At 40.6% G+C, this 135,780-nt stretch overlaps 17 protein-coding genes and 1 long non-coding RNA gene across 37 annotated transcripts in view; 7 read left to right on the plus strand and 11 right to left on the minus strand.

Moving 5' to 3' along the window:
• The window catches only part of si:dkey-17m8.1 (C-Jun-amino-terminal kinase-interacting protein 4), a 29,243-nt gene extending 18,299 nt beyond the window's left edge, over positions 1-10,944 (minus strand). Inside the window, exons 1-28 of one of the 3 annotated variants that reach the window (XR_004332504.1) lie at positions 10,679-10,944; positions 9,287-9,678; positions 8,978-9,172; positions 8,727-8,847; positions 8,462-8,532; positions 8,275-8,339; positions 7,580-7,652; positions 7,298-7,467; positions 6,867-7,141; positions 6,397-6,454; positions 6,033-6,185; positions 5,858-5,900; positions 5,577-5,704; positions 5,378-5,431; positions 4,383-4,517; positions 4,122-4,254; positions 3,797-3,883; positions 3,653-3,700; positions 3,358-3,499; positions 3,146-3,188; positions 2,929-3,009; positions 2,243-2,310; positions 1,948-2,096; positions 1,687-1,858; positions 1,202-1,315; positions 1,007-1,105; positions 793-879; positions 468-643 (exon numbers count right to left, since the gene is read on the minus strand). Coding sequence is in view for 2 of the 3 variants with exons in the window: in XM_032519249.1 (XP_032375140.1) it covers positions 525-643; positions 793-879; positions 1,007-1,105; positions 1,202-1,315; positions 1,687-1,858; positions 1,948-2,096; positions 2,243-2,310; positions 2,929-3,009; positions 3,146-3,188; positions 3,358-3,499; positions 3,653-3,700; positions 3,797-3,883; positions 4,122-4,254; positions 4,383-4,517; positions 5,378-5,431; positions 5,577-5,704; positions 5,858-5,900; positions 6,033-6,185; positions 6,397-6,454; positions 6,867-7,141; positions 7,298-7,467; positions 7,580-7,652; positions 8,275-8,339; positions 8,462-8,532; positions 8,727-8,847; positions 8,978-9,172; positions 9,287-9,385 (2,982 nt within the window). In the remaining variant the exon portion in view is untranslated. Of the gene's footprint in view, positions 644-792; positions 880-1,006; positions 1,106-1,201; positions 1,316-1,686; positions 1,859-1,947; positions 2,097-2,242; positions 2,311-2,928; positions 3,010-3,145; positions 3,189-3,357; positions 3,500-3,652; positions 3,701-3,796; positions 3,884-4,121; positions 4,255-4,382; positions 4,518-5,377; positions 5,432-5,576; positions 5,705-5,857; positions 5,901-6,032; positions 6,186-6,396; positions 6,455-6,866; positions 7,142-7,297; positions 7,468-7,579; positions 7,653-8,274; positions 8,340-8,461; positions 8,533-8,726; positions 8,848-8,977; positions 9,173-9,286; positions 9,679-10,678 lie in introns of all 3 variants that reach the window. The other 2 variants (XM_032519250.1, XM_032519249.1) reach the window with 2 other exon arrangements.
• Positions 10,945-12,171: 1,227 nt separating this feature from the next.
• Positions 12,172-13,885, minus strand: LOC116691549 (uncharacterized). The gene is made up of 2 exons (XR_004332505.1): positions 13,717-13,885; positions 12,172-13,046 (listed from the first exon to the last, which is right to left on the minus strand). It is a non-coding gene; the product is annotated as an uncharacterized LOC116691549 (long non-coding RNA).
• Positions 13,886-16,124: 2,239 nt separating this feature from the next.
• On the plus strand, positions 16,125-20,075 carry rcvrn2 (recoverin 2). Its single transcript, XM_032519268.1, has 4 exons — positions 16,125-16,254; positions 16,378-16,897; positions 18,955-19,066; positions 19,486-20,075. Exons 2-4 carry the CDS (start codon positions 16,517-16,519, stop codon positions 19,572-19,574), a joined length of 582 nt encoding a protein of 193 aa, XP_032375159.1. The 5' UTR covers positions 16,125-16,254; positions 16,378-16,516; the 3' UTR covers positions 19,575-20,075.
• An 885-nt stretch (positions 20,076-20,960) lies between these two features.
• On the minus strand, positions 20,961-27,369 carry si:ch211-149k23.9 (germ cell-specific gene 1-like protein). 2 transcript variants are annotated; one of them, XM_032519263.1, is made up of 7 exons: positions 26,879-27,369; positions 24,927-26,001; positions 22,524-22,706; positions 22,299-22,346; positions 22,027-22,179; positions 21,786-21,897; positions 20,961-21,655 (listed from the first exon to the last, which is right to left on the minus strand). In XM_032519263.1, exons 2-7 carry the CDS (start codon positions 25,120-25,122, stop codon positions 21,283-21,285), a joined length of 1,065 nt encoding a protein of 354 aa, XP_032375154.1. In that variant the 5' UTR covers positions 25,123-26,001; positions 26,879-27,369; the 3' UTR covers positions 20,961-21,282. The 2 variants fall into 2 exon arrangements, with proteins under 2 accessions (XP_032375154.1, XP_032375155.1); XM_032519264.1 differs by having other exon boundaries at positions 21,283-21,655; positions 27,136-27,369.
• A 198-nt stretch (positions 27,370-27,567) lies between these two features.
• On the minus strand, positions 27,568-30,993 carry atg12 (ATG12 autophagy related 12 homolog (S. cerevisiae)). Its single transcript, XM_032519269.1, has 4 exons — positions 30,842-30,993; positions 29,259-29,395; positions 29,105-29,167; positions 27,568-27,770 (listed from the first exon to the last, which is right to left on the minus strand). The coding sequence occupies exons 1-4, from the start codon at positions 30,933-30,935 to the stop codon at positions 27,711-27,713; spliced, it is 354 nt and encodes a 117-aa protein (XP_032375160.1). The 5' UTR covers positions 30,936-30,993; the 3' UTR covers positions 27,568-27,710.
• On the plus strand, positions 30,736-33,330 carry isoc2 (isochorismatase domain containing 2). 2 transcript variants are annotated; one of them, XM_032519267.1, is made up of 7 exons: positions 30,736-30,941; positions 31,283-31,398; positions 31,828-31,952; positions 32,057-32,269; positions 32,574-32,644; positions 32,777-32,894; positions 33,159-33,330. In XM_032519267.1, coding segments are annotated over exons 2-7 (594 nt in total). In that variant the 5' UTR covers positions 30,736-30,941; positions 31,283-31,397; the 3' UTR covers positions 33,225-33,330. The 2 variants fall into 2 exon arrangements, with proteins under 2 accessions (XP_032375158.1, XP_032375157.1); XM_032519266.1 differs by lacking the exon at positions 30,736-30,941 and adding an exon at positions 30,982-31,144.
• Positions 33,331-33,610: 280 nt separating this feature from the next.
• Positions 33,611-40,098, plus strand: foxj2 (forkhead box J2). Of its 3 annotated transcripts, none has more exons than XM_032519276.1 (11): positions 33,611-33,879; positions 33,984-34,067; positions 34,167-34,513; positions 34,679-34,753; positions 34,838-34,930; positions 35,656-35,859; positions 35,933-36,407; positions 36,498-36,626; positions 36,742-36,843; positions 37,734-38,075; positions 38,833-40,098. In XM_032519276.1, the coding sequence occupies exons 3-11, from the start codon at positions 34,193-34,195 to the stop codon at positions 38,943-38,945; spliced, it is 1,854 nt and encodes a 617-aa protein (XP_032375167.1). In that variant the 5' UTR covers positions 33,611-33,879; positions 33,984-34,067; positions 34,167-34,192; the 3' UTR covers positions 38,946-40,098. The 3 variants fall into 3 exon arrangements, with proteins under 3 accessions (XP_032375167.1, XP_032375168.1, XP_032375170.1); XM_032519277.1 differs by having other exon boundaries at positions 35,707-35,859; XM_032519279.1 differs by lacking the exon at positions 36,742-36,843.
• epn1a (epsin 1a) lies at positions 40,047-52,460 on the minus strand. 6 transcript variants are annotated; one of them, XM_032519270.1, is made up of 13 exons: positions 52,261-52,460; positions 48,807-48,968; positions 48,392-48,493; positions 47,864-48,022; positions 47,320-47,448; positions 46,870-46,999; positions 46,574-46,731; positions 46,296-46,367; positions 45,314-45,397; positions 44,540-44,819; positions 43,743-43,907; positions 43,260-43,502; positions 40,047-41,332 (listed from the first exon to the last, which is right to left on the minus strand). In XM_032519270.1, exons 3-13 carry the CDS (start codon positions 48,458-48,460, stop codon positions 40,866-40,868), a joined length of 1,956 nt encoding a protein of 651 aa, XP_032375161.1. In that variant the 5' UTR covers positions 48,461-48,493; positions 48,807-48,968; positions 52,261-52,460; the 3' UTR covers positions 40,047-40,865. The 6 variants fall into 6 exon arrangements, with proteins under 6 accessions (XP_032375161.1, XP_032375164.1, XP_032375166.1 ...); XM_032519272.1 differs by having other exon boundaries at positions 40,866-41,332; positions 46,879-46,999; XM_032519273.1 differs by lacking the exon at positions 46,296-46,367.
• Positions 52,461-57,272: 4,812 nt separating this feature from the next.
• sbk3 (SH3 domain binding kinase family, member 3) lies at positions 57,273-62,750 on the plus strand. Of its 2 annotated transcripts, XM_032519281.1 has the most exons (5): positions 57,273-57,617; positions 60,233-60,380; positions 60,854-61,056; positions 61,638-62,119; positions 62,153-62,750. In XM_032519281.1, exons 1-5 carry the CDS (start codon positions 57,612-57,614, stop codon positions 62,406-62,408), a joined length of 1,095 nt encoding a protein of 364 aa, XP_032375172.1. In that variant the 5' UTR covers positions 57,273-57,611; the 3' UTR covers positions 62,409-62,750. The 2 variants fall into 2 exon arrangements, with proteins under 2 accessions (XP_032375172.1, XP_032375171.1); XM_032519280.1 differs by having other exon boundaries at positions 57,274-57,617; positions 61,638-62,750.
• A 5,999-nt stretch (positions 62,751-68,749) lies between these two features.
• On the plus strand, positions 68,750-71,922 carry mfap5 (microfibril associated protein 5). Its single transcript, XM_032518856.1, has 7 exons — positions 68,750-68,872; positions 69,873-69,948; positions 70,060-70,092; positions 70,210-70,236; positions 70,374-70,461; positions 70,975-71,048; positions 71,525-71,922. Exons 2-7 carry the CDS (start codon positions 69,906-69,908, stop codon positions 71,635-71,637), a joined length of 378 nt encoding a protein of 125 aa, XP_032374747.1. The 5' UTR covers positions 68,750-68,872; positions 69,873-69,905; the 3' UTR covers positions 71,638-71,922.
• Positions 71,923-72,110: 188 nt separating this feature from the next.
• LOC116691296 (adaptin ear-binding coat-associated protein 1) lies at positions 72,111-78,164 on the minus strand. Its single transcript, XM_032518823.1, has 7 exons — positions 77,923-78,164; positions 76,866-76,966; positions 76,342-76,446; positions 76,045-76,126; positions 75,813-75,921; positions 75,472-75,619; positions 72,111-73,770 (listed from the first exon to the last, which is right to left on the minus strand). Exons 1-7 carry the CDS (start codon positions 78,021-78,023, stop codon positions 73,658-73,660), a joined length of 759 nt encoding a protein of 252 aa, XP_032374714.1. The 5' UTR covers positions 78,024-78,164; the 3' UTR covers positions 72,111-73,657.
• znf628 (zinc finger protein 628) lies at positions 74,183-93,530 on the minus strand. 3 transcript variants are annotated; one of them, XM_032518600.1, is made up of 11 exons: positions 93,383-93,530; positions 92,373-92,946; positions 91,965-92,037; positions 90,944-91,861; positions 90,044-90,214; positions 89,564-89,897; positions 88,939-89,093; positions 88,176-88,418; positions 86,019-88,039; positions 81,121-81,128; positions 74,183-74,195 (listed from the first exon to the last, which is right to left on the minus strand). In XM_032518600.1, exons 2-9 carry the CDS (start codon positions 92,756-92,758, stop codon positions 86,030-86,032), a joined length of 4,290 nt encoding a protein of 1,429 aa, XP_032374491.1. In that variant the 5' UTR covers positions 92,759-92,946; positions 93,383-93,530; the 3' UTR covers positions 74,183-74,195; positions 81,121-81,128; positions 86,019-86,029. The 3 variants fall into 3 exon arrangements, with proteins under 3 accessions (XP_032374491.1, XP_032374490.1, XP_032374489.1); XM_032518599.1 differs by lacking the exon at positions 74,183-74,195 and adding an exon at positions 75,253-75,289; XM_032518598.1 differs by lacking the exons at positions 74,183-74,195; positions 81,121-81,128 and having other exon boundaries at positions 85,699-88,039.
• On the minus strand, positions 78,674-80,589 carry aicda (activation-induced cytidine deaminase). Its single transcript, XM_032518842.1, has 5 exons — positions 80,469-80,589; positions 79,659-79,824; positions 79,282-79,564; positions 78,993-79,108; positions 78,674-78,868 (listed from the first exon to the last, which is right to left on the minus strand). The coding sequence occupies exons 1-5, from the start codon at positions 80,486-80,488 to the stop codon at positions 78,818-78,820; spliced, it is 636 nt and encodes a 211-aa protein (XP_032374733.1). The 5' UTR covers positions 80,489-80,589; the 3' UTR covers positions 78,674-78,817.
• Positions 83,431-85,531, minus strand: nat14 (N-acetyltransferase 14 (GCN5-related, putative)). 3 transcript variants are annotated; one of them, XM_032518795.1, is made up of 4 exons: positions 85,358-85,531; positions 84,740-84,897; positions 84,326-84,469; positions 83,431-84,236 (listed from the first exon to the last, which is right to left on the minus strand). In XM_032518795.1, the coding sequence occupies exons 2-4, from the start codon at positions 84,818-84,820 to the stop codon at positions 83,787-83,789; spliced, it is 675 nt and encodes a 224-aa protein (XP_032374686.1). In that variant the 5' UTR covers positions 84,821-84,897; positions 85,358-85,531; the 3' UTR covers positions 83,431-83,786. The 3 variants fall into 3 exon arrangements, with proteins under 3 accessions (XP_032374686.1, XP_032374684.1, XP_032374685.1); XM_032518793.1 differs by having other exon boundaries at positions 84,326-84,631; XM_032518794.1 differs by having other exon boundaries at positions 84,326-84,631; positions 85,480-85,502.
• A 386-nt stretch (positions 93,531-93,916) lies between the features above and the next one.
• On the minus strand, positions 93,917-99,946 carry il11a (interleukin 11a). Its single transcript, XM_032518844.1, has 5 exons — positions 99,768-99,946; positions 98,825-98,982; positions 95,962-96,057; positions 95,654-95,815; positions 93,917-95,505 (listed from the first exon to the last, which is right to left on the minus strand). The coding sequence occupies exons 1-5, from the start codon at positions 99,772-99,774 to the stop codon at positions 95,326-95,328; spliced, it is 603 nt and encodes a 200-aa protein (XP_032374735.1). The 5' UTR covers positions 99,775-99,946; the 3' UTR covers positions 93,917-95,325.
• Positions 99,947-112,831: 12,885 nt separating this feature from the next.
• Positions 112,832-121,500, minus strand: rasip1 (Ras interacting protein 1). The gene is made up of 16 exons (XM_032518622.1): positions 121,205-121,500; positions 120,381-120,502; positions 119,591-120,042; positions 119,158-119,418; positions 118,854-119,074; positions 118,601-118,765; positions 117,862-118,066; positions 117,480-117,778; positions 117,211-117,372; positions 116,132-116,172; positions 115,677-115,831; positions 115,477-115,589; positions 114,244-114,550; positions 113,680-113,843; positions 113,454-113,595; positions 112,832-113,363 (listed from the first exon to the last, which is right to left on the minus strand). Exons 2-16 carry the CDS (start codon positions 120,500-120,502, stop codon positions 113,185-113,187), a joined length of 2,988 nt encoding a protein of 995 aa, XP_032374513.1. The 5' UTR covers positions 121,205-121,500; the 3' UTR covers positions 112,832-113,184.
• A 1,763-nt stretch (positions 121,501-123,263) lies between these two features.
• cox6b2 (cytochrome c oxidase subunit 6B2) lies at positions 123,264-126,001 on the plus strand. Its single transcript, XM_032518861.1, has 4 exons — positions 123,264-123,356; positions 123,797-123,935; positions 125,084-125,184; positions 125,692-126,001. The coding sequence occupies exons 2-4, from the start codon at positions 123,830-123,832 to the stop codon at positions 125,743-125,745; spliced, it is 261 nt and encodes an 86-aa protein (XP_032374752.1). The 5' UTR covers positions 123,264-123,356; positions 123,797-123,829; the 3' UTR covers positions 125,746-126,001.
• A 3,896-nt stretch (positions 126,002-129,897) lies between these two features.
• slc2a3b (solute carrier family 2 member 3b) overlaps positions 129,898-135,780 on the plus strand; it is a 12,391-nt gene continuing 6,508 nt past the window's right edge. Inside the window, exons 1-5 of one of the 4 annotated variants that reach the window (XM_032518723.1) lie at positions 129,898-130,134; positions 130,651-130,810; positions 133,869-133,973; positions 134,325-134,485; positions 134,921-135,161. In XM_032518723.1, the coding sequence (XP_032374614.1) occupies positions 130,787-130,810; positions 133,869-133,973; positions 134,325-134,485; positions 134,921-135,161 (531 nt within the window). In that variant the 5' untranslated portion in view covers positions 129,898-130,134; positions 130,651-130,786. Of the gene's footprint in view, positions 130,135-130,291; positions 130,533-130,650; positions 130,811-133,868; positions 133,974-134,324; positions 134,486-134,920; positions 135,162-135,780 lie in introns of those variants that run through there. The other 3 variants (XM_032518725.1, XM_032518726.1, XM_032518724.1) reach the window with 3 other exon arrangements.

A 135,780-nucleotide genomic window follows, 5' to 3' on the forward strand; every position in this document is an offset into this window, starting at 1 on the left:
TTTACAGTTAAAGTATGGACACAACAGCTTCATCAGCAGCCACATTATTAAGCTTAGGTTATGATCAAAAGATGTAAGACAGAAAGACCGGGTGCCCCCTTGGTGGAATGAAGATGTGAATGACAACTCTGCATAGTCTGGTAGAAAAATGTATCAGAGAGCTGTTTGTTGGGGAGACTAAATGTATTGTTAGTGCAAAGGTAAAAATGAGCTAATCAGGCATCTGAATTACTGACCAGTTTTACAGAAATTATATGAAATCAGACAAAGGCACACAGTAGACATCAAAATCCATCAGGATATTCCAGTCAAAAGATAGACGTCAATAAAAAAATGAGGTAAACAAGGATGAAACAGCATGTATCAAATATACATTTCTAAAGGATACTTTTGTTGCTGCCACATTGAGATGCTGGTTCATTCAGTTCCATTAAAGCACCATTTGCAATGTTGTCTCTAGCTAGTACACATGTGCTATGTCTTTATCTCATTCCAAAAAGGGCAGATCTAGGTGATGATTGATGTCAGAGGGAAGGGCTGGGGACAGAGGGGGTGGAATTCCGCCAGATGATCATTTGACTGCGTTCAGACCGCTGAGGTGTAGCTTGGGACAACTCAGCCGATCCCTCATTTGCATCGTCTCCTGAAAAAAATAATGGACGGCTCAGTTAGACATTTCATAAACTAAGCACTACCTAAACAGTAAAAACATGCAACATACAAACGCTAATCCAATTCATGAGACAGTTTTAAACGATGTTTACACTACAATGATATTGTCCTTCAACTCACCCATTCGGAAGTTGATGTAGCCCTCTCCTCCACTGAGGATGAGCTGAGAGGTAGTGACAGTGCAGCCAGGAAAGGCAATCAAACAACCTGTGGGACAAAGATGTCACTACAAGACAAATGCAGCATTCAAAGATACTTGGAAGGATCTCCCTGAGTCAAAAACAAGTTGTTGAAAATGTTTAGCACGTTTAATGAAAGAAAATCAGATTCTAACCAGGTGCAGCTATGATGAACCTGACAGCTTGTCTATGTCCATGGTAACACAGCTGGGCTGATGAAATGGAGCAATATGGGATGGAAATGGCCTCTGATGCTGTAGACAGTCATTAATATAGTTAATGCTAGATAGAACACATTTCTGAAAATATGTGATTCAAGCACCTATATTCTCAGTCTAAATAAAACTCACTTATGGATAATGGAATGGAGAAAATGGCACCACCTCCTGTGCCCACCCACAGACGCCCAGAGATGATTGTAAGAGACGAGATCTGGAGAGGCGATAGTGTCAGGAAGGCTTGGCCTACAGAGGGAGACACAAGCATGTTAGCTGAGCTGCAGGAAAGAGTTTAAACCCAAAGTTGCCTGACACAAAACAAACACATAATAAATCCAGCAGCATCTCTAGCAGCTAGACCTTTTGCCAGTTTGATAATTTGCTGCCACACACCCCAGGAATTTGCACAGAGACTTACGAACACAAAGATTTTCAAAGGATCCAGCTAATGACTAACATTGATTTGAGCAGTACGGTTACATTATAGAAAATGACTACACTATGCTGTAACACACTGTAGATTCCAGAGCCAATAGACGGGCACACAGTACATGTCTGTAAATGTAATATTTTGCACATTAAAATTTGATTTGTAATAAATAGGGGAAAAAAAATACCTAATGTTTTAGTGACCAAAGCAGAAAAATCCACTTCCTGTAGTGGCCGGCCTGTGGACCAGTCAAACAGTCTGAGGATTGGGTCAAGGCGGCAGGATGTCCATACACCGCTTCCACCAGCACACAGGAAACGAACCTGCTGCTCACTGCGGTCAGAGACCGAGAATGTTTGCTGTAAGGTCGGATGAGGAATAATGATGGTGAGTTCAAAGACAGAGGGAACATGAGACAAACAATGTCAGATTCTCCACTGTTTCTTACCTCAACCGTCTTGTTGTCAATGTCAACCACATTGACTTTGTTCCAATATCCCACCCACAAGCGGCCACCTTTTGCAAGGCAGCAGCGAATGGGCTGCAAAGGGTTTGATCCGAGAGGCATCACCAAGTGTGACTGTAGATTCCAGCCACCTATCAATCACAGCACTTATTGCTTCATTATTAACGTTAAGCATCAAGTTATGTGAAGAATGCTAAATGAAGAAATAGAGATAGATTAACTGAGACAGTCTGATTTTACCTTAAAAAGACATTTACTCTAAACAGAAAGACATTACCTGAACTGTGTGAGAAAAATGCTAAAGTTCCATCAGCTAAACCAGCTATGACTTGACCCTGGGAATACCTGTCCAATTGAGTCAACAGAAAGAAGCTTATTTTCAATTTTTTATGAAGTCATAAAGATAACTCAATGTTACATTACAACATACAATAATTAAAGGCCCCATATCATGCTCATTTTTAGGTTCACAATTTTATTTTGGGTTTCTAGAACATGTTTACATGCTTGAATGTTAAAAAAACCCACTTATATTTACTTTTTCATCCTGTGTGGCTGAATATACCTGTAATTACCCTCTGCCTGGCAAGCTCCGTCTTAGCACCTGTCTGCTCTGATTGGTCAGTGTTTCTGAGTCTTTTGCATCTGTACTCTCTGAGTTTTTGCAGCTAGGGAATGACTATAATAGCATTGTAGCAGCTCTTTCTAATTATATTTAGTATAGTTGTGACATCACAACCTTACGGAAGTCTTAACTGTTTGTTTAAAAGCACCGTTCTTTAATACAAGCTGTGTGGATTTCTCAGTGGATTAAGTATTTTGATACTATTGCATTATAGCACCTCAACCTGCTTAACAATCAAAAACTATATGGAAATCACCTTTTACAATATGGGACCTTTAAATGCTAAAACTTAAATATAAATACAAATATGTTTCAAACACAGAGCACACAGAACTCACGTTAGCGAATAAACACCTTCCGAGAGAGAAACAGACTGCAGACAGCGCCTCCTGACACCAAAGGCTGAGTGTACCAGAATACTGTGAGACAGACAAAGTGGGAGAAAGAAGGGGGGAAAAAAGAGAAAAGGAAAAAGTCAAAGTGCTTTGCCAACATGCATTTTACTCAGATAGAGTATTATTTATTGAAGGGAGCTGTTTACTCAGCACACACTACCTTCCTTCCTGAGTACCAATCCACACAGTTCCTGTAGTGTCACCTGATATAACAATATCAGAAATGAAGTAAGTCAGCAATGTTGCTTTCCAAGTGTTTTCAGTTATCAGTATGCTATGAATGTTTTAATGTATTCTGTAAAAGTACAGAATATATAAAATATGTTGTATGTACTGTATGCAGCTGCTGCAGCCCATTTTACTAGCACTGACCTATGGGTGGCACAGCACATATGCAAAGAGCAGTAGCTGTGGGAGGGAGGCTGAACTGGTCCAATACTGTGTTGGACCGTGCTGGATCAATCACTGTAATATCACTGCAGGAGACAGGGCCAGAAACTACCCACACAGAACACTGGCAGAGAAGGACGGATATGGAGTTTGGAAAGATGTGTGGTGTGAAACAACATGTCCATGGGGCAGTGTTAGTTATGCTTGGATGGCATTGTACATGGTGATTAGAGTATGACTGCAGTTGTTATTTAAATCAGGATAATGACAGACTTACTGTTGCCTCTCCTGAGATCTCAGGGGTGACTGCAACCGCACAGTTCAGCTAAAAGAAAAAAATAAGTTAGGGCCAATGTTTTGAGGTATGATGTAAAAGCTGCCAGGTTTGTGCATTTAAGAGTTTTGCAGTGAAAAGATCTACCTTAGCTGTGGAGTCTCTTTGATCCAGCAGCCTAAGCTGCATTAGAACAGGCACATCCTTAGGCTCTGGGACAGCTTCATGACATTCCTACAATGATGACAGTTAATCAACAAGATATTATTAGTATTGTGGAAATGTAACTGAAATGAAACTCTCTGCGGTATGAGATTGTTTTTCATTTGTTTAGTTCAAATAAATGCCGTATGTGTGGTAACCAAAATGTACAAGTCAGACTCTTAAAAGCCAGGGGCGCTTTAGACCCAATTTTTAATCATGTACTCTTCTACATTCTCTCTCAGTAGTTCTATATGTGCATTGCTACTACCTGTGTGATTGCCAGCGGTGTGCTCCAGCCGTGTATCTGCCGTTTTCCAAGTGATCCCCAAATGTGGGAGCGAATTTCTCGGTAGAGTTCTCTCCTCCTGACACGAGGGGAGAGCGCAGCAGGAGAAGCAGATCTAGAGAGAATGCTTCTGCTGTTAATCAGCTTGGGGGAGCCTTTTAGAATGATTCAACTGTGTTTGCAAATAATGATGTAAACAAAAGAGCATATGCTAAAGTGACATGGCCAAAAACACTAGCTTACTCAGCATTGGTTTGACTGGCAACCGGTAGTTGCGGAGACCCCAGAGGAGAGCGAGTGAGTGATGGAGAAGTTGGCAGGCCGAATGCAGAAGGTGGGAGTAAAGGTCCCTTGGTCAAACCAAACAAACGGTTGAACCTTTAATACAAATAAAAATAAACAATTGTTAATATTTTATAAAGACCATAAAGTGTCTGTGTACAGCATATTACCAAACGTTCAATTATATAGCACACTTGTTTATTTAGCTCTGTGTAGTGTCTATGTAATGCCAAGTGGTTTCACAGACAGATTCCGTATGAATCTAAAAACAGCAAAGATCCCTCCCTCCCAGGGGCGCATTGCTTAGCTGACATCTTTTACCTATTCAAACACAATGTCCTTCATCACCAATGTCCCGGCCTACAGATCGTATCCTGCAGACTAAATATTGTACATATTATACACTATAAATCCTTTTGATTTCTTTCAATGTTAATCATTTTCAAAGAAAATGAGAATAATGATACAAAAAAAAAATCATACCAATTAGATATTTTCCTTATATGGTGGAACAAATGGATCCTGAAATGGTAGTTATTTTGGTGACTCTTTTAGAAACCGTGTGCTACAGAGCTAAATTTCCACTGCTGTTGTAATTTATATTTTAATGTGTTTATTGACAAGAGGTTGCTGTATCAAGAAAAGGTCAAGGCAACCTGCCAAACGCCCCATCTTGCTATTTCCCAATAGTTTTTCATACAGCATATTGTTTGATACGTTATTGGTTTGCTTTAAGATTATCAGTAATAACAATATTTCAGTATCACAAGGCAGCTTTACTGCCTGCTTTATCCTCTGGCACACAGTAGCACAGGCATGAGCCCAAGAATACCCTCCAAAGCTGCACCAGCCAACTTTTTTGTAAGTTATGACTTAGGAAATTAACTTCACTGCACTTTGAATTGACAAGAGGATGAGTATGCAGTATAATGTCAAATGACAAGACAGACACTTACTTTCTCCAAACACTTAATCTTTTGTCCTCAGTTAACCTCTCATCCTTTGATGCTCTATAAAAAAAGACACTTAATGAAGTTAGAGACAAAAAATCATGAACACGATTGTTCTTGTTTTAACCAAATTCTATATTCTCTATTGGACAGACATTCTCTTTAAAACATCAACCCAACTATGTTGATTTAGTAGCATAGTTACCTGAGTGTCTGACTATGTCTTACAGCCTCCTGCAGCTCAAACAGACGCTGCTTGTATTGGTTCTTCTCCATGACCACACGAGCCATTTCAGAACGAGAGAAGTGGCGCATGGATGCGGGTAGAGAGGCCTGAATGGAAAGATGTATGCTATTTAGTGGTGTATACCACATTTAATTAACACTGAGCAGTTACTGAATTTGAAAAAAAGCTTTGCCAACACAGTGCTACTGTTGCTGCGTGATACAGTAGATACAAATATGAAAATAACAATGCCTCCTTACATCAGGATCCTCTGATTGGCACGCGTCCAGTTCTTTCCGAATTCTATGAATAATAGTTGATATTAAGGACAAAGTTACTCTAACAGCAGTCCACATAATTGAAACAGTATATAACTATTCCCAAAAAGGCAAAGAATTAATGAACAAAAATGAAATGGAGAACAATCTTCTACACCTCTTAGTTTCCTCCTCCTTCTCCTTTATCCGCCCTTCCAATCGTGAGAGTGTTTCCTGAAGAGAGGCCAACTCCAGTGTAAGAGCTGAACGGTCATCAGTGAGCTCTTCTACCCGAGATATCAAAGCCTTACGGCCAGCTTCTACTAACTCGCTGGAAAAAAGAAAACGGAGGAAAAGATGAATAATTTCATTAGCATGGGTTAGGGTTAAAGAGAGGAAACAGTTCCAACAAATTAGTGACTTTAACATTCTCTAGTCTTGTTGATTTGTTTGTAATGAAGAAAGAACCCCAAGTGCTTGAAAAATCCACTGCAAACTAGAATAGCCATAACAAGGTCAGAGAAAATAAATATAGGACTCACTGGGTGACTTTCAGTTCCTCATACTGAGAAAGAATCTCCTCAAACTGGTCTGCACTGCCTACACAGAAAGAAAGTATTAAAAAAGTTTGAACACACATAGAACATTGAGAGAAATAGAAATATTGTTTGTTTTACTATTTACATTTACTTTCAAGAAGACATTACTAAAAGTGGTAAAAAAGGAAGTAACACTTTCTGAAACCAATGGAGACCTTTTTCATTGATGTACTTGCACGTCACATTAGTAGGGTATATATAGTTTTTCACAGTTTCCAGATTATATTTTTAAAAACCAGTGTTCACTTACTCTGTGCTCCAATGCTGCACATAGGACACACATGCATTGTTATGGAGTTTGTTTTTTGCAAAATCATAACTGGTTTATTCCTGGGCAGTTCACATTTTGTTAAGATAATGACAAAGTACATCAATCATGTTCATGAAAAAGGTCTCTAAATGTGTGAATTTACCTCTGACACTGGCCCCTCGGTCTACACTCTCCACATAATCCCGACTCAGCTCTGACAGCTCAGAGAACACAGAGTCAGTGTTGCGCAGCTCCCACTCCACACCATCATCTTCCTCCACCTCTTCCTCATCTTTTTTCTGCCTTTCTCCTCTCTGCTTCTCTTCTTGTTTGCATATCTGCTCTCCCTCCTTCTCCTCTACTTCCCTCATCTCGTCCTCCATGCTGGTCTCCGTCTCATCTCTCGGTGGCTCTTTGGTGTTCAGTCTATCTGGGGTGCTGATGAAGATCCAAATTAAAGAGTAACAAATTAATAAAGTCTAAAAAAATAATAATCATGAGATATGGTGAACTTGGGTTTTAGTTAATGATTACACATACTTTTCATAAAAATCTCCAACTGACAAAAAATAGTCAATTGTTTCAGATTATTACCTTGCATTCACGCTGTCATGAAATTGCCTCAGCTCAGGAGTGGAGCTTATGATGTCATTGATAAACTGATCTGCAGTGGGCTTTAATGCAATGTCAATCGCCTTTTCTTCCTTGGCTACTAGATCCTCCAAACATGGGGGACCAGAATGTGAATGTGGTCTTTGAATCATCTGCAAAACAAACAAAAACAAAGAGGTGAAACAACAGGTACATCTCTGCCAAAACACCTTGTATTAAATTGTTCCAAATATAGTTATGTGTGTAAAATGAGAATATGTTTACCGTTTCATTCCCACTGGATTCTGACAAGACTTGGTTGTATGGAAATTCAGCATTCTTCGGACGCACATGATTCCTAAGCGCAACATACAGTGTTACAAAGCCAAGAAAAGTCACCTGAATATACAGGATCAATGTGTGCTTCTTTCTGACATTTTGCCCCACTTTCTTGCAGCACTCGTACCATTACTGAATTAAAGTCTGTGACTTGTGATAAATACCTACCAACAACTTCTATTTCATTTTGGAAATTACCACTAAATACCACTTTTTCAGACCAAAGCTCAAAGATGAAATTATAGCTTTGTTGCTAAGGAGCTAACCCTTTCTATAAAAGCCTTATTTAGAAACAACAAAACATGGGAAATTTGCGAGTGTGCTTCAAGTGTGACTGAAAAGCTAAACTTAATTTACATTTGCTAAATTGATCTCAAACTGCCATTTTTCAGTTACATATAGTAAACATTGCAGTTAGTATCCTTGTAAAAGGTAAACAGAAATACTGCTATGTTGCAACTGTTATGGTTAATGTCAGAAGTTCTTGATCTATTCTTGATTATATTGTTGGCTACTGTCCATAATAGCTTGTGTGTGGCTGACAATAAAGCTGCTGTCATGGCTTATAGCCCTCCTGTGTGAGGCACTATTTATAGTATTATAAATGAGGTATAGATTAAAAGGTGCTGAATAAGAACAACCTTAAAGGAGAATCTCTTCCAGAATCCTTTCTCTTTTCCAAAAGTTCCCGATATGTGTGAGCCAGCTAAAGGAGAGAACATCATTGAGCTTTGAACTAAAGTAGTAACAAACACAGCTTAATATTGTAACAGTGTGTTTCAGAAGTCACTGTGTGGGGATACCAGAAACTAAACAGCAGTATCTGACCTTGTGGTGAGTATGTCTCAATGTGCTTAGTTCTCTACTCAGATTGGCTTTCTGCTCTTCCAAGGCCACCACTGTAAGAAAACATACCATGTAGCTTTAGAATTATTATCTACTGATCCAGTATCCCTAAAAAATGTAGAGGCTGTAGCTCTTCTTCTGGAAAACTTAAAAATGTATCTCGTCATGACTTGCACAAGACAGATGGAGAAAAAATAGAATACCTGGCTACTATGCCATTTGTCACCACTAACATTCAAATACTCACACTGATCAGCTTGCTCTCTTGCTTTCTTCTCCAGCTCTCTCTCTCGCCGCTCTCTCTCCTTTTCCCTCCCCCTCATGGCCCTCCTCTCTTGTTCAATTTGGTCATCCAGCTCCAAATACCTCTAAAGAAAACAAAATGCTTTAACAGCTTTGAGCACAGACAACCTCCTACTTTCACAGCTGTTAAAAACGCAACCTGAATCATGGTATGCCACACTAAATTAACACTTTCAAATCTCCATCAATCCCCACCTCTTGACTTTCTTTCCTGAGTGCTCTCTCTGCTTGATATCTCTCCAGCAGCTCTTCTCGCTCAGCTTTCTCCCTCTCTGCCTCCTCCTCCCTGTCTCTCAGCTGGGCTTTGCTGCTGGCCAACCCCTCCAGTACCCACACAAATATGGGTACCAGCGACTCCACCACACCTTCACCATGGGTCTCAATAACTGTCTGCGAGGGGAGAAAGAAGCAGAATGAGAAACCATTCAGATAAACAGATTAGGCATAAATTTTTTCCTGAAAACAATAATGAAGACAGAAAAGTAACTTGAGGATCTGCTTTACCTGTAGCTCTGAATAAAGTTTTCCTGCCTCTTCACTCACAATGTTGGGGTCCAGCTCCACCTCCCCTGTCCCACACAGCACTCTCTCACTGTACTCCATCAGCCAATTATTTTTTTCTGCTGTATTAACTGTCAAAACGGTTTCCCTAGCTTGAACGAAGGCAAATGATTTTACAACTCTATAAGCCAATAATGTTGCTCTCCTGACTATACTTCCTCACCAACTACTACAACTAGTTTATCTGGCTTTCTAACATTTCTGCTAACGCCAGCACCACCCATCCTTCACAACGTTATATCCATGTTGTCCTTGACAAGGGCAGCATCCTCTTAGACTGCATTCAACTAGTTGTTTCTGTGCTGTGAAGTTAATCTGATGCTTTAGAGTCCATCCTGGGGAAGAAAAGAAGAAAATATATGATATGTAATGATAATCAATCTCTACACTTCAGCTAAAAGGACAGCCAGCGGTTCTGTGCAATATGCAAGCTTAGACATGAATTTGTATCTGTTCCAACTAACTAGCATATGCTTTTAAATGGCTGAATTTGCCATGTGGTTTTCTGCTATTATAATCTGTGACTAACGTGGTTTAAAAGCAATCAAAAAACAAATTCGACTGATTAGAGGCAGTGGTTTAACAGACATTCATTTATGATCAGTAACTTATTTGTGTTCCGGTTTACAGACACATTTTTAGACTACACACATTAAAACAATCAAAAATTAGAAAACCGTGATGGATTTTTTAAACCATTTCCTGACATCGTGTAGACAAAATGACGAATCGATAAAATAATCATTAGTTTAACAGAAAATGAAAATAATCACTAGCTGGCACCTTAATCAACAGTATATGGCAAGTCGAATACACATGTAGCTCATTTATGGTTCTTAAAGTACATTTTATTTCGGCTTAAGATGTCGGTAATGCGATTTAAAGACCCTTTGACATAATCTACATAAAAAAGAACAAATGGATTTTGTGTTCACAATCTATGCATCGCTAAATAAGTATTAAAGTGCAGCACAGGAGAGACAAACCAAACAACAGCCTGTGTGAGAGAGAGCGAGCGTGCGTGCGTGCGTGCGCGTGTGTGTGTGTGTGTGTGTGTGTGCAAAGAACACAGAAGTTCAAAAGGTAACATGTAAACCCACTTTAACACTGACAGGTTATATTCGTCGACAATTAAGCTACATATAGCCTTCGTGGTTAGCTAAGAAATATACAAACCTTTTAAAATGACAACCATGAATTGGCATACTGTAGCCTATAAATAAGTAACATGACTGACAGTGGACACCTTGGGAGATATTTGGCAGCAACGTTGTAGGCTCTCTTGAAAAACAAGGCTTGTCGTCGCGCTGTTCAGCAGCCGTTTTACAAACTCACCTTCATGGCTGACACCTTCGTGACTTTCATTTTAATTCCTCCAAACTTACATTCCAGCCGTTTTCTCTTCAGGTACGGTATTACACATACAAGAGTTTGAAGGAGGGGGTGTTGTGTGATTCTGATGTGCGCAGACATGTCTTTAGTTCGGCCAATCGGAACGCTGCAATTGTCGGTTGTAACCAATAGACGGAAAAAAGAGGTGGGATGTAGGCAGTTTTGTTTTCAAAAGGAGAAAAAAAGTTTCCTGAAACTCGAAGATGACACGTGACCAATGGAGCCGCAGCGCGCTGTCAGGTGACCTGAGCAATGCACGTCCAAGTCTGATATACCTGTAAAAATACTTCACATACCTGTGAGAGCTAGCTAGTCTCTTTACCCATGTTATTCAAAGTGAGTATTTGAAAATGTACGATGTTTGCATTGTGAACGCTGCTTGTACGTCAAGTTATTAATTATTATTATCAAGTTAAGTGTCAAGTTCAAAGGTAAGACGACTACCAAATGTTGTCTTAAAGAGGCATCCCTGCAGATAACTCTTTCTCTAGCTATAAATTATAAAATGTGCTGTAATTTTATCACTATGAATCACCTTGGGAAAAGGTGGAGTAAGTATACTATTTAGCACAGTGAGGGGCAGTAAAACATGTAGGCTTTTAGCTACTATAAATCCTGATGAAGAATGTTATTGGATGAAGTAGTTCATTTTAATTCCAGCAGATGGAGGTACGAACACATCCCCCCCCCTCCCCCTTACGCTTCTGTTTTACAATGTTTTACAATGACAAATAAAAAATTCTTCTTCTTTCTGCTCCCTTTAAATTTCTGTTTGGTGGTTTGGAGGTGGTTTCTGTTCTGTTGACCTGCACTTATTATTTGTATTGACAGATAATATAGGCTATTTCCCCTTATCTGTAGTGCTATTTATCAGTTTATAGTTTTGGTAGAAGTTGCCCAGTGTTGAAGATATCGGCCATAGAAATATTTACCTTCTCTCCAAAATAATGGAACAATATGGGCTTGTGGTTCTCAAAGGGCCACACAAAAAAATGCCAAAAAACTCAACAGCAATTTCTACTGTATCATGATCCGGTAACTCAAGACTATCCACATGCATTTCATGTAAGAACTGTGGTAGAAGGAAAAATATTCTTCTTACATGAAAATCGAAAATGCTAAATCACTTGGTCCCTTTTGGAATGCATACACTTTTTTTGAATTTTTGACCCAGGGGACCAAAAATGCTGGGCAACTCGCATCAAAATAAACTAAACTGATAGCACTACAGATAAGACGAAAAATGTGTATTTTTCAGTTTGGAGGGAACTGTCCCTTTAAGATTTGATCCTGTCCTTCCTGTCCCTTTATTTATTACAAATTTAATGTAGTAGGCTTAATACATCTTTCACATCCACCTTGACAGTTTACTGTTGGGCTAACAGTTGGACCATGTGTTTTACTCTGTCTCTGTCCCGCATACAAACATGCACATGTTACATGAAGTTAATTTATTATAGTACACACTGCTACATGTTACATTTAAATTATCAGTTGTGTGAACGAAAGAAAATACAGGAATGAGTGAAAAACAGTAGGCAGTGGTTTAAGGAGTACTACTGATGCAAGTGTTACATGAATAAAAGTAGCAATACCTTTTTTAATCGTAAAACACTACAAGTAAATGTCCTGTATTCTTACTTACATACAAGTAGAGTAAATAAAATTAAATAAATAAAGTATGCATCTGGTTGATACGAGGAAATGTGTTGTCTTACTGTAAAACAGGAGTTACATTTCTACATAATTTTGATTAAAATATAAAGGGAAATGCAGTAGTGAGCTTTTTTTCTTTTCTTTTGCCCAATATGACATTTTTCTTCAATTTCTTCTTTATATTGTGACTTTTTTAATTACCCTCCCACTCTCTACAAGAACTTCTTTTCCATCCTCTCTGTCCACTCTTGTCGTCTCTCTCTTTTTCTTTGTCAGGAGGTGAAATGCCACCACACTTCCCACCACCACGAAACAGAGGGCCAGAATTACAAATCCCAGTCCCAGTAAGTGAGAGGTTCTTCCTTCAGAGTGGTTCAGTTGGTCCCACAGCCCCACTGCTACACAACTGAAGCCGATGAGAGTTCCCCAAAAACCAAAAGCCAGCATACACGATCCACAAGACAGCTCAACACCCCCGGTCACTACAGTGACGCCCGCAACCGAGACAACCCCTCCTGGTAGTGTCACTGTCTCAGATTTAGGGTCGTAGGCGACAGTAGAAGACAGAGTTGAAGGATCAAGTGTTTCCATCTTAGTTGTTGTGGTTGGTTTTAATTCCTTTGTCAGATGGCCAGCTTCTTCTTCTGTCTTACTCCTACAAAATGACACATAGTCCTGATTTAAATCACTTATTATCAAATTTCCCCTTTTTATTTCCCTTTATGTAGCTTTAAGATGGGAAAGAAATCGTTTTATCTCTAGTTCCAACTCTTCATTGAAACTACATGATTTTTAAACTGAGTAAAATATTCAAACCATGTTTTTTATTTCACCAAGGCATCAATTACACATTTCCCGAAAATACACCTAATAGCCTTATATATTTGGTATCTTTGGGAAATTTGGGATCCCCACAACAATTTTAAATAATGTTTGTATGCGTAAACGATGTTTGGCTGCACAGCATTAGCATGTAATGACTGACCCATCACAAAATATAGAATAATGATATTTTAACATTGGTCAGTTAAATTCGGGTTTTTAGATACAAAGCAACTGATTTCAAGTTTAGATATAAATACAGATGCCGTCTAAGGATTTGGCGGTGGCGGTGAGGAAAAACTCTAAAATTGCTCAAAATTCAAGATCACTAATGCCCCAGATGCATATCTTTACTTTTTAATCAGTTTCATAGAATAGAATATGAAAGACATTTGCTTACACCAAAAATTTGAATAGATTGATGAGAAATTTCAAAATCAAGAAACTGTTATTAGTAATAACTTTACTTAAATTATTTATATAATAAGTACAGCATTGCTTACCTCAGCGTTAAATCTGAAGCTCAGATGTTAGCGGAAAAGTCCTTTAAATTCATAGATGTAATTTTGTTTTTGTCCAGGTATGGGAGTGATGTTAGTGAAAGCCTAAAGGTGCTGTTGACTTTCTCTCTGGACAATGAGTGTAGAAATGTGAGCAGGGGCCCCAAGTGCTGTTACCTTTATCATATACGTCACAACCTGAGGCCTCACAAAATGGTGGACACAATGGTCAAGATTGTTGTCAATGTTTGTTCCTCTCTTCCCTTGTAGTCAGTAGGAAGTTCTTGTCCATCATTAAGCATCATTATAACCCATTACCAGATATTTATCTAGGAACAACTCCCTTCCTCTTTTCCTCTCTCTTTCAGTCTTGAGATTTGAGTTGTTTTCCCACCGAGGCATTGTTTGGGCTGAGAGTGGATTTTTCTTTTTAAAAATATTTTCCTGTTCAGCATTCCTCTCCCTGCTTGGGAGTGCATATTATGTTGTCAGTACTTTTACCTCTAAAAGTTTAGGACACGAGGTGTACCATTCAACTTTGTGACTATCTTGAAATACGATTGAGAGTTAAAATGTTGAAAAGTCACACTTTTATCCTGATCTTCATTTGGGAAATAACGATTAATAATCACATACAATAAAAAATACAGAAATAAAGAAACTACAAAAACTCCTGACCTGTTTACACAGACTGGGGCAGATGTACAGTATATGTGTCAATGCTGACGTTGAGGTGGCTCCCAGGTCAGTGCTGTGCTGTAAGGTGAAGCTTGATAGTGCCAGTTAATTTGTTATAATGCTGCTCTGCCAACTGGGATGTTGCCAGCGTCACTCGCCTAATTGCAGATATTTCTAGATGTGTCCTACTATCAATAAACTTTAACCTGTAACTGCACTTCTTTTTAGATTTTGTATATTTATATTGTGTATTAAACTTACTGCCAGCAAAATAAATTTATATTATGTTCATTGTTGCAAAGCAATGTAATAGCTGCTACAAATAATGTATTCTTTCTTTAGTGTCATTCATTGTAATTTTTTTGTCAAAAGTGATCACAAATCCTTTCTTGCTTTAGCAGTTAGTGGAGGTAGGGAAAAGGTCATGCGCAGAGAGGGTTTGTGGAGAGGAGGGGGTAATTCTGTTGGCTTTGGCCCTCACAGGATGATGATGATGATGATGATGATGATGATGATGATGATTGTAATTGGCTAATGGTTGGATTGGGTGGGACAGGGCGGGTCAGAAGTAATCCAATAGGTAGTCTCACTGTGCATATTTATGGAGCAAAGAAAAGTCTGAGTCAAACTCAAGGCCACTGCGTAAAGGAGTAAACCTCTATATATGTGCGCCTGCTCTACCAACTACGCTAACCCGTCCATAATTTAACACATATGGCCCTACCTCCATGCTGAGTTGGTCTGAAACAACAGTTCAAGACAATCAAGATAATACTTTCAGTCTAATCGAAGCAGACGCACAGAAAACAGACTGATTATGTAATTGTGTCAGCCAAAGTGAAGTATGATGTGCTTATTCGTCACAATAATGGATGGATGTTTACGGTAAAGATAGAGACCATATACAGAGAACGAGTTTCTAGGGAGTGGGGTTGAAAAAGGAAGTAAAAATTAAGGAGTAATAACGATTATGTTTGTGTCACTCAGTATGCAAAACGAGGCGCCTTGTGCATGAGACAGTACTTTGTGAAGGGAAACGGGGAACCTAGGATCATGAAAGGCTAAAAAGAAGGAGTATTTGTCAGCCCAACAACAAAAACATAATTTTGCAAAGAACATTTTTTTTTTTGAGTAAGAAAAGATAACTTTGAAAAGGCTAGTGACAGAAAAGTCAGTGAAATGACATCATAGCTTTGGTAGGACAGGTAGGAGCATGGGCCAGCCGTGCTGATGGTGTGAGGGGCGTAGGTGGGATTGGAGGGACAGGGGAAGCTAAACTGCATGGCAGTTAGGAATTAAATGTCGGTGGTCAACTGAGCACATTGTAAGGACTCTAATGAAATAGCAGACATAATGCTGATGAACCTAAAGTATTGAAAACAGGGTTTTCCTTCAGGTCTGCTAATCTGCTGGTGAGTGTTTGAAAGTGTATGCATTAGGATTATGACAATGCATACATTGTGATTATGTAGCCTTCAATAACTTCAATTTCCTGAAGGATACTGAACTGAACTCTGTTGATAAATATTGAGTTATTAAGTAAGACTATTAACTTCTTGGATACACCACTATAAGGCATTACTCAGAAATCCTACTTTTTAAAATAAATAAACAAACAAATAAATGAACTCAGCACTGTCATATACCATAGATCTTTCTAGACTACCACACCCAATAAAGAAAAGTAGGATCCAGGGGGTCATTTTAGTCTAAAGCTCAGCCACCTTAAATCCTGCATTAACATAATTAACCCAGTCATCCATGGTAGGAGTGTGTTTCCCCCTGCCCTCCTTATCTCTTACTGTCTTACTGCTGAGACACACACTCAGTTCTCCAGCCATCATCTGCCAACACAACACACAGGTAAGCTTTCCCTACATGTTTAGATCATCCTCACATTGTGAGTTATTGATATAGTAGTATCAAGATATTTAGGATTTCATAAGTGGACTGTACTAATATGTGTAAATCTTTTTTTCACTTCAGGGTGTCTTTGGCCTTTATACATCAACAGGAGAGGTCAAGCCAGTGTATTGCAACAAATATTTCTGAACAGGAGAAGATAAACTCAAGTGTCAAATATTTGTCAGAACTGACCGTTACCAAGACACTGAGATCATCTACCATGGGAAATTCAACCAGTAGCGCATTATCAAAGGAGATCCTGCACGACTTGAAGCTCAACACCAAATTCACTGAAACTGAGATCTCTCAGTGGTACGAGAACTTTCAGACGCAGTGCCCAACGGGACGCATAACACCAGAAGAGTTTGAGCAGATCTACGGCCGCTTCTTCCCTGACAGCGATGCCAAGAGCTACGCAGGACATGTGTTTCGCTCCTTTGACACCAACGATGATGGCACTTTGGACTTCAAGGAGTACATCATCGCACTGCACATGACCTCCACTGGGAAGACGACCCGGAAACTGGAATGGGCCTTCTCGCTGTTTGATGTGGACAAGAACGGATACATCAACAAGACAGAAGTGACGGAGATCTGCCAGGTGAGAGGAATACATACAGTGATGTGTAGAAAGAGGATGAAAGGATTAGACACTTTAATAGTACGACAAAAATCCAATGATAATGATATCCTCTATTTCTACAGTGTGAGGATGCATCTTGCTCTAAACATGTTGCCTCTTAAAATAATTTCTAAGGTTATAACATTAAACCATAATTTTAAACTTTTTTGCTGCTATAAACGTTTATAAGATATTTAAGCTGTTCTGTTGTCTCCAGGGAAAAGTTGTCAAAGTTACAGAGAGAAAATATGAGGAATGCATGACATTATTCAATCCAGTCCAATAGTAATTTGAAAGTTATATGAAAGTGGGGTGGTGTTGATTTAAGTCGATGGTCATTTAGTTTGAAGTAGAATAGTTTTGGATTATTATTGTTGGAGCGCGTCTTATTGTCTGGTTCTCCTGGTATTTTGCCAGTTCCCTTTTAGACCTATGGACAAAAATAGTTGTTGCACCATCCCTATAATTAGTATTTAGGTCTCAGTACTATTTGCCAGCCCAATTAGTTATAGTCTATTTGGGCCTCAAACCCCTGATAATCTCTGTAATTACAGGGTTAACTCTGAGACGATGTTGGCAGTCCTACTCTTAGGCCAAGATAATAATAATAATAGGACTCTTGTATTGCTCTGTCTGTAGACGGACTGCTTATCCCTAATCCATGTTCCTTTAATTCATGAGGCTGCCACTTCCCAATGTTAGATGTATTTATGCTAATTACTGTGTAATATGTGTTGTTAGCAGTTGTTTTCATATAATCAATAATTAGTCTGATGGATGTTGTGACGTTTTTTATCTTTTGTTCTAAGATAAATGATATAGTATTGTAAGAGGTTTAGACAGATCAGCCAAGTTTCCAGCTGGCATTGTAATGGGATTACATTCCTGGCCAACTGGCCTGAGTCCAAATGCATCACATTTACAACCACTTTACAAAGTAGCTACATTTTAAAGTCACACTGCCAAAGTTTACGAACCTACAACAGGATTAGACCGTGTGGAGAGGCAATAAACAGATCTGCTATATGCAGATAAGCAAACATCAATATTACAGAAAGACAATCCAGCTAAATCGGTTTTCTTTTGTGGGTTTGAAGAGTACACAAGTGAGGAAGGAAGGCCGAGCTAATTTTACTTCAATCTAGTATCGTACTCTGATATGATGAGATGTAATAACTGTGTCTCTTTAAGGGGGTGTCAACATTTGTATGTGACTGCTTGATACAGATCTGGTTATATTATGTATAAGTGACCAGTAACTGTTTGTCCATCTATAAGCTCCCAGTGTAAACGTAAGCACAAGACCAGAGGGGCTAGATGGAGGGCCAGTCCAGGGAGAAAAGAGATGACATCTTGGTGTTTGGCCTGTGGCCTGAGTCTTGGCACTAATCCATGTTAATCTAGGTGTCTTAAATGTGGGAGATGAGTGCTTCTTCTCTAAGTGGGACACACACTTAAAGGCCTAAACCTAAAGTGCACAGTCATTTAAAATCTGCTGGATTCTAAGTGGCATATTTCAGATTAATTTTTTCTGAGAAATGACACACAGTTCTAGATGTGCTAACGTGGGCTGATAATTATTAATTAATTATTTTTGTTAACTTGTATACATAGTCTACATAAATATACATAAATTGGGATCGCCAAGGCCTCCAGGATTGCGCTCATAACTGCTGCTAAACTGGTGGGCAGATTAGGTTTTGTGGGGATTGCAGGCTACAGTTGATGTAGGCTACTTGATTTGGTTGTATTCAGCCAAATTGCCCAGTGAGTATACAATGCCTAATGACAGTAATGAGGGACTAGACATAAAAAAAAGTGTTGGCCTCTAGCTTTTCTCTAAATGTCAAGTTGTTTTTCAACAGACGCTCTATAAACCACACGACACTAATTAACTTGACTCACTTGTCCTACAGGCTACGTGATTCTTTGCTTGCACACATTCGTTTTATATGCTGTGTTGATGTTCTATACATTATTTGTGTGAGAGAAATGATGTAGTTTTATCACAGTTCTTATACCCAACCCCCTCTCAGTCCATATTTAAGCTGATCCCCAAGGAGGAGCAGAGCAAGTTACCAGAGGATGAGAACACACCCGAGAAGAGAGCCAACAAGCTGTGGTCTTACTTTGAAAAGAAGGACAACGGTAAAAGAAAATAACACGTTTGTTTACATATTCTGCCCCCACTGTGCATGACAGGTCATTGTGTTCTTATCGCTAGGCACTTATGTTAAAGAGAGATAAAATCTGTGTGAACTCTTTCTACCTCTCATCAGCAACTGTTCTTACATCCTGTAGTGAAGATTACATTTTACAGCTGTTTGGCTTGACAATAATACACCACGTGTCATGCAAGTTTTATTATGTATGTACCACCCACATGTATCATGAACCCACTGTATGCTACTGTCACACACACACACACACACACACACACACAGAGGATATAAGACAGGATTTCTTAGATAAGAAACAGATGCATTATTCAACCTCATCGTGACCCCAAACTACTTATTGTATATCTTCTTTACCGTTTTCTCTTACTTTCTTTTTTTCTCTCATAGAGCGACTGGCTGAAGGAGAGTTCATCAAAGGAGTGATTGAAAATGAGAATGCAATGCGTCTTATCCACTATGAACCAATAAAACAATAAAGTCATTCCTACTTTATCCCCTCTCATTAGACTCTCTTAAACTTTTTCTTAGCCTCACGTGCTTCTTTAAACCGTCCGTGTAAATACTCTTCTCTGCAGTGTCTTGGTTGCAATTAACCTTTCAGTAAGTTTTTGTTTATGTCATATTGGTTAACTGTCATGTTTGTCTATTCATTTATGTGAAATAAAGGCTAAAAAAAAGGTAAATTATGGCATAGCGTTTAAAATATGTACAGCTAAAAATCAGATTTATGGTGACTATTATTGATCCGATACATATATTCAGAATAAGTATTAAAAATGTGTCCTACTGTTAACCTTTTAAATTATTCTAAAATGTTTTGACTCTGGAGAAATTAATGTTAATGACAAATCTAAGTATCACACCCAATTGTTAGCCCACTTTTTTTTTTACGTAACTGGAAATCTCTTAATAGACATGGTAGCTCTGAAATGTTGTACTCTATTCACTGTACAAGCAATTAAATATTTTCTCATAAATCTGTGCTATGAAAATCTATTATTTGTCTTTCCCAGAAAAACAATAAACCCGTCTATGACCTAGAAACATATTGTGTTTTATAATGCTAGCAAAAATGACGCTTTGTGTTTTAGGTTTTCAGTTAAATGTTCAATTATGTCTTAGAGAATAAATCTAGAAGGATCCCACATGTAAAACCTACAAACATTAAAGGTACATTTTTGTACGTTTATTTAAAAAAAATGTTGCCTGTATAATTTTTTGGTAAATTCCTGAATTTAAAAACAATTGTTTCCCTGAAAGTGTGATGTTTTTAAGGTGTGTGTGTGTGTGTGTGTGTGTGTGTGTGTGTGTGTGTGTGTGGTGTGTGTGTGTGTGTGTGTGTGTGTGTGTGTGTGTGTGTGTGTGTGTGGTGCGTGTGTGCACATGGTCTGTGTGTCTCTCCAACTTTCGTTCTAACCCCCCACAGCCCGCTCCCCTGCTCCATCCCTTCACATGCCCTCCATCTCTCCTCACTCTATTTCTCCTTCATTTCCATCCAACTCAGGATTACTGGTTTACACATAATCTTCTGTTCAACATCAGAGAGCAGACTTTTCAAAATCTCTGTAATCTTTCTATCACTATCTGTGTCTATCGTATGGGTTTGTCTGTGCATCTGCAGTTAGACTGCGTTTGTTTTAGCCTCTGGTCTACATGCATTGCATCAAAGGTTTGTCTCAAGCAAGAGAAGAGCTTGAAAAAATACTAACAATGTTGAATGGCCCACTCAGATAAATGAGAAAGAACAGGCTGACCTTTTTAGGTATCAGCAGAAGAAACATTCACCCCATCTAGGCAGTGAAATTATCATTGATATGACTTTTCCTGATACATTGCATGTTGAAATATAAACAATTAAGTAATTAAGTAATAATTAAGTTTATATATCTTTACAGAAATAGACACACATTTACTTTCCTACAATGAGGCACTGAGAAATACTCGAAAAAACATGCAGTCTTGCATGCCAGTGTGACATATTCATACATTGTAGTCTTTACAGTTTAATGTGTTGATTTCACCGGCATTCAAGCCAAGCGCAAATTGGTATGTCCCAACTTCACTGAAAGTCAAAGAAAATAAAAACAGCATATGTTTGCTCCCATTGATCCTTCTCCAGCACGGTGACAGTCTTTCCTTTTTCAGTTTTTCCAACCCTTGTAAGTTGATGGTACAAAAGATCTCCTAACAAGGTGAATCAACTCGGTCCATGGCCTCATCCATCTCATCCATCTCTCTCTCACAGTCTTCACACCCCTCTGGCCCACAGCCTCCTACTAAAACCAGCGTTGGTACATCCCCATTTCCTACTCCAACCACACTACCATTCGGGGCCCACGCTACATCAATCATGCCGTCTGGACACTGCAACAGGCCACTGACAGAGTAGAGCCCGCCCCCTGGAACAACCTCATCATAGGAAGGAGCATGAGCGGCATTTCTTGCTTCCTCCAAACGGAGCCTTTGTCTACGACGGAGCTCGATTATGGTCTTTGTGTAAGAGTTGAGGGTGACCACAGCAGCCCCCATACAGCAACTAAAGGACACCCAGGCAAGACTGGGAACAGAGGAGATTTAGGATCATTAGTGAAAGAAGAGAAACATGTCATCGTAGCCTGTAAATAACAAATATTTTATGTACATGCTTTAAACACATAGGCTTGGATCTCTAAAGAGCAGCCACCTACGCAAAAGACCAGCCGTAGTCCCAGGACTGTGGCCTCCAGTCTTTGGGGCCCACAATGACTGTCATCTGAAATACTGTAGTGTACATCATATGGGCCACCATCCCAAGAAGACCTACAGTCCATGAGGGGTGAAACAAATAAAAAGCAGACTGAACCAAGAAAGATGACCATGCAAATAAAGAATGATATATGGAGAAGGAGGTGGTTATAAAGTTAGGGAAGGAATGACGCTGAGTCTCACCTGATAACACAGTACAGATAGCTGCATAGGCATTGATTTTTAGTGAGTGCATCTCTTTATGGGAACACAAAACTTCCAGCCACATCAGTAAGAATCCCATCCCCAGCAGGCCAATGTACGTAAACTCTGAAATAACTGACAGCCAGAGCACACCTGCAACATTTGAAAATACATACACAATTGAAACAAAATATTTTTATTAGAAAAAAATATTTAAATGGGAGAAAAAATTAATTTCATGGTTTTTATATTTTGGGTGATACACAACTAACCTTGTGTTTCTCCAGGTGTTAACTCTATAAAGCTTCGACATTTCTCCCCTGCCAACCAAATTTACAGAAATTAACAAAATGAAAACAGAAGACATTGTTCTTTAAATAAAAATGAAAAGATTTTATCAGAGAGCTGAGAATGAAACAATCCTTTGAAAATATTACTAATATTGTGACAAGATGCAAGTGCGTTTATGTGTTTGGACGTGTGTTTTGTGGCCTTACCATCGCTGTGTTTCTCGCAACTTTCCCAGAAACCAGTGTGGAAATATCTAAAAGCAAACTTGTCTTCTCCCGTCTCCCAGATGTACTGAACTGCGTTGGCCAGCTGCCTCTGTCTGATCTTGGCCAGCTCGTCCCTCCTGGATGGAGACAGTGTGCGGTTGAAGGGGTTCTGTGTGGGACTCTCTGTGTGACAGCACAAGAGGAAGACAATGAGAAGAATATTTTAGGTATGTCTTTGTATCGCAAATTCCTGTTATGATAATGGAGTTGGTGGCAGGATCCAACAATGCACAGGGTAGATCTCATTACAGCTCTTTAGACATAGAGGCTCCTACGCATTTATACTCGCACACATCTGTTGTCCATCTATTTTCCAATCCAATCCAGACGTGCATTTCTATAGAATGTGGGAGGAAAAGCCACATACACAGGAGCAATCCTATGGAAGCACAGGACCCGCTTATAGGTACTAGCATCAACAACTGATCCCCTCAGGGGAAATCAAACATATAAACACATAAACATACAGTACATACATATGCAGGCAAGTAGAAGCACAAACACACACAGAAGTGCATAATGCAAATTAACTCATGCACCAAAAAGTCAGAGAGTGGAATTAAATGACAAACACTTTCATGCAGGTGTGTCGATGTGAAATTATTGGTCATTTAAAAAAAAAGAGAATGTGCTTTAGAATGAAGTGAACACAAAACAAATCTGTGAATCACACCGCAGCCTCAAATGTATCATGCGTCTGTGTTTTCTAGTCACATGCAGGCTTGTTAGGCGGCACCTTGTTATCCCACATGTGTGTGTTTGTAAATCAGGCTTAGAAGCATAAGGGAGACTCAAATCCACCATTGTAAAGGTAGATCTTGCTGTACAAGTACACAAAGTACATGTAGTGATCAAAAAATTATTCTTTTATGCAGTGAGAGCTGTTGGTCTCATTGTGGATTAAACATATCTGTTGAGAAAATAAAAACCTGGCAGCAGACAATGCCCTCTCCACTATAAACCAATAAACCTTTGGGATCTACCCTCACACCCTGCAGATTAATACTAAGCCATAATTACGTTCACTGTGGGACTAAGGTATGTGCAAAAAGAGATTAAAAAACACCAAACCAAGGACAATCAGTTACTCACGTGAGGAGAAGCCTGTCAGTTTATCCAATCAGATTAGTTTGAGGTATTGGTTGTTGTGCAGTGACACAAGTGCAAAGATCAAGAAATGCAGTACTTATAACCTGTAATCAGGTTCAAATATCAAGGCCACATATTCGTGAAGTCAATGTGAGAACACTGCATTTTATATCACCGGCACATTTTGACAGCCTTATGAGATTATGCACAATCAAAAAGCGGCCACATGCACAGAAACTCAAACAAAGATGTGACATGATGTATTGTATGTACACTTACTTAACAGAGAAACATTTTGGTCCATGATGCGTCAACAAGAATCGTGGAGACTGCTCATTCTTGACAAATTAATCTTTAAGTCCACTTACTCACTTTTCCATTGGAAAGAGCTTTCAATGTACATCTCACAGAGTTTGGTTAGTGTACTTGATCTGCCGTACACGATAGCGTTTGCTGATGATAAAGGCCGGTGAGATGCAGTTGAAAACTCCAGAAAAAGCTTGTAAGTAGACAATAAGTTAGATTTTTACCAGAACATAAATTATACAAATATCTGAAATTAGTCATGTGAAATCGTAAAGCATCTTAAAACAATGATGCATTATCCTGCTGAGAGTAACCTGTGGCAATAATGGGTTGTACTTGGTCAGTAACAATGTTGCCTCATTCAAATTATACCTGACTATTGCAAAATAGCTAATGCCAGGAAAACATCACCTGACTGTTGACACCAGGTAGGATGACAGTTATGGTTGTGAACGTGTTGCAGCAGATATCGGGATTAATCATTGTGCAAAGTTTTTGTAGTTTAGTATCGTCTCCTTTTGCTTTAGGCCAGCTCAAAGCTTAATATTTTGAAACGCTCCTATTCACCAGTGTGGAATATAACATACTTGTTGAGGTAAACAAAAATGTTGAGGTACTTGTAATTGAGTATTTCACTGTATGCTACTTTATACTTCTACTTTACTACATTTCAGAGGGAAATGTCTTTTTCATTCCACTAAATGTATTTAATAACTATACTTACTGACTACATATACTGCGTAAATGGGAAGATGCTCCTCAGTGAATATTACAATAAATGTTATTTAAATTGTGTATTTGCCAATAACAGTAAAAGATCAATCACAGTTACAGTATACATTAAAAAAAAACATGAGGAGAAACAATAAAGTCATAGGAAGCACAATAAAGCTGCACAAAACACAACCAAAAACAACATCTGATGTGGAGAGGTAAAAGACGATCTACCTGTGGTGTAAGGCTCGCTGTTGTTCTGACCACAGTTCTTCATTTTAACGGGCGACAGGCAGAGGGGCTTGACCACCTTGTGGGTGCCCTCACACCAGTAGGAGGTGCATAGTGCCAGAATGGAGAGGGCCAGAGCCAGAGTGGTCAAGGTCAGGGAGAGCAGGGAGCGAGAGCGACGGGACATACGCTCCAGCATGGCCACACAGGTAAAGAGAGAGGCAGGGGGAGGTCAGAGAGCAAAAGAGAGAGGGAGGAGAAAGTAAGGCACACGTGGGAAGAGGATAAACAGGACAGAAGGTACAGTCACAGAGCTGAGAGGGCAGGACAGATGTTTTGGGGTAATTTAAAGAAGTGATGCGCTGCCAGGTTTAAATGGAAAGCAAAAGATAAATGTGATGTAACAGTAGACAAAACACATCTGACAAAGCGATACTGTAAAGTCAGTGTGATTAAAAGAGAGAAAGATAAAGAGAGCGTGAGGGGAGGGAGCCGGATAAGGTGCTCTAAAGTTGATACACATAGGAAAGGACAGATGAAACAAAAAATGAACAAGAGCGGATTTAGGGGGACATTGGTTCACTCCAGGAGAAATGCAGGGACATAACAGTATGCTGACCAGACAGTTTTACTGTGATATCCTGCTATTGATCCCCGTGGTAAATGATGTGGCCATACATCCTCTGATCTCAGTACTTGTAGACCCTTTTGTGTGCACTTAATAGATCAGTGTGATTGTACCAAGAACATTAAAAATTTACTAGAATTTATCATTAAAAGTTGTAACGAGGAGACAAAGAGCAATTCATCATCTGGCAAGAAAGTGACATTAAATTGTTGAGTGGAAAACATAAAGGCTAAAATCAGGATGTCCATACGGTGACATCAAGCTTTGTAGAATGTCAGTTAGAGTTAAAAAACTGCCTGAGGTCACATATGTCCTGCAGCTCGTATAAAGAGGGTTATGGAAGAGTAAGTAACATCTGCTATCATGTGACTTTGGCTAATATATTCCTGCTCCGTGGTTAACACGCTCAGCCCTGACCCTGCCACTCATTATGAACTCCACTGCTGGACCCTAAATGGAGGACAAGACAGAGAATAACAAAAGATTACTTTTTTTGATGAAATTATGGATAAACCACAGATCTAAATGAAATTTCAGCAAGTAATCCCTGATAATCTTATTTAATCTGTTTGTGTTAGGTGTGTTTTAGTGTGAAGTGCATTCTGAACATGTTTGCTGTCTTTCTCATGTAATATCTCCCTGTCAGCCAACAGCCCCTTTAGCAAAATCCCCATGTTGGTTTCTAGAATCTAAATAATGCTGACAGAAGCACATTGAGTAACAGCTCTGGAAAAAAAGGAATTGAATAAGAAATTGTTGCTACATTTTGACAAAAAAACTACAATCTGTACATTTTACTGTATCTTTAAAAGGATTTCTACAATCTGTGCAAGATGTACATTGTCCAAAGAATAAGGCCAGCATAAATGCTTTGTGATTGCTGAAATGATAAAGACAAAGATAATTATATGTGCATCGCTTTCCAATGAACTGAACTATGTTTATCCTCTGATATTATCACCATTATTTCCTCCAGTGAGACACTCCAAGCACAATTCTTCTAAATAAACATTAGGCTACTGTTCAGTTCACACATAACATATTAAACATACAGTATAGTGTGACAAACGTAAGTTTAGCATGAATAAATAGGATACAGGCTAATGTATAGTATTAGCTAGAATTAACCTTGAATTGACAGTCGTCTTGACAAATATTAAGTAGCTGTGTGTCCTGTAAACTGGACACACATTTGCCTCATTTATACCAGCAACTGGTATTTTTTCTGTGAAAAAATGGCAGATTTATTGAAAAAACAATTAATTGACAATTCATTTTCTGATTAACTTTTCAGCTTATGTTAAAAAAATTAGTGAAAAGTACCTACCAAAGATCTTTTTCTTGTCCTTTCTTGTAGTATTTCAGGTCAAACACAAGATAACTACCACAGTAAAACACTTCCACTTCTTGTCGTCCATACCACTGGTCCTTATGGTTATCTTTGTCTTTTTCAAGAGCCCTTAATCAAAAAGGTCTCTAAGAACTTGATTTTAGTTGCTTCATCTCCGTGTCACTGCACTCTTCATCTTTTTCTGTATCTGTCACTAGTATCCCTCCTCCAGGATGAGCATCAGTGACCCTCACTTCTCCAGCTGTACTCCTCCCTTTAATCCTCCTGACCAATAGTCAGACGGAGATGCAAGATCAATGGAGCGACTGAGCGTCTCGTCTCCACGCAACTCAACTGTTTTCTGTCTTTCTTGGGAATTTATGTCATAAAACCCATCCTGAATCATGTAATCCCTCTAAGTCCATCTGTTACTGTAGTGCCCCCTCTCTTCATGTGTCTGTACCTTATTAAAGGTAGTTCTCTCTCAAATCTCCCAAAAACCTTTATCATATTCAATTATTAAACCAAAAGAGTTGATCACACACACACACACACACACACACACACACAGACACACACACACACACACACACACACACACACACACACACACACACACACACACACACAAAAAAAACACATTTTTGGGTGCCAAATGTGATGCCGTAAAAAAAGGTGGGAAGAGCTTACCATAGTCACAATAATTTATTTACAATATGTATGTACAGAAGAAGTCAAAGGAAAAAGAAAGAAAAAACAACATTGTGTGCATGTTTGGAGGATGAATTTAAGAAAGGGGGAGGCCTGAAATGGAGTTAAAGAAAGCAGTTCAACCCCAGGCTTGAGATTTACAGTAATATAGAACCAGCTTGCCATCGCTGCCAAAAGACTGGAAAAGAGAGGAAAAAAAGACAAAGATAAATGTTAAATTAAATAGTAAGGCAGATAAGTGATGTCACAGTACATTTCCAAAATTAGAGTGTACAAAACTAATGTTAACTGTTACATTTCATTTAATATTGACCCATTGAGCAGTGAGAGGGAGGTCCACAATAAGAATTCCGGACTTTGAGATCTTTGCTGTAATTCTAATCAAAGGTTAGGGCGTATTGCTTTTGTAACATGGAGCTTCCCTTTAATTGCTCCCTCTGCTGGCCAAAGCTTCACATGACCCATTTACTTGTAATTCCAATGACATAGGCTACTATTCTAATATTTCATTAAAGACTAATGATGGCGAGATGAAGCCTCATGAAGCACTGAAGCTTTACAGCAAATTGGTTTGCAAAAGAATTAATTCCTCAAGGCTTCATTTTCTCACAATACCACCTGCTGGTCAAAGACTGTAAATGAGGCAGATGTATTACAGATGATCTATGTGATCTGTGATACACTGTATCAGAGAGGGATTTTTAAATGTATTTTGCACAAGTAAAGACTTAGAAATAACAAAAAAGTACAAAACAATTTCCACGTAATCCATTTATATCAATATGGTGTGTATTTTCTGGTGGTATAATATAATTAACTTAACTGTATCATAAACAGATTTCCTTGAGAGGAATGCAACTACCAAACGTGTGTAAATCAAACCTTTTGGTCATAATATAATAATAGCAGGAGGGGCAATATAAGTATTCTAAAACTGGAACGTGGCTGTGATTTAACTGGGCAGGGGGCAGTGAATGTGCTCGTCTAGATCATGGATGTATAAAACAGTAGATTCAAAACACTTTATAAATCAGTCACGTGGTATGGATGGCCAGCAATGCTTCGGATGTCATTTGTCTAAAAAGATACAAGCCTCGATACGCGCTTTGCGGAAAACTTCAGGGATTTCTCGACACACTTTTCACACTTTTGTTGGCACAGACCTTAACATCACTAGTAAAGACATTTAGTTTTACTGTGGCTGAGTGTTCTAAATATCACAACAATAATAATGTATCCCATAAAATGTTAATATTTAGTAATAACATTCTTGTTCTCATCTGTATTCACTGACGGCTTGGCAAATTTGCTTCAATTACTGAAACAAAACAAGATTTGAATATCTGTTGTTGGCAAGCAGTGTAGTAAACATGAATAAACCCGGTCTTTTGTTTGTACATGTGTTGCAATTTTATTTGCAGACATGGTTTAGGTTTGTGTGTCAGGTTCAGTTACTAATAAGATCACTAGTATAAACTTCCATGCTTATGTTTTAAGTAGATATGTACTTACATCAAAGAGGACTCCTACTTCTTGATCCGGTGAGGGGGCAAAAGACTGGTTAACATAAATGAACTGGAGAAAAAAAACAGATGCAGTTTAATGTATATGATGAGATATATGATTTTAGTAAGTGAACAAGCCAGTAGACACACGCCATTCTTACCAGTTGTTCACTGCTGTCAAGCTTGAGGAAGCGAGAGATGAACTGAGACAGGGACTGTACCGTCCTTCCCCTGTCCACTGTCCACTTCTTTGTTTTCATTATAGGAGTGTCTCCCACTGCCTTCAACAGAACATCAACTATAGAAATGGAGAAAAGAAAAAGTTAAAGTGCTGCTGCCGCCCGCCACTCAGACTGCCACGGGCAAATCCAAACATGAATTGTTCAGGGTAATTTCTGGAACCAGAAATCCAGTGACACATAACCGCTATTCCAGAGTAGAAAAACAAAAACTATGATGCACTTCCAGTATGAAGTAGATGAAATTCTGCAGAATTACATTGCTTTTTAAAGGGCCGGTACTATACAAACTAAAAAAATGAACACCTGTTGGGCTTTTGCTTGATTTGTTATAATAGCCTACAATTCCTTGGGTGCAAAACGTCCTCCCCTTTAATTATTCAAATTGTATAAGTGCTTTCCTGTTGGTACAATTGTGAAATACATTCGCCATGTATGAATGTATTTGTTGCAATTATAAGCTTTGAGATTCCCTGTTGTCGAGCATTTGCCTTGATGACAAAAAAAAAAACTTAGATTGGATTAATTTATTCTCTTTATTCTTTTAGTAATATAAAAATGTTACTGAAAAGTGTATACATAATACACTTGCGTATGTGAATGCATATGCATGTGTATATGTGTAAACACACTTATAAAATGATATCTGTAAATAGTTTCAGCTTTGGGGTTGTTGTTAGCTGTATGTCTATATTTCTGTATGTACTTTGAGAGAAACCAAAGCCGAAGTCAAATTCCTTGATGTTATCTGTTTACACTCACTTTGCCATTAAAGTTGATTCAAATGAATAAAAATAGGTGGCGCAAAGCTTTGCATACTCAGGAATGAACTTAATCACAAAATAAAGATTTCCGACTCTATGCTGCTCAGATGTTTTGAACATTGTACTTAAACAACATAATTGTGCCCTCATACAAAATACAATTATTTGGCAAGGTTTTCAAAAAATAACTCTTAAACAGAAAGCAACCCTTGAATTCAATCTCACACAGCTAAGAGAATAATAATGAAAAGGGCAGTTTTTCTACTTGAATTCCTGAACAAACGTATGTGACATGAAACAAGATATTTTTTTATAAACTGAGCTGTGACCATAGCTATGGCTGGGACATAATTTTAAGCTAACTGTTTGTTACTTTAGCCTCAAACTATTCTTATATAACGTTACAAGATGTGTAATTGCTATTGGCACTATCATGAAACAGTTGATACATAATAGAAATGGACTCTCTAAAAAATGTATTCTAAAAGAGCAAAACGATTTATATTGCATTTATAAACATTAGCATTAACTTTAGCATTGCCCAAACCGGTAGTGCCACATGTTAAAAGCTAAATGTTTATTGGCTAAACAGAAAGAATTAGCATTCCTACTGGCCAAAATATCTGTCAATCCTCTTTCACGTCATGCACCCGGAATTGCTCCCTCTCACTCTATTCCTCGTAAACAGATGGTTATTATTTACTAATTGAGCAGAATTTTCGATATATTACACTTTCTTACTTTTTTTCTTATCATCATTTGTCGTCGCGTCGTCAGACAGCGGTTGCGACTCCTCTTTTTGCGTTTCTATTGGGCATTCTGCATTGTCAGACATCTTCAGGTAACCACTTTGCTTTGGTTAGTTCGTTGTTCCCACCCATAGAAGGTTCCCACCACTACGCTGAGCTAGCAAGGCGAACGGCGGCTGCTATTGGCTACAGAAACGTCACTCACTAAGACACGTAATTCTATTGGTCAATGCGCTTACAGAGCTGTCTTTATCAAAGACTCATGAACTTCTGTCTTTAGTTAGCTGAATGCTAGGTCAGTTGGAATATATTTTTTCAGATTCAGATGTTTGTTGTCTGTTAATCCTTTGCCGTTTTTGGTTAAATTTGAATGCAATCTTCCTCTTTCACTTGCGAGTATACGTACATTTTCTTTGGGTTTTTAATTACACAGGGGGCGGTACATTGGCCATTTATCCTGGCAGCTGAACTTGCTACAGTCCTGTTGAACCTGTCCCTGAACCCACTTCTCGTCCTCCTCCTCACAATCGGACCATTCAGGCAACAACAGTAAGTTAACTTTCTTGTCTTTAAAATGACAACATGATCTAGGATCGCAGTCATCGCCATTTCGCTATAATGTATTCGTGTTAAACTATGAAACCAGTTGGTCTCATTGTTATGAAGACAGTGAAACTCCTTAGAGGAAATATTTTGTACAAGGAAGGGAATCTGTTTCCTCCTTTAGAAGATTGAACCAATGTAAAAAATAAATATATAAGTAAATAAATAAATAATAATTTGAAGCTCAGAATAAAGCTCAAAAGTAGCAACTACATGATATGCACTGCTTATTTCTCCAGGTGTTATTGTTCATTGAGGTACTGCTATTTTAATGTTCAGTGGCCTGTCATCCCCAACACTCTACCACTAGCTGCGGACTTGTACCTCGATGTGTCTGAACACAATGTGTTCTGTTTTATGACCTGGTTCTTGCAGTGGCAAGAATTGGCCGGCTCTCCATCAATGATTCGGTGCTTTTCCTGTGTGACATGCAAGAGAAGTTCCGTCCCAACATCTTCCAGTTCACCAACATTGTCAGCAATGCGGCCAGATTGCTCCAGGTTGGAAATACTCACCATCACACTATATTAGTGTCAGTCATACCAGTTATTGGCCTCAGATATAAATTTGTCAGTATTCATTATTTTTGTCCGCCTTCTCACAGGCTAGTCGTGTTCTGGGCATCCCGTCCATTTTGACAGAGCAGTACCCTAGAGGCTTGGGTCCCACAGTACCAGAGCTGGGAGCAGAAGACCTGACAGCTCATGCTAAAACTTCATTCACCATGATGATAGAGGAGGTTGAGAAGGAGCTGCAGACCCTGGGGAACCCCAAGCAGGCTATACTGTGTGGAATAGAGGCACATGCCTGCATTGCAGTAAGATCACACACATAGTAGTTTCTGTAGTTTAGCTTTACAAATGACTTACTCCCCAGCATCATAGAAGAAACCATCAATACACCTGGAAGCTTATTGCAAGCGTCTATTAATGAATGCATTATATTCACATTCATGTTCATCTTTTACTCATACTAGTTATAGCAGTAAAAAATGAGCATGACAGCGGTCATGATGTGACGGATGATTATTAAGCTGTTATGCTGTTATTAAGTAGTTTTGTAGTTATGTCACAGCGCTTCAGTTCCTAAATGAGGACCTCTGCTTCTTGCGTTTTCCACAGTGCACAACATTTGACCTGCTCGAAAAGGGAATGGAGGTTCACATTGTGGCTGATGCAGTCTCCTCCAGAAGGTATCCATGTATTCTATGCTTTCCTTGCTAAATAGCATTGTTATTAACTGCATACAATATAAATTTGTTCATGTGTGTGTCCCAAAGCTGTATAAATAAATGTCTTACTACTTTTGTGTCTCCCCTTCAAAGCCAGACCGACCGTTTGTTTGCTCTGTCCCGACTGAAGCAGAGCGGAGCATTCCTCACCACCACAGAGGCTGTCATGCTGCAGCTAGTTCAAGATGCCAAGCACCCCAACTTCAAGCAGGTGCTTACCGCTGCTGCTTTCCGGGTTACTCTTTCTTTATTTAGATGTGTCATAAATGGCTGTATACGCAAAAAGAAAACACATTTGGCTTGTCCTCGGACTGCTGTCACATAAAGTCTACAGATTACAGCTTCAGCTTCAAAAACACACTGTTTAAAACCTTTATCACTAACACCAGTTGACCAGTTACAGGTGATCTTATATTAGTGTGAGGTGTGACATCATACTGAAATGACAAATTAACTGTATATTCTTAATTGACAGGTCCAGAAGCTTTTGGCCCACCCATCCCCTGACACGGGCCTCCTCGCCTTCTTCAGCTCTCTGTAGGGAGATCATCACCTGTCATTTTGTCCCAGAAATACTGTACAGAATTTCACTGCTTCCAACACACTGTTGAAGTGCTTCAATAAAGTGATGCTTCTATAAATCTGTACTGCTTTTGTGTCTTATGTTTTTGAATCAAACTCTCATGTTTTGATGTTCGATAGCACAAGGCCTTAGCGATTCCTGGATCTGAACAGTTTACCTAACCTAACTTACAGGTTGTTGCTGTAACAATGCACATATAACCAGGATATCAAAAGGATCTTCTGATATTCCTGTGAGCCCACAGCTGCAGAAACTTCCTACTTCAAGCTGTTAGAAGCTGAAGAGGAGGGGCCTGCTCACAGAGGCGGGTGCAAAGAGTTATGTCACAAAGAGGGAGGGATGAGTGACGTAATTCTGGTTTAGTCAAAAGGGAGGGGAAGAAGAGAGGGAAAGAAAAAGGAAGCTCTCCGATAATTTTGTATTGTATTTTTCCAAAGTTACACAAACTTTCCCAAAACAGGTATGATTGGAGGCCTTGTGGGGATCAACATGCTGAAGAGAGAGATCTGAAGTGAAAGACGGACACCAGTTTGTCAGCAGTTGTGCACAGCTGATGACAACATCAAATATTTATTCTTTTTAAGGCCTTGGGCCCTCGAGTGATTGTAAAGAGGTAAGCAAGTCCCTCTTCTTCCTCAGAAAATAGAAGGTTTAGGTGGAATTGTGACACATATATGCGGCCACATTCATGCAATGCCTTTGCTTGTGAATGAATAGTTTCCAGAGCAGCACTAAGTGTCTGAACTTGCTGGGTGGAAGTACAGGAACAGAACGGTTGACAGTGTTACATTACAGGCAGAGGTAAATCTACTTAAGCATTTCTCGGTATTTGTGTTTGTCGCTACAGTGTCCAAAGTAAAAGGATGTGTTGATCCAATGCTTCCTCTTCTGAACCCTCAGACCCTGGACAGAGAAAAGGAGAGACAATGTCCTCTGAACTGGACTCCAGTCTCACCAGTATTGACTGGCTGCCTCAGCTGGGAATCAGCAGCTTACGCTCAGGGAGAGAGAGGGGAGGAGGCGAGAGGGACAAAAAGAAAGAGAGAGGGAAGGAGAGGGGAGACTTCCTACCCTCTGTGCCGGACCCCTCCCCTTCTAATTACAAGGGGAAACCCCCTCACAGCTATGCCACTCTCATCGCTATGGCAATAGCAGCTGCACCTGAGAGGAAGTTGAGTTTGAATGACATCTACACCTGGATTAATGACACGTTTCCCTACTACAGCCGAGCTGGCCGTGGATGGAAAGTAAGCTCCAATGTAGAAACAACACATTATTAGTGTATTAGAATAGTAATAACTTTGTTACTAAAGTATAAGTTAAAAGTATTTGGTAATTTGTAACCAATTTTAATATTATTTGCATCACCTGGTTGCTGGTGCATGACTGACATCACTTTGTGTCCCTAACAGAACTCCATTCGGCATAATCTGTCCCTTAATAAATGCTTCAGGAAAGTTCCTCGGCCGCAGAATGACCCCGGCAAGGTGAATTACTTGTGTGCATCATGTGAGATGGAGGAATGATTGTTTAAAAGAGCGTAAAGTCGGACACTTGAACTGTATTTGTAGGGTTCCTATTGGACGATGGATGGCCCTGCGGAGGTGAATCAAGTGAGGGCACCTAAACGTCCCTATCCAGAGGAGGAAGAGGAGAGGCAGGATGTATGTTGATTAATATCACTCACTCAGTAACTTGTTAACTATTAAACCTGCATTGTTAGCATGTCAAAACCCCCAAACTGTTAAAGAATTACGTAGGGTACAAGGATTCTGGCATTGTATCCCCATATTTAACTTTTTACTGCACTTCTTCAATCTGACAGCTGTAATTAGTACAAGTTTCATGACAAATAACATTTTTAAACTAAAAACATTGTATTATGAATTCCCTAAAACTTATAATCGACACTTAACATCCTGAAGGGACCAGTGACGCATATTATCCCTGATACATATTTACTTTAAAAAAACTTATTTGCTAATTTACCTCTGGTGGTATTTAGCCATGCAAATACTGGTTTTGGTTTCATCTGTCCAGGTTTTGAGAATATATGTCTCTGATTTCTGCACCCACCAATAAAATCATAAATGAAACGTAATGTTCACAGCATCAAATTATTACATTTAAAATATAACACCAAAATATCTTTCCAGAAACAATGTCCTGGTTATTCTCGCCTATTAAAAACAGTTGACGTAGTTTTTGGGGATTAGTCAGCATTCACTTACGAATTGTTATGAGGTGGAGGGACAAATCTCAAAATCCCGGCAAATAAAAGCATGGCAATGTGAAAAACATTAGTATTTCTCTACTGTAATTTTCATTTTTATCATTTAGGTAAACCAACCCTTTAACTTGAGTAATGCAATTTTTTTCTTTCTTACAGGATTGTGATAACTTTTCCACCCTTACAAATAGTAACGCTGTGCTGTTACAGGATTCTCAAGCACCAGGGACAGAAGCAGAGAGACAAGCCTCTCCTCCTCCACCGCCCCCCCACACAGACCACCAGCTTCTTAACACAGAGCCACTGGGATCCATCCAGCAGCAGCCACCCCACTCTGCCTCCCTCTCTCCTCCCCCATGCAAGGTACGGTCACTTTCTCCCCTCTTTATCACAGTCAGGGATGCTGCATCTAATCTAATGTCTTCTATCTTCACAGCAACTGTCACCCTACATGCCAAGCCCTCTGTCCACTCACCCTGTCCAGCATCCATCTGTCTCTCCTCCAGCTGGACGTCCTTCTGCTGCCTCCATGTCTACTACCAATTCCTTCCCACCTAGCCATCCACACGGCCACACTTTCTCTACCCCCACTGCCTCTGCTACACCTCTGTCTCCTGCCAATATGTCTTCTCCCTCTTTCTCTGGTGCCACTCTGTCTTTTCCTGCTAATTCAGTATCTGTTCCCACTTTCTCTTGCGCTCCTAACTCAGTGTCTTCTTGCACTGTGTTAGGACCCACTCATTCCTCTGCATGCGTTGTCCCTTCATCTGTTGCTGCCCCTCCTGTTGTCTCACTAAACTCCTCTACTGAGCCTCCGCTGCGTTTCACCTTCGATGAGATGAACTTACCAGACTTGTATGCGTCTTTCAAGTCTCTCTTCAAGACCATGCGGGAGAAGGGAGGCTCACAGTGTAAGTACTATGTGTGCCCATTAACTCTATAAAGCATACATCGTACACATAAACGACTGGGATGAATTAGTGTTTTAATTTTCTTTCTAGCGGATGTTGCTCCCCTGGCTGTTCTGAACAATGACACTACCCCACTGCACACGCCGACTCTGCTCCCAATGTCTCCCCACCCTGCACCGGCTTCACACCCTCCTGAGACGGAGCGCATTCCACAATACAGTGAGTCTCACCTTGCCTTATCATACCCAACAATGCTTGAATTGTATTAAAAGCAGCAACATAACACAGGAAAGATCAGTGCTTTCTAAAGTTACCTCCTTCCCTTCCACTTTAGCGGTGCCAGCTGACTGGTTCAATAACCAAGATTCTCTGAAGAAGAGCTTCCACATTGCCAGCAATCTAGACTGGGCAAACATAGACCTATCTGGTCACCCAGGTCTGTTCTGTTTACCAGTCTTGTTTAAAGGGTGGCTTCAAAGAAATTCACAAAATAAAACATTTTCTCACTTACCGCCGGGAGGCTTATCTGCTGAGTTTTCGAGATAGCTGAGCATTTCTCAGGTTCATCTACCAAACACTCACAAGTCTGTGAAGTGTTATTGAGTTATTATGACTATTAAAGACAAGAGCTGAAATGTCTAGTCAATCAGTCAGTAAGTCAAATATTTCTTCCCAAATAATTTTCCAGAACAAAAACTGGATCCAGCTTCTGGAAATGTGAAAAGTTGCTTTTATTTTGTTGTCAAATGTGAAAGTAAAAAGAATATCTTTTGGACTGATGGTCAAATAAATTAAGTAATTCTTTTTGGGACTCTGGGAAATTATATTGGTAATTTTTTCACTATTAGCCAAAACGACACTTTTTCAGCCAAACAATTTATGATTGGATAATTGCGAAAATAGATCATGCAGATTATTCAGTAATGAAAATAATTGTTTGTTGTGGCCAGGAATGACACAGCACCTTCAAAACGTTTAGTTTTTTTTTTAATGCCATGACCAAAAAAAAAAATGAGTGCCTACATTATCTCAGACTTACATCTCAACAGATAAACTACCTCCATGGCTTAATACCAGGAGTTGAGAAAATGTTTGTATTGTTAATTTACCTGAACTGACCCTTTAAGATATTTGTCTTTTGCAGCTACCTATTACAAACACTGCACTAGCCAGAATGTATTAGAGGCAAAAAATAAAACAATGAGTATGGTTATTATTTAGATTTTTACAAAATGATAGAAATGTTGAGTAAAATCTGTGTTCTTTTAAGAATTACTAAGGGCTTTGCCTTTTTTGTTCTAAAAGGCCCTAACTTTGTGTCCCCAGACCTCCTGGAGAGCATGCGTCAAGCAGAGCTCTGCGACTGGGCCCTGGACCCGACACTCTTCACTTCCCTGTGTGACTCTCTGAACCGCTTCTTCACCCAGAAAGGCATGATCAACTCTGGGAATAACTCCCCACTAGCCCTCGGTTCACCTCACTCCTTACAGGTCCCAACATTCACCTCCAATCCACCTCCTACCCTCTCCAGCCTCACTCACCCCTCACCCCTCCCTTACTCTCCCATAGTTCACCCTGCCAGTGGAGTGCAGCCACCCCGGAGGGCTCTGCACATGCAGGGACAGGGCCTTCAAAGACCACAGCTAACACAACCTGCTAACACTACTGGTAAGACCCCGCGCATCATGTTCAACAAGTTTTTTTTTTCAAACTTTTGCAGCAACTGAGTGGGATCCAGTATGACATGTGGAGGGCTCCACAGACAGGGAAGGATTAACAATTTCATGTGCCCTGGACAGCAATACTCAAAATCTGCATATAATTAGGAAAGTGAAGACTGCATTTATAATGTGATCAAACATAATATGTAATGGAGCCCAGGGCCCCTTAGATGTCCTATGCCCCTGGGCAAGTGACTAGTTGCCCCAATGGTTAATCCAGCCAAGTCCACAGAGAGAGGATACAAAACAGATGCAAATTTTAAACAAATAACATTTTTTCAGGTCTACTCTAAAACAATACTCACATGCCTTTATGTACACCAAAAAAGCTACTGGTCACTGTAATCACTCCTCTTGTCTGAAGAAATTTCCTTCCTGAGATTATTTTCATCTAAGTGATGACAAAATCAAAAAAATATATACTTTACTTTAGTTGAACTTGACACATTTTTACACAGAACAAGGACTGTGGATTTTGTCACCTAACACTTACATGTTAGGAAGGAATTTTTTCACAGCCAATAGGGACAGCAGCAGTTGTTTTATTAAGATAGACTTGAAAAAATGTGGCGTTTCTTAGCCGTTTCCCAAAACAATGATGCAGTCTGTTGTAAAGGAGAAGTTATTTAAATACAAAATAAATCCTTCCAATATTTTGTCATTTTCTTTTGTCGTGTGCTAACTTGTTTCTCTTTCTGTCTCAGCTGGGATGCAGCCTCAGTCTATGACACCCCGACAGCACCCTCCATTAAAGAGTCTGCACAGCAACAGCGAGGAGATCCAGGATGACTTTGACTGGGATTCTCTGCTCGTTTGACCCTCATCGTCTGCGTGGAGGAAAGGATTACAACAAAACTTTGCAGCGAAATGTGGCTCTTTACAGCAGTCCTCACTAAACTTGATGCTGAGGCTGCCTGTTACTTGTGCATCTTGAAGTTTCTCAGGGTGCAAGTTTGTCACATGTGACTGAACACTGTATTTCAAGGTTGAAATATAGTTGTACAGGTTTTCACCTTCATTCAAATTCATATGCTGTAATAACTGTTTAGCTTTTCTTCTGTAGGTAATTGGCAGGGTGTTTTTTCTGTTGGCTTTTAGTCATAAACATGTTCACCAAAGAAAATAAACTGTAAATATATTCTCATCACATTTTTGTTCTCTGCAGCAGAAAAAGTCCATATGGAATATAGACTTTAACTACAAAGCAAGCATGAAACAAGCCAAACATCCTGTTTTTGTTTTATTTCATAAATTCCTTTTGATTTTCTTTCCATTTTACTTTTCAAATGTGAATGTTCACAGTCATCACCACACAAAAGTCAACCTTACCTGATAAAAGAGATATTTTTTTCTTGTTGATATAAAATAACAATAAATTCATCAAACTAAATTAAAAGAACAGCATGAAGCATGTTGTCAAGTCCCAGGTTGTTTTCTTCCTTTCATTCATTCATTCATTGAAATAACTGTCTTATTTTTTAGAGAAGCATCAGTATGGTACTTTCCCTTCCTGAAGGAACGAGGGATGAAACAGTAGACAGTGGTGGACAACTCCGGGACACCTGGACACCAGGGATCCCATATAAAATGTGTGATTGGAAAAAATCTAATGCTTCTGATTAACAAAAAATAAAGTGTGAAATATGATTGGCAGAAAAATGTGTGACCCTTATAATACCTCATTTGAAATCCCAACATTACATAGTATTAATGCAAGTGACAATTTCTTTTTAAAAACAAAAATAATGTATGTCATTTCTTCCTTTCTGGGTCACTGAAATAAGTTCAGGCAGAAAAAATGGAGACAGATATTGATACATATACACAGAAACTATTGCATACTCACAAATGAGCATACATATTTTCATTCACACATTGCTGCAAACACACACATTCAACAAACATCCCATAGTTTCCCCCCATCAGACCACAGATGTTAGCGCTCTCTTTAGTTTTCTACGATAGTAAGGTGGGGGGGGGAAATAAGCATTTGATTTAAATGGCATCATCGTGTGATTTTCCTTGTTTATTTGTTCCCAAAAATTGGAAAAAAATAAATTACATTTAGCATTAAATTAAAAGTGAAATAGTTGAAACAATTTGACCACATTGTGCCTTAAATGTTAATGCAGGGTTTTCAGTCCTTATCTCAGTCTGGAGTTCATTAAAAATTATCCTTCATGCACTTGTTTCATTTCAGTGATTCAGTGTTTGTCTTCATTCTAGAGGGAGAGAAGAGGAAGAGGCAGGTACAACAGTTTTTCTATTCAGTTTGTTATTGGCTAAGTCCCCTCTCCTTCAATCTCTCTCTCAGTGCAGTAATATTACAACAGAGTAGAGTGTCACTACTGAAAAAGCATCCTGGCCTCACAGACTTACCTTCATCTCAAGACAAGACTGAAAAAACCCACCACATGAAGAACGATACAGAACAAAACAGGACTAACACAAAATAAATAGATCTCTTTTTCCCACCCACAAACAACGCATACTGAAATGAAAAGAACTAAATGTGGAAAATTATTCTGAAATGAAGTAATGCTTCTGAAGGAAAAGATAAACATAAATTTAGATTTTTTGTTTTTTTTCTTTAAATATAGAGATGTACACATTTTTTTCTTTTTTGGACACAAATTGTGTTAAGGGGGGGGGGGCGGGGGAAGGGGGTGAATGAAGGGGGGCAGCAGGTACGACAGAGGAGGTTGAAATATAAGCGCAAAGTAGTGGTGAAACTTCTTCAAAGAAGAAAAGGGTTGGTGCTCACTCCCGTCGTTCCTGCACCTCCCACTGATCCTCCTGCCCCCATCACTCCTCCTGTTCCAGTGGGCCCACCCAAAATCAGCTGAGGAGGTGCTGCGCCTCCGGACCCCAACAGAGCCGAGCCTGGGGGTGCCATTGGTGAGAGCCCGCCGTAGGGCATGCCCATGGGGCTAACCTGCATCATGCCCAGGCCCATTCCTGGAGCCCCCATGCCCACACTCATTGGCCCCATGCCCATTCCTGGTTGCACCATGCCCAGCATGGGATTGGGAGGCACAGGACTGGAACGGAGGCCGCTCAGGCCAAGTGATGAGGGCTGAGGTGAGATGGAGGTCATGGGTGGAGCCACGCCAAAAGGGTTGGAGGAGGCAGGTATTGGAGAAACCCCCCTACTGGAAATGGTGCTGCCTGGAGTCACTGCCATGCCAGGAGCAGGAGATGAGCCTGAGGTCAGAAGTGACAGTTAAACAATACAGCATTTCAATATTATTTCTTCAACTCTCAAAAGACAGGTTGACTTTTTCCATTTTACCAAATGCAACCAACCTATTCTTAAAGGAATTAATAGAAGGGAAACGCACAACTTCTTCTGGAAGCTCATTTTATAATTTTACCACATGGAGCATGAAAAAAATTCTCTCTTTTCAGACGGGCATGTTCTAGGGTAACGTCTTGAAGAATTCCCTCGTGTCTCACACCTATTGCTCCAAATCTGAAAGATAGACTCAACTGTTACATTATATATTCCCTGTACAAGCTTATGCACCTGAATCATATCACCTAAATATGAGAGTTTGTAAACTTAATTTCCTTAATCTATCTTCATAAGACCTATTTTTCATTCCTGGAATTAATGTAGTAGCTCTTCTCTAGACCCTTTCCCTTTTTTCTACACATTTTATTTTTAAAATTTATTTTTTATTTCGGGATTCATTTTCAATAGCCACTGTCCACACTATATCCCATTCTACATACAGTACGTCTTGAAAATGGGTTTCGTCTGTGTCACTTACTATTCTGAAAATGTTAGTATCATCCGCAAAAAGGTAAACATCAGACTGTATCACATCGGGCAGATTGTTTATGTAAATTACAAAGAGAACAGGGCCTAAGACTGGGACCCCAGATGCCACTGGCTTCCAGTCTGAGGTGGAACCATTCACTACCACTTGCTTTTTTATGTAGGTCAAAAAATCCTGTATCCAATAAATAACTCTGCTGTCTAAACAACAGAATTTTAACTTTGATAGCAGTCTTTTATGAGGAACAGTATCAAAGGCTTTTTGAAAGTCTGTACATACACTGTCAAGTGCACTTAATGGACCAAATAGACAGTGAACATTTGCCCCATAGGGTTACTTTCTTTTGTTCCATCCAAACTCTCCATACTAATCAAACAGCTTTTTTGGCAAGCTGTATTTTGTGAATAAAAATATAGAATTACAGCTGATGTTGGCATCTTAAAAATTTGTGTGGACAGACATGGTTCTACCTAAAAATGCAAAACTACCTGTTTGTCTGTCTACAAAAGTTATGCTGATCTTTAAGGGTAACTACCGTTTTTACAACCTAGACCCTATTTCCTATGTTTTTGTGTGTAAGTGACTGATCAACAACAACAATCTTTGAAATTGGTCCAGTATTAAGCGTGAACGCCACAGACCGGGCTGCAATGTAACCCTATGGGGCAAATGTTCACTGTTTTTTTTTCCACTGAAAAGCTCATTTTATTAGGTGTCTGACAACATTATGGAAAGGATGCCTATAGAGATATGCATTTTTAAAAACCTTTTTAATACCTTTCTGTTTACCCAAAAAAAGCTCTAAGGTCGCTAGCGCTAAACCCACCAGACTCCAATTTAAAAAAAAGACTTTTAGCGTGTATGGAGCAAACATATTTTCACAAGTAAATCGGTAAACCATGTGTTATTTCAACCAAAACTAGAGTTGTGGTAGTTGGTGTCGAGTCTGGTGGCTTTAGCAAAAGTAATTTTGCGGATGTTTTTATGTTTAAAAAAAAAATCTTACTCTTTAACAGAAAGGTCGACCTCCTTAGAAATCCTTTCCATAATGTTGTCAGACACTTAAATTTTAATCTGAGCCTGTCAGTGGCAAAAAAGCGCTTTTGTGAACATATGTGAATAAGCTACCCATTTGCACTATTAACTTACATTGTAGCTTGTTTCGTCGCTGCCAACTGCAGCGGCCTCGCTTAATACTGGACAAAGTCAAAGATTGTTGTTCCCATCAGTCACTTAGACACAAAAACATTGGTCAAGGTTGAAAATAAAACAGTAGTTACCCTTTAAGAAGTGTGGTTACTTCTCTCTTTCAGGCTACAAATAGATCACCCAATAGCTGTTTAACTAACCTGTGTTCTGGAGGAAGGGGTTGTGTGCTGAAGAAGAAGAGATAGAAGGAGGTGGTGGCTGTTTGGGTTTGGGTTTAGACGACACCAGGGAATCAAGATCCACCAGCGCTGCGTTGGGGCCAAGGAAGGACTCTGGAGTCTTACGAACAGGAAGTGAAGAACCAAGAGATGACAGGTCAAAGGGCACCGGTGAGCCTGTACTGTCACAGCCTGTTGCTGGGGACCCTCGTCGCTCTGGATCTCCTAAGGAGGAAATGAACGAGGAATGGAAACAGCAAATCAGAATACAAAAAACGTTCATTATAATAAAACACAATATAGAACTGCATTACCACAGATACTAGAGGAGGATGAAATGTAGGACAAGACAACTCTTCTGTGCATGCAATTTAAAATCTGTGTGTAAACTATGAAAAGCCCTTTAAAAGTGCGTACCAGTACCTCAGCGTTTGTGAGTCCATGTAGCTTTTAATGTGAGTATACCTGTGCCATTTGTGTGTTTGGCGGTGCCACTCCAGATGTCAGAGGTGATAGGGTCAGAGGCAGGGACAGGCCCGTCCCTTGACCAGGGGTCTACTGCCCCCCCGGAGGAGGACGTGCTGAGTGGCACTGGGGGGCCCCAGGGATCGACACTGGGAGGGGTCACAGCTACAGGGGAGGGGAGGAGACGCAGGGGAGGGTTAACGTAACACCTTACAGGTACAATCCACAAAAAGGAGGGAGCAGGAAGCTGGGCGGGGTTCCAGCACTGATGTTTCTCTCCTTGACCTCTGCAGTCCCTAACTTGAAAGGTGAGGACAGGTAGCTGTCCACCATATTACTTTCACCTATTTAATATCTGAAGCTCCATGGAGGTAAAGGAGAGATAATAAGCAGCTAAGCCATACATTAAAAAGGCACAAAGGGGTAAGAGAAGAAACAGCTCTGGTTGAGACACAGCCACAGTCAGTCCTGAGTAGAAAGAAGGGGGATACAAATCCCTGGTTTAGACACAGAGGGAGAATGGATTTAGCATGCTTGCTTTCCTCATTTCAAACTGAAAGCATGTAAGTGTATGAGAAGATATGACAGCATGGTGACATGATAGAAAATGCGACAGGGCTGTAATGAAGACAGGAAATGGACTGTGGAGTGAAGCGAAGTAAAGGTTGAGACGGCTTCACATCCTCTTTCATCCACAGAGCAAGAAACGCTTCTCTTTCGATACTCAGCGATGAGTACATTCCCATCAACCTGACTGGCTACAGAGTTAGTACGTGACCGGTGTTGTAGCTGCTTACCGGAGCTCCCCCAGGGGTCGACGTTGTTAACTCTGTTGGACGTCTCTCCCCAGGGGTCTGGAGGAGGGGCTATACTGGGTGGGGCTCCCCCACCCCAGGGGTCAGAGCTTGTAGGAGATGTGGGTGACGCTACGCCCCATGGGTCTGTTGGGGCTGCCCCCCACGGACCTGAGGCAGCAGGGGCAGGAACTGTGGGTGGAGGCGAGGGGCCGGCAGAGCCCACAGTGGCTGCAGCAGGGGATCCCCAGGGGTCCACGGCACCCAGCTCCATCAGAGCGCCCTGTGCAAGAGAATATATTATGGATTAATGTTCTCAGCTGTATTCAGGGAGAAAAAAATAAATAATCTAAGGACACATTCAGCGCACAAAGCTGAGGTTAGATGATGCTGCCTAACGAGAAGTAGAAGGAGACAAATAATTGCAGACCAGACGTATACATCAAATTGATGGTGAAAGAAATCAGATTGAACTTCTTATAATCCATTTTTATTATTATGTCTGTGCAGTGTCAGTAATTTGATAAAACTGCATGCAATTTCTATTTTTGTATTCTGCACTTTGTACACAGATGTTAACAGTCACATAAACAAATGGGCTGTGCTCTCCTACACTAGTAAAGAAAGCATGTTTATTCAACTGAACATGCGATCTTTACCACTGCTTTTCAAACGTCTTAATGATTTCATCTCTCATGTGGCTGATTTGATCAGATTTAGAGAGAAAAATATAGGAGCCAGGAAAGTGAGAGATATACAGATACATTTTACACATACATCCTCAGGCTTAGTCTTCTCCCTCCTGCTCTCCTCAATGGCCATCTGCAGTCTCAGGTCATCACCTCTGCGCAATCGCTCTTCCTGCCAATCACACACACTGTGATGTCAGCAACCTGAGACACACAACCTCGGAAAGCACACCACAGGTACAGATTTAGGACCAGTTTACAATTCCACAATTAACTGAATCGGTGTGAGGGGAAACTGAACACCTGACCTTTAAGCATTATCTATAGTCAACATAAAAATAATGCAAATCTACCAATCCCTGCAATATTTCTAAGAGTTTGCAATTTTGTCTGATTCTCATAATTATTACAACAAAACAGGATCATATAATATTAATGCTTGTTCACACAGCCTGGATGTGCCTTAAAAATAGGTACCGGTCTATTGGATAAGCACAGTTTCCGCTTTATCATCTAGCCTACCTGGAGCAGAAAAAACATGTTTTGCACTCAGTGAACACAGTACAAGGAAGTTACAACAGCAGGAAATTTAACATGTAAGGGAAAAAAGAGCATTTCAAATCAAGACTACAGTTGAAAGCATGCTATCAGAGAGGGAGGCATAGAGGAAAGAATAATCAATGCTAACAAACCACTTAATGTTTAATTTAGTCAGTTATGATAAATATTTGCCAATGCCATGCAAATTCAACAATCAAATTAGAGTTAATCAATTCTTTGGGTGTTCACTTTTGACAAGGATTTGAAAAGCACCTACTTTGCAGACTTTTCGTGAGTGCAAGCACCATAATAGAAATGGACACTGCAGCAAACTAAATTATCTCAACCAAATTACTGCAGTCTGATACAAATTTGTGTCCTGAGGAAAATGGCACATGACAAATATGAGCATAAATTCATTTTCTTGATTGATCAATACTTGATGTGTGTTTGAGAAATCCCAATTGACAGAAAGACAGATATTTGATGAGTGGCTGGCCAGTCAGCTGGGCACACTCTCTGCCCCTGACCTTTTGTTGCATCTCTTTGCTGAGTGTAATTGCATAGCGGAGCTCAGCGTCCTCCAGAGGGTCCTTGCTAGTCTGGGGGAGGTCAGGTGTTACATTGTGAAAGCAAAACTAGGTGTATGTAGTGAATAATATCATTAAAATCCCTCTTTGTACACAGGTGCTGAAACAGACTGTACAAACTGCAAACTTAGCTGTAGTAGTAAACGTTATGCTTTAACCCTTATCTTTGAGTGTAGTAACGTAGCTGTGCCTGCCTTGAATATGCTGTTTTGTGTTACCTGCTCTGCCTCTTCTTTACTCATGGCCAAAGCTAGCTGGAGCTGCAGATCTTCCTCTCCAGTGCTCTGTGGCCAGGCCTGCTCAGGGTCTGCCCCTCCAGAGTGGGAGCCCACTGACAGGCTCCCCCCCAGGCTGGGTGCTGAGGGAGCAGAGGAGGCTGGAGAAGAAACAAATAAGAATAGGCATGGATAAGAGCATGTCTTAGGTTATGGGCTACTCATTCCTAAAGGCCCTTTATGCCCACCCTTCTTCAGAGTGTAATATTGTAACTTTGAGCTTTGAGAACTTTAAGTACCCATCTCACCACTGGAGGTCTGTGCCATCTTTTCTTTGGTTTTGAGGGCGTGGATCCTCTCCTCTCTTAGTCTCTCTTCATCTTTCAGCAGTGTCACCAGCTGTTTGGCTTTCTCTCGCACATTCACCCCCTGGAAATATGGAACGAGCACAAATTTACATGCTGCAAATTTTGTGTACTTTTCTTAATTTTTACTGATGCTGGTATAACACTGTACACCCTGTTGTAACAGCTTGTTAATTTCCCACAGTTTCAATTATCAACAACCCATGAAAACTTTACTGGCTGGCTTCGTTTGCACAAGAGGTCTGAAACTCATTGTAAAATGTCCTTGAATGACACATAAGCAGCATGTTTGATAAAGCGGGCCTGCATTCCACAAAGGTGGACCTTTCTCGCTAATAAGTACAACTTTCTATGCAGCTTTGTGGGCATGGCATGTTTGTGTACCTGGTCTTTGCCATCCCTGTCTATGTACTGAAAATCCTTGAGGGTCTGGACTGCGTATATGTTCTCTCGGCACTGTTGGGCAACACGTTCCGAACCTGTCTTGATCAGGTACTCCATAAGAGTCATAGCCTGGTGAAAATATAAAACACAACCAATTACCAACTGTAGGAAAGGGGACACACACACACACACACACACACACACACACACACACACACACACACACACCACACACACCACACACACACACACACACACCACCACACACACACACACACACCCCACCACACACACACACACACACACACACACCACACACACACACACACACACACACACACACACACACACACACACACACACACACACACACACACACACACACACACACACACACACACACACACACACACCACCTAATAGTTCAACTCTGTAGTGAGCAGTAAATTGAGATAAAACACACGTCTGGAGCATCATCATTACGCATCCTCACTGACAGGTGTAGTGTTGCACAATTATTCCCGACTCCAACACAAATACAAACCTTGTACACATGTCTCCAGTTCTTGCCATGGTCATTGAGGCGCTTCCACACCATGCTCATGATTTCCGAAAAGGCCACAACATTGTAGGTCAGATCAGCAATCTCTGACATCAGAGAGCTGCTGGGGCCCCATGGGTCGTTGGATGTCGCTTCTCTAACCTGTATAAGAACACAGCAAGGGACAAACTTAAATATATCCTCCATCCAAACTGTTCATAGGAAGTATAATTTTAGGCCAATACATTGCAAAAATGTAATGGTCCACAGTGTTCTGAGTAGCCTTGCAAACTCAATCGAGGCACAAGCCAGAGAGAGACAAACTTATGAGATAATATGATTAGATTAGTTCATATTTTGTATAACAAGGAAAAATAGTGAGGAGGTTGCTTCAGAGATTATCATCAACTACATTATGTCATGTGTGCTGCAGAGATAAATGGGTTATATTTAAGCCCTGGACATATGGGGGATGTGGGTGTTGAAGAAAAAAAATTAAAATGAAAAGAAAGAAACAGAGGAACACACAACCTTGATTTCAGCCTCTGAATAGTTGTGGACGATGTTCTTTACTTGTCGCCGTAGCGATGAGGTCGACATGGCAACGGTCTGGCCGTCGAGTTCTGTTGCAATCTGAACAACAGATGGAGAAGAAGTATTGTAAAATATAGTTAATGCAAATTAAACTGCGACGGGATGAAGAACATTGTTATTTCAAACAAAGACAAAATATAAATAATAATTAAAAGACTCAACAAAAAAAAAAAAGGAGTGCACGAAGATAAAGAGCAAAAAAAGAGTGGAGAAGATACAAGTACAGGAGTCTGGAATAAAGACCTTGAGAAAAACAATTTTGACTGTGAAAGATGGTGTCTATACCAGAGGTTAATCTTAAATCATGCCACTGCTGATATCAACAGAGGAAGAGAGACAGCGTCATGCACACCTGTTACACAAGAACGATGCAGAATAAGGTTCTCTCCTCTCCGTATATTTTCGTTTTTTCTGGCTGGTGAGCCACTCATTCATGGAGTGCTATGTCTCAGTTTGTCTGTTTCATCCCGTAGCAACATTGGGTCGCGAAACTTCAGACACAGGGAGATGAAAACTATGGAGCAAGATTGAGATAAACATTAAAAAAGAACCCATACTCACTGATAGATTAATAAATCACAACAGACAAGAACAAGCTAAACAAGAAAAGCTAAACTTTATGTTAGCTCTCACTCCAAAGTTACCATTGGAAAATACAGACAAAACAGATATTCAGCAACAAAATCACAGGACTTGTTGCTGATCCACACATGGCTAACATTAAGAGTTATATACTCCATTTTATTTATCAAGTCATAAAGTCTGTTTATTCCCTCAAGAGTAAGCGGGTAATATGAAAAAACTATGCCCAAACTAATAAGACAAAGAAGCGGGAGAAAAAAACCTTAATTAAAATCCTTTGGCCAACCTAAATTTTATCAGTAGGATTCACATGGAGCTGCGTGCTTTAGGAAAAAGAGACTTGGTTTACATGATCAAGTACACTTTTCAAACTTGTGATTCATTCATAGGCCAGTCAATAATTGCTTTCACATTTTAAAATCATTCAGGCAACGTCTATCCTTCTATCAGGGTAGAGCTGTGCAACAGCAGTACTAAATAAATATTGTATTTCTGAACAGAAATTAAATTTGTAACATAAAGCTTGCAACAGAATGATCTATTTACATATTTTTAGGGAATATTCCTTATCATTAGATTGATTACACTTTAAAACATTGTCCTAAAACTCATATTACCAGACATGAACATCCAGTAGTTTGAGCGTTTGCTCATAACAGCAAAGCAATAATTGTTAAGCTAACAGGTGGTATGCAAATATGAACTTAATAAGACATGAGACGTGCAAGGTCTCGATCTTAGAACATACAGCCTTGAAGTAACATACAGGATTGAAAAACAATGTTTCACTCCTATCAGCTATAAACAATAGGTTGAGTTTAGACTGAGCATGCTATCAGCAAAAATTGGATGATTGACAAGTGGAAAGAAACATTGTCTGGTGCAATAAATTATGGTTTATGTTATTCCATAGTGGTAGCTGGGTCTGAATTTGGCAATAAACATCCTGTCTGCTGCTGCTGGTGTAATGGCATGTGGAGAATGATTTTGTGGCACAATAATGGATCCCTCCGAACCTACTGAGCATTGTTTGGATTTGATTGCTTAAATAGCAGGCTGAAACATTGTTACTGACCAGATGCATCCTTTCACTGCCACAATCTGCATTTTCTCACCAAATAGATGCCCCCATCGGCCTATGTCACACAGCAACAGAGGTGGGCAATAACAAAAAACTTTGTGAAACTGACATTTAGAAGCCCTTTGGTTATTTTCACCTACAGACAAAATTGTGTTGTCAGTATATTTAAAAGCGCTCAAAGATTTTTAAGTACTAACCTTAACCTGCCTCTTTATAAGACAAAATACTAATTATACCATTGCTTGGGATGGACATGTTATGCTCTTTAAATGTACTTAATGAAAAAGGGAGAAGTTTGAGAAAGGGATTTAAGATCAACTTTAAAGTCATCACAGTGCTCGGCCACTCCCTCAACTGCCATCTTTCAAGGACCAATGGGTGGAGCGCATATCTTTTGCTAAAGAAGATGATAAATTCAACCCACCCACTGCATGACTATTACCCCCAACCAGGCAAATAAGCACTAGTAGGCAACCAAGAAATTGTGCTGCTCTTCCCATTCTCCAGCCTTGAGCAGAACTTTCTGCATACTGCACTCAAGACTCAAAAGTGACAAAGCAAAGTACATAGACTGACTTCAACACAATGTACTCTGATGGGCATGAAAATGTACAATTGGTTAAAATTCATTTTAAATTTGTATGTGTTTTTTTCTTGTCTAAGTAATGTAAAGAATAGTGTACTTTAGCCCTTTTTCTTCTAATCTTAAATACATTCTAACTTGCTCTGTTCCCATAGAATGTTTTCAACACTTTTAATTAAATAAATCATTAAATTAATTTTGAGGATATATGCATTTGGACATGACCATCTGTTCAGATTTTAAATTTACTTTGGTAAACCAACAAATGTGCTATTAAAGACAACTTTTCTGTATAGTTTTTAGGTGTTTTAAATAAACCTGAAACAAATAGCATGTCAGTGTTTAGATTGTAGCTCAGACAAATATGAGACCTTGAACATATGGCGATCTACTGCAGAAGCCAGTTCAGAGACTCCTGAAGCTTTGTACCAAAGTTCAGACACACCATCTAATCTTTGATAAGGGACATAACATGCCCTTTGTATCTTAGGTTGTCTTACATATCTCTACAATCTCTGACACTATGAGAAAAAGGTTGCATTAACTATGTTTGAAGTCTGCTGCTCTAAAACACAATCACTTTATCGTCTACTATGAGAGACAGAGATCAGCACACAGATAGCTAGCAATGACCAGATGTAGGCAAGTGATTGAGTACCAACACGATGAACACACATGACGAAGAGTTGTCATTAAACTTAAGCTAACTTATTCCTCCTGTCACTTTCATGCAGTTGACGGTTGCACAGCCCCAGGAAAAAGTTCCCACACCCTTTTACCGGCACACAGATAACGTTAACAACCCATTCTGACAACTGCAGCTTGTCCTGCAGCTAGCTAACTAATGTAACGTTAAGCAATCAAACAGCCAACTGACGTTATGCTAGCTAACCAGAACCGTTGAGTGTTACAGACACAGCGTAGTGTCCAGACACAGAGTTAATGGGTACTTGGCTATATTAACGTTATACAACAGTGTTACCAAGAGCATATCTGTGTCACAAAGACTGTATAATGAGAAAGATAAGTTTAGGAGCAATTACTAAAGCTAGATAATTGGCCAACAAATGTTTACTGTCCCCTGGTACTGTTATCTTAGCCATTTAGATGGCAAACTCTCCCATTCTCACCGAAGCTAATCGAAACAGTTGGCTAGCACTTTGACACCAGGGTCTGGGTGAAGTCTGGGTAAAGTATAAACAGGGGAGCAGAATGGGTGTAGCTAGGTACGACTTCACAGACAGACAAACGCCAAATTAAAAGTGACATTCTCTTCACAACACTGAATAGACGAACTAGAACTGGACCTTAAGGTTACCTGCCAGTTTGACTGATAAAAAAGAATCACTTGCTGCTGCTAGGAAAGATTAGCCAGCTAGCAGTTAGCCATCTAGCTGCTGCTAGTTAGTTCGTAACAGAACTGCTAGATTGTACAATCGTTATCAAGGACACATCCTGACTCGGGACAATGTTGAATAAATACGTTTAAATCCCAACCCAAAATGTCAAGAAATACTGACGACACACCACAATAAAAATCCAAATCAAGTTTGTACTGACCCTGTTGTATCTTGAATGTACGAGGAGATGGCCGAATTTCCGCTTCCGTTCTCGACTACAGGAAAGACCGCACCCCCTGTAGCTTTGTTTTCCTGGGATTGTAGTAGAATCCTCATGAATAATTAATTGACTTTTTAAGAGCCAACGTTCAAGTATGAAAAGAAAATGAAAAAATATACAAAACCACGTTTTGTTTAAAGCCTTCAAAAGAGAGACAGGGACGTGCTCTTTGATTGATTGTCTGGCCTAATTAAAATATTGTTCATTTACCACCCACTGTCTAATATAGGGGAAAGAAACAACATCCTCTTTCATGCTTTTTTTGTATTTCTTCAAGATTTTTTAAATGTTTTGTATACTTACATACAGACCTATCAAAGGTAAAATGATAATGTTGATTGGGCATACACCCGTGCCATGTGAGAAGCAGAGAAGAACATTATAGGCTACAGAGATATGATTGATGGGGTTGATAAACAATGAGATAACTAATGCTCCCATAACTTAAAATATATTTATGTCTTAATGAAATTTATTTTTCAAACTATTATTTTTATGTATTCTATATTCAAAGCCAAAAAAGTGGCCTTCCTGTATTTTGTTATTTATTTAATGGACACAACCCAATGCATGTGGTTCTTATAATATAGGTTTTTAATCTAAACTTTATGTGAAAAATGGTGTCCAAAGTCAAAATAAAACATTATCAGTACCATTGTTACTGTCATCCTAATCATGACCAACATTTTGTACAGGTTACATGACATCTATGAACATGTTAACTGTCCTTTAATATTAGGAGTGATCGGCTATACAGGTTTCCTACCCATACAGACAGGGCTATTTTGTAATTCATGTTCGTCATTTAGGCAATGGAGCTGGAGGTTACAAAACTTTCTTTTTGCATGAATAGTTAAAAACACATTATAATTATTTCCACAGAAACTCTCATGTGACTAAACAAAAGTCTTCTTGTTGGTGGCTCATTGGGGAGACACATGAGCAGGCTGCTGATTGATTATCCTCAGTGGTTTGAAACTATAGCCTGCAACAGGTCACATCATATTGAGACCTACAAAACGGAGCAACATATAGAGCTTTAATTATAAAAGCTTCATCTTAAAAAATAAGGATCTCTTAATTATAAAGTAATTCAATCTAGGATGCAAAATCCCTCTCTTAACTTAATTAATAAGCCATGTAATGTAATGCTTGACACTGTGTGTGGTTGCTCCTCAGTAATGTAATAGCTCACGTTGTCCACAGAGAGGCCCCATTGAACTAATTCTAAAATCAAGTTAAACTAGAACAGCTTCCCCCAGTCACCTGTCAGCGGCTCCACAAATAAAGCATAGTAAGCTGTGTAGCTCATAACAACACAGTAACAGCTGAGGTGCATGTGTGTAACAAGTTACCCTTTCATCTTCCATCTCTTTATCCCTTTTATCTGCTCGTTCTCTCCAGGGAGGAGGGGACTGAAGGAAACACTGCTGCAGCATGACTCAAGCAAATAACTGCATTGCACCATTGTACTTTGGAAACACTAATCTTATGAAGACAAACATAAAATCTATTTTGACACTGTTTTTTTCCATTCTTATGTTACTCTTTATACATTGTTTACTCTATACATTATTTAATGTACAGTGGTGTGAAAAAGAGTTTGCCCCCCTTCCTCATTTCCTGTTCCTTTGCATGTTTGTCACACTTAAGTGTTTCGGAACATCAAACCAATTTAAACATAGTCAAGGACAACACAAGTAAACACAAAATGCAATTTGTAAATGAGGTGTTTCTTATTAAGGTGAAAAAAAAATCCAAACCATCATGGCCCTGTGTGAAAAAGTGATTGCCCCCCTTGTTAAAACATACTATAACTGTGGTTGTCCACACCTGAGTTCAATTTCTCTAGCCACACCCAGGCCTGATTATTGCCACACCTGTTCACAATCAAGCATCACTTAAATAAAGCTGCTTGACACAGTAAGGTCCACCAGAAGATCCTTAAAAGCTACACATGCCGAGACCCAAGAAATTCAGGAAACAATGAGAAGAAAGTATTGAGATCTATCAGTCTGGAAAAGGGTTATAAAGCCATTTCCAAGCTTTGGGAATCCAGCGAACCACAGTGAGAGCCATTATCCACAAATGGCGAAGACATGGAAACAGTGGTGAACCTTCCCAGGAGTGGCCGGCCGCCAAAATTACCCCAAGAGCGCAGCGACGACTCATCAAGAGGTCACAAAAGACCCCACAACAACGTCCAACAGTAAAATATGGTGGTGGTAGTGTGATGGTCTGGGGCTGTTTTGCTGCTTCAGGACCTGGAAGACTTGCCGTGATAAAAGGAACTATGAATTCTGCTGTCTACCAAGAGATCTGAAGGAGAATGTCCGACCATCTGTTCGTGTACTCAAGCTGAAACGAACTTGGGTTCTGCAGCAGGACAATGATCCTAAACACACCAGCAAGTCCACCACCGAATGGCTGAAGAAAAACAAAATGAAGACTTTGGAGTGGCCTAGCCAAAGTCCTGACCTGAATCCTATTGAGATGTTGTGGTATGACCTTAAAAAGGCCGTTCATGCTCGAAAACCCTCTAATGTAACTGAATTAGGACAATTCTGCAAAGATGAGTGGGCCAAAATTCCTCCAGGACGCTGTGAAAGCCTCATTGCACGTTATCGCAAACGCTTGGTTGCAGTTGTTGCTGCTAAGGGGGCCCAACCAGTTATTAGTTTAGGGGCAATCACTTTTTCACACAGGGCCATGATGGTTTGGATTTTTTTTTCACCTTTAATAATAAAACACTTCATTTACAAATTGCATTTTGTGTTTACTGTGTTGTCCTTGACTATTGTTTAAATTGGTTTGATGTTCCGAAACACTTAAGTGTGACAAACATGACAAGGAACAGGAAATGAGGAAGGGGGCAAACACTTTTTCACACCCACTGTATGCTCACTGCCCCTACACTGTGTTAAAAGAGAGTTTAAGAGAAGATTTCTTCAAGAACACAAAATCAATGTTTTGCAGTGTAATATCAAATCAAATATCCAAAGAAAATTATTCTAATCATTAAGATCATCACTTTGTGGAAGTAAGAGACATTCATTAGTTTGTCCTAAGATATAACTATGATGCACAAAACAGAATGTTGCCAATGAATACCAAATCTAATATGGCAATCAAAGCGGGCCAGGGTGATGCTCATGTATCTAGTGTATGAAAAGTTTTACTTTATCTTAAAACTAAAACAACGCACACCTCATGATGTTCCTTGTCACTAAAATATGGGTTTTTGTCATATGTGCTATTTTATCTTCACTGAGGGTGAATGAGAGATTTGGAATTGGTTCTATTCATTTTCTTGCTTTACGCTGCATCCTAGCATATTTACCTTGACATCGTTATTTGTATGTAGTCATTTAAATCAATTGTAGTTTGAACTTTTCATGACTTTTCCATATTTTCCAAACTGTTGGTGTTTTAAAATGCTCCATCCTCTTTTGGAATCTATTATTCTATTACTGCTCAATTCTCACACATACCATGAAATGATGTGACTTGTATAACTAGTATTAATATTTTTATTATTGAAAAACAAACAAAAAGAGAGGAAAATTATCGCAGTCTTTTCTCAGTTAATATATCATGCAGGTTGTACATCAGTATACTATATATAAAGTATAAAAATTGCAAAAGTTAAAAGAGAAGATCATCTTATCTGTCGTGTAAGCATAAGCAATTTCCTTTTTTTCCTTTTTCTTCAAAATCACTATAATCAATATATAGGTGTAACCAAATAGCAAAGATGTACATTATGTACTGTCAGCATAGCTGTCATGAGTGTATGCTCTTGTTCATGGGTGCAAGGCCCTCAAAGAAATCCACAGTCATGTAGTATTTGACTATGCATAGTGTGTGCATAGTACAGCACTGTTCTATGTAAAGCACTTTAAATTGCCTTGTTGCTAAAATGTGCTATGTAAAAAAAAAAAAAAAACGTTCCCTGTCAAAACAAAGCTTCCTTGCCCTTGCTTATGTGTGTATTTGTGAATGAAAGTGACACTGTCTTGGCATCAAAGTTGTGTTGTGGTGGTATAGAGGTTGTCACAGCAGGGGACAAAGGACCCTGTGGTGCAAGCACAAAAATGGAAGAATGTGTTGATCATAGCCGGCCTTTCGACCACAGCAGTGGTGGTAACCTGAGTAGGGGCCAGCCGTTGTGATAGCAGCCAGTGTTTGTGTTACATAATGTGTAGCTATTGAGCCAGTGGCATGTAGTATGTAATACCGAGGAAATCAATCTGAGTGGACAGAAGAAGAAGGAGGGTGTTGAGGCCATAAGGGCTGGAGAAGAAAGAATCAGAATGGGAAATAAAGCGAGATGGGTTTTGTGACAAGAGAGTGGAAGATGAGGAGAAAAGTTTGTCTGATAATGAAAATAACAAATGAAAACCTTGAAGATGTTCTTCACTGTGAACTCAAGAGACTAGAGGATGGAGTCATGAGGAAATAAAAATAATATTATCATGCCTACTGCAGTTAGATAAAAAAGGGCAGCACAGGAAGAAAGGGCAGTAATATTGGACAATAAAGTGGCATGCTTGGGTGTACTCTGTAATCCCAGTAACATTCAGGGATCACAGTTACAGCTTACTGGCCAATGCCAATCATTCCAGCATACCTGTTGATTAAAAGAGGGATCCTAGTCTGTGAGAGGAATTTCAGACTCAGACTGACTGAGAGGGTGAGAAAGAGCGAGAGACATAGGAGGAGTAGAAAGAAGAAGAGGGTGTACTTGGATTTGCAAAAACTAAGTGACAGCTGAGGAGAGTGCAGCAACGGTTTTAGGTGGTCAGGCTGACTGACAGGTTAAAAAACGGTGGGATATTAACACTGTTGTGTAGTGGGAGAGAGGAGGGGCACACCGGAGAGAGGGAGAGGTTTGAAATGCCTTGAGCTTCACATGTATCCACCAGCAGAACAGGAGAGAGGCAGAGAGAGAGAGAGAGAGAGAGAAATAGTTGGCACAAGAGTAGGAAAAGGGAGGGAAAGAGTTAAATGTGTGTCTCCTGGGGAGAAGCACATAGTCAATAACCAGGTCTCCAGTAAACATCTATGAACCTTCTCTATAAAGCTGCTGTGCTACTGCATGGACCCAAGGATCAAAGAAGACATATCAGCTTCAATTCCAGTTTAATTATCAGTCTAACAGAGTGGAAACCATTGAGCTCCAGCATAGAACAGTAGCAAGTTGTAGTGGCAGGAGCTTGCCAGGAATTAAATCTTTTGATGCTGAAAAGAGCCAAGACAAAGTGAGCAGAGATCAACCAGCTAAACAGAAAATGACAGTAAGTGTTGCATTATGATCCTGTGAGGAGGTATCCAGCTGTGAAATGTTACATGCACATTTGTGCTGCAAAAAACAAACAGTCAATGGCAACACAAATATGATTTAATACAATTATTTCCTGTATGTGCCAGCAATTGGGGTTTTTAAGTACAACAAGTGTGTTTTGTAGCTATATGATGAGATGACATGCAGAAATGGCACAACAGCATTGACGGCTTTTTATTGCAAAATTACTGTGAGGCTGCCAAGGTTTGATAGACAATGTTGTTGAGAGGAATTTTAGCTTGTAATGCTGAGCACTCATACTGGACTTCAAATGTGGATGATGTTAGCTCATTAGCTCACAAAATCTCGAGAACTCTGACCTGAATAAAACTCAGCTGCAAGCTAAAAAAGTCATAAAGTATATTTGTTTCATTTCTGGCATGAGGGGAATGAACAGCAGCTAAAGAATGTCATGATGCGATAACCCTGACATGTGTTAACAACTCTGTGAATGAAACCTAACTTAGATTTGAATTTAGGAATATTGCACTGTGCTTTGAGTTCAAAACAATGAGGATAAATAAACTTAGACAAGGCTCTAAAGAAATGATGGCCTCAAGGACGGCCGCCAGGCCTCAAGCTTCTCAATTTACTGTATTTATAATTATTATATTTTATAGATGTTATATTCTATCCCTATGTTTCAACTCCTGCACTATTTTATGCCTTAGATTCCCATTTTCATTGTATGTATTTTTTTTCACATGTTTAACTGAGCATTGTTGGAGAGAGCCTGAGATCTGAAGATATTTTTTGCCAACAACTTCTGCTCTGTTGTGCAATTTTAAATTTAAAAATAAATACATTTTTTTCCCATGTTACCAGTTTTAATAATGTGTATAGAGGTTGATATATTACTATTTATTACTATTTTATTTTAATTATTTTAAGGTTTCCTATAGAGTCCTCATTTTTGGAAATTGTCTCAAATGGAGCGTTTTATCAGCATGTGAGTCCAAATGTCTGTAAAGCTGACGTTCTGGAGATGCAAAATGAAGCTTAGGTGCACCAATTGAGCTGCCTCAATCTATACACCATTGATCTTAAAGTAGCCCGTCTTCTGCTCTGATTAAAATAGATCTGTCTTGGCAACATCTGTGCCAAGCAGCACTGCCAGACTGGTTGAAACCTGCAGTCTTTATTTGGCTGTACATCAGATCTATTTTGCAGTAGCTCATAATTGAGATCCAATATTTAAGCTGCTGTCAACAAAAAACTCCAAAATAAATCTAAAGTGTCATACATCACCATCAGAGATTGATTGGTGATTGGAAAATGTCAATGATCAAAATGAGGCTTATTATCTCAATCCAAACCAGAAAACGTCATTGATATTAGTGTAAAACCAACAAAAATGTACATATGTTTGCAGGGATGGAACAGGTGTGGTTTAATCCAAATCAAAAGAGGTTGACCACTAAGCTCTGTTACGCAACATGGAAAAAATATGTTGTTGCTTTATCTTTTGTGTTAAATTGTGTGTGGTAACTGTTCACAGCTTACTAATTTGCTGGGGTATGTTACTTCAAAGGAAGTCATCTTGGATGTGAATGATAGTGGAAACTGAGTGACAGTGCCAAATGTCCTGATCGTCCTGATAAGACATAACACTGATGACATCTAAGGTTCATTCCGTCTATAGGACAAAGCAGATCATGCCAGATCTGCAGAGAGTGATAGCATATTACAATGTGTTCCACAGATCTCTGACAGATGCACAATGGGCAATGGTGGAATGTAACAAATACATTTACTCCAGTACTGTACTTTTGCCATTTTAAGGTATTTTACTTGACTTTACTTGAGTATTTTGGTATATTTCTGGATGAATTTAATGAGTTACTCTGAAGATTTAGATTATTAATACAAAATATAAATCAACTAATAAATTATGATGTACTACTATAGATTAAAATATTAAGCAGTATTTAACGTAGTTCAAATAAGCTCCACCATTACCAGCAGCAACAATATTGATGCTTACACATTAATGCAGTTAATAATTATAATCCAATAATATACTATACAATATTCAGAAATGGGCCATTATGAGTACTTTTACTTTTGTTATTTTAGGTATATTTTGATCCTAATACTTGTGTACTTTTTACTTTTACTTAAGTAAGCTTTTGAATGAAGGACTTCTACTTGTAGCAAAATATATTTACACAGCGATATTGCTTCTTTTCCTTTTTTTTTTTTTTTTAAAGATCTGAGTGCTTCTTCGACCACTGGTACAGATGGTTCTCACTTTGAATGGGCAAGCAAAGAAATGAAAGAACTTTAAGAAAACAACACATCGTATTTGTGGTATAGCAACTAATAACACATATGAGATTTGAAGTTGTAAGGTCCTCGTTACGCAAAGAGTCATGTAGCGGGTTCGGACTTCATTCTGTGAAGTTATCTTTCTTCAACATCAACACGTGCCAGTCAAGCTGTGGATCTTATTTCACCTTGATGCCACTAAACCAATCATCATCTGTAGGCATCGTGCAATGACAGTGAATATAGATTTGTGTGTGTGTGTGTGTGTGTGTGTGTGTGTGTGTTTGTGTGTGTTCCTAGGCTGCAGCAGCTCAGGAACTTGACGAGCGATGTTTCCTGTCGGCGCAGTCCATGCCCAGTCTGAAGGTATCCGAACACTTCCAAGTGGTAAAGCTCCTGGGAGAGGGATCCTATGGAAAGGTCATGTTAGCTGTGCACAGAAAGAGAGGTTAGTACCCAAGTCTGCAAGAGTGTATGAAATTACCAGTAGAATTTCCTAATGCTAATATATTTAATTAAGAGTTTTGATTATGCTTTAAAACTCATTCTGCCCAATCTGAAAGGGGTGAAATGCTAAAGTTCCGCTGCAGCACATTTACCTAATTTTTTACTAATTAAGAAACAACACATGTTGTGCAGGGTCAGCACTGCAGTAACATCTCTGTAATCTGTCTTTTCAATAGTGTTCACTTTTTGTGCTTCTGTTGTTTTGATAAAGTGCTTTGGGACATTCTGTGAGATAGGGTTGCTGCAACTGGGGTGTAACTGTGTAACAGAGTCGCCCCAAAGGATGAGTTATATTTGTTCGCAGTGTCAAATGATCTACAAACTCGCATTCCATCACTGATGACAGCTTTCTGACTGAAGCTGATTAGATGTTGAAGTATTTAACAAATAATGTCTTTGCTTTGTCTCCTTCAGGAACCCCAATGGCTCTGAAGTTTTTCCCTCGTCAGTCCACCTCCCTCACCTCTTTCCTGCGTGAATACAATCTCTCCCTTTCTTACTGCACCCATCCGTCTCTGACACGGGCCCTTGGCATCTTCTTTTCCACACCATCCTACTATGTCTTTGCCCAGCAAGCTGGTCTATACGGTGATCTCTACAATGTCATTGTGTCAGAGGTCAGTGCCTGCATGGTATTTTCAGCCTAGCATACCTTTTCTTGTAAAATGTAGAAAAGAGTGTTTCAGCAGAAAAAAAGCGTGCATAAATGTTTAGTTGGGTTGCAACCCCTACATTTACATCTAACTAATTTACATCCAACCATTGGCTATAACTGTCAAAAGGCTCAAAAGTATAATACCTTATGTCTGCAGTGTGGCTTTTTCGTAGAGATGTCGTGGAAAATGTAAGTGCTGACCCTGCTCTTTTGAGCTCTCATTTCTGTCAGCAAAAACTTGAGACATGCTTGATAAAGGCTTCCAGCTCACCCTTGTCTGTGTTTGTGTCACTGCCAGTAACATAATAGACCACCGATAAGAATAAGGGCACCCTGCTCTCATGGCAGTACATGAAGTAAAACACGGTTTTGGTGTCACCAACCATTTTGGTGACGCAGGTTATGTTTGTCTTTGTGCCAACGATGTTCTGACCAGTCCTCAACTCATTTTCCCCTGTCATTTAACATGTAATGCTGTAATAAGTTATTGAAATTGTGTTTTCTGTTGTTGAGATGCTGATCCAGACTGTTTGTCTGTTTCAGGTTGGGGTGGATGAAGAGTGTGTCCAGAGATTGATGTCCCAGCTGAGCGGGGCCGTTACACATCTCCACTCCCTGGGCTTTGTCCACCGTGACATCAAACCTGAGAATATCTTCCTGTGTGACAATTCCTGTCGCTGGGTCAAACTTGGGGACTTTGGCCTTGCCCGGGCCATCGGCTCCACTGTTCGCGCCGTCTGGTACGAGTCTCCCTTCTGCACGCCTGAGGTAGAACCTGCCAAGGAGGCTCAAAAGGAGTGGAATGGGACCGAGGAGGAGATGGAGGACATTTGGATAACAGTGGAGCCCTGTATTGACAGCTGGGCCCTTGGTATACTCGTCTATTGCCTCTTGACTAGCTGCTTCCCCTGGGAGGAGAGCACCCACGATGACCGCGGCTACCGTAGATTCAAGGAGTGGTTTGATCGTGAAGATGAAAAGGAGGAGAAGATGAGGGATGAAGAAAGGAGAGGTGAGGAGGAAATGGACAGTTACACAATCATGAAGGAGAGCCAGAGGGACAACCCTCCACCCTCACAGTTTGAGGGCCTCAGCCCACTAGTGATGACTCTTTTTAAGGAGCTTCTCCACCCTGTGCCCAAACACAGAGGGAGCCCCGAGGAGATCCTGAGTTACCTGGGAGGGCCATGGCTGACGGAGACAGAGATTGAGGAGAAGAAGAAGGCAGATGAGGCAGAGAGGGAGGCCAGAAAATTAAGAGAGGGAGGAGGTGTAGAAGAAGAGCTGTTAAGGGAAGGAAGAGGAGAGAGATAAGCTTTGTCTTTTTGAAAAAATTTAAGATGGGTTTTAATGAATATAACGTGTTTGAAAAACATTGCTACTATGTACTTTTGTGTATGATTATCGATCTAAACAAATACAGACGTGTGTTCTATAAGGTGCTATATTTTCATATTTTTAATAAATATCCTTATTAAAGTTACCACTTCAATTGTATATATTCCAATGTGTGTGTTTATATGTATGTATGTGTGTCTTAATGAAAGAAGTCAATAGATATATAGATAGTGTGATGTTGATGAAACTGCGAGCTGCATTATAGTGTCTTAAATAATCTGTATTGCAATTGTTGTAAAATAAACCTCTTGCATTTAACTTCTCATGGGATACAGTTCATGAGTTACACATACAGTGTCATGTGAAGTCATGTCCATTTAGATGGTGCGCACTCACAAATGTGTCTATTCTTACACAGTTAAAATAACTTGTATTTTAGAATAGTACTTCATAGTTTACGTACAATTTTAAATCTGGAGTTGAGCGTCTGAAAACACCAAAACACTGCACTGTAAGGATAACCTGTCTGCTATTATTGTCACTTTAAGCCCCCACCCAAGCTGACATCAGGGTGCCTGATCTTCTGATAAGTGTTTGTGAAAACAGAAGGGGATCAGGAGTTATTTAATCCTGAAAATAAAAATAAATGTAATAATGTAACAATAAACTAACTGAACCTGATATAGAATTTACTAATGCTTTAATAATGTAATACAACAAGCCATACATATTGTCTTGAAAGGTCCCAAATAAATCAGACACATTATGTTGGTGTATGTCCTCCAACGTTACCTGCTTGTTCTTTTATCAACACTTCCAGAGGATGCAGCTCAGAAACATTTATCAAGGACTTACAAACTGCCCTTTACTGATTATGTAGCAACGTGTATATTAGCTATAAACCAGACAACCAATTTTTAAAACAGATTAACTTCTTTGTGATGTGTAAATAATGAAATAAAGAATTCATTAATTTTTAGACAATCATTGACAACTCATAATATCGTTATAAGAGACTCTAGAAAATGTACCTATGGAAAGCAGGGACATCTTTGACGTGGTGAAGCAACAGGTGCTGCAGAACAGATGAATCTAAAATTGGACTGAACAATACAGCCTGATAGTTATACCAGCGTGATCTTCTTCCAAGTTTACATGATGCAAACCTCAGGCATACTACAGTACCTGCAGCAGGAGACATGTGATGTTTATTCACATTGACGTTAAAAGACCTTTGCTATGGTATATTATACTTGGATACATGATTGACGTGTTGACAGTAGAACAAACCTCACATGAAATCTTCTCACACTACAGTTTAACCTCGGTGCAGTTTGCTGTCCTACATCTGTCACAAGGGACATTTACCAGTTGAAAAATTACCAGCATTCCTGTTGCAGTGCCGCCAAAAGAATGCACTGGTACTACTTATAGCCACTTTGCACACTTGTACCATTACTGAATCATGCCATGATGTTAATAACAACTGTCTACCACTGCGGATGAAAAGAACTTAACAGCATGAAAATAATAAATTGCACCTTCAAAATGAACTTAAATTAGATGGAGTGTTTACTTTCACTGCAATAATTAAATGTAAAATCTAGAACTGCAAAGATGAATTAATTAGTTGTCAACTAGGAAATCAACCACCAACTATTTTGATAGTCAATTAATCAGTTTGAGTCCTTTCTTTTTATGAAATAGTCACAATTCTTTGATTCCAGCTTCTTGAATGTTGATATTTTCACTCCTCCATGACAGTAAACTGAATGTACTTGAGTTTTGGATAGCACAAGACATTTGAAGATATCATCTTTGGCTTTGGGAAACAATGATCTTTCAACCTTTTCTGACATTGTATAGACCAAACAACTAATTGATTATTTGACAAACTAATCCACACATTTATTGATAATGAAAATAATCGTTAGTTGCAGCTTTAGTAAATTTGCATCACAGGAAATTAACTTTACTTGCACATTGTATTATGCACAATATCTCAGTTTCAAGTTGGAGTGTGTCCCTGTTGGTAGCAAGCTGCTAATGTGAAGGGTGGCCTTGTGTGTACGTCAGTAGGGCCTTTGCTAACCCCTGCTAAGGGCCACTCCAGATGGACTTATAAATAGACCCCACACCCATCTATTTACACACTGTGCAAATCATCACCTCCCTCTGACTATCTGTACTCCACAGCCCTCCAAATGCAAAAGTCAGCCTGCTTTGGTGCCTGCAGGCCTGTAACAGCCCAATCTGATGGAACACTGTGACCCATCTTACCTGTTAACTCCCTTGTCTCTGCTCTCTTTTTATCCACAACCCTCTTGCTGATTACTTTCCACTTGCGTTCCTCCTCTCATGTCACTTAGGCCTTGTGTTTCTCTTTTATCTTTGCCATATTTTGTGCAATTGTGGCAGCTGTCTCCCTTTCCTTTATTCCCTCCATTCTCATCTCAGGTCACTGGTAACATGAACAAGAATTACTTCATTAACTGGGTCTTGTAAAGTGTGTTTAATTACACTTGGTGCACTTGGTATCTCCGTTAGTAATGCCTGTTGCTGTAGATACGCTGTGTTCCGGGAAACAGAGGACACAAGGCTCATGTGACACTCGGTGGAGGGTCAATAGAGGACCACAGACTGACAAATGGAAACACATGCTGCAGACCATAGAGACAATAGAGTGCCAACACAAAGATGCTGATCGAGGTGCAAATCTGCTCGAGGCCCATGAGGATAGATAGCAGAGGTGATGAAAACAGGAGAAATAAGGACAGCTAATGCATGCAGGTACTTACTAAAAATCCAACAGCAATGTCAGGGACCAGGAGCTCATTTTACTTTAAGTCGCGTTTGTACTTCCAAGTCACGACAGACCTCTAAACATCTGTCAAGATGGAAGACACACTCGCAAATCTAGAAACCCGAGAACATCGGATTTAGATTTGTAATGTCAGCAAAATTTAGATTTCATGCTACCAGTATCAAATGAAGCTCACCTTGGTACAAATATTTAAACTTTGTGAAGGCATGGTGTCACAATCACTGCCTTTCAAGCATCCTCAACATTTACATGTTATATCTCATATGCACTAAGTTCCCATGTTTCTGTCTTTGGAAAGAGAGTTTCACAGGACACATGGATGAAGAATGAAGAAACCACCAGCTGGAAATGGATGCAGGATGTAACAGATATTTAGATGGATATCTGATAAAAGATGTCACATGTCATGAAAGTGATAAGTGCAAAAGCAGACACCGATATAAGAGCCGGATTGATGGGCAGAGTGGAGCAAATAAATGGGACTGTGTGGGAATCTATATGGCCAAATGTCTGAAATGTATCCCTGCAGTGAATCAAAACACTTGGCCCATCATGCCCCAGCTTTCTCTGTCACCTGGCTGCTTGTTAAGGTTCTCTACTTTAAATACAGGAACAGGATGGAGAGTGATGATACTGATTCACTTAAAGAGCCTCAAATTATCACTTTTGCAGGGTAAGAAGCACTAGATGAGCAACACTGGAGTGTGTGTGTGTATGTGTGTATGTGTGTGTGTATGTGTGTGTGTGTGTGTGTGTGTGTGTGTGTGTGTGTGTGTGTGTGTGTGTGTGTGTGTGTGTGTGTGTGGTGTGTGTGTGTGTCTGTGTGTGTGTGTGTGTGTGCATGTGTGTAAGAGAGAAGTAGAGAGAAGTAGAGTGAGAATGGAGTGTTGGGGTGAAAAGGAGATCGGTGGGAGGGTATGTGTTGCAGTGCTGGCATGCCTCTTGCATTGCCGTCTAACTAATAAACAAGTTTAGAGATTATCATGTGTTTACTATCTGGCATGTTTGCCTCTTAACTATTCTGCCTTGCTTTCTGGATCCCTAACCACCTGCTCTTTTACACTCTTTCTTCTCTTTCTGCCTCTCTCAGCTCATGCAGTAGCAGCGTTGGCAGAGTGGCAGGTTGATGTGTTCAAAGGATTGATTGTTCCTCTTGGCTCCTTTCCTCCTCTCTTTTGCTTACATGGTCGCCATCTGTCAAGCTGTCATCGACCTCGCCCGGTTGCCCTTGTTAGGGCCACCCCACAGGCTCATCCTGGTGTCCATGTAGCCCCGATATTTCAAGGGGATGATGAGTGTCTCCCTCTTGATCTGACAAAGCCTACTGTAGGGTGAGAGCCAGTGAGAGTTGTGACTTCAGGGGAATGTGTGATAATATTTATATTAGTCAAGTCTATGCAGAGTCAAGTTTCCCTCCCAGTGCGGCTTTAACGGTCAGAGACTCTGAGACAAAAGGTCAGGAACTACGGCCTTGATAGTCACTTTCATATTTACTAAATAAACACATTTAAATTATTTGTTCTTATATTCTATCCTATTGTTATTTCATGTATATTATATTTTTGTGGATCAATCAAAATCTATCTATCTATCTATCTATCTATCTATCTATCTATCTATCTATCTATCTATCTATATATCTATCTATCTATCTATCTATCTATCTATCTATCTATCTATCTATCTATCTATGAGTAAGGAATTGTGTGTCAGAAAAGACACATTTTTTAATGATAAATACAAACGCAAACATAAACTGTGCAAAATATATAGATTCTTCATATTCCAACGGTTGATGTTAATCAATTTATTTATTCATGCAAGATTTAACTTGTTTTGCTAACTGATGCTGGGCAAAGTTGTCATTTGCAAGTAACTCTGCCACATCTATTTCTAAATGTGGCACAGTTACTTGCAAAATGAAACTAGACTAGAAAAAACTACGAAGCAGAGCAGATGAGACCATCTTATTGTGGAATGGATCACAAACTTTTATAAAGATTCCACATGGTGATGCGTTGTTGTTTTTTTAAATAGGTCAGCAGTGGCAAGTATGTTTGCAGAAAAATGCAAAGTTATAACTGAGTTTTAGTGCCTACAAATATATTATTGAAGGCATCACCTATTTATGCACAATATTCCAAAGCCACTCAGGAATAAAAGTGAAGTATAAAAACTGATGCCAAAACTCACAGCTACAACGGTGTCTTTTTGATGGAGTCTGTAAAGGCAGATGGTCGCCTCACATACAATTCATCTTCTCTAACTGGTGTTTTGAAGGCTTCCCCGGGAAGATATGGTTTCTCAAAATCAAAACAGACCGAGCAAGATTTATATTTTTCTATGACAATAAATCAAACCAAGGCTGCAACAAATGGTATTATAATTAATATGTTTGTATTTGTACATTTGCATATATTGATTAACAGTTTACCCTATAAATGTCCTAATACTACTACTACTACTACTAATAATAATAATAATAAAACATACCCTCTACAACTTACTTGAGCCTATGAAGACCTCTTTAAATATTTATTTTTCTTGCACCAAAAGTCCCAACCCCAAAGATATTCAGTTTATACCGTAGGGATGCAAACTACAACATATGGTGTTTTTGCTTAATAAATGACAATTAATCAATTCATATTTTAGGAGTTTTTATTTACTGACTCATTGATTAGTAAACTCATTGTTCCAGAATTAAATTAAACAAAGTGTGGTTTCCATAGAGAATGTAAATCATCCAAGTTCAGGTTGTGTGACACATGATGTTGGGAGAAGAATTAAATGTTTAAAACACAGAACTGTCACTGATTATTCCAGCAGAGATAAGGGCTTGGCTCATATAACGGCATTAACTGTACTGTCAGTTAAGTAACTTTTTTTGACTGACCCCTTAAAGGATTATTTGTTGAGACCAAAACCTATTTTGTGAGTGCATTGCTCCACCTGTTGGTTATATTAAGTAGTGCAAAAGTCAAAATTGAGGCCAAGGTTGGGTGCCTTTGCTAGTAATTTGTGTCTTTCAATTGCTTTTTTATTTAATTTTCTCCATTAATATGAGACCTAATCCAAGCAGATTCAAGAAGAATGGTATGTAGCAGATATATATTCAGACAAGACTGTGTTTATCTTAAATAAACACAGTTAGTCATACATTTACTTGGGTGTCTACAATGACTTTGAGTATAAAGAAAAGGGTGTTGACAAATTCCTCACTTGTGCGCCTTCATAATTGTAATGGAGCCTATTTAATGAACAAGAGCAACTGCTTTACTTTTTGTGGAAGATGACAGTCTTACATTTTTGGCTTTGTGTGGTAATGAGACACTAAAAACAGGGCTATGTAACTATCTATCTAATAAAATGTGTGTGTGAACCAAAGAAGAAAAACTCTTCACATGAAACACATCAGATTGAGGTTGCATGATACATCTATTTACCAGATTGGGCCAGGAAGAAAATGTAGAAAGCAAGAAAACTGTGATGGTTAGGAGGACAGGAGGAGGAGGAGAAGAAGGAGGAGGGAGGAGGAGAGGGAAGGAGGGGAAAGAAGAAAAGACAAAAGATTCATAAAACTAAACTAAAGCAGTTGTGGACGACAGCAAAAGTTGTAAGTACGAGTTAATTATGCTTCTTTTCAGCTGATTTTAACTCATATTATAGCAAATACACAGTGGGGCATCTGGACATGCAGAATATCTCACATATCTCACATCCTAAGATATTAATGGTAGGGTACTTCCTATTGATAGGATGTAAACATGAAATGTAAGAGTGAAAGTTCGGCTGATTAACATAAAAATTAATATTTTACAGTAATGCAATGTGTGGTTGCATGCAGAGTTCAGTAAGTAAAAGCAGTGAAAACCATGCCACTCTCTTAAACAGATCAACAGAGGCATGCATAAAGTTTAACCAGGACAATCCAGCGTTTTAAAATCAGTAATTGCAAATGTGGGACTCTGGGATTATTGGAGGAGAAAAATGCAAAACTGTCAATGATCAGGGTGCTTCGTGATCAATGTACAGTAGGAAAGCAGCAATATGTTCTATGAAAGAAAGCTGGAAAAGAATGTGGGACTGTACCAGAGGAGGGGCGGAGGGGCTCTCAAATAGGTCACAAAAAACACATTCTTTTGAGAGAACTCACGTCTTGGACTCCAAAGTTACACTGACACATCACGAGAGGAATGATGCAGGGCGGGAGAGGGAAGGACAAAGAGTGAGGGCCAGACAAATAACTAATTTTAAGAGGTAGAAACTTATAAAGTGTTATTTAAAACTTGTTCTTACAGTTGCTTCTCTGCTACTTTATCTAATTGTTTACAAGCAGTCCAAAGCATACATAACAAAAACTGTAGAACAGATTATTCCAATGCAAAATGACATCCGGCACTCCTTTATAACGATGACAAGTTATCCAAAACACAGCACAACTCTCTGTGATTTTAGCTGGAGCAAAACCTAGTGAAAACATTACAGCGACCTGGGAGCATTTATATGCAAAGATTAAAGGTAACATGAAAAGCAACAGAAATCCTGAGTGCGGATATTGAACAGTTCCACTCTGTGAAATCATCCTGACTCTTTTCCTCTTTGGTTTCCTCCAGCTCGTAAAACTCACCCTCTTACAAGTTGAAGGAATGGGCAGTCTTCCAGTGGTCCTGCTCCTTTGCAGTTTCCACGGTAACGCTGCCAAACAGAACACACAAATCATCATGTTTAATTACGGTTGAGTTGCTGTGTGTTTGTTTTTATGCTGCGAAACACTCCCCTCATGTGGTTTCTGTTCCACAGCGTTCAGAGCTGTTGCCCAAGCCCAGCAGCCCGGTATGCTCTTCCCCTCATAAGCCTTTTTAGTTATGTTGAATGCATCTGTGAGTCATTGCAATTAGTCAGTGCTAAGATGTGTTCCCAAACTGATTGAGTTTCTCTCCTTGTTTCTAGAGAGCACTGACACCACCTTGCCAGCCAGTGAGTGACAGCAGATTGGAGATGACCTCTAACCTGCCTCTCATACAAGGCCCCCGTGAACTGAAAGTGTATTGTGCTTCATCTTGTCAGTGTGATTGATACATTTTAAATATGTCTTGTCTCTTCTGTCTCTGCAGACTGTAGGGAGGAGATGTATCCTTGCACCAGGATGTACTCGGTTCACCGGCCCATCAAGAGATGTATTGGTGCTCTTTGTCTCTACAGGTAGTCTGCAATCTTTCTACCTAACACCAGTTCTAATTTAGCAATTGGGAATTAGTACTTGGTCCCTTTACTAAAGCAAAGGTAGCAACACCACAATATTAAACTACTCCATGACAAGTAAAAAGCCTTTTACACGGCTCTGCCAGCTGAACTGTCATCAGATTTTCGATTTAAATGTTGATAAAACAGCGAGAAGAGCAGAGACCAAAACAATAGTACGGAAATCTTGCATAAAATAAATCAAATCAAATCGGGGAAAACAAAATCAAAACGGGGAAACACTTTAAAATTGTAAGTCAAACATCAACTACAGACAGCAGATAAATGTAGTGGAGTAAAGGTATAAAGTTGCAGAAAAATAAAAAGTAGTACTCGAGTTGTCGTACAGTAAATGTACTGTAAGTAACAATCCACCCCTAGTAACTGTAGTTGCACTTTGTCACACCAAGTCAAACTATCACTTTAGCTCTTTTACATTACTCATGTTAATGTTTTCTCCTACTTCTGACGCAGCCTTCCTCGTGTCTACGTGATCAACAATGAGATCTGCATGAGGACGGTGTGCCAACAGGAGGAATATCTGCAAGGTGAGACACTCACGACTGGAATGCTCTGCAAAAGATTCCTAAACTGGACAAACTAATTTCCATTTCATCCTTCAAAACCATCATATCATCCTTGCTCACAGACATATGCAGTTGATTCTCTACATAATTTTTCCAGCTCAATATATGAATGGTTTCTCCCTCTCTTACTCACCCACGTACCTGTGCACTTATCTCGTTATGTGTTTAGTGTTGTCTGTGTAGTATTTCAAATTGTATTTTATGTAATTTCTAAACTGTATGTTATTCTAATGTACTTTTTCTAGCCCTCTTTCCCTTTCCCTAAGTCGCTTTGCCAATTGTTGGGCTGCAATTGTAAATAAGAACCTGTTCTTAATGACTTGTGCCTGTAAAAATGAAGGTGAACAAAAAAATACTCTTCTTGTTAAACAAACATGATGTTGGCTATATACGTGATCATGCATTTACAGAAATGATCCATCTTTTGCACATTACAGCCGAACTGTGCAGAGAGTTGTCTGGGTGGCCCAGGCGTGTTGAGAGGTCATCTAATAGGAAACGCTGTCGTAATCGCCGTAGCAACCCCAAAACCTGGGCAAACAAGGCCTGATGGGGCCCAGAATGGCGATGTGACCACCTTTGAGGATGGAACCTCAAGCCAGAAACGTCCTCAAATAAAAACAGCCCATAACACTATAAATCAACCACTCGACACCTGTGGGCCTTGCTTTTCTCTTTCATGCATACGCACAATTGTGCTTAGTCAAATCTATGTTTATGTATTAGTCTTTTGTGTGTGAAATATTAAAGCTCATTTCATGTGTTTCTTTTTTACACAGATCATGTCTTCCATGGTTTACAATCCATTAAAAGGTACTGTAGTAATGGGCATATAGCAGCACTGAGTCATGTCATAGTACAAAGAAAGCCCCACTCTATGTACTCAGACAATCCAGTATTATGTGCACTGTTGTATAAAAAATAAATACATTTCTTCGTGAGTTAATTCTTTATTGATTTATTCTTTGTCACTCTGTTTATTCAGGAGGAAAAAAACAACAAAGAGTCATTGTCACCAAGTGATATCTTTGTTTTTCTTTGCAATATATTTCCATAATCATATACAGTTTTAATAACAAGTAACATTTGGGAGAGATGCATATTATTTAAACAGTAAACAAACACTGACAGACATTGTTTAGGGCTTTACACTCACACAGTCTGTGTTCCAATCCAAATCCATTGTCACACCACTTGTCAGCTGTCACACATGTGCATGTGATACCAGTGCAACATGAGCCATCTCTCTGTACATGACAATATCACAACAAAACACTGCAAACACAGACTATCTTGGTCCCACATTGCATTGACTGCATCAGAATACCATTAACATTACATCTTAACATGGAATTGAAGTTCACAGTTAAAACACAGTTTGTACAGTACAACGTGCTGTGTGATTGAGGTCTGCGACCTGACCACCTTCTCAAAAAAAGAATTAAGGAGATATGTGTCTCCCCACACTGACTGAACAGTGCAGAAACACAGACCTATTCATTGAGGAGGAGAGAGGTTGTGACCTAAATGACTCACCAGTCGCAGCTTTAACAGCTGGGCTGAGTAGAGATGACATAACATGGACTAAATCATCTTGGTTTCCCCCTTGAGGCAAAGATAAAAGCATTTGATGCCTCTCTTTCTTTCGCTAACACCCTATCGCATCAAACATTCCTAATTCCCTGTCTCTTTTAACTGCTTTACAGTTAAAACAAATGCACACAATGCCAAGGACCCGTCCCCTGTGAAATATGTGTTCACAGCTGCAGCTCAGTTTGAAATGTCCTCTCAAATTGATGCCGTAGATCCACTAGAGAGCACAACTAGTCTGTAAATCAGCTTCTTTCAAGTAAAATCATTGTGTGGTAAACTTCACCTTAACGTAACTCAACTATTTGAACAATCCCTGCGTTAAATGCAGACTTTATGCATTATTAACTACATAGACAGAGTAGACTGCCAGTCAGTGCATATAGTCAGTCCCACTGCTTGGGACTTGAGAGATCAAATAAGCTACAGTACATACAGGTGACAACACCAATGACAATAATTACAAACTACCGACAATATATACATTTAAAATAAATATTCTCTGTACAGAAATTCATACATTATATTTAATTTGATTTCATCAATCAGATGTTTCTGATTATGTCTCCCTTGCTCCTATTTCTATTGAGTATACTCTACGATAGAAATTAGCAAATAAAACATTAAGACGAGGACAAAAACGACAAAAGCTGAATTCAAACGAGAAAATGGACACTAGAGAGCTAGATTGGATATACGGAAGGAGAGAGGGAAGAGGATCCCCAAGTAGGATGGGGGGTGGATAGTGTGATGGCCTATAGTTGTAAATCTTTCTAATTTAGACTGGATTATGAGTAAGGGTGTATCGCTGGCCAAGAGCAAGAGCCATGAGGGACTGAACTAAAATAAAACAAACTAGCACAGGGGGCTACCCTGCTTAGCAGGGAGAGATACGGGACCCCATAACGGGGGGAAACAAAAGTTGCTAAATGTGCTGCATTGTTTACAGAGAGAAGTGGGGAAAAAAAATGTATCCCTCCTCACTTTGTAGATACGGAGTCAAAGTCTCCCCACAGGTCCGAGCTGGCTGTGGTGGTGGGGTTGGAGGGAGCTGCTGAGTTAGAGTTACTGGTGTCCAGATCTAGCAAAAAACCTGGTGATTATAAAAAAACAACAGAAACATAATGCACCTCTGAAAAAGTAACAAAAAACAGATTTCAGTTTGTTTCTTATCAGTCTAAGAAATCAGTAACTTTAGGCAGGATTACAAGAAATGTATCTTACAATTGTACCCACTATGTCTGAAAATTATATTTTGCTTAAGGGGAAGTTCACCCAAATAACAAACATACAGTAGGCTACTTTCCCACTCACCCTAGTTGTATGTATCCATGGTGATTTAGTATTATATGCTGAGGTTTTGAGATATCTAAAACCTTTAAACCATCTTCCGTTACCAAAACACAATGGAAGTGAATGGGGCTTAATTTGTGCTGCTTTAACCATTGAAAACTCAAAAGCTATGAGTCTTTAAACAAACGGTCTCTCATTTACTCTGGGTGAGTCACACACTTTATTCTTAACAGTTCTGTTGGGGGCCATTTCTTTGGTACAGAGGAGTTTCAATGAAAAATTGTTTGAGAGGTTTGGATTATTTTGGAAAGACAAATTGTGTTTTTCAATGCTTTGAGCACCACAACCAAACTTACATTCATCTTCATTGTATTCAAATGGCTGCTGAAAACTCAGAGACAAGAATCACCCAACTTCAGCATATGAAACCAAAACTGTGTGCATGACTAAACACCGCGTGGAGTGCGTGGAAAACAATTTTTAGTTTTCTGAGATAAACTAGTGTGATTTTCAGTTTAAATAATCAGGACAGGGGCAACAAAAGGAAAATGGACCGGAGTCTATTGGTCATTGCTTTGGTTACTATTCCTACAGGTCAGCATAACATTGCACTCACCACTTTCATTGTACAGACTGTTGAAACAAGTGCTCCACTGGAAACAGCTTTACAACAGTCCCCAATGGGGCAAAGGAAATACAAGCTTTCAACAACGAAAAACTTTCCTCTGCTTTATATTGACTATTAACATGAACTGTCAAACTATGACTTCTGAGGTCACACTCCATGTCCCACTGTGACTGAAACAGCTGCACCGATCCAGAACAACTTGCAGGTTGAACACGGATGTAAAGCTGCAATGCAATGGATTATTGGGTAATAATGTTAAACGTTTAGCCTTCCAAAAAAACTGATTTTTACAATTAAGTTAAGATTGAGTTCAGATTGGAATGAGCTGCCTCTACAGTAACAGAAGTGAGGACAATGCCATGCTGAGTGATAGATACGTTGACCAAAAGAACAAACATCAGTCTCCAAATTTTGTTTTGACATGCTCATGGGAAATAATTTTTGTGATGTCAACATAACACGATAACAAAAGATGAATTCTACTTGAATCTCACACACACACACACACACACACACACACACACACACACACACACACACACACACACACACACACACACACACACACACACACACACCACACAACACACACACACACACACACACACACACACACACACACACACACACACACACACACACACACACACACACCACACACACACACACACACACACACACACACACACACCTTGAGATTGAGGAATAATTATTGTGGGATATACAGTATATTATGGGCTTATAGGATAACAGAGCTTCTGATGTGGAGATTATGATGTATTTATGTCCAGATGATGAGAAAACACAACTCATGACAGACCGTAGGTACATGACCTCGTCGGCTTTCTGTACTGTACTGTTACAATTACCCACCGGTGTCACTTCCTCCTGCAGATGGTTGTGTGTTATGATTGGAAGATCTGGACGAAGGAGGTGGGGCTAACTTGCCCCCAGGAGGAGGTGGAAGAAGCCCAAAGCCACCTGAACTCTGCGGGCGGGACCTGTCCTTCTTCTTTGATTGCTGGAAAAGGTATAATTAGGAGAACCCAAAACTCAGTGAGTGTGTGGGTTTATACAATTTCCCAGATTGTTTGTAAAGACCACAGAGAAAACATACTTAAAGAGATTAAAAAAAAGTTAAATAAGTAGTGTACATTTGGTGGTTCAATTGTAACCAACCTTATAAACATCAAATTGAATGAGAGTAAGGTTACCCCAATATTGAGAGTAATAGTCTGTCCTTCTTTGAAGCCTAGGTCCAGTTTAGGGGTGGTGTCTGGAGCCTGCTCCTGCTTTTTAAATTCATCTTCCTGTTTCACCCACCTGCAGAAGACGAGGAGCGATTGAAAAGGAAAAAGTATTACTAGATAGTTAAATAAACCAGAATATATAAATTCACTACTTAATTAGTTATCATCCGTGACACAGTATGAAGCAGCTGCATACTTAAAGTGGTCTTGAAGTGCAACATTGAAGTCAAAGGAATCGCCTCTGTCTCCAAACCCAATGCCTATGAACGCACTTCGGCCTATGAGAGGAATGAACACAAAGGTTAGGGTTTTGTAAGAGATTTGCGAGGTTGTGCACACAAATGCACACTAAACCTGACCGTTTCTCACAATACTCTGTACACTACAATAAACAGTTTCACATCTCTGCTCTGGATCATACTGTTCAAACATGTTCTAAATTATGAGCACATTTACAAAATATTTATAGCTTAGCAACAAACAGTTTACCCACCGTTGTCATCCTGGATGCGGAGCACAAAGTAACGGCTTGAGTCACTAACTGTTTCCACTGTGATGCCAGGGTACTCGACCACCGGTGCTTGGGCAAACAGCTCCCCTGTAGAACAAAATAAATATGCTCATTATCTATTTGTACAAAATGGTCCAGTGGAAATTTGGATCACGAAGAGATACTAAAAAAACTCAACTAGATTTAAAATAGGGAAAGAAAGTAAACATTTGGCTTATGCTGGGCAAGATGGATCCAACTTCTAGTATTCAGATCATACAAAAAAAAGAAAAAAAAGGGACAATATGAAGTTTAATCCGAGGCCAACAACCATGCCAACCCCTGAAATGCCCAGACAGAAAGAGATTATCAGCCTGTTTGCTTCAAAATAAACTGCATGCTTGGACGTGGGCTGGGTCACCTTGGAATAGATGAGTAACAGAGAGGGGGATGGCGAACACAGTGAAATGATTTACAACAGCGACAGTGCCAGTAAACAATGGCATTGTTCCGTCTGCTTCTCTCACCAGAGATTTTGTCTTCCAATTTCACGTAGGCCACTTTTCCCCGGGCTGTCACACGCATGCGTCCTGTCCAGTCGGGAGCATCCAGCTTCCAATCGGCAGCCCTGGGACACAAACACACAGGCAGTCAAGGAGATGTAGTGTGATGTAGGTAAATTAGTGACAGCGGTTCATTGAGACTGATGTTGACACGCATTGGAAGAACAGGCAACAAAAACAGGAGATTTGTGTTTTGGGTGCACGTGCCTGTTATGATTCGTCCAAAACTCAGATTCACTATAGCTCTATTTTGGGCTATTTTCTATGTGAACAGACTGTGACTAAGGCATTAGACCTAAGGCTGAAATATTACATCATCAGCATCACCCTTACTCATTGTACATATGGTCACTGGTTAACCAATCAAGTGTCTCATAGGACTTTGGCCTATGCTACTGTTTGGTTGGTGTGATGTCTACTCAGATGCAGCTGGAGCACCAGCCAATGAAAAAGGGCGTAAACAAGTCAATGTCAACCTTTTCAACAACACAACCGCTCTCCTGCATGATAACTCAAAACAGATACGTCTGTCAGGACAACACTGTCTTTCAGTTTGATTACCCATGGTCATGCTTAACCTTTGTCATCAAAACAGCATCAACCCTGCTGAAGTGTCCTTGAGCAAGGCTTTTTTCCAGCTTCTGGGATGCTGTTGAGTCTCTAAAGCTAAATAAAATGACATTACCTAGAAAGCTGTCCTATAAAATCACTTTTAATCAGAGTAAGCATTATTTATGCTGATGTGCCATTGGACGACAGCATATTAACTGACAAGAATATAACCCATCCATCCCAGTCTCTGTTTAGAGGGCTGCAACGCAGTGCAGGTGTAACCGTACGTATTTCCCATAATGACCTTGTAAATCATACAATAACAAGCAGCACAAAACCGCCGTTACTTGAGCCTGCGTGATTAGGGGATGAGCTCGGTAGGTAGGTCGCCGAGGCAACGAGTCCTAACGGCTGCAGCTCGCGGATGCTGGGTCAGAAATCTTGTCGTCAGGCCGCTGCTCCCCCTCACCTGATAGCCCGGTTGGAAGCTCTCGGTGGGATTCGGTAAACGTTGACTTCAGGTTTGACACAGAGGACCGCCTCGTACTCGGACTGACCGTCGGCCGCCATCTTGACTTTTACTCGGTGCACGCCGCCGTTGGTGGTGACGGTGAGTGGCGTGTCCGACCGTGCGGCGTTAAAGCTGCGTGACCGTAATACACGGTGTATTTGCGCACAAACTGACGACCCAGCTTCTCTGCTACTGTTTCAGTGATGACCGTAAAGGGACATTCCACTTTTACTCACAAAATTACTTCTGAGCCTGCATCAACCAAAATAAAATATCTTAAGTGACATCACATGAGTAGTTTGGCTTGGGCTCGTAGACTGTAAACCTGCATTACAAACTGGGGCATGGAGTTTAAAAGAAGTGAGCATTTACCATACAAGAAGTGTTGACTTGTATTAGGAGCTAACATTTAGGATATCTCTACCTCTACTGCTTCAGTTTGAATCATTTACGTTTTTGCTTATTTATCTTTCCCATATATTTATGAAAATGTAATAATTTGTCACAATAGTTCACTTTTAATTTGCAGTCAGTCCAATGCTCTACAATTATTACTACTAGCAGTTAGCTGGATACACCCCCAGCTAGCAGAAGTTTTATAATAATGTATGAAAAGCTAACGTTAGCTTGGCTAACATTAGTTAACATCAACATCAACAACACAAGACATAGCCTAATTATTGCAATTTTATTTCACATGACCATATTGCTACAGAAACAGCAAGCAGCAGCTACCTAATGTTGCAAGCCTTGTCACAACTTTTCTCTGTTTTTCTCATTCTCAGTAAAAGCAGTTGTAGTGATGGACCAACACCAATATGTCTAACACCAGATCACAGGTCACAGGTATTTTTCACAGTCCAAGAAGCTTGAAGGCATCTCTTAAATCTTCTGTTTCAAAAGGCTGAGAAAGAAAGAAAGAAAGAAAAGTAGGAAGGAAGAAAACATATAATTATTAGAATTTTTAAACAAATCTTGATTGGTTTGATTGAAGAAAGACATGCAGGAGGCTATAGTAAGTCTTCTACCTGGAGGATGCGGTTGAGTTTTCTGGCAAGGCGAACAGAGTTTGGGTGCAGCTCTTCCCAGGGCTTGAAGTTGCTTTGCTTACGATCCACAAAGGTCTGCCAGCAATAAAAGAAGTCTGAAGAGAGAGAGAAAAAAATGATCATTGTTCACATCCAGAAAGCGACCAAAATAAGGAAAACAATGTTTTTTTTTAAAGTGGAATCTGGCTTGTTTGATCTCAATTAGTTTCTTGCTCTAGAATCATATACACATCATCTCTACCACATATGCACCAATTTATGCCTCCACCTTTGTAACTCATGACTGTGATCTGCACGCCAGCTTTTTTCAGCATTCTTAGGCCATCTCTTTCAGGGCTGTTCTCCATGTCACAGAAGTAAAGGCGAGAGACAAAAATCCTTAGGCGAAGGTTTGGCGTCTGGCTGAGGAACTGGGACAGTCTGATGGAGCAGTTGGCACAAGGAGACCAGGAGCAGAACCAAGTGATGGAGTAACTGAGCCTCCTCTCTCCAGTACCTCCGCATCCCCACAAACCAGGGCACAAGGCTCCAAGGTAGCGCAGGAACAGCAGCTATGGAGAATGAAAAAAATAACAGAGATAAAATCATCCCATACTTTTAATTGTTATTTTCGGCCTTTCCCCTATCTTGACCCACATAACTTACCTCTACATGGCAGCCATTGCGATTGCGAAGGTGTCCAAAGTCAAAGGATAAGGAGTCTGGCCCCACTCGCCTCTTCACTACAAAGCAGAGATATGTCTCATGCCGACCCCTTGCCCAGCGCATGTTTTTGTAATGGTAGATGAACTTTTTTCGGGGCAAAAGCACACTGAGACACAGGGATAAAAGGTGTCCTTTTTATTAGGTTATGACATGTGGCCACAGCACATCCTACCTAAATAATTTTTAAACTGTTCTTTGCATGTATCAGTCAACATTTAATCAGTAATAATGTCGTTCTCGAAAGCTTTGCTGTTCTGTAAACAGAATTTGTTGGCGACAGGATCTCAATAGTATTCAGTAATTATGCCTGGCAAGTAAATAAGACCAATTCTGTAAAGAAACTCATTAAATCACCATTAGAACTTATTATTAGTCTGATAACTCACACTGAATTCAAGTTTGATTCCCAATTAGTACAATAAACTCATTTAAAACGTGTGGTTAACCAAATGTGAGTAATCGACTAACATTCACTGCTTTTTCTCACTCTCAGTTTCACAACTTTTAGCGAAACCAAAGGTCTTCATCACTCAATAATACTGAAACCTTAATTGATGATGCTTAAAGGAGATATATTGTCATAATTATTTAAACAGAATTTCACTAAAGAATATGTTTAAACTAGTGTCAAAGTATCATCGCTAGTAAAAACCCTTTTTTCATTTAACAGTATGCGTGTATAATCTGTATAAATAAGTGTCAAATAGAAAGACATACATCATATAAATAGAATGTATCTATTTTGCTCACCTGTCTAGCTTTGTAATCATTTCGAAAGACGCGCTTTGCTTTCTTACTCGGCGGGTCCAATAAATGGAGGTAAATGACAAAGAGTGAAAGTGTGTGTGTGTGTGTGTGTGTGTGTGTGTGTGTGTGTGTTAAAGGGAGGGAACTGAGAACATATACCTCTAAACATAAACATCCTGCAGACAATAGACGCAGCTTCTGGTTGGACAGAAAGATTTTTCAAAGTAAATTCTGGGGGCGTGAGACAAAAGAGATGGATGGATTGTATTTTCTTGCTGCAAAACTTTGAAAGCTGTAAATAAATTGCTAATCTTCTAAATTCTTTTAAGGGTATCACATTTCCTGTGTTTTAAACATTTTAACATTAGTTCACATGGTGAGTGAATTGAAACCATTCTTTTGGTTACAAGGTAATAAAGGAATTTTATTGGTGGAAGTAGATTACACAACAAAGATTTCACTAAATCTGAGTGAACACACATGCGAGGAGTAGTGTTTGACGTGATTTCCAACCTCTGGAGTTTTTTTTTTTTTTTTACAGACGTCAGTAAACTGTGCCAACTGACTGGAAACTTTCATAACACTTAAGACTCATCCAGTCTCTGGCCCTTCCACTTTAGTTTTCCCAGATCATTAAGTAAAAGCTTCCAGATACCTTCTCACCTTGATCCACAGTGGGATTGCCACCAACCCCTCCTGCTGTTCAGCTTTTCCACCTAACTTGTTCCCCCACATCCTCTGGGCACCAACATTTGGTAGAGCCATAGGTGTTCCCAGATCTTAAGGCCCCTGACACCTACTTCATCCTATTCTCTGGGATTTCCCAAACTGTGTCAGACTGGGAGCAGAAATGTAATCGACCTCCCTCACCCTACATGTGTGCTAGACCGGCCGGCCAGCTGACCGACCACAGGTAATGAATAAATCTCACTCATAGGCCTTTGAACCATCAGATGCTGTCATCCGTCCTTGCCAAATCAGGATGTGTATTTTTTTGCTCTCGTCTTTTCTTTTCTTTGTCTGTTTTAGCTCTGGCCCAGTCTGCTCACTCAGTCGCACTCCATGCAGGCATCCTACTTTCCCATGACTCCCCTCACCCTCTCATGCACTCTGTGGTTTGGGGAATTCACCGTTTCCCAGGGTGGCTGTTTTTGGAGCTCATCTGTGTGTGTGTGTGTGTGTTAGCCATCTGTATGACCATGCCATTAACACAGTCTTTATGTTATACATCATCTGGAACTAATTTATCTAATTTATCCTATGATTGTGTGGTGCCCCAAAATGTTAAGTGATTCACCTATGTGTGTGTGTGTGTCTGCATGATCTGAGCGACCTCACATCATATTGCATTTCTCTTACAGTGCACTAAGCCTAATGTCTCTGCACATTTGATCTTGTGTGCATGTGTCTTTTCTCGACTTTAAGAGGCTGATCAAATGCCAAACTATATGTAACCACTTCCCATCCAGCTCTCTGGGTTTGACCACAGTTGACCAAGGTCATCTCACAGTCACACATGAATGCTCACATGCACTACCACTGCTCTGATGTGTTTGTGTGTGTGTGTGTGTGTGTGTGTGTGTGTGTGTGTGTGTGTGTGAGTGTGTGTGTGAGTGTGTTTGTGAGTGGTGGAGTAGTACAGTATGGCCAGACATGGCTGTGCATTTAACCCATAGTCAGGGGCAAAAACTGGGTGTAGGAAATGCCAAGTCATACTTTCCAAAACCCACCCGCCCACACCCTGCACACGTGCACACCAACACTCACACACAGCCATACCGTGCAGACGCACATGACCACAGTCACAAACAGACTTTCTTTCCAGTGTGTGAACTCACATCTGTTTCCTGAAAACAATAATAGCTACAGATCAGGCGGGTAGGGCCCAACAGGTGCCTGCTCTTTGACAGTCATGAAGAAATGACCTGATGATGACCAAGAAGTGGCACAAGTAACAGTTTTCCACTACAGCTTTCATGATTTAGTTTGCAGTAAAGTATAGGCCTTTATTTGTCTTCACATCAGGTGAGATATACCTCCTTCCCACACACATTAACATTGTACAAACATCCTGTGGTGTTTATCTGTGGCACACTGATGCTATAGGGACTTCGCTTGAGGTTAGCAGGAGGTAGATGCGCAACGCGAGCATATGAGCTGCTAACCATAAAGGTTAGCCTCAGACTGGGGCTGTGTGCATTTCCCCACTTAGTCACATAAACTGCCAGTCACCTGCAAACCACACACATTCTTGAGTCAGAATACCTGTGCATATACTGTATTTAATGTGCTGTGTTTAAATGTGCAATGCCAATTAGTTTTGAAACTAAAATCCAAGTAATTCTTTTCAGATTTTGATTAAATCTTTGTAATAAATACAATATTTTAGGACTGCAACTAACAGTTATTGTTATTATTAATCAATCTATATTTATAATTCATATTTAACGTAATATACTGAGATTACTACAGTCCAAAGTGAAGCCTTAAAATTGTTTTTGTGCTTTAAATTTGAGGTTTAAAAAAGCACACAAATCCTTACATTTGACAGCTTGTAACCAGAACATGCTTTTTATTTTAACTTTACAATTTACATTAATAAATAATAATGAATAATGTTTGTGAAACTGTCATTGAGTTATTTCCTGTCAGCATTAAAGAATGCAACAAAGAAAACCAAAACGAAAGAAGAAAAAAACTGAAGACAAAGGAGGGAGCACTGTTTTTGCAGACTCATGTACCCACATACTGTACGTCAGGCTGAGCAACGGCAGCGAAGGAGCGCGGAGAAGGATGAAAGCAGATACGTTCTGCAGATTCACATAAACCACACACACTTCCTATACAGTAACTGTACCTCCTCCAACACATCTGCATGGTTTCACACAAAAAACGTGTGCAATCATACACATCGTTTCCCGTGTGGACATCTTTTAAGAAAAAAAACACACAAACACATATTTAGTAAAACACATATTTTACATAACCATTTTATTTAATTAGAAATAATGCTTGAACAGCATGACCTTGGATTCATGATGTCATATTTGAATATATGAAACATCTGTTGTATTTTATTTGTTTTATGAGAATGGAGAGATGGTACTTTATATGATGAAAAAGGTACAAATACTTGAACAGAACAGCAACACATACACTAAATAAATAAATAAATAACCCAAATACTGACTAAATTATGAACTCAAACTAATCAATAACACCTTTAGCAGAGATCCATAGTTTGCACTGATTTTATGGCTTCTTCACCTTCAGCCATTCCAATGCCACTTTTTTCCCCTCCAAGAGTCCATCACTGCTCAATCACAGGTTTTTGTAAAACACTTTGGTGAGGGGGTATCCCAGAAAGCCTCTCTCTGGAGTCTCCAGCTTCCTCTCCTCCTCGTCATTTTCTTCCACATCGGTCCCCTCCTCAAATTGCCGATAGCCCAGCTTCCTGAAGAAGGCCTCCCCCAGCTTGGAGGGGTAAGGGATGTGTGCGTACACTCTGTGTGCGCCACTCTCACTCTCTCTCTGTTCCAGACTCTGGACGAGCAGCCGGCCCAGACCCTCCCTGCGGTACCAGCAGCCCGTCACCAACCTGCAGATCCTCCTGATTTTCGCTCGCTTCACGCTTTCCCTGAAGATGCACCCAAGGATATCACCATCGCAGTCTGCCACCCACACCTGTCCTGCTTCCTGCTCCCTGTCTGGGGTGACATTCTCTGTTGACAGATCTTTGTCCTTGTCTTTGGGTGTGATTCTACGCCTTGGCTGAGTAAAAGAAATAAGATTATTTGGCTGCAACATTTCCTCACTAAGTGAAAACTACAAAAAAATGTCAGGCAAACGAGTAGACTAACCTTTTTAGTCACTGATGTTTTCCCACTGATCCTACAGTAGGGATTCTGCAGTGTCTCATCCTCTGTCCCTCTGTAGCTGCTACCCACATAGTCCCAGTAGGGGCGGCTGCTGCCCAGAACCCCTGTGGACCGCGGCATGGTGATCTTGAGAAAGATAATTAGCAGGAAGACAGGAATAGCAAGGGCCAGGATAAAGGAATGGACGAAACAGCGCAGGATTGAGGAGAAAACAGCCAGGATGAAGAGGCAGAGTGGACGTGTGAGGATGTGAAGGATGAGACGGTTTTCTGTGCCCTCGCAGCCCTCCTGGTGACATGCAAGTCAAAAGAAATCAGCCTCACAAGGACAGGAGTAAATTCCAATCATGATGAATGTAGCCGGCCTACAAACTCAGTCTAATGATATTGCACAAACCTTGATAAGGGCTTTGACCATCTCTATATCGTCCTCCTTCATCCTCCTCATCACCACCTGATCCAGCTCCAGCCTCACCATGTTTAGGCTTTATGCTCCAACAGCAGGATTGCTGCACCGCCGTTTCTACACACATCCACACAGTGTGCACAGGGACCCTACAAAAACGGGGCAGTTTATATTTTAGTTGTTAAAAAGTGTCACTGAAATGCAACGTTTGATACTAAATCACGCAGATAACTGATACTCTTGTATACCTTATTCTGTTATCTATACAATGACACACATGCTGTAGTTGAAATGGGTCGGATATTTTCAATATTCATGTTATGCAAAGGACTAGACTTCGTCGACAGTAAATTAGTAGAAACGTGACATCACACCCACGCTGACTATAAACAACATAGACAGACAGATGGGGGATAATGGAGGATTTGTAGCATGCATGTATCGTCACCATTCTGTACTTGAATGTAACGCACGCCATTCTAGCTTTCATCTGCACGGTAACGGTGATCATCAAAAGGTACAGACGAAAAGACCTTGCTCAAATCCTTATATGGTTATTACGACACATTTAGACCCCCTGCTTCTGCTCTAAACCCCGGTTTTGCTTACCTTCTCCGCCACGCTGCTCAAATTAAACTGAACATAAGTAAACACTCTGCATGTTTAAGATTAAATCAGAAACGACCAGAGACATTTCTAACGGAAAGGAGGGATTCTGATCACAAACCTACTGGTTTTATGGTATGGTTCTATGTCCCGTTGTACGTTTTCAGTGTGTCCATCTACGTCACTTCCGTAAGCATGATCCGCACTGCGCTAGTGCTACGTGAATGGCAAACGCCACGTAACAACGTAAACAGCGGTCCAATGAATGAATGACATTTGAATGTTTAATTTGTTTTAAAAGGAAAAACTCAAACTACAAGAAAGTAACAAAAAAAGGCAAACGATAAAAGATATTGACAGATTTATTAATAATGAACTATTTACTATTAACATTGTGAAGAAAGTGCGCCATGTACAACATTTATTCACAATAATTCATAATTACTTAAACAAACTGCAAATGACAGTATCATTTAAACTAATATAATCAGGAATATTCCAAGGTCCATGTACAGCCTATTTGAATGTATAACATTTCTAGTGTGTGGCACCATGGGATAACAACCCAGTACTCATCTACCTGCATGTTCTCCCTCAGCTCCAGGAGAACGCAAACTAAAGCACGCGCGCACGCGCGCGCGCACACACACACACACACACACACACATCACACTTTCAGTTAGAGAACTGCATCTCTTTAGAGTTAAGTATAGGTCCATTACTTATTGTGTCCTCAGATGATGTCGGTACCTCTACATTGGCTGCAGAGCAGTGTTCCTTTACAGACTTTTCATTTGCCTCAGCTGTTACACTCTCATATTTCACCTCACTACTTTGTGAGATCTCTCCATCCCCTCCTCCCTCCACTCTTCCTTCTCTTAAACTACTAGTGCTGACCTCAATTATGACAATTTCCTCTCCATTTCCCAGCTGAAATATGCCTTCCATAGCTCCTCCATCCTGGTCCACCCTCCCACTTTCGGCATTGCAACCCACCCCTTCTTCTCCCATCATTCCCCCTTGACCTTCTATCAGGGCTATCATCTGCATACCCTCCTCCGTTTCCTGCTCTATCTTGGTCTCACTCCCAAGTTCAAACACAACCTCCTGTCCATCAAGTGGCACCAAACTTTGGGTAGGTGTGCAAGAAAGATGCAAGCTGGTTTCTTGCCCTTGGCTGAAGGTACCACTGGATGGACCACTGTCCTGTGCCTCAGTGTGAAAATGGAGGACATAAGACTCTCCCTGGCTGCCTTCCTCTCCTGTATGTCTCTCCCCCTGTTTTTCTCCACCCCATTCATGCAGAAGTGACATCATCTCTCCCTTGTCTCCCGCATTTGCTCCTTCACCTTGCCCATCTGTCTTGAACTGCAACACAAGTGATTTTCCCTCTCTACCTATTCCTCCATCCACTGTCTCTCCTGATGCATCCCCTTCAAACTGTAACACATAGGAATGCCCACCCTCCTCGATATTCATCCCCTCCTTTGCCCGTCCTTCATTATCAAAACATAACACAAACTGTTTCCCTGCCATGGCATCCCCTGTCTTTACTTGCCCCACTGTGGTATGAGTAGAAACTGATGCTGTGGCTATTGTGGGGCCTGATGTAACCATGGTAACAGTTGATGGGGGTTCTGAGATGTCCACTGTGGGGGCTACAGTAGTAGAAGATGAAATTGGGACATTAGTGCAAGATGTTGAACAGTGAGACACTGTGGATGCAGATGATATTAAGGACTCTGTAGCAGCAGTAATAGTCTGTGAGACGTTGGTCACATTACAGTTTGACAGTGACAGAGCTCCACCTGCAGTCTGACTGACAGAAGCTGCTGCCGATTTCTGAAGAGTAGCTTTTGGTTTGCGTCCCCGTCTGCCCCGAGCAGTCCGTGTGCTTTTCCCTAATATGGGCTTGGTCAGTAGGGAGTTGGCTGAGAAAGTGTGTGTTGGCGTGGCAGCAGGAGTGTTTGTATTGTTGATATTGTTGGTGATTATGAACCCAGTCTGCTGTTGTTGCTGTGAAGTGGTCGGAAAGTGGGAAATCCGAGTCTGTGTTTGGTTTAGGACGGGCTGGAGAGCTTGGATAGTCTGAAGCACAGGGAGAGCCTGAGACTCCGGAGCTGGATGAGGATTGTTTGCCGTTGGGACAAGAATCAAGCTGGACTGGCTGCCGTTGTTGGAGGGGCACTGTAGAAGAAAGAAGTTTTGGGGCTGGGACGGAGGTGGTGGTGGTGGAGGAGGAGGGGGAGGGGCTGGTGGATGGGATGACAGAGGAATGAGTTGTAGGCCGCTGGCTGTCTGAATCATAAAGTAGTTCTGAGAGGTGTTGGGGGGAATATTAAGAGCTGGCTGGGACACAATCAGGCTACCATGGTTTCCTGAGGTTTCCAGAGTGATGGGGTTGAGCAGAGTCGTGGTGGTTGTTACTCCTCCAACACTGGCTTTCACAGCCACTCCATCTCTACTTCCACCACCAGGGCAGGGCAGGGCAATTCCACTGCCATGGGTGCGGATGTGCCTCTGCAAATAGGAGTGCATGACAAACTCCTTTGAGCAGTACGGGCATTTGAAGTCCTTGCTTGAGGAGTGTGTCCGAAGGTGGAGCTGGAGGTTGGAGGAGTGTGTAAAGCTTTTATTGCAGTGTGTGCACTGAAAGGGCCTCTCACCAGAATGGGTGCGTTCATGCTGCTCACAGAGAAATAACAAAAGAAGAGGGAAAACAAATGAATAAAACAAGATGAGGTTAAACAGATCTATTCCATACTAAAAACGCTAATAATCTACATGAGTTCATAGTTGAATCTGTCCAGGTTGCACTGACCTGTTTGAGGTTTGACGTTTGGGAGAAAGACTTTGAGCAGATGGAGCAGGTATGAGGTCGCAGTCCAGAGTGCATCTGACTGTGTCTACGCAGGCAGCTGGTGTTCTTGAAGGACTTGCCACACTCCTTACACACATATGGCCTCTCGCCTGTGTGCTGCCGCAAGTGGTACTGGTAGTGAGAGCTCCATTTGAAAGTGAGAGGACAGTGAGGGCACTGGAATGCCCGAACACCTGTGTGTACCTGGGTAAAGTGAAAGTAATAACCGTTATACTTTCTGGTGTTTTAACCCTTGTGTTGTCAAATTGATAATAATAATTCATAATTTCTGCCTTTCTGACTAAAAACTTATGTATAATTTGATGAGGTTTGTTGACCATGAATTCCAAGAATAAGTGTAAAACCTTTCATTAAACCAGCTCAGGTTTTAAAAAAAAGAGCAGAAAAAGTGACAAATAAATCAGAAAAAAACGTCAAAAACATTGGAAAAGCACAAAAAAAATTCAATTTTGACCTGGAAGGGCAAGTTCATGGTTGACGGGAAGACAACACAAGTTGTTTTTTGTTATATGATCTACCACTTAACTCCAATCTGCTGGACAGTTTTTGGTTGCTATTACATATGTAATAAATGTAAAGTTTACAAGCGTAGTACGTAAAACTTAAAATAATTCAATGAAAGCCACTGTTGTCATTTCATTATCTCAATCAAATTTAGCTCTCAAATGATGGATCTCTAAATTTCTTGCAACAGAAGTCTTACCCTCTGATGAATTGAAAGCAGAGATGACCTCTTGAAGCTCTTTCCACACTCTGTGCATCGGTAAGGCCTTTCCCCAGTGTGATCCCTCATGTGATACTTTAGTCCTGATGAACCTTTGAAGGCCTTTCCGCACTCTGAACAGCGGTATGGCCTCTCTGTATCAATGTGTGAAACAAAAGGATAATGATTGTGAATATTAAACCTTTTTACCACCTTGTGGTTGCGCCTACAACCAAACAATCAAGTTGCAGTTTACATCTATGTCTGTCCAGACTCATATGTATTGAAGGCTTTGAAGCAAACAACATATGACATATACGTATTAAAATGACAAAATTACACATAATACAGTAAAACAGAATTAATGTTGATTGTCTAGCCCCATTGTAGTAATTATCAAAGTAAAAAAACAACCTCTCAAGTTATTTTGAGAGAAAGGAAAGTTCCCTGGTTGCTATAAATGTATTAACCAACAAATTTGATATTGGATACAGCATGGGTAGCTTTACAGTAAGTGAATTACAAGAACACATGAGCAAATAGCTTGGCTCATACTTTCTTATTTTAAGTCAGATCTCCATTGTCTCTATGTTTTGTGTCTGCTCTGCTATGAAAATGCCTTTACCTCCAGCAGGAGTGCTCTTGCTGGCTCCTGTCTTTTTGGGGGCTTTGGTCGGTTTGGCCGGTTGTTCTTCTTGCTCCTCACTGACGGTAATGATTTTGACATGGATCTCCCTCTGGCCTTCCTGCTGCTTGTCAGCCTGGCTGGGAGAAGAGGGAAGGGGGAGAGACAGTGAAAGGGAAGGAGGACACACTATCTCAGCCTCTGCCTCAGCCAAGAGACGTTGCTCAGGTGTGTGGGAGTGTTGGTGGGTGAGGAGGGAAGAGAGAAGGGGAAAGGAGCGGTCACAGGCGGAGCAGCTGAACTGGGAGCGGGACTGTGATGACAGAGAGTGCATCTGGACAAAGAAAAAGGGGAACACAGGAGGCAATTATTACTCTACGATAGATCAATCAAAATGCAACATATTAATCTCATTGCTCAATATGCAGTGCAGTGTGGCAATTTGTATACCAGTGTTAGTAAAAGAGCATTATAACTCACCAGTGATACATGTCTATTGAGGCCTCCACTGGTCTTAAAGGTCTTATTGCAGTAGCCACATGACAGCCCTGCCCATGTGGTTCTGGCCACTGGCTGAACGATCTCAGAGCTCTGAGTCACCTCGGTGAAGCTCTGCAGCAGGTCAAACTGGGCCTGGGTGGTGCCCACATTCTGAGGACAAACCAAAGGAAGTTATACACATAAATAAAACAAATCTTCAGATAAAAAAACAACAACATACCTAGTCTATAATAGAGGTTTTTTTTTTTTTTTTTTTACCTCAATTAAAATGAGATCATGTAGACAAATTAGTGTTTGTCTTCACTTTCAAGAGTACGGTCATTCTATTCCATACATGTTACAAACAAGTGATATACTGTACCTCGTACAACTTAGTCTAATAATCAGACAATTTGTTTCACTTTATTTATTTATTTATTTATTTATTATTGTGTTTATGATAACTGATGTCTTGTTTTTTCCTAAACCAGTCAGCAGCGAGTGATGTGTCGGTCCCGCTAACGTAATTTTCAGTTGACGCAGAAGCAACAGTACCCAGGAGCAGGTCCATTTGTCACTTTGATCAAATAAATTTGCTGATCTGTAAATCAAAGTGAATTTCATCTATGGTTGTCGCCATTTGAATGTAGCTTGGAAGCTAAAAAAGGAAGATGAAGTTTCCATTTATAATCCCACAGGCTGGCCACTAATTTAAGTAAATTGTTTCTCTAATCAAAAGGAGGCAGCTCTCAATGGGAACAACACCAGATATACAGTATTTGAATTGCTGAACAAATCTGAGATTCTTGAACCAGGCTACATACAACACTCCATTACCTAATTCCCTGTTTAGATAATTCCCTTCACTTTCTGGTATGAAAGTTTAATCCAGTCACTTACTGTATTGCTGCCATCTGCTCCCTCCGTCAGTCCAAGAAGCACCTCTGTTGTATGTCCATTTTCAGCCACTGTGGTAGTCTCCACCACCTCCTCAAAATCAGCCAGCAGTTGTCCAGCTCCCACTAGCCCATTCGCCACCTCCATCCCTGCTCCAGACCCCACTTCTCCACCGGCCCCATGTCCATCTGGAGCCATGTGGATGGACTGGTGATCCTCTAGATCTGTTCGTGTTCCAAAGGTGTGGCTGCAGCTGCCACAGCTGTACAGCAGCACACTGGCCCCGGTGTCTGTGCTCAGGTGAACCTCTGTCCCGATGGCCCTAGATGCACACACACCTTCCCTAGAGGTAGTGAGGGTGAGAAGATTTGGATTCTGCCCAGATGAGGTGGTTGACAGGAACACTTCTTCCATACCCAACCCCACTCCATCAGTTCCATCCTGGCTCACAAATCCCACCATGTCAGTCAACATGGACGATGTCACTTCCTCTGTCCCAACCACCACCACCTCATGTCCCTTCCTTGCATTTTCTCCCCTCTTTGCCTCCCTCCCTCCTGCATTGAGGTGCGAGTTCTTGTGTAGGGCCAGATTTGATGAATGTGTGAAGCTTCGTCCACACTCACCACAGATGTAGGGCCTCTCACCTGTATGTATTCTCATGTGCTGCCTCAGGTTGGTAGACTGAGTGAAGGATTTGTTACACACTGTGCAGGTATAAGGCTTGAGACCAAGGTGAACATTTTTGTGTCGTCGCAGACTGCTTGAATTCTTGAAGGCCTTGGGGCAAGTGTCACAGGGGTATGGACACTCTCCGGTATGTTGGCGCAGGTGATACTGGTAATGAGAGCTCCATTTAAAGGTCAAAGGGCAATAGGGGCACACGAAGGTACGCACTCCAGTGTGGACACTCTGGTGGACCTGGAGACAGACAGAGATACAGATGAAATGTCTTGCTCATTTGTAAGACCTTTTTCCCCTAAAAGAATCCTTGTATATAAAATGACTTTGTTTGACATCTCACCTGGAGCAGAGAGGAGCGTTTGAAGGCTTTTCCACACTCCTGACATTTGTAAGGCTTCTCCCCAGAGTGAGACCTGCAAAGAAAAGGTAACTATTCAGGAAGATAGCACAATTACTTATATATACACAGTATATTCAGTATGCCATCACAGGTGTGACATATAATCAATATAGAAATACATTGAAACACTTTCTCTTGTGATATGTTATACACACTGGTGCCAAGTATAGCTGTTTTTATGAAAGGTATTGATTATGGAACACAGTACTTTGGGTTCCTGGTACATGAATTTGGAAATTTCTGCCTCTCTCTCCACCCACTTCAATACATAAAGTAATATTAACAGCTTCAGGACTCTGTTCCGTTTTACATTTATAAGGGTGGTAAAGGGAATATAATTATGGGTACCGTTGGTGGTAGAGCAGAGCAGAGGAGCCCTTGAAGGCCTTGGGGCAGAGGTTGCAGCGGTATGGTCTCTCATTGTTGTGGCTCCGCTGGTGATGGGTAAGCCTGGACGACCACCTGAAACTCTTCCCACAGTCCATACACTGGAAGGGATGTTCAGACTGCTCAGCCTGCTGGGGTGGGCCCGACACAGAAGATGTCACCATGTCAAGAACCACCTCTTCCCCACCCTGTACTACTCCCTTGTCTCCCTCCACCAGCTCTCCTCTGTCCCCATCGTCCTCACCATCCTCTCCCGAACCAAGAAGGGATGGAAAATGAGTGAGCGAGGCGGTGGACTGAGGTGGTAAGAGTTCTGCTTGGACCACTAAGGCCACTGAGTTAGCCATTACCAGAGCAAGCCGGTAGCAGATGAGGGGCTCCTTGGCAGTAAGCGTGGATCAGTTTTGGTGCAGTATCATGGTTTTTCTGTTACCTTTCCTTCGTTCATGTTTTCTTATGTGCCTTTCAGAAATGCTTTCCCTGTCAGCCACTGGAAAAAGCAGCTGTCATCCCAAGTAGAAAGCTCAGGACAGGTCTGAGAAATGGAAATAAATACAGCATTATAAGTTGGTAACTCCTGGTGAGAATGTCCCCTTTAAATTTCCCCACCTGACTCCCTCCCTACTGTATGAAGCGAGTCCCGCCGCCCCCTCCCTGCTGTCTTTCCTCTGGCAGTCAGTCCGTTTCTGTCAGTCCCCGCAGTGCGGTGCTTACCATATCTATGGCTGCTTATTAGCAATACACACAGAGGCTACACATGAAGCTGCTTTACAAGTGTATGAAAATGTAACCTATCAGCTGTGCAAGCCGACAGACACCACGCACAGAAAATACCAGTTTTCACAGTATCAACAAAAACAGCTAACGTTACTGGCCTTCGTTTAAAGCTAATCTCGCCCTGTCAATACGGAACAGCGTCGGTTAACTGCTCGATAAGGATGCGCATGAATTCAGGCGGAAGCAGTACTCACCCAGCATCTTAACTTACAAGCTATATTGTTGATATTATAAAAAGGAACTGGGTACCGCAGTGCTAATCCACACAACCTTAACAATAAACCCAGCGCAAACTAACAGCAGTTCTCCACCCGATGCCGCCTTCTAAGAACAATGACTGCGATTGGCTGTTTGCTACAATAGATGTACTACTGCCATTGGCTATGAGCCTCAATAGAGAGATTGACGTTTTTATGCCTCGCTTAAAATAGTTCTAACTTCCAAATTTGACTTGAAGCACTTATTAGTCATGTGTCTACACTTAAAATATCTTAAAAAATAATTTATGAAGCGTTTTCACAATCAATATGTATCGTTTATTTTGTGACTCTTGTGCACAGACTTCTGGGTAACGTAGTTCTGTGTGTGTGTGTGTGTGTGTGTGTGTGTGTGTGTGTGTGTGTGTGGTGTCTGCCCTAACCTCTTCATATACAGTCTATGGCCGTAGCTCTCATCTGTCCCAGTTTACATTGCAGGTGGACTATAGGTATTAAACATATACTAAAATCCATTGTGCACATTCTCTAGTATTTATTTCACCAAGGCACATATTTCACATTGAGGCCAATCAGTGTGTGGAAGAGGCATCTTGATGTTACAACAATAATTTAAACATGATGGTATAATAAAAGTAAATAAGAATAAAAACTGTATAAAAGTACAAAAAGATTGGAGACTTGCTCCAACGCAGCACAAAATAAATAGTTCCAACAAGTTACTTAAATAAATAGTCAATACTGTAACAAATACTAAATTAGGAATGAATAAAAATATAGTGATAAAGTTAAAGGTAAAGTACTCTAAATTATATTGTAACAACATAATACACAAAAGCACTGTGTACAACAATTTACATTCTTGTACACTTATGTACACCTGTACAGAACAAAGTGTCACAATACATAGTATTTTAAGGCTTTGGGTGTTTAACTAACAAAAACAAACTTTTCTACTCCAAAGCACAGGTTTAAAATCAGTCATCTCACTCATCCAAGAGGCTATTTCTAAGACGTTTGTGCAAAGAATCTAATCAGGTCCATCAGTGCTCAGCAACAGGGCATATTCATACAACTTTACCACAACATTAAATATGCCTCCTCATGCAGAACGGAACAGGCAACAACAATAAACTCTGCCTGCGGAGAAAGAGAAAGCATTCACTTCTCTTTGACTACCACTTTTGACATTTTCAGATGTGTACAATTCATTTTAATTGATGTGTTAGGACGTGGCATGTTTAACATGGTTAGAAGAGAACATTAACATCTTCTAAAAGTTTACTCTAAGGGCACTGTGCGTGAGATAGTGAAAACCTTGGCTGTCCATATGTATGCTACATCTATTGGAAGAATTATTGGCTAAAGAAATACACAAATGCTAAGTAGATTAAGTTAGTTTAAACAAAAGTCAGGAAGTGCTACTGTTTTTTTTTTTTTTCCGAGGATCAGTGAGACACAAGACAAAAAGAAAGATTACAGAGATGTGGGCAAATAAATTCACGTTAATACAGAAATAAAGATGAGAGTGACACATTACAACTTCAAATAAATAAAATTAAATAAATTACTGACAGTCAATAAATAAATAAATACATAAATAACATGGTCATGAACAAGGCCTTTAGGAGACAGTTTGGGGAATCATGACATGATCATCATAGTTAAACTGGCAGTTTGCTTTAGCAGGAATCTTAACGGTTTTAACTGGCTGCACTATAGCTCATCTTTATTGGCTCTGATGGAAACACATTCTTCAACACACGTCATTAGTTGACGTTTGGGCCTTATAAGGGATGCTGTCGACTACAGTGCACACTGACATGGTCCTAATTCCCCTTTGGCTGAGGCGGGACTTCATGGGTCCTCACTGGCTCTGCCGCCATATAGTTGAGAGGAAAAGAATGAATGCGTTTGGATTGTCATTGTACTGCAGAGACTTTGGGCTTGAGGCTGATGAATGCTCTGTATGCCCAATCACAGAAGAGCTTGAAGTGTTGAAGAAGCTCATGGCTGGACTGCAAGACATCAAACTGATAGGGAAGGTGAGGGGGAAGGGATGGGGTTGCCTGAGTCAGCCTTGGTGCTTCAACTCTCAACATCTGTAGGAGAGAAGTCAGGCAGACAAACAGATTAGAAAACTAATTGATTTATCAAGTTATTAAGTGTTAGCAATATATTAGTAAATGACACAATATCCTGTCTACAGTTACATTGACAACTGAGTATCAAAAAGGGAATGCTCTTTACCTGACGGTGCAGCAGATTGATGAGAGATTTCATTTCTCTGATCATCTCTACCAGCTTGGGCAGCGCAGGGTGGTGGTGCTTCTTTGAGACCTTGTTCAGCCACTCGAAGTGGTGCTCATAGAGCTTCAGGTCAGCATGTAGCTGAGAGAGTGTGGGCTTCAGCTGGAAACAACACAGACATACTTAGTAACTTTGCATGGGTGTGGCAAGATGTCACTGTGTGGATAGAAACAGACAAGGCCTTCTCCATTCACGAGCATGCATGCATGCACACACACGCACACACAAAAACATTATCAGAGCATTACCTCAAGATTGTTGAGGTCATTGGCTGATCTGTTGCTCATTTCTGGCAGAGACCTAAACCTGTGGGGCTCCACGTCTGAGTCAAACGCATGCTCCCTCTGAAAGAGAAAACAAGAGAGAGCAGCCCGTTAGTAATTTGCATCAGCGCAATTGTACTCATCCCGAGACAAGTCACGGCAACATGAGGAAAGTATTAGTCTAGCACCTCGATTGGGTGACTGTTTTCTGTGCTTAGAAACAGTAGCTTTCACTGAGGGGAGTGTGGTTGATCGGGTCAGTGTGAGTTCACCCATATTCAGCCTCCCGAAATGTCAACAATAAGACCAAATGACCTGAACCCACAGGATGTTTTCTACAGGGAGTGAGGATAACAACATATCCAGTGACTAAGAAATCTCCAAGTGGGACAGACAACACAGGGCTGTAGGGAAACTCCAGGGTCACAGCTATAAAAAGAGAGAATGACGCAGTACCACTGCCCAGCTAGAGTAGTTTTAAACTTCGTCTAGACAGCAGGTGTAATGTTCACCGGGGCCACCAGAGGGGGATAAACAACCTGACAGGTACCTTACAAAGGCAGATGTGCTCATCGGTGGTACAATTGGTTTTAAACACGTGCTCCAGATTCAGTAATGAATGTGAATAAACGAAGATGACTGATGTGGCATGCGTCATTTCCAATCAGTAGAGGAACATAACAACATTAGGATGATGAGTGCTGAGAAAGGTTTTGTGTAAACAGGTAGTGTGTGCTTAATGCTTCCTTAACCTGTTATTCAGTGTTTTTCTTGGCCTACTGTTTGCCTCCAGTTGTTTGTGTTGATGTTTTTAGTGATGAATGTGCCGCATTGTCTCGCATGTCTCTCTATCAGCCTTTCATAAGAGCTCACTTATGTTTGTGGTCCAATGTTTTGTCTCCGTGGCTTTTTGTCCCCTTCCATCCCTCGCTTCCCCCCCTCTCCCCCTCTCTGTCTCATACCAGGTGCACAAGCACATGCAACAGCTCGTGCACATGTGCATGCAGGCACACACATACACCACTGGCTTGTCATCTAGTTGGCTCTCTGATCTCTTCATCTCTTGTGGTTTTTGCTCCATCTTTCTCAGCCTATAATTCTCCCTCTTATCCTCCTTTTCTCGCTCTCTCCATCACAGATCATGACCTCACCCAACAGAACTAAGCATCCAACCTTTTTCTTCCTGAATGCAAATACTGGAATGTGATAAATCTTTTAGATTTTTATCAAGTCACTTTGCTGTGGCGACCGAAAGCAAAACACTAAACACCGCACCTACACAACCATGGCTATTTACAGAACCATCAATGCACACACACACACAGCACCACAAAAATGCATACACACAAATGCATGCACACATATACACATTTGCACCGTATGCATGCAAACACAGACTCACTCATACACACACATACGCACACAGTTACGTCGGAAAACTTATATAGACCTATGTGTGTACACACACACATTTCTCTCTTTAAAGAATCTGTTTCATTGCTTTTTTGCAGGGACTTTCCATGGATTCCCGTTCTATTTATCTTTCCTAACTTTGTCCTCTCTTAAGTGGAATTCCACACAATAAGGAAAAGATTTAAAATAAATCTTCCATGTTACTGAACACTGTCTAATACTGTCCCCATCACCCTTTGATAATTCTGGTTTGTTCACATCTGGACCCCAGGTTACAGACTTCAGCCACACAACGGTCTGTGACATTGTTTTAAAACAACAAACCCACACACACATACAGAACACACACCCACACTTTCTGAACACTATCTACCAGCCAAGACTAGAGAGAGTATGTGGCTATTTTTGATTTTATCCCCTGAACAAAATAGTTTAAAGATTTGCATAATGCAAAAATAGAATCTAGATCAGTCATGTGTAACTAAAGATCCACAGATATGATGCCTCTTTCGTTTCACCTGTTAAAACACGATGTTGATACACAATCACCAGGTGGAGCAAAATCTTGGCAGAGTCTCTCAAATCAGATTTTCCTACCCACTTGACTGTCAACAAAAAAAAAGTTTTGAGCCATTGTTGTCAGTACAGTGCACATTTCATAGGAGAAAAAAAACTCTTCAAACTTCATCCTCACTTCCACAGTCTAGCCGCAGAACATAAACATGTTTCTATATAAACAGGCAAGTTATATACTTGCTGTCATGTCATAGATGGTGTGCTTAGCAGTTCAGCTTTAGTTTGATGCAGGTAAAGTGTTGATATGTAGTCCTAAATAAGTCTTTATGGGAGAACATGTTCCTAGAACTTAATGTTTTGTTTCTCTATCTCCTGACCACATTGTGTATCTTGTGTATCCATCACTGTAAATGTGTGTTTATTCTCATTAATTCCATAAAACTTGATCTTTATTTAATTTCACTGGACTGCATAGCGGCACAAGCCTGGCCACCGATTTTCCTTCTACAGCCACCAGTCAAGTGACCAGGCAGACCAGGAGGTTGCTGAGTCAGACCTCTCCGGTCCAGTGTGGATTAAAAGTGAGATCACTCAGTCAAATCTCCCCTAAAGCTTTTTGCTGCTTAAGCATGCAGATGGACTTCAGCCAGTCTAAAAGCAGCTTAAGTTAAACTGAAGTCCTGAGCAAAACTGTTGTACAGTGCATGGTGCAAAGTTAGTGCTGCTTGAAGTGTTGATACCTAAAACTGAAAGGTAACATTAACACCAAAATCCAACTAGGGAAAGATCAACCAAGACAGGCTGTTCATCCTCTTCCACCCTCACACTAACAAATCAGTAAGCACAGGATAGGCCTCCTTGGCCTTTCCTCCAATCAATGACTGAGATTGACAATCACCATGACGACATCTTCACTTACCAGCAGTTCTTGGGTGAGCTTCATTAGATTTTTGGTCTGATTGGACAGTTTGTCCATGTCAGTGGGCCGCCGCTGTGGTACTGGAGAGGCAGACGTGAACACGGGCAGCTGAGCCAATAGCAGCGAGAAGAGGAGCGACGAGGAGGAGTCCAGCAGCACTGTAGGGGTAGAACAAAACGGAAGCAATTATTGGAGAGGCGCTGTCATCTCGCCATAATGGTAATGACCTCAGGCCACGGCTGTCAGCTCCAAGGGGAAGATATTGCACCATAATATAAACAATAGCTCCAGACTTGGCAGAGGAATCCTCAAGAGTTTCAGTGTCAGAGTCATGTTTTCACAGGCTGAATGCAAATCATTAAATCAGAAAAAGCCCAAGCTTTGACACTGAATATGAGCATCACTCCTTTACCATAAGCAACTGCAATGAATGCTGCTGATTGTCACACCTGCAACTGGATAGGTACGTGAGTTGGTAGTATAAATTATATAGACCCAGCCAAGTCAACTCTCTAACAGTAAGCTCATTCATTCTTTTCCTTTCAAGTTCAAATACAAGGTAGACTAAGTATTAAAAGGGAACCACAGTGGCGTTGAAATGATGAATGCTTGATAATTACAGGTGAACCACAAGAATCACAGCCAAAATAACACTGCAGGAGCATCTGAGCTCCCTGCCATATGGTGTAACTTATATAGTGTGAGGATCACCAAAGAATACAGTTATAAGTAAGTCATAAGTAAGTCATCTATTTAGAATTTAATCCATGAATAAATCATTTAATTTAGCCTGTATATGAAGGATATAAAAGGTGTATACAGTCACATTAAACGTTATAGACCCACAGCTTAAATATAGGTTTAAAAATAAAATAAAACTTTAAAAGAAATGATAATTAACAAAAGCAATTAGGATTTAAAACACACTCGTACAAACACTTACATTTCATATTTGGTTCGGATCCAAGGGATAGGTTAACCAGCAAACAAATGGCAGATAAATAAATAAATAGAAAATAAATAAATAAACTGAACTCCGGAAATTGTCACGTGCTCCGGTTTCTTCTTCGCACTCTTCAGTCAGAGTGATGAGGAAAGTTGTCAGGACGAGAGAGGATGAATGGGAGAGCGGAGTGATGAATGAAGCACTCAGACAGAGAGAAAAGGAAGGTAAAAGTAATCAAACTCTCTGGCTTTGGTAAAGTTTGAGATGAACCCTTGTAGTCTTTATGGAGTGCTGAAGGCAGAGAGACACTTAGATAGTTTGGAGAGAGAGATAGAGAGAGGCAACAGAAATGCAGAGAGAGGGATGCGAGTGTGGTAAGTCCAATTTTTGCGCGCAGTGAAGTGTTTAGGCTTGTTTAAAACTTCCTTTATAAAGACGTCGGGCCTATGACACATCGGCAGTGACTCACTTCATTCATAAAAACACACACAGACACACGCTCTCTCTCTCTCTCTCTCTCTCTCTCTCTCTCCTCCTCTCTCTCTCTCTTTCCTCCTCCCCTCCCTGCTGCCTGTCTCTCTTTGCGAAACTTTAAAAAAATGTTCCGTTGTTTTTTTTTCTGTTTTATTTTCTTTCCTCTATCACTTTCTCCCGTCCTGTCCTGTCCCTATCTCCAGCACTTCCTCTGTCGCATCCCGCTACCTGCACCAATCTGTCCCATCTACCTCTTTTTATCTTTCCATCTCCAAATCTCTTCCCCCCTCTCTCTATCTAGCCCTGCAGACGTTTTAAAAAGCCCATTGTTTTCGCGTGTATCAGCATATCTTATATGTAACCATCTATCTTTTAGAGGCTCTAGTTTTACCTGCCCTTTCTTTTTTCTTGTGTTGTATTCATTGGTGAAATGTCATTGAAGGTGTGTTGTTACTTGCGTTATTTAATTTATGGCTACACATGCCACATTCCCTGTATCATAGCTAATATGCACAGCAAACACCTTTTCTCTCCCATATTTCTCTCCCTCCTTTTCTCACCCCTTGCTCTTTTTTTTAGTGCCCCTCCTGAGACAGCAGCCTGTTATTTCCACTGCCCCCCCCACCCACCTCCTCTTTTTTTCACTCCTTCTCTCCCTCTCCAGGGTGAAGGAAAGAGTGAGGAGTGAGAGACGGATAGGAGCAGGAGCGAGGTGTTGTCCAGACCAGAAGGGGCCTCTGAAAGTGTTGCATAGAAACAGTGAGCGGTCATACCACACACACACACACACACACACACACACACACACACACACACACACACACACCACACACCACACACACACACTCACACACAAACACACGCACGCACACACACTAAGACACACACACACAATATATATATATATATATATATATATATATATATATATATATATATATATAAATATAATATATACACACACACACACACACACACACACCACAGGACATTTACACAGACACACACGCTTGAGGTATTCGAGGTGGTTGGTGGACACACACACACACACATACATAAAATATGCACATAGATGCACCCACACGACATGCGCTGTGTCATAGAAAAACATGGGGCTCTAATAAACCAAAACACACCAAAAAGACCATTGCTAGCTCAGAAACACACACTGATAGATGCAGAAACATAACCATTTACTGTACACACATCAACATGATTTCTCTCAAACACACACACACACACACACCACACACACACACACACACACACACACACACACACACACACAACACACACCACACACACACAAACACATAGAGTGGGACAGCCTGGAAACACTCAGTCAGGTGCAGTAAAGCGTGGCCTACTGTTGCAAAGGGCAAACGTGAGTTTCCAGACATCATAGGGGGACAGTTGATGCATCATACTGTGTTCATACACTGTACATCACAAGGGAGTCAGTGGGTGCGTTTCCATACACCTGTGAAAAACTGAGTTGAATCGGCGAAAATGCGGTGAAAGACAAATAGTGATGGCAGATGGAAACATCGGTTCTGTGTTGAGCAATGAGGAACATGTAACACTCCTCAAATAAATACATTAAAAAACTAATAATGTTATATCTACGTCATATTTTCAAATCCCCCCCCCCCCCCAAAGTTGACTGGTGCTCCTTTAATTAAATTATCTTGTTGCACCCCTTCTTCTGCAGCAGTATAATGGCACCTGACTGGAGAATCGTGTGAGAATCATCACACGTATTGCTTATCTTGATGTTTTCACGTTTTCTTTTGAGCGTTTAATAAGCGCCACACTTGGATGGAAGGCGGACTACAGACACAAACAAAAAAAATGGAAGAGTGATAGAGAGACCGGGGGGAAGAAAGAGAGCGTTTTTGAGTCTGGGTGTGAGATTAGGAGACCCTCATTCACAGACATACACTCATGGTGTGGTTTGAAAATAATTAGTGGTGGGCCTTGTATGCGCACAGTCGCACACTCATACCCATATACACACAGAGTTGCCAGTCCAGTGGTGGGCCTACACAGACAAACAAACACCCTTGAATGATGAGGGCCTGGTGGCAGCAAGTGGGTGGCAGAATTGTTGTGGTGAAAAGGGGTCATACTCTGTTTTCGCGGGTCAACAGTAGAGAAGAAAAGCAGGAGAAGGAGGAGAGCAGTAGAAGAAGAGGAAATAGATGAGTGAGGTTGGACGTAGGGAGATATTGACACACTCGCTGTTTTTAATTTCCCACATCAAAGGGCCGTTTGAAGACACAGCTGGGGAGAGAAGAAAAGAAAAAGTGAAGTTAGTCACTCTCTCTCATTCGCTGCCTCTCATGATGGGGGTCTCCTGGGTGGTTCTGAAGCACAGTCTTCTGTTAAGCCATCCGCCAGCACTGATCACTCACACACTATGACAACTGGGTGGGTGCCCTTTAAGTGTGTGTCTGTGGGAGCGTGTGGGTGCACGTGCATAGATGTCAGTGCACAAAATAAAAAGGGTTATGTATCTTTGTTTAGACTTTTGTTTTTGTGTGTGAGAGAGTGAACTGGTGCATGCTTGTTGGAAAAGGGGGAATCCAGGGTTTGTGTGAATGGGTGTGCGTACAGTATATGTGTGTAATTATGGGCATGTGGTGGTATAAGTGCGGTGTCTGTATAACGTGCATGAGCATCAGTGTTTGTGTGTGCGCCTGTGTGTTTGTGTGTGGCCTTCATATGCTACCCATTACATCACCAATCTGTGTAAACCACCATAGGAGGAGAAACAGAGTGAGACACTCAGACTACGACCTCAAAGACATCAGAGAGAAAGGGGAACCTGTGACAGGGCCTGCCAGGCCTCGCTGCCAGACAAACTTTACTCACATAAGCTTCACTCAATTCGGTCATGCTTTACACTAGGTTTCCTGTGCGCCATGGCATGTATTCACACATTATTACGCAGCCTTCAAATCATTTGAATGCCTCACACTTTTTGCTCACCTTTTGCCGGGTTGTTAATCCACACAGTTGCTCGATTCATTCGTTTACCGGAGTCACCTTAAAACATTTGATTTAAATAAATTCATGATGAGTGTTATTGTAATCGTCATAGTTTATTCATCTGACAAAGAAGAGCTTGAGTACGAATTGGTTTGGTTTGTTGGGGATTTTTCTTTATTGTGTACTTAAGCGTGATTATGGTTGAAGTCTGATAATGTGGGTTTTCCCATAAGTGTTTGTTAGCGTCGGTTAATTTCCATGTCCAGGTGGGTGATAATATAATCTTGTGGATTTTAGGGTTAACTCTCATGTTCTGCTTAGCTCAGTGTCATATGTAAACAGTGAACATGTTGACCGTGACGCAACGCTGCTCCGATGGTAAAAGGGATTATAGGAGAAGGAGTAGTAATAAATTCATCATTTTTATTTTGCACCCTCATTTCCTCCAGGGAATTCCAGCAGGGTCTGAGTGAAACAAACACAGAGATAATGTTCAAGGAAAACCAGAGGTCCGACCTTTTACTGTTAATATTTACTCTCCTTAAACAGGACACCTTACAGTTTCCCCATGACCTCCCCCTCCTCCTCTCTTCCCTGTCATTTTGTCCCCCATTCATGCTCTCCAGCTCGCTGCCAAATGCTTGACTCCAACCGGGTATCCTATCTGAACAATTGTCATGGTAACTTTACCCTAACTTGCTACCCACCATCATCATCTCCCCCATCCCCCCTTCTTTTGCCCCCTTACTTCAACCTACGTCAGAGAGAAAGTGACTGTGTTAATAGTTGGGGGGGAGAAAATAGTGACACACAGGAGGGGGCTGCAATCATTGGGCAATAAAGTGACGTCTCTGACTCTCTCTTTCTCACTGTCAGTGGTCAGTGTTAAAGTGCTGATGTCCTATATATGTGATATATGACAAGAGACCCTCTTCTCAAGCCCCCCTCAAGCTCCCCTCCTTTGGCGAGTCTTTAGTTGATAAAACTAAACTGGACGTGATTCACAAAATTATGCATGTCATTTGCTCTATTCCTTTTCCATGTGAGTGGCCCACTGGTGGCAAATATGGCTGTTGTGCACCTGTTGCTTTGCCTTTTTATTAGACCATTAAAGAGGGACATTAACCGGCATCATTATTGCAGGTTTCCTCCGCTGGCTCAGCTCACAGAGCAGAGCAAAGGGCAGGATGCAGGGATGAAAGCAAGAACATGAGGCAAACGTCTCTCCTGGGAGAAACGTTGGGTGTTAAATGTTTAAATCAGCTCTCTTATTAAGCATATTTACGAGGCAAATTTTGTTTGGAAACCAAACTCTATGGTATGTGACAAAACACAGTGTCTGTTTGTATGTGTGTGTGTGTGTGTGTGTGTGTGGGGGGGGGGGGGGGGGGTGTGTGTGTGTGTGTGGGTGCGTGCATGCGTGCATGTGTGTGTGAGAGTAAGTCAAAATCCTCTCCCTCTCTGGCTCTGCGTTGCTCACCTGCTCACGTTCCCCTCTCACTTAGTTTTGCGTCTGCCAGGGAGGAAATCTCTGAATGAACTAGTTGAAGCAATAGGTCACAGACAGAGTGTGACAAGGAGAAGAGGAAGGAGAGAGTGGAGGGGGAGTACAGCGGGAAGCAAGCAACCCACGCAAAAGGAACTTTTTACTGTGCAAACACTCTTTCCATCTACCCTGCTTGCTCCCTCCATCTCAGACTGGTGTTAATACACTGGAGAGCCCAGGTCTGTCTCAGAGCTCCCGCTCCTCTCACCGCCATTCTCAGTCGCCCTAAACATTCTTTCCTCTGCTGTCATTGCATGTCCTGTCTGTCTGCATCCCTCTCTCTCTCTCCATCTCGTCCTCCTTTCAAAATGCTTCCCTACCAGCTCCCTTCTTACTTTCTCTTTCACACACTCACTCGCTTCCACTTCACATCCCTCTCTTGTTTTCTCTGGTGCAGTCTGGTGCTCAGGAGGATTAATGAAACATAAACAGTACAAGCTTTAAACAATCAAAGCATATTTAAGCAAGCAGTGAATTATTTGTATCTCTTGGCTGCAATATATATCTGCACCGGTGACCCTATAGGCTACATACTTTAAAAAAAAATTAGAAGAGAAAAAAGTAAAAGAGACCAAAGTGAAAGCCGTATTTTTGGTGCATTCCTCAGCGTGCAGAATAGTTATCCCGGAGACAGTATTTGTGCATTCCCTGTCCCTTTGTCAGTCTGTGCGTGTGTGTGTGTGTGTGTGAGTGATGTATACTGTATCAGAGCTGACCACTACTTGCCGGCGCGCCGTGCATCTGCGTCAGCCACACACTGAGCCTGTTGTCGTGTTATTCTACGGAAGCAGAGAGCAGCTGACAAATGCAGGGGAAACAGGGAGGGGTGTGTGTATCTGTATGTGTGTGTTTGTGTGCGTGTGTGTGTGTGTTTGTTTGCGTGTGTGTGTGTGTGTGTGTGTGTGTGTTGTGTGTGTGTGTGTGTGTGTGTCTGTGTGCGTAAAGGGGCAGTGGGGCCAAGAGAGAAGACAGGGAAAGAGTGAGGGGAGCGGGAAGACAAAAGGAAGAGCACTTGTGTGACGTCGCAGTATACCTACTTAGTGACTTTGTCAACGTGATGTGACCTCAGTCACATGGGGGGGGGGATGCCCTTTTGCAGACAGATTGACACACACAGACACACAAACAAATGTGCAGATACACACATATGCTTACGTCTGTTAGATAGTTCATCCCAGCATTTAAAACCATTTATAACCCCCTGCCCCCTTTTAACCTGACATGTCCTAGCTGTTTCTTTGAATGCTGACGCACATCAGGCCCCTTCATCACTTGCCATTCATTAAATTAACGCTCATTACACGCTAACAATCGTAAATCAACCTCCTACAACAATGATAGCAGATAACACAACTTATAACAGTGCACATGGGCAGCTGTATTGATTCTACGTCGTTCCACTGACCACTTCCTGTGCGTCAGCCATGCAGAGTGTATAAATTTCATCATAACTAAGAGCAAACACAGGAAAGGAAATTTCATATCCGTGTGTTGTCCCTGTTTATGTTTTGAAACAGCGTATGGACAGCAGGACCAGGGAGCCGAGTACAACAGTTCCGACAGTGCATTTGAAAATGTTTGGGAATCAAAAAGCCTACTCTCCACATTCAGTAGGCTGTGCTTTGACCGCACAGGGAGGGGAGGCGAACCTCAAGTTCACTGAAATGTCAACTTTGGTTTGAAGTGACTTTGACTAAAAGCGGTGCATATACAGCACAGAAGATACACTGTCTTCTTTTTTGAACTGAAGTTTCTGCAGTTGTTGCATTGCAGTTTTGCTTTTTTCGCATATTATTGTAGATAGAAAACATTTACTGTAAATGTTTATATAGACTGTGGACTATCAATCCCTCATCCTCCTTGGAAATGCTATCTTATCTCAGGAATAGTGAGAGTAAGATATGGAAGTAATGTGTTTGCGTGCATTCTTTGTAACCACCATTATTATTATCTCCAGCTGACAAGTCTGACTGCCATCTTTTACTTACATCTGCAAGACCTGTCACAACCACGGCGTCTCTCCAGTTTTATTTTCTTGACCTTTGTTCATTGTGGTAACTCACAAAAGCTTTGTTTGGTGTGTCAGTTAGAGAACCACCTTTGTCCTTGGAGGGCTGTGACTAAGAGGAATGACATGAAAGTTATTCTAATTTCTCTATTCTTGTTCCCAATGTTTATGTGCACTTTGACCCCCTGCTGTTCCCAATTAGCCACAAACGGTTTGGTCGGGAGATGTTTAAAAGCCTTACATGTCTTCTTTTATCATAATCAGTGAGTCAAGGACTTAGAAATGAAAACTATCTAGAATATTCTATTTTTGGCACAGAGTTCACACACATTGCCATTACGGCATTGCCGCCCCTGTCTTCTTATGTCTCCCCTTCCATTTTCTCCCTGACTCTTTCTGCTCATCAATCACTCTGTCCATTCAGAAGGTCACCGCTGGAAGTATGAATGGTGTCAGTTGGCCTCAGCGTCTGCCTTGTATTACAGACGCCCTCGCATCTGGCTGGACCCCCGGTAGCGCCAGGAAGAATGCCAGGAATGCAAGGAATGGCTCAGTGAACGATAAAAGGAAATTACCGTCAGACTGGACTTAAAACCCAGAAACAACAGGAGAAGGGACAATCTAGGGATGAAAAATTTAAATTAAAAATGAAAGGGATGACGACAAAGAGTAGGACGGGAGGCGATGGAATAGGATGCCTGGACAGACCTTGGTCTAGTTTTGACACTAAGACAATAAATACAGTGACAGAGGCTATCCTGGGAAGCCAAGAGTGATGACGAGGATGGGATGGTGACACATGAAGAGACAAACAAAAGTTATGGGATGGGTTGGGAGGATTGGAGAGAGATAGGTAAGATGGTCATGGAGAAAAAAACAAAGGGGTGCTATGCAAGAGAGTGACTGAACAAAGATAGCAAGACTTAAAACAGACTATCACCAATCTAAAGGTTGGGCGACAGCGTGGGATAACTGTGGCACAGGAAGAGGGATATAGATAGAGGCATGTCACAGGAAAGGCGAACCCCTTTAATCTGCCCCTGATTGGGTGTCAGTGAGTGGGAAAAGGTGGACACACACACGCCTTACATGCAGATTTCTGGCTGGTGAATCTTTGGGTTTGACTGACAGCACCTTTTTATGAGTCACTGGCCCAGCTTTTCTACTGTCTCCCACACTGTACAATCTGCAGAGGCTTTCAAGCTCAGTGTGAAACACAACATTGCCAAACCCTGATCCAGATTAGCTTTCCCTCGGCAGTGACCTTCTAAATCTGACTTTACATCAGAGCACTACTAACAAGCAAAGTCTACATCCCTTTTGTCAGGCTGCTGGCGCTGATTTGGGGGCAGCCAGTTGGTAATTGTTTTGAGCTGCTAAATTGCACCGGGAGGAATAGGATTACCTACCACCCGAGTAGTCCTCCCCCTTCTTGCTCCCCTGTTTCCCGTGGATTACATCAGAGTTTAGGCTCCTTCATCTGTGAGTAAGCACATACCTCACAGTCACAGGGGAGGCCAGAAACATGTCTAAAGTGTTACAAAAGAAAGGTGGGTAATGAAATATACGGAGGAGGGCAGGAAGTGTAAACTTACACATGGTTTTCTATTCATCTCCAATGAAAAGATAAGAGATGTAGAGGATGGTAGATGTTGTTCTGGTGTAGGTGTGTGTGTGTGTGTGTGTGTGTGTGTGTGTGTGTGTGTGTGTGTGTGTGTGTGTGTGTGTGTGTGTGTGCGTGTGCGTGCTTATTGTTCCTATCTGGCCTTAACCCAGTCTTTTCTGTAGTCAGATCATAAATAATGAACAACCCAGAAGGAAATGAAACATTATTCACATAAAACTCCCCAGGGTGCCTTATCTTGTGTGACAGTAATTCATTTCTGTAATATCATGAACACAGCATGGTGAATTACAATAACAAAATCTAGATAGATGAATAATATTCTGGCCACAGTCTGGGCTTCTTCTCTCAAAAGCTACTTACTGATTAAACTTCAAAGTAAAAAGCATTCTTGCGTGACAAAGCAGGTCCTGTTATTCACCACTCAGGCAACACTTTCCCAGGTCAGATCAACATTGTAAAGCTCAACAGAGATACAGTAAGTGCATAACATTGTGATGAGGGGCAATACGTAAGACTTTATTTGTACAGTATGTGTGGTTATACAGAAGAAATTGGGGTCCGAATTTGCTCTAGTGAACTTGGACAGTTCTGCCTCTTGTATGTTTAAGTGAAAACCTCATATAATGACTTTGTGCGGTTCCCTGGCTTTTTGACCCATCTGAAACCGCTGACACAAGGAAGATAGGTGGTGTGTGAGTTTTGAGGTGAAAAGCACAGGCACACAAGGAGAGGTAACTCTTTTGTACCTCCATTAAAAAGAATCCCTGGAAGGTGTCGACAACTGACAGCTGAGGTGGAGCCCGGGGCAGCCAAGCAGGAGGGAGAGGGTATTCAAGTGTTTATGTGTGTGTTTTCCTTCCCTATTGGTGCTTATATATATGACTGCAGGGGTGTCTCTCAGGTCTGCAGCTGAGTGTGAAGGGGGTTCACTCGGGTATAGGAACAGGCCCCGGGGACGACCTATGGAACACCCCCGTTATCCTCCAGGGAGCGATCTTTTTGAGGTGCGGTCCCCCACCACCCTTCACCTCCAATGTGCAGAATCAGTGGAAGGCAGAAACCCAGAGAATATCCCTGACACTAATATGGAAAAAAGCCTGTTTGGAACGAATATAAGGGCAAATATTATTCTTCCTGAGCGTAACCACGGCGAGCACCTCTGACCTGGCAGTGAAAGTGCTGAAACAAAAAGCCCAAAGACTTTTTCTGCTCCATCAAAGGAGAGCAGCATTAAATAAACATGGCCATCAGATTACCACGCTGAACACGGGGCCAGCGTTAGCCCGCGCCGGCTGCCCTGCCGCCCAACCCCATAGCTTTATGGGAGTTAAGTGTGGGGTCCGCTCAGTCAACACCATGACGCAAAATGGAACAAGCCTCTGACAGAAGCCCCAGGCTGATGGAATAAGGCCCCTACCCACAGGCCCCCCGGCCCGATAGAAACTTACTGAGCGAGAAACGAGAGAGAGAAAAATGGGAAGAAAGGAGGAAAAGGTAGATGAGGGCATTTTGGAAAAGAGGAAAAGCCCGGCAGTTCCAAATTGGTGGCACTGGCTCTGTCTTAAATTGAAAAGCACACACATAAACGCTCTGCTGCCCTGCAGAACCAGCAGCAGCAGGCCAGGACAGACAGCCGCCAGTGGAGAGGAGCCCGGGGCAGGGCAGGGCAGGCCAAGGCAGGGTACAGTGGTTGGTGGTGGTGGTGGTTGTAGCTGCCAGTGAGACTGTGAGGCTTAGCGGGCTAGTAACAGTGAACAGCCTCAGCCTGGTGGATCTGACCTCACAGGGGTTCTTTTATATCCCTGCGTGTACCTGTTTGCATTTGTGTGTAGGTACATGCACATGTGCACCAAAAAAAAAAAAGGTTTGTGTGTTTATGTTTGCATTTCATATTCGGGTGACGTAACCAGGAAAACAGATCTGTCCCTTGAGGAGGACCAAGGCTTTTCTTTCGGCATTTTAGTCAACTCACTGAGGCGCTGCTGTCCATTTTATCCACGAGTCTCCCCATCTCCAAACTCAGCCACAGTCTGTCATCTGTCTGCATCTGACTGATTTCTCTACCGGCACCTCTGACCTTTTCACCAGAAGTCTCAAACCTCTCGCAGATTCCACCACTCCCAGTCTGTCTTTTTGTCAGTCTGTGACTTAACAGTGATTTCCCTGCTCCCTTGTTTCCTTCCTGGTCTCAACACAGGAGTTAGCCCAAAGCCACGTCCAATATTCCACTCTTACTTTGTTTCAGACAAGAGTTAGTCTCCCATTGCCAGACCTTACTCCACAGTGCTGTGGAGTAGACTAGCGCTGTCTTGGTGATTGTGTCTCATGCAGCCTGGTCCTTCAATAATTTTAATCTGAGACCCAAAATAAGAAATTTAACTTTATTTCTTAGGAGGCAGACTTAGGAGTAATATTGTCCCCCACAATGTAGCTCTCCGCTGGAATAAGAAACCAGATTCCGTAATATTTGGTAGTGATGACTCTGTGGGACATAAATGCTCACGCTTTCCCCTCTGATTCTGATTCCTGATAAAACATGTGTCACAACCTCCATCAGTGGCCCTACAGTCATGGTATTCTGCCCTTTCCGGTGACGTATGACTTGACGTATGACTTGAAAAACCTCCTTATACTTCAGGCTTTACAGTGACGTAAAGCTCAGGTAAAGTGTTACCAGATAACAAATAGATACTGAGGCCGTTCCAGGTTGTAGCTGTTAGTGTGAGAGCCATGGGCCCTTTCTGGTTCCTGAAAATGACTCCTGTGTGTAACAACAATAAGGACAATCACTGTGGTCCACTGGGCCTCACACCAGCAGCGTTGCATTACCACGCTTGCCTCCCTACTGTTCTCCTTTTCTTTTCATCCTTCTCTCTTTTCTCCTCTGACTCAGCTGTTTTGTAGGAAACTCCGTCTCTTTGAAGAAGGGAATAATCTTTCATTACTCGACAGCAGGGAGAGAGAAGGAGATGATAGGGAGAGAATAACTGCCCCATTGTTTTCACCCTCCCCTCCCTTCCATCCACCAATGATAATTGTGTTGAGCTAATTACAGAGAGCTGCTACAACAGGTGTGGGACTCTGCACCTGGGTGAAGAAGTCTACTTAGTGTGCATGCTGTTGTGTGTGTGTGTGTGTTGTGTGTGGTGTGTGTGTGGGAGAGAGAAAGAAAAAGAGTATTGTGTGTGTACTGTATATGACTACGCAATTCTGGGTGAAAGTGTGTATGACATTTTGTCTGTGTCAGTGATTGAGATCACAGAAAACTGTGTGTGTGACATTGGTCACCGTATCTTATCACAGACTACTGTTATATCACACAATCACCATGGACCTATACCAGTCTGAACCCCATCTGTGGTTAATTGTAAAGTTACAGACTACATCTGTTTGACATTACTGGAAAGTTGAAATTAGCACACAAAGTCTCACTCTCACTCATACACCACATTGAATTTCAAATGAGAGTGATTACAATCCCCTAATTGATAAATGTGACCACAGAGAGCCTCTTCTTATGATTCATAATCTATAACCAGTTTTTCTCAGTGGCATGTTTTTGATGTTAGCACAGTAAGAAATTGGGGAAACAGAACCGGAGGCAACACTGATGATGTAAGCAGGGAGTCTCTCATGGGACTGATGTGTTTTGTTTTTAAAGCTTTTTACCGTAAAGGACTTCATCTGAGAGGCTGACCGTAAGAAAGGAAGCCATTTGGTTGGGCGCCAAACAAGGAGCATGATAAGTTTATGGAGACGTCACAGAGCTTCACTCTCAAAACAAAGAAAGCAGTGAACTGTTTTCTCAAGAAGTCTGCCCGACTAGACAATGAAATTGACTGGATATTACCAAATTGTGACAATTCAAGTTAGGCTGTTACTCACTGCTGTTGATGATATCACCTGTCTGCTGCCTGCTCATAACAGCCACTTGCTGATTTATGCTTGATGAGATGCCCTTTAATAGCCATAGGATTGTACCACATTAATGAAATATGAAACCCGACCAATCAGACCACTTGTGTGTGTCACATCAACAAAGGGAAATGAAAATCTCCCCTGCTCTTAAGTCACTGGTTTTGACCTTTTTGACAGCTTACCTTGGTAAAGGTAACCTTTGTGTGTGGTCGTCACAGCTTCATTTGCTTTCTTGAGTCATGACCCCTTCGTAAAATGCTACCATGATTACAGGAAATGAGAGTGTGCCTTTGGAACAGACAGATAATGTAGATGTTTGATCGCCTCCTTAGTCAAGCAATTGTACCTGCAGACTCATCATTTAACGTCAAAGGGGAATGAGTCCTGCATCGCCACCTTGTGGAATATTCCTTTGGTGTGGAAGTGTAGGCATTTGCCAAGCCCAAGGGGCCCTGCTGTGGGAAACAAGCTTGTCAAAGATCACACGGAAACTGTAGGTCTTTTAAACTAGAATTCAGCGTTTTATTAAAAACAAGTAGTTTTAAAACATACATGGACGCCAAGTAAAACAGTCACATAGGACATAACACTGCATGGCCCAACAGACATGAGGTTTCACTCCCTGCTTTGTAAAATCTATAAAGGCATACCAAAGCCAATACATTTATTTTACTTTAAAATATCTAAATGGATAAATGAATTGATATGGAAATGTCGTGAAAAAACAACAACCAGGCAATAAAATGCAGAAAACATGTCCGGTTTGTCTTTTTTTAGTGTGCAGTTAGCTGTTTCTGGTGATTTCCTTTTCACTTCTAAGACATCCATGGAGAGACAAATATGGGCTTCCTTAAAGCCGAGTCCTCTGATTGGCAGGGAGCTCATCCTGGTCGAGTCCCCACAAGAAGGTGCGGAGACATGTCACTTCCTTTTGGAGCTCGGGGCTCGGGATTGGCTGGGAGAGGTCGAGGCGTGGAGTCTCATTTGGCAGGATCAGAGGAGGATGGTCCAGGAAGCTCTCAAAGATGTCTAAAAGATGATAAAAGGAAAAGAAAGAATTGACTTAACAGATCATTTCCCTGGGTGGATTCTTACAGTACCTCTGTTAGTTTAATTTACCTCCACTCAGCTCTGTGCCTGGCAGAGGGGCCCAGGATGCTGGTGGGGCTCTGGATGGACCCAGCTTGTAATGGGTAAGCAAGTGGTGCAACTGGGAAGGGCTTAACAAGACATGGTCCTCCAGTAGACTGCTCCAGGATGACTGATAGAAGAGAGGTTAATAGTCACTCAGTATGACAATAATCTTTGGCAAGGACTGAGCTTCCAACACATGTAGCTGTGTTACCTGGATAAGTCGAGTTTTGGGAATACACAGGAAGTTGACTGTGACTGACAGTTTCTTCATAAACTCAGAGGCTATGTCTCCTAATCCCGCCCCCTGTAGCCAGTCCAGAACCAGGTCCAAGTTTGTGCGGATCTGGACCGCTTTGGACCATGAAAACAGTTCATCTATAGAGAGAAGAGAGAGAGAGAGAGAGAGAGAGAGAGAGAGAGAGAGAGAACAGGACCAATTATATTATTAAAGAGAGCACTTAAAGAAGAGCGAGACTATCTAACTTTGGAAAGAAGAAATAACACAATCTTACTTTTACAAATGAAAATTTCTAATAATAATAAACAAATGCTCAATTTATTACACTCAGGGGTTTTTCTGTTACAACCTTCCTTAGTCTGGCATTATTGTTTGAAACTAGATATTGCCGAATAACTGATCATTGTCACAAACGTGACTCTTCTCTACTTGAGCTCCTGTTACATTTTAATATTATGTCCTAATTGTCACTACTGGCCACAGTGGCTGCTGTTCAGCAAAAGTTACATGGGCTCACTTAAACCTGTGACCTCTCACCTCTCTCCAACAAAGTATTGAGCAGGGAGGTGTTGGTGAAGAAGAAGAGGTAGCCAAAGGTTTGGGAGGTGAGCGGCGGGGACAGACACGCCTCGCGCGATAGCTTCAGAGAACAGCGATACACTTCAACCAGCCCCGCAACTTTGGGCGGTAAAGTGGACAAGTCATCCACCTCTACTTCCCCTCCTCCTTTCTCTTCTCCCTCTGCACTCCGAGCTCTATCCTTCTCCTTTTCCTTCTCCTTCTCCTTCTCTTCGCTGGAGAATGGGTTGCTGTCCAGGAGTGCTGGGAGGAGTGAGTACAGGGTCTTTGTGGATAGAAAGGACAGAAACTTGAGTTTATTTGTTCAAAAGAAATTTAAACAAAATATATATGTTGCTGTAATAAAGGCAAGGAGGGGAAAGAGTAAATAGGGATGGGTTCAAATGAAGATGATAGAGAGGAAGGAGGAGAGTTGTCTGTTGGTCTGTCCACCATTTTGGTCCACATTAAAATATTTCAACAACTATTGGATGGATTATGTTTTGGACATTTGTGGTTACAGTAGGATCAACATGTCTCAACTGCTATTTGATAGTTTGTCTTGCAATGTGGTGCAGATATTCACATCCACCTCTGGATGGATTCTAATAACTTTGGTGTTCCCCTGACGTTTTTTTGCAGTGTTATGATTAAGTCAAGTGCTTTATTTGTTGTTTATGACCAAATACCTGCAAAACTTAAACTTACAATTTCCATCAGCCTCAGCTATACTTGCTAATTAGCAAATGTTAGCTAACACATTAAATTATCTGTTTTTATCAGTATGTAGTGTGTTTACACTGGAAAAATTACAAAATAAAGTATACTGAAATAACTACACTATAAATCGGTGTGTTTACTGAACACAGTCAATTGGCAAGGGTGCTGTTGATGCAAACTATTCTACCAGAATGCAAAGCACAAAGAGAATGAAGGAGCTGCTCACAGCTGGAAAAAATTAAAATAAATTGTGGGTGTTGTTGGGGGTGGATATGGTGAGACAGCTCCAGAAAAATCTTGGAGAATAAAAGAATATGTATTAAGTTTTCAGAAAGACGTTTTGCTTGTCGCTTTGTAGTTTAATTCAAAGTGGTATTCCAAAGTATTCCTAGTGTCAACATACAAAGCACTAAAGTTGTTGACTTTTTTGTATGCTAACTGCTAAAACAGTATAGCGAAATTTTGAAAAGTAGCATACTTTTATATTTGTACCTTGGTGAGGTGATACACACACTGTTGGAAGGTGTGCATAATTACGTCATCCAGCTGTGCCAGAGCTTCTGAGCAGGTGTCCATGTCAGCCGTCAAAACTGGGTCCCCCAGCGCTTTAAAGAAAATATCAGTAAGATTACTTAAAGACTTTTGTTTTTTACTTGAATCAGTAATTTCCATTCTTTTCAAATCACTCTCACCTTCAAACTCCCACTCTTTCTCCATGGCTTCTACTTTGACCTGAAAGAAGTTAAGGAGCTCTGTGGCATTTGACATCCAGAACATCAGGGGGCGAAGATCAAAGGACAGTTTCTGGACATTTGGCGTGCTTATCTCACCTTCTTGCTCTGTGGAACTGGACACATTAATGTAATGCCAAAGTTATGTTAACAGTAAAATATTTGTGTACATTCTCCTGTCATTATTTTCTTCATGCTTTTAAAGAGAAACACACCATATTGTGAGTAAAAATAGACAAAGTTATTATTACTTAACTATATTTAATCCTTTTGTCAACATCACCTTGTTATAATGCTTTCATCATACCACAAAAATGTACCAAAGACATAACAGCACAAGCACAAATGTATCATGAGTCACTCGGGAATAGATCTCTAAACAGAGGAAACATGACGTAGAACAAAAATGTTCATACTTTTGCGTGGGATGCTTATCCCCAAATTCCTTAATGTTGTCCTGTAAAGAGAGTTGGAGACAGAAGAGAAGAGACATCTCGGGTTAGTGTGGGGAGGAGGAGGGGGAGTGGGGTCTAGCCCTGCAGCCGGGACAATTACAGCACATTTTCCACCAGGAGGGCAGTGACATCAGCTCATCCTCACTCCTGTCCACAATGTAGCAGGCCAAAATGAAGGGCACATGTCTGACTGCTGGTTTTTCTGTCTGACTGAATATCTCAATATCCTAACTGATGTTTCTCTGGCTACAGTATTATACAGTGTTTTAAGTAAGGACATGGCCATATTGTCATGAACTACGTTTCTAGAAAAGGTTCATGATTCTTCAAAGCTCTGAGATATTTTATTATTTTACTTAATAACTTGAGGCACATTTTATATGTCAGGCATAGCTCTATGGATGGTAATGTCAGTTGATTCACTCCTTTGCTCCAGACTTAAATATTTCTAACTATTAAACAGAGTGACATTCATGGTTCCCTGAAATCCTATGATGTATAATGTTGATTCCTAGACTTATTCTCCTGCACCACCAGCAAGTTGACATTTTATAATTGTGTTGACAATAAATGGATTGCCATAAAATTTGTTTCAGACATTTATTACTCCATCCGTTGAATTGTGATGACTTGGGTGAACTTCTGATCTTTAATCTAGTACCATCATCAGGTCAAAATTATAATTTGTACAACACGTTTGTTTATAACCAAATACCTGCAAAACAAATGACATTCCCAATAGCCTCAGCTATACTGTTTTAAGTCTTAATTACCAAATATTAGCATGCTAACACATTAAACCAAGATAAGAAAGAAAAATGGCAAACATGATATCTTCTTAGCATGTTAGCATTGGAATTATAAAGATGTTAATTATTCCTAAGTAGGTTTTTCTTGTATTTATTGGACATTTTATGCCTCAAAGAGCTAACAGTAGGTGACCAGAAATGAGGGGAGAGATGGAAAATAAAAAACCAGGACACTCAGCATATCATTTTTTTAATTCTAGATATTGGGCTGTTGTTATTTTTTTTACTTACCCAGACAATTTCTTTAATTAGATTTGCTGACTTGAGTAATATCTGCGGTGTGAGCGCGGGGTCCAGGTGTTTGGAGGCATGATCTATCATGATTGACAGGAGATAAGCAGGAGCTAAAGGGCCACCTCCAGAGTCTGGGGAGGAATTTTTGGAGATAATCTCCTAAGAGAAAAAGGGATAAATATGTAATTGCATGTCTTTAGGGCTATTTCTCTATGATACTGGATAAAAGCATAGTTAGTGAGAGCGTCTTTATCTGCTTGTCTCACCTGTAACAGAGCATCTGCGTGACGGGGATGAAACTTCAAAACTGCCTCCGTAGACTCCAGGTAGTGCCTCAGAGCTTCCTGTCTATCCACTAACCCTGAGGGGCAGCAGGTGGTGGAGGCATCCACCTGCCATGGCAGGGTCAATGCCAGTGGCGGAGCTGGAGTCACGCGTGGGTCACGGTACAGGAAAAGGAAGTGGTTCCCCAAGCCAATTACATCCCCGGGCTTTAGGACAGTCTCCCTGTAAAGCGCCACTCCGTTGTGTGTGACTGCGCCTCCTCTGAAGGGCCTCATCAGAGCTACGATAAAATAAAATAATATTTAGGTAAACAGCAGGTGCAGTATGGATGTAAGTACGATATGAGTCAGTGACTTTTAGTACCCTGTCTGTTGGGCGTCTCAGGAACAGCTGAATCTCTCCTGACCAATAAGTGTCTGGCCAAGAGGTCATGAGCAGAGAGGAACGTGTCCACCTTCAGGGGCCTCTTCCCCTTCCTCTCCCTCTCTCGATCCATCTCTTTCTCCCTTATTGTGGGCTTTCTTCCAAACACATGCGTATGTCCCGCCATGATGTACAAAACAAAATCCTAAACAAAACACAAAAGTGGAGAGCAGAAGAAAGTCAGGGAGGTCTGTTATCTTTTAAGTGCTATGGTTTATATCAATCTTGTCCATCTTAGAGATGTTAAGTTGAGCAGAGGGCGGTTGATAAGGTATGAAGTGTGTCACAGTTTGCTACAATGGAGACCTGTGTGATGTACACAAAGGGGTTTTATGTGTTTGGTGGATAAATTGTTGAGGCATTGTGTTGCTCTGAGGCTGTTTTGTGCAGGACGCTGAATGGGAGAGGCTTGCAGAGGGATGGAAATCCTGATGGTATGTGGCGATTACAGACATGCAGGTATGATGTCATGTACTGGGTGTGTGCACGCGTGTGCAGCCACACAAATCTTCTATAAAAATGTCTGTTAGTTTGCATATGTGCACATTAGTGTTTATGCACCTTTCTATATAGTATACAACATAAATTTGAGTGTGTCTGTGTTTACATAGTGTGTGTGTGTGGTTGTTGTTTGTGAATGTTTTGTGTGTGTGCGATATCATCTGTCAGCGTGTCTTGCCTTGCTCTGATCGTAACCCTGCAGCAACAGGAAGTAGGGCCGATCTGTGGGTGGAAGGATCAAACTTTGTGACATCACTTCCAGGTCACAGCTGGAGTAATCTTTCTCATCCTCCGCAGGTTGGTTTGTCCATCCAACCTTTGCTTCAGCTTTTGAAGCTCTAATCTGAAGAAAAAGCGGGTTAAGACATGACTGTTAGAACACCACATGCATGATTGATTATGTTTTTTCCTCACCACATCATCTTGTCTACCTCTCCGTGCTGTGGGTTGATCATGCTCACTATGTTCTTCCTGTCCTGCACCCCTCCGTTGTTGTTAGGTTGTTTGCTGACGTGGTTGCCTTGCCGACGGCGCAGGCTTAGGTTCATGTCACTGATGCTCCTCCTGAGCTCTGAGTTTCTTCCACGGTGACCACGCTCGCTCTCCTCTGGTCCGCCCCCTGATGACATCCTGCTCCGCCGCCAACGCACACCTGTTGCCCAGACAACCAAAGGATCGGTCAGTCTGACCCTGTGTCATGTATAAAGAGACCCGCCTGTTGAGTCTTACACATACCTTGATAGTTCTCTCCCTCCCTCTCACGCTCCTTCTCCTTCTCCCTCTCTTCTCTCTCATAGTCTTCCTTTCTTTGGATTTCAAAGCGCCGCTCAAATCCGTCCTTAGGCCGCCACATGTCCACTAACAACAAGGGACATTCCCATGGGGCAACGCTTCTCCGGCACTCTGTCTCCCATTTGATAGCTCCATCTGGCTGCTGAATGGGCTTTCCAATGACATCACACAAGAGGAAGTCCTCTGGGCTGTGTTTCTGGAGAACTAGAAGGTAATGGAGTAAGGGTGGAGGAAAAGGGGGTAATTATTTTTCCATAACACTGCTGTTTATGTTTATATTAAGTCATTCCCAATTGGTTTACATATTTGAGCAAACAATTCCCAGTAATGGGTCGCAGCAGAGGTCCAAATGAGAGAATATTTCCTTCATTCATACCTGCGTCATCTGTCTCCTCCCTCTCCCTCTCAGTGTACCGGGTGATGACCTGGGCTATGAGCTGTCTGGCTGTTGAGTGAATGTTGGCCAGCAGGGAGCGATAGTTGGCCCCACTAGATAGGGCATCCCCATAGATCTTTATCAGGCCCGGGGCAGAAGAAGAGGCAGGGGGCAAGTAGTGGTGGGAGGAGGGTGCAGCTGAATGAGCCCAAACCTCTCTCTCCCTCTCACCCACTGCTCGGTCCCTGTCGCTGTTAGAGCGCCCTCGCAGGAAGAGATGGGAAAGGCGTTTTGTGCGAGACTGGGTCCCAGCAGGCCGCGGCCGGAGGAAGGCCGGGGAAGGAGATGGGGATGGGGTAGGGGACGCCAGCGAGGGGGTGGAGATAGAAAGGGAAGAGGAAGGGGCAGAGGGGGCCTCGTGGAGGGAGACTGCGTCAGAGCTGGTGGTCGACCTGGGAACAACAGAGGAGGGGAAGACAGATGGAAGAGAGAGGAAGGAGAAAGGAAGGGACCAGTCAGCTGTGAATTATGACTGACTAAACAGAAAAACAAGGACTAAAATAAAAGAGCAAAGGGTTACAGGATTGAAAGGATACCAATGACAGGGGAAGTAAGATAAGATGACATCAATACATATTGATGATTGTTGAATACTATTCATTCAACAATCAGGCACTGAATTCTAACTAAACAATAATTGACATGAAAGTGCATAAAAAGAGAACAAATATACATGACATATAAGCAAAACAGGAGATAAAAAAATAATTTAAGAGAACTTCAGACTAACTTGACAGAGATTGCGCTGGGCCAGCGACCCCCTAGTTTGGCAAAGTGTTTCCTGGGCGAGTTGATCCACAGACCCACTGGGAAATGGAGCTTTCTGAAGCGAGGACTGCCAGACCCCTCCATCTAACAGAGGGAGAGCACAGAACAAATATGTTTTTTTAACTCAATAATCTGCAGTATGTCAAGATACTGTGAATGTAACTTTCCCCCTAATCTGCTCAATCTACTTCCACACTGCAACGAGGAATGTGTGTCAGCAATGCCAGGATTGAAACAATATAACAATGCATGATGTCACCGTTAAAAAATATCAACAGGATAACTACAGTAGGTTGTCAACATGGTGAAAACAAACAGAAAGAAATTAACTCAAAACACCCCAATCAGCCCCTGAAAATTATAATGTGAATTTCCCATTCTCAAACAGGAAGTATCTTTTGTAGGATTCAGGTCCAGCTGTTGCACGGACAGGGAAATACCCACTCCAAAGGTCCCTCTCTGTCCTATTCACAGTATTATTTCTATGTAAATTACAATTAAAATTGTGGATCACACAATTTTGAGGTGGAATTTGGAGGACTAAACAAAATCATTGTATTCCTCTGGAAAACTACCACCTTTTACTTTAAGGTCAGGCATGGCTCTATTTACTTGTTATGTCTTGATAAGTGTTTCCACACCTAAAATCTATGTTGTCATTCTACGCAGAAAAGACTACGCAGTTTTTAATCCTTCCGAGATGTTTGGTGGAATATTAGAAGAAGAAAAAATGGTCCCAAAAAGAAATCCCAATGCTATAAATTGTTGGATTTTGAATACACTTACCCACAGTTACTACTGATCCTTCTATAGTGTGTTATGAGGATTCTTCGCCACCGAAGTGCAAATACGCAGCTCAAAATAATCTAATAGCCTTGTACGTTTCCTTTTTCCCGTAACGAAATTTCATTTTCAAAAGGGCCTAAACCTAACACGCATCTACATATACATCTCTAATTCCTAACATCCATTAGTTTCAAATAAGTTCTCTTAACTAAAATACCTTTTTCTTTTTGTTTTCTCTCTAACTAGAAAAGATCTGCTCCCTCTCACCCTCTGGCTCTCAGCCTCTCTGGGTCTATAGATAGAGAAACAGGCCCATTGTTCTAAGTGACAGAATTTCCTTCCTTTGCAGTGGACAACACCTATATCCTGACTAAATGAGACAGAGAGGCAGAGATTGGTAGAGAGCAAGAGAAGGGAGAATTTACCCACACATACACAATGTAAGGCCTTTTTGGGAATATTGCATACTGTATTATTGACCACAAAGCAATCTAGATATCTATCTTTTGGTCTGTCTGGATTATACACATTATGGGGTCTCTGTTTCATTCTAATAAAGTTTAGTTACATCAAACAGGGTTTCAAAGCCACATAAGATTCCCAATAATGTTTCCATTTAAATCTTGTACAACGTTGTGATTGGTATTAGAACAGATCACAAAACACACAAAGGGCCAAGTTTGAAGTTTTGCTGGAAAGAGGAGGAAGGAAACACTCACAGCGAGACAGGAAGCTCAAGGGAGCAACAGAGACACCTGCGATCTTTGACCTTTTCTCTGACAGGAAGATGGCGATGGAAAGAGAAAGGAGACTGGCTCTGGGTCCCAGTTGAGGGGATGGATCCTCCAAAATCTGAATTTCTAGTCCGAATACATCATCAACACAGGTCAATAACCCCTTTTCCCATTTTGAAGGCTCTTCCACTGAAAGTGTCACTGAGGGAGAAGAGAACAGGTTACTTCAAGTTAAATGTGGACAGCATGTACAATAGCTATAACATTAGCCTGATATTATCAAGTCGGCATAATACTGATGTAACAAATTAGGTCTGACTGTAGTTGCCTCCTTGCAATAAGGAACAGAAGTATACAGACTATAGGCCTACTTTGAGTGACTTTGTCAAACATTAAAAAGAATATTTGATTAAAGGACTTTAGTGAATTCTACATTCAACTGGTTACATCTTACACGCTGTGTTTTCTTGTGGCCTGAGGGGACTCCTGTCAAGGACTTTGAGCCAAGAATCTGATTACTTTAAACACCACTTGAGAAAATTAAACTTTGACACTTTAGCAATGATTTGTGACTTCTAGGACTTTTATATTTTTACTCAAAATACTAAAGCAAAGTCCAAAGATTAATGTTTTAACTTAAAAATAAGGCATACGTTTTGTCATGGCAAACAAAAGCAGTGCATTCAAACAATATTTGGCAACAAAAAAAATGAGATCTCAGATAAAAAAAAGGATTGTGTTGGTTTGAAATGTTTTTCTGCATATTTTGCAATTTATTTTGTTATTATTTTTTTACAATTTAAAAAAACTTCATTTTATTGATTTATTGAAAGCAACACAAATTCAAACTGACTACAGCTACATTCTTCTTCAGAGGAAGCCATACTACATTTTTGGTAAATGTATTGGTAAATGTGTGTGGAGTGTTGCTTTAAGCTTTGCGTCCAAGATGAGGTAACCTACTTTATTTGTTTCAAAATAATACACCTTCAACTATGACTACATTAGCATGTCAATACGTCTCTTTAAACCACCAACATACTGTAGTTTTGTGCCGATGCATCCTAATGCTGAGGTGGGAAATATCAATAAAGCAACATAATATTCCACTGTGATTGGTCTATTTTGTCTCTTTTGCATTAGATTTGTAAGCTAAACTGATCCCTCTATTATGAGACAGGCAAGTGATAGTTGTTATAGCTCAATAAAAATTAATAAAACAGTATTTGCAAATAAATAAATTTCAGTGCGCTGGTCTGGATTGTAAAAACAAGGACTGGTCAGGCAAATGCGATATACTAGTAGGCTACATCCATGATTCCCACTCGTCAGACAATATCCCAGCATCCTTAGCGCGTCGACGTAAGAGGGCACGTTTCCGGATCGCACCGAGGACACACATCAAGAACCGTCCCAAGGTTAGCTGTCGTTAACTCCTAAACTTTGTGTGCTTTGTACACACTTTAAGCTTATATTGCTCAAGCTCTCTGAGGTTTTGACCTACCAAATTCCCGGAACAACCAGTCGTCCTCAAATGTGTTATCTTACAAAATGTAACTAGCTATATTAATGTGTTAGCAACGAGCTAACAGCTAAGATTAGCTAACTGACAACACTTTGTTAAGCTATGCAAACTATCAGTATTTGTTTCTGTCAATACACTTATCAGAGTTAAATAGTTATCATTAGGTTTGATAAATGAATTAGAATTGCGTAAAGCAGTATATAAGATAACCTAAATTTAACATTGATCACAACGTTATATTTAGCATAGCCAGATAGCATTAGACGTCTGGGATAGACGTTTTTATAAAGCTGCGTCAACTGAGTTGATCCCCCCTGTGTCTGTGTGTTTTAGTATCGTTCAGACGTGTGATTGAAGCTCATAAAGATGGCTGACACTTTTGATGAGAAGATCAAGAACTACAGGACGGCTCCCTTTGACGCCCGATTCCCCAACACCAACCAGACCCGCAACTGTTTCCAGAACTACCTGGGTGAGAACATGTCTCAATATGTTTATGTGATTACTCGTTTATAAGACTGGGGTAAAAGTTGATAGAACTGTTCGGACATAGCTTCCAAGGACAGGACACAAGACAAAATACCTGAACTTGTCATGATGTGTATACTGCAACATAATGTTGGTTTAACAAACTGCATGTGTTTGTCAAAGCACTTACACACATAAACCTGGTATTGTTTTAGGTGCACCACCAAAATGTGTATTCATCAGCAAGTTGTTGGTTGTTTTTGTTAAAATCTTCATAGACATTTATTAAATCTTGTGTAGAAACGACCATCAAATTTACTCGGTTCCCCACAAGATAGTTGGCAGATAACGGTAGTGCACAAATCAGGCGTAGTTTAACTTCTAAGAACATTTTCACTTGAAGTAAAAATGTGACCTCCACATGACATTGGTAGTAATAGGTAAACACAAGTCACAGCTCAGTTGAAACCCCAGTTTAGAAGTGATGGTTTGGTGTGAGTTTGGAACAGCGGAAAAAATGCATAAGGATACGTTTATTTTCAATCATTTTTGAAATTTGCGTGCAGTTTAGTGTTCCACATAGCCTTTGAAATGCAGGTTGGTTCAGATGTTATTAGCCATGTTGTTTCAGGTATTAGTCCTGTCATGTTAGGTGAGTAGGAGGGGACCTTCCAACCAAGGTGGGGTGAATAAGGCAATATGTTGTGCAAGTTCTTCCACAGCCTTCACTTAACAATCACCACACAAAATATTGGCCAATTTTATTTTAGGTGACTTAAAAAACAAAAAAAAACAAAAAAAATACAAAAGCGATTTTGTGCTTGAGCTCCAAGCCCACAAATCAAAACAGTTTTTCTTTTAGGAAGAAACTTAAGTTGTCTGAGGTGGTTTTTATTATCATGTAAGGTTAGAACTAAAGTTAGTTTTATGAAAACAGCTTCATCATAATGGCATGGTCATTACTTTTTGCTTCGGACTGAAGCTTGGTTATCTTGCTAATAAAAAAAGAAACAAGAAAATCTTTGGTTGTTGATTTGCTCTGTCCAGACATTTTCAGGTTGCTACTGACTGCCCCTTTGATCTCTTTGGCTTCTTTTTTTATTCTGTTTTTAGTATGAACATTGTGTCACATTTTTGTTTGTTTTGCTCCAGACTTCCACAGGTGCAACAAGGCCCTGTCAGCCAAAGACCAGGATGTGGCTCCCTGTGATTGGTACCAGAGGGTTTACAAGAGCCTCTGTCCCATGAGCTGGGTAAGTTATAGGATACCAGCTAGTACCCTTATGTGAAGGTGTATACAAGTGGAATGCACCACTACATTTCTTTCTGATAGTTCATTGGATGCACACACTGAATGTTGTTGGTGCTGACTAGACAAGATTCACTTATGCATCCCAGAGACACTCATTGTTTTCCTGCTTCTTGATATTCTGTGTTGTGTGTTTTGCATCTCTGTAATTTAATTTGCTTTACTGTGTGATTGTTTGTGTTATCTCTGGGTAGTCTAATTCATTTTTAGATTCCTTTATAGCTTCTGCAGCTGTTGAATTGACGAGACAATTTGCACATGACATCAGATAACAGCTGTGAGACTATCTTAAACCACATTCTGTTCCCAGGGCCTTGACATCTCATAACTGTGTTGGTTCTAGGGACTGTCATGACACTAATACTGTTGATGTAAAGCTGCAGTTCTGCTGATGCTTGAACATTAGTTTGTTGTCAGATGGGGCTAATGTTTTCTCTAATATCTCCGGCAGGTCGGCAAATGGGACGAGCAGATAGAGAATGGAAGTTTCCCGGGAAAGATCTAAAATCGGCAGCCGGTATTGATCAGGACAGTTCACTGCTAGACATGTTGTTGCACCTTTACCCCTGTAGTGTGCCTCATGACATCTTCAAATCAGCTAACAAACATCATCAGTAATGTTAACTGGTTTTAACTTTAAATATAAAAACGCACAACTTTTTACCCTGCATGTTAAGGTCTGAAGTTTTTTCTCCGTCTATTGTAAAGTACTCTTCGGCTTTGTTTCATCAATAAATACAATGTGGATTTAATTAAAAGGGTGTTGTTCATTAAACAGTTTCAGTGCATAACGAAAGGCTTGTATCATGTGGATGTGCCGATGGTGTTATTACTTAGAATTCCTCATGGGGGCAACCGAAACTATGCACTGTAGCTTTAAATTAGTTCTCTCTGAAACTCCTCTCAGGTCTGTCTAGTGTGAGAACTTACTAAAAAAGTTTATCCAGAGGGTGGCAGGGGTGTTAAAACAGATGCTTGTTTGGGTGTAATACTCTATTTTCACCACACAGTGGCACGGTTGAACTGTATCTCTGATTTAACGGCTTACAAGTGAATTGTTACTATAAAGCTTATAGATGTAGGGAAACTGAACAAGTCTCTTTGAGGACCAGTATCTGATATATTTGAATTAATTTGATGCTCTGAGTCAGTGTGGCACATTGACTATTTAAAGGAAGCTGATCAATGGGTGTGATGGGCTGTGTTGACATGGAGTCCGTGTTGCACCCTTCAACATGTACTACTGATCTAGTGAACTGATACAAGTCTGGAAACCACAGCATTAGTTCATTTCATCAGAGGTGGATATGTGCACATAACTTGGCATTCGCTGCAACAGAAGTAGAAGGATGTCAATGACTTCATGATGCAAATAGTCTGAAATGTTACAGGTTTCACAGATTAAGAAAAGAAAAAAAAAAAGACAAACTTTAAAACATGTTTAAAAAAAATAAAAAAGGAAAGGGTCTTGCCTATACTTCATGTTCAGTGTATCTAAACAAAACATCTTCTGTAATACATCTTTAAAAAATATATAAATGACTTCTTAAAACAGTACTGAAAATGTAGGCTGGGCTGATTTACCAAAAAGCATTCACAAAGATTCTCGTCTTTAGATTTTCTCATTCTCATTCTTTCATTCAGAACTAATATTCAGCATGTTCAGGTTTGTCAAACAGTTATCTTCTACAATTCCTCTCTGTGTATAATTATGTCATTGGTCAGACAAATATTAACTTGCTCCCTGGATCTTTACCAGAATTTGACGGTTTACTTCCCGCTGCCGTTGTAGGTGGGTGCAGACTTGAATTGTGTTACAGTGACAGTATTGGCGCTTCTGTACTCAGCGCAATCTTCCATTGATTACCATCAGCTCAGCACATCCTCCACTGGCAACTGTTCACCTCAGCTATGCTACAATACGTCCAGACAAGCCAGAGAGGGTGTGTTCCTCTCTTATCTGTTGATCTGTTAGTATAGGCCAGATAAACCTTCTGTAAACCTTTACTTGTTTCTGATAGTTGTGCCATAGATGTGGTGGCAAAATAAACAGTTAGTAAAAGACTGCTCAAAACGTAAAGACAAGTGACTGCTAGAGAGCTGTGGATGTCATCTGGGAGTGTACTGTAAATCAGGGTCAATTTGTGTCAAAATCATGGCAACTCTAAAAACACAAGGTGGCACTGCTGTACCAAATGTAAAAGAGTAACACCTCCAGTGATCTGGCGACCATGAACCATAGATTTACTGTTTATGCAGTCTAATCCCACACATGACCTCAAATTTACCAGATATACCTAAAATGTCACGTTGAACTAAAGAGAAGTGTGTATAAAATGATGTAAACTATTAGAATATTTCTGTTTGATGCAGTGACGCAGCCGTTTTAAACATTAATGATTGTGTTTGGATATTTTGTTTTATGTAATATACTATAGGCCAATTGGAAAAGGTTCAATGTTCAAAGTGTTGAAATATTCAATATGTATGTAGTCAAGTGTGGGAATGGAAGTGTTTTCTTAGCATTTAAGCTACCAAACAGAAAATGTTATGGGACATTCTCTGGTTTCAGAGGTTCATTACTTGCATTTGCCAATATTTTTTGTTCCCTGTTGAAACAGTAAAGCAAAACCTGTTATAAATTGGCTGATGAAATTACTTTTAAGTAAAAGTTTAAAAGAATGGTGCACTATAACAGCCACAAAAGCAAGGGAAGGAACAGGCTTTACTTGTCTTGTTGACTTTATATTAAGTCTATTTCAACGAGAATTTACATACAGGGCAACTTACACACACGGATGTTTTGAGCTCAAGCTATAGGAGTGCGTGCGTGCGTGCGTGCGTGCGTGCGTGCGTGCGTGCTTTTCGCATATGTCTCATAATGTGATCTGCTCACTCAGACTAGGTTTCCGGAGGAGATGCTGCGGGATCGGCCTCTGGCAAATAGCTCACGGGATCAAATGGAAAGGCTGGGCCAGAGAGGTGTATTTTGTAAAAGAATAAAGTATTGTTGCAACATTTGCACAATACTTTAAAGTGACCTTGACCTATCTCTCTCCCTGTTAGTTCCTTTTCTTTGTTATTTCAAGAGTAAATGAAATAATTGATTACACAGAAGACTCTTACACGCAGGAAGGGAAGGAGCTACCCACATACAACGAAACCAACCATTTTACTCTTACAACAGATTTCAAATCCCCTTTTTCCACCAGGTTCAGATGTATTAACTACTTGATTAATCGAGCACAATATTAATGACTTACATCTGCTGGTAGGCCTCAGGAAAAGGTTTAAACTTTGTTTAGCAATAAAATATCAGTATCCTAATGTGAGTGGATCTGTTCAAAAGTAGGCTTGGTTGTTCTAAGGTATTTTGATATATATCAATATGTACAACATCTAACCTAGGTTGTCATATTCCCAACCAAAGCTATAGGTTCAGTTATGGTTTAGTTAGGGCGGTGGGCTCTGAATAGCTCCTTGAAACACTGCATCATTGTGGCTCCTCTTCCTGTTACGTGTAAGTGAATTGTCTAAACTCTGATGCAATGTGTAGTGGCAGTTCCAAAATGAGCCATAGAGAGATGAGTTAATGCTCAAACAGGTCACCTGGGTGTTGTGAAATAATATCCGGTTCATGAGGTAATATACTGTTTTAAAAACTCATAGGCCTACTGGAATATCTTTACTGGTTGATCATGAATGATTAAATAAATAATCAACCTGTATTTAGTTTTGATGTCAAAGCCAAAAATAATCTGTTGTCTACTCATTGGGTTCAGGAATTAATATGTCTATTTATGTCCATTGTTTTTAGAGCTGGACTGTTATCTGTAGGCTACAGTTTAAAGGATCATGTGTGTGATTAAATGTTAAACTAGAAAAAATCTCAAAGTGTTGGCTGCCACCATCAACTGTAAAAGAATGAGCTTGTAGTTGAGATTAAGACTTTCTGACCATACTTACTCCATCATTTATTCCTACAATAAAAGAGTTTAAAATACGGATCAGGACTGTAGCTGCCACTGAGGACACAGAGGTCAGAAAATCCACAAACCGATACAGACGATTTTTTGTCTTCTGTTTCAGCATTGTATGGTAGGCTACTGAAGGGCTTTTACATCTTGAAGTTATCTTCTCAGGGAGACATGAGACAGTCAACCAAACCAGAAAAAACAGGTTCATATTTAACTTTAAATGCTAAATTGTCTCCCAAATACAAGATAAAACTCATGTCCAGGGGCCTCCAGTTAAAACCGTCACTTGTAAAAATACAATGAAATAGGAACCCAACCTGTTCACCAAGTGGATTTACATATGGCCCTGCTTACTCCCATTTTCTGGAGAACTTGTCAAATTCCAGACTGGGATTTAGGTGGGCCGTGAAGATTGTGAAAGAGTTGATAAATAATTAGGAGGGCTCCCCGTTTGTTTGCCACCCACTGAGCCGGTCTCATGATTGCTGCCTGACCAGGCTTTGTATTTGAACTCGGTGCACATTGCCTTTTGTTCTCGCGCCCCCGGTGGGCAGCCGACGGGCCAGTAGCAGTACAGAGACTCCTTTCACCGGCACCGTTTGTTCTCCATTTCGGCTCCGCACTGTACGCTCGGCCGAGCACGTCCCCCTTCTTCAGCTGAGCGGAAATGCATCTGCGCTGCTGCCACCGGCATTACGACACAAGACGAGACAAGTCAAAGTGACTCTGGGTGGGAAATTTTGCGTGCGTTAAGAGTAAAGTAAAAAATAAAAAAAAAGGTGCAACGTGCTGGTTTACTTGTATCACTTTCTATAAAAACACAGATGGAAGGGAACATGAACATTTGTCTGAGCAAACACATCTGGACAGGACTGATTTACTGGATGCCCAAAATCTGTCACAAATCCCACATAACGGTAAACTAACATTTCTGTGTTTATTGCAATGCCGATTACTAGTTCATGCGGTTTGTCAATGTCCAAAAAATATTCACGTTAATTTGAGCTGCTTACAGCATCATCTACAGCTCCATCGCACACTGTGGGTTAAGTTCTCTGCAGTCTATTGAGAAGGTGTTTTATACTCTGTATTGATCAAAATAAGCAAAGCGACAGTAATGTCATTTGAAGAGAAGGAGTTACATCACTTGTCTCTAATTTGATTTCATAATTAGAGAGCAGAAGAGGAGGTGAATACAGGGAAGCAGAGGGAGGGGTTTACTGTCATTGTGGGCACTGCCTCCTGCTGAATTCAGTGAGTACAGAAAGGTCTCTCTATCTGAGTCCATCAGGTCTGGGGTTGACGATCCTCACTGGTAGGAGCTATAGTATAGTTGTTCAAACTGTGTGGTAGTTTAAATAGGCAGTTTAAATATTGATTCTTTACTCACTTAATGAATGTCACACATTGTTCTTGTGTTTGTTTATTTTCAGGGTTTCTCTGCTGACGGTTTGCAGAGGTGTGTGTGTGTCATTGGGATTTAGAGCCAGCTCTGTCTAAGAAGGTTCAGTCTGCGATCTGAAGAGTCCCTGTAGTTTTCTTCTGTATATCCTCTATCAACCAGCAGAGATGGAGCGAATGGAGAGCGATAAGGTACATATAACTGTTTCTAACTTCTATTTCTGCATGAGCTGCTCATGTGTAAAAAAAATTAAAACTTTAAAACATCCTTTAAAACCTGTACGTATGACACCACTGTACACTTCCTGCACATTCATCTTCTCAGGTTAAGCTTTCTCTCTCATTTCCCAGTGAGCCCTGTGGAAATGTGCCAGCCATTTTGCCATTGTTTGTTATGTTCTGCACCCGATTAGTGCCAACACATCCTAATGAATAAGAATGAGGAATTTACGAGTCATAGGCTGGCTATTCTGTATTTTTCCTTTCTGGCAAGGGCAATGGATGTTGGAGTCTAGCACTCAGTCAGGAGATGACTAAAGAAAGAGTAGGAGATTGGCCTGGTGGGTGGCAAGTTAGAACTTGCGTGTGTTTTAGTTCTTTGATTGTATTTGCTTCCTCCTTAGAAAGATGGGAATGGTAACCTAACAAAAAGAGACCTGGAAAACGGAAAACAAGGATTAACAACTTGCAACAGCACAAATATAGGACAGATGAATAATTTGTGTTTCTAGTGATAACAAGCAACACAAGAGATGTAGTGTTAGTGTGGACTTTGAATTTAATTGCGTTACCTCTCTGGCATTATAAAGAATATCTAAAGTGACTGAAAATGTGTCTGCTGTCAGTCTTCCCTGTGGTTTGTCTTTTGAAACATGCAGTTAAGGCTGTTGCACATCATGTGTGTTGACGTAACTTCCCACCAAGCCACAATAAATACTAGCATGCACTCCAAAAAGCCTTGTACAAAATGTATGCACACAGTGATCACAGTCAAATATGCCTTCCTTTCGTAAATATAAGAGACACAAGAAAGGGTTGATGCTGTATAGTTAAAAAAACATTCAACACAAGGAGAAAACAAATTTTGTGAAACAAGTGGGAGAGAGGTTTTGAATAAGAGAGAGAGAGGAACGAAGATTGGAATATCACATGAATGTGGAAGCTGAGTCTCAAAGAAAAAGTGTCAATCCACAGTCGTTCTTCTAAATATTGAGAAAGATGATGCACTGTTCAAGGTACTGCATGTGTTTTTAAGTAATTTGTAGTGTTTTTAATGTGTGTTTTTAATAGTAATTTGTTTTGCTATTTAATATTGGAGGGGTAAATGAAGCAAACCTAAGAATGAAAGTAACTACCTTAATTAAAGCATAGAACCTGAGGTTTAAAGTTCAACAGAAACAGCAGCTAAGTGAAGAATCTCACTACAGGATCCATTTAGTAACTGTTCTGGAGCTTTCCATCATATCACATGTTCTTCATGAGTTGACAGTTTCCCAACTGTCATTGAACAGTACATGTTCAAGGTCTATATTGTCATATTGTCAAGTAAATTTGAGTTGTCAATATTTGTACTACTACTTTTACCATTATATGCTTGGCTGCTGATAACCTACAGCCAACCTACAGTAACCTACGTATAAAACACAGATAAATGATTGAATGAAAACGTTCCTGTACAACCACACTCCCTCCAAACATGCAGATAGACAGGCACCAAGCAAAAGTTTAATTTGTAGCAACATGTTAATGTGATCAAATTCTCAAATGTAAGACCACTTCTTTTTACATGTTCATTTATTTTTTCTCACTCCATCTTCACCAAGCATTTGTTTTATTACCGGATCTCTGTATTTCCCTGTCATTCTCACTTTATCGTGTATGCAGCACTTCCTGTGTGCCTAACTGTCAGGCTACTCTGTCCTTCACATATAGTTTGCATCAGCTTGTTGTGTCCTTATAATGAGACAAGGCCATGACGACCCAGAGAAACACGCTATGGCTTGATTACAACTGATTATCACTATCTTACTGTGGTGAAATATTCTCAAGTAATTCATCACTTCCTGCTGTGTGTTTCATGTTGACCCGTCACAGTAAGGCACCTGATAAGAGCAGCCCCAATTATGATTTACTTGAAGCACATTTTTGTTGGTTTTGGCATTAATAAGGAACATTAGAGGGAAAATGAAGCAAACATACAGGAAAAAAGTACAGGAAATCACATAAAGAGAGTCAAGTGTAGACACTGAGGTTCAAAGTTCATTCTTGACCTTGGGGCAGCTAAGAAAACCTGAATTATGAAGTTCTGTGTTGAATGTCAGTTCATTAGAAAAAAGAATTGGCTGATCAGATGAAAGAACACAGTTTGTTTCAAGAGAGGAAGACTCTTTGAACTGATTGAACATGCTTTTTCATAATGTTTGAGGAGTTTTTTATTTTATCAGTGCAAATAAGGATATCATGAATGGTGTTCTGACTTGAGTTTGATTACAAATTTGCATCATGAATGTTTCACTGTTCATTTAGTGTTGAAATGATCAGACTTTGAAAGGACTGGATGATTAAAATGGATTTCCTTTCATTAAAAAGCTGATTTGGACCATTAGACTCAAACAGATACAAACACCTTGCAAAAGTTGGTGGGTGTATTACAGTAAATGTAAAAGACAAGAAGTCACTAGGTAGGTTATTAAATCAAAGTGAAATTTTGATTGGGGATTTCCATTTTTGACATGGTGCCTCCACATAATCAAACTCACTTTCAGTTCTGCTTGGTTGGATACTTTTACATATTGCAAATTTCATTCCCCAGCATGCCCTGCCATATCAGAGATTATTGTCAGGTGTATTATTTTGTTATGACAAGATAATCCCACTTTAATCTGAAACCAGCAGGAGAAAAAACACTCACAATAGGATTCAGTCTTATTCTCTCAGGGTGCAGGTTTAGTTACTTAGCTGAGAAATACCTCAGAGCTGCAAATCATGGAGCCTGTGCAGTGTTGGAACACCTAGCTTTCACAGCAGTGCTGCGAGTTGCTGATGCAGAAAGCTGATAACAGGGAGGGAGAGCAGATGTAGAAAGGCTTGTTGCGTGTGTGTTACAAGGGTCACTATAAACAAGAGGAGCTTTGTGGAGCCAGGGACATGCCGTGTCCACCACACAAACTGAGGGAGTTGATTGTACATAAACTCCATTTGCTCATTGTTTTAATATTTAATATCTCTCTTGCTTTTCTTTTTGCAACAGCCAAAGAAGAAGGTGACCTTTTACCTTCTCTACTGCGTTTCAACAGCAGTCATCGGCTCACTTCAGTTTGGCTACAACACCGGGGTCATCAATGCACCAGAGCAGGTGTGTGTGTGTGTTTTGGCTGGATAAATTATTGTAATGGACGTTTAGTGTTTTAATGTTTTAGCTATTATGTCTATTAAGAGGAAGGGAATAATAGTTGCAATACCACATCTTCTCTCATTTTCTGATATTAATATTTAAGTAATTTAAACACTTTTAATTGCCAATTTGTGAATCATTGTAATACTTTTAAGTTGTTGTTCTGGATCTGTGTTTTTTTTTAAATGAAAGTCATTGTGCTCAACACAATTAGACCCTAAATAAATTGTCTTGATCATAATTCAGATCAGACAAACACTTACTTTAAAACAGCCACTTCTAATCCCATCACTCTTTACTGTGGTTTGACAGAAATTGCGTAGTTTTTTCCAGAATGTGTCAATGGACCGTTACGGGGAGGCATTCAGCCAAGGAACCATCACCATGGTGTGGAGCTTTGCTGTGGCCATCTTCAGTGTGGGAGGCATGGTCGGGTCTTTCTCTGTCGGAGTCATGGTCACTAGATTTGGCAGGTAAGAACACTGTGCTGCAGGAAATGGTTGGATGTAAAATGACAGAAAATAACTCAACCAAGTCCTTTTCAGGATCATTTGTACACTTAATGATAATAGCTGTATTGGTTATTACATTTCATTCTTTCCTCCTATTTGTTTCATTTCTTAAACAAAAACGTCAAACATATGATGGTTTTAGTCTTTTAAATTTTGTGAATTCACCACTTTCTTAGCCAAATCCGATAGCAAATTAAATATCTTTGGTTTTTGGACTGTTGGTTGGACAAAAAAGACAAAGATGTCACTTTGGAGTCTTTCATTATTTTACCTCAAGAAAATGTCTGCAGAGTAATTAGTAATAAATAAAAGGTGCAGTTCTTATTTACTTATATACTTATTTAGATATGCACTCACAGACTCACTAAACATGTCCTTCCTTCCTCTCTTCACCAGGCGTAAGTCCATGCTGATATCTAACTTCCTAGCTCTACTCGGTGGGAGTCTAATGGGACTGTCGGCGGTGTGTAAATCTTTTGAGTTGGTCATTGTCGGTCGGTTTATCATCGGAGTGTTCTGCGGTCTATGCACCGGACTGACACCCATGTACGTGGGCGAGATCTCTCCCACTGCTGTCCGAGGAGCCTTCGGTACACTGCACCAGCTTGGTGTAGTTATTGGCATCCTGGTGGCACAGGTATGATACTGTGATATGGTGATTATAGTACTGTTATTATGTGTTTGATGCTTTGTATATTAGGTTGTGCAAAACTTGTGGACTACTACAGAAAAACATTGACTACAGATATCAGCTGTGCTTTAAGAATGTCATGTCCATCAAAATGAAAACATTGCACAACACCTCTCCAGTGCCCAATGCTTTATTCACCTTTTTGAACATCTTTCTCAATTCTTATTTGCATGAATTGTATATAAGGAAACAGCTTTAAACGCTAATCTATAAAGGCAAGACAGGCAAAAATGTTTGGTGCGGTGAACAAAGCATTGTGTCCTGGAGAAGAGCTGTGTGACTAGTTGTAGTTTGATGAAATTGAAGCGAACCTCATATGAGTCCATTAAAATCAGTGGTGGAATGTAAGAGTAAAAGTACATTTACTCAAGTACTGTACTCAAGTACAAATTTGAGGTACTTGTACTTTACTTGAGTCTTTTCTTTTCATGCCACTTTCTACTTCACTGCATTTCAGAACAAAATATTGTACTTTTTACTCACTACGTTAATTCTGAAAGCTTTAGTTACCAGTCACTTTACACTGCACACAAAACACATGTAGTTTATTTAATGTTTTATGATA

The sequence above is a fragment of the Etheostoma spectabile genome, chromosome 6 (assembly GCF_008692095.1).
Source record: "Etheostoma spectabile isolate EspeVRDwgs_2016 chromosome 6, UIUC_Espe_1.0, whole genome shotgun sequence".
Taxonomy (NCBI): domain Eukaryota; kingdom Metazoa; phylum Chordata; class Actinopteri; order Perciformes; family Percidae; genus Etheostoma; species Etheostoma spectabile.

Bases quoted from the DNA above. Each gene is read 5' to 3' on its own strand.
- rcvrn2 (XM_032519268.1), top strand. From the start codon at position 16,517: ATGGGAAATTCAACCAGTAGCGCATTATCAAAGGAGATCCTGCACGAC. The intron at 16,898-18,954 runs GTGAGAGGAATA...ACCCCCTCTCAG, and splicing joins AAGTGACGGAGATCTGCCAG to TCCATATTTAAGCTGATCCC. The intron at 19,067-19,485 runs GTAAAAGAAAAT...TTTCTCTCATAG, and splicing joins CTTTGAAAAGAAGGACAACG to AGCGACTGGCTGAAGGAGAG.
- si:ch211-149k23.9 (XM_032519263.1), bottom strand. From the start codon at position 25,122: ATGCTGGAGCGTATGTCCCGTCGCTCTCGCTCCCTGCTCTCCCTGACC. The intron at 22,347-22,523 runs GTAAGGCCACAA...TTTGGTTGGCAG, and splicing joins TTGCGAGAAACACAGCGATG to GGGAGAAATGTCGAAGCTTT. The intron at 22,180-22,298 runs GTTAGTTGTGTA...CAAATGTTGCAG, and splicing joins AACACCTGGAGAAACACAAG to GTGTGCTCTGGCTGTCAGTT.
- atg12 (XM_032519269.1), bottom strand. From the start codon at position 30,935: ATGTCTGACAATGCAGAATGCCCAATAGAAACGCAAAAAGAGGAGTCG. The intron at 29,396-30,841 runs GTAAGAAAGTGT...CCATTTCTATAG, and splicing joins AAATGATGATAAGAAAAAAA to TTGATGTTCTGTTGAAGGCA. The intron at 27,771-29,104 runs GTAAGTACATAT...TCTCTTTTCCAG, and splicing joins AAGTAGGAGTCCTCTTTGAT to TCTTTTGGCAGCGATGGCAA.
- isoc2 (XM_032519267.1), top strand. The intron at 32,645-32,776 runs GTATCCATGTAT...TCCCCTTCAAAG, and splicing joins GATGCAGTCTCCTCCAGAAG to CCAGACCGACCGTTTGTTTG. The intron at 32,895-33,158 runs GTGCTTACCGCT...CTTAATTGACAG, and splicing joins AGCACCCCAACTTCAAGCAG to GTCCAGAAGCTTTTGGCCCA.
- foxj2 (XM_032519276.1), top strand. From the start codon at position 34,193: ATGTCCTCTGAACTGGACTCCAGTCTCACCAGTATTGACTGGCTGCCT. The intron at 34,754-34,837 runs GTGAATTACTTG...CTGTATTTGTAG, and splicing joins CGCAGAATGACCCCGGCAAG to GGTTCCTATTGGACGATGGA. The intron at 36,627-36,741 runs GTGAGTCTCACC...CTTCCACTTTAG, and splicing joins GGAGCGCATTCCACAATACA to CGGTGCCAGCTGACTGGTTC.
- epn1a (XM_032519270.1), bottom strand. From the start codon at position 48,460: ATGTCGACCTCATCGCTACGGCGACAAGTAAAGAACATCGTCCACAAC. The intron at 43,908-44,539 runs GTAAGCAGCTAC...CCTCCCCTGTAG, and splicing joins CGACCCCTGGGGGAGCTCCG to CTGTGACCCCTCCCAGTGTC. The intron at 41,333-43,259 runs GTTAGTTAAACA...TTCTGACCTCAG, and splicing joins CCCCTTCCTCCAGAACACAG to GCTCATCTCCTGCTCCTGGC.
- sbk3 (XM_032519280.1), top strand. The intron at 60,381-60,853 runs GTTAGTACCCAA...TGTCTCCTTCAG, and splicing joins AGCTGTGCACAGAAAGAGAG to GAACCCCAATGGCTCTGAAG. The intron at 61,057-61,637 runs GTCAGTGCCTGC...TGTCTGTTTCAG, and splicing joins ACAATGTCATTGTGTCAGAG to GTTGGGGTGGATGAAGAGTG.
- mfap5 (XM_032518856.1), top strand. From the start codon at position 69,906: ATGGGCAGTCTTCCAGTGGTCCTGCTCCTTTGCAGTTTCCACG. The intron at 70,237-70,373 runs GTGAGTGACAGC...CTGTCTCTGCAG, and splicing joins TGACACCACCTTGCCAGCCA to ACTGTAGGGAGGAGATGTAT. The intron at 70,462-70,974 runs GTAGTCTGCAAT...CTTCTGACGCAG, and splicing joins GGTGCTCTTTGTCTCTACAG to CCTTCCTCGTGTCTACGTGA.
- LOC116691296 (XM_032518823.1), bottom strand. From the start codon at position 78,023: ATGGCGGCCGACGGTCAGTCCGAGTACGAGGCGGTCCTCTGTGTCAAA. The intron at 75,922-76,044 runs GTATGCAGCTGC...CGTCTTCTGCAG, and splicing joins GCACTTCAAGACCACTTTAA to GTGGGTGAAACAGGAAGATG. The intron at 73,771-75,471 runs GTGGGTAATTGT...TATAATCACCAG, and splicing joins TGCAGGAGGAAGTGACACCG to GTTTTTTGCTAGATCTGGAC.
- aicda (XM_032518842.1), bottom strand. From the start codon at position 80,488: ATGATTACAAAGCTAGACAG. The intron at 79,109-79,281 runs GTGGAGGCATAA...CTCTCTCTTCAG, and splicing joins CACAGTCATGAGTTACAAAG to ACTTCTTTTATTGCTGGCAG. The intron at 78,869-78,992 runs GTAGAAGACTTA...TTTCTTTCTCAG, and splicing joins AACTCAACCGCATCCTCCAG to CCTTTTGAAACAGAAGATTT.
- nat14 (XM_032518793.1), bottom strand. From the start codon at position 84,820: ATGGTGAGGCTGGAGCTGGATCAGGTGGTGATGAGGAGGATGAAGGAG. The intron at 84,632-84,739 runs GTTTGTGCAATA...GCATGTCACCAG, and splicing joins TGGTCAAAGCCCTTATCAAG to GAGGGCTGCGAGGGCACAGA. The intron at 84,237-84,325 runs GTTAGTCTACTC...TCTTTTACTCAG, and splicing joins AAACATCAGTGACTAAAAAG to CCAAGGCGTAGAATCACACC.
- znf628 (XM_032518600.1), bottom strand. From the start codon at position 92,758: ATGGCTAACTCAGTGGCCTTAGTGGTCCAAGCAGAACTCTTACCACCT. The intron at 88,419-88,938 runs GTAAGACTTCTG...CACTTTACCCAG, and splicing joins TGCTTTCAATTCATCAGAGG to GTACACACAGGTGTTCGGGC. The intron at 88,040-88,175 runs GTCAGTGCAACC...CTCTGTGAGCAG, and splicing joins AAACGTCAAACCTCAAACAG to CATGAACGCACCCATTCTGG.
- il11a (XM_032518844.1), bottom strand. The intron at 95,816-95,961 runs GTAATGCTCTGA...TGTTGTTTCCAG, and splicing joins ATGACCTCAACAATCTTGAG to CTGAAGCCCACACTCTCTCA. The intron at 95,506-95,653 runs GTAAAGAGCATT...TCTCTCCTACAG, and splicing joins TCAATCTGCTGCACCGTCAG to ATGTTGAGAGTTGAAGCACC.
- rasip1 (XM_032518622.1), bottom strand. From the start codon at position 120,502: ATGGAGGGGTCTGGCAGTCCTCGCTTCAGAAAGCTCCATTTCCCAGTG. The intron at 119,075-119,157 runs GTATGTGTAAGA...TCTGGGCAACAG, and splicing joins GGAGGGAGAGAACTATCAAG to GTGTGCGTTGGCGGCGGAGC. The intron at 117,779-117,861 runs GTACTAAAAGTC...ATTTTATCGTAG, and splicing joins TGAGACGCCCAACAGACAGG to CTCTGATGAGGCCCTTCAGA.
- cox6b2 (XM_032518861.1), top strand. From the start codon at position 123,830: ATGGCTGACACTTTTGATGAGAAGATCAAGAACTACAGGACGGCTCCC. The intron at 123,936-125,083 runs GTGAGAACATGT...GTTTTGCTCCAG, and splicing joins CTGTTTCCAGAACTACCTGG to ACTTCCACAGGTGCAACAAG. The intron at 125,185-125,691 runs GTAAGTTATAGG...TATCTCCGGCAG, and splicing joins GCCTCTGTCCCATGAGCTGG to GTCGGCAAATGGGACGAGCA.